At 41.9% G+C, this 121,896-nt stretch overlaps 1 long non-coding RNA gene across 1 annotated transcript; it reads right to left on the bottom strand.

Moving 5' to 3' along the window:
- Positions 1-283: 283 nt before the first annotated feature.
- Positions 284-66,957, bottom strand: LOC115479270. Its single transcript, XR_003943639.1, has 3 exons — positions 66,917-66,957; positions 55,006-55,225; positions 284-2,694 (listed from the first exon to the last, which is right to left on the bottom strand). It is a non-coding gene; the product is annotated as an uncharacterized LOC115479270 (long non-coding RNA).
- Between the last annotated feature and the right edge of the window lie 54,939 nt (positions 66,958-121,896).

The following is a 121,896-nucleotide window of genomic DNA, read 5'->3' as shown; positions in this document are numbered from 1 at the left end:
TTACTGCAGCGGTTAAAATGCCTAAAAAAATGGCCATATGGTACGATAACCCTTGCCACTTGGTCATATGGTGGGGAACACTTACCACCACCCATTGAGTTAGCGATAAGAGCTCCTGCGGTAACCCAATGGTAACCAGGCAGCATGCAGTGATGCCAGATTATCTCTGGGTTAGCACTACACTACAGAAAAAAACAATTCCAGAGCACTGGAAATCGCTCACACTCCAGCCAGAACTACTGCCGGCAGCTGCGTTGGGCCAGCAGTAGTTCCGAATTAGCGAGCAGTAAGCTCATATTGGGCTTACTGCTGCGTTGTAAATGAGCCCCTGAGTGATGCTGCTCTTTTCTTGCCTGAGTAGATCTATAAAATTCTCATTACAGCCTGGCAAATAGATATATATTTATTGGCATCCATATAGGTATTTTACAAAAGTCTCTACTTTCAGCATAGCCTTTTGTAAAATACAGACAGAACGGAGCATATCTCAACCTGGATCTCTCAATTCCTAACTCAACAACCTATGAGTAGGGTTTCATGGTACCTAAATTAGACACCTAACACTGATAATCTGGCCTTGCCTGGTGCACCACCCACTTTTTGTGTATCTAAATTTAGGCATCTAGGGAAAAGAAACCTCTAAATAAGAGCTCTGCTGGGGAAATTTTCATTGTTGGAAACTCTAGACACCTAGGTCTTGAAGTTGACACCTACATCTTTTGAATAACAGGCTCAAGTGTCTGCAGTCTCTGCAGGAATTCTTCTGATGATTTAATAAAAGGAATCACAACCTGTAAAGAATCCAGTTCTCTCTGTGACCAATATGGCTGCTAGATTTTGCACCATGCTGCAACTCGTGAGGATTTTAAATGCAAAAGGAAGTTTTACTGCAAGGCTGTTCTCCCTCCTTGTCAATGGGATTTCTCAGAAGATTTTATTTATCTAGAAGAGACCCGAGAGGTGCCAAATTCCATTTTCCCTTCCATGCTACAATGAAAGAAAGCAGGCTCAGAAATGCCATTTGTATGCCATGCACTGCCTGACATTATTTTCTGAAAATTGAGATGAAGCCCTGCAAAGGAAAGGCTATTTTGTTTTAATACAACAGTGACAGTTTCTCCTGTTCTGTGACCTTTTGCTGTCATTTCTCATGTGATCTTGCCCAGCAGCATGAAAAAGTGACATTTGAAAACAAATGCAATGTGGTTAGTCTGATGGCAATATTTATTTTCCTTTTATATATCTGTTATAGATGAAGGAAAATTTTGAAGGCTAGAAAATTGCAAACAGGTGGTAGAAATACTTTCAGTAGTCAAAACGTTGACGTTATATTAGTCAAAGATTTTGAGACAGTGCTCTTCACTCCATGTCAATGAAACCACGGGCCATGGAAAATAAATCAAAACTGCAAAGTCACTGATGTTTTATCAAGACAACACAGTTTTAAGATTCAAGTAGTGAAGGAAATTTGCTCCTTCTTGAAACTTTGAAAAATTTCTATCAAAAATCTGTTTGCTACAGATGGTGAATAAAATTATATCCAGAGTGTGAAAGCAAAGCTGTCTAGAGACCCACACCTCTGAGGAACCTCAATGAAACTCACTCATGTGAGGCTTTCGACCTATTCCACCTCTATGTCATGCAATGTAATATTAACTTCATTGCAGCATAGTCAAGACTCTAAACCATTGTTCTTAAAGCTAAGTAAATGGAAGCTTCCAGCATGGTTGAGATCCTTCTTTTCCCTGTACTCTGTGAGGTCAATTTTATAACAGTGTGTCTACATTTAAGTACCTAAAGAACGCGCATGTTGTGTCTATTCTATAAAACAAAGTAGGTACCCATTCTCCTTTATAGAATACCAGTGCTGTTTTGATGGAAATTTTTGTTTGGCTGTCTCAGCATTTTTTAAAGATCAATCCTGATACGATTAATGTTCTATGGGTAAGGTCGAGGAAAGCTGAGCAATTATCAGAGGTTGGAAGTCAGAAGCCAATATCAAATCTGGGTGTAATAGGGCTTCACAATTCTAATGTATTCATAAAACATGAAATAAAACTTTTGGAAGTCTGGCTAAATTGCTGCCTGACCATGGAAACTCAAGTTAGTCAAGTGGTTCAAAAAATGTGTTCAAACTAAGGGAGTCTTTTAGTAAGGTGTGCTGGCATTTTAATTCATGCTAGAAATCAGCTGGCACTACATGCTGAAACGCCCATAGGAATATAATGGGTGTATCAGTATTTAGCATCAGCTGATTTCTATTGCGAGCTAAAACCGCTAGCACACCTTAGTAAAAGACCCCCTAAAATTGCTATTTAGAATGAAATATTTTTTGTAGCACTGTCATTTTCAGATCATTATTCAGGCGGTAATACTTACATTGCTTGATTATTGTAATTTATGTTTACTGTGTTTGACAGTTAAGCAATTATATAGGCTTCAAGTTTTGCAAAATGTGTCTGCTAAATTGATTTTGAATGGTAGTAAATTTGACCGTGCAGCTCCATTTTTGCAGGGGTTGCATTGGTTACCCATAAGGGCAAGAATTGAATTTAAAATTTTAATTTTTAAATTTTATATGGATTAAGTCCTGGGTACTTAGTTGGTACAGTTACCATATATTGACTTTCTCAAAGCCTGCTGTCTTCACATGAGCTGTTGTTGGCTCCTCCTTCTCGCACATGTTGTCGGTCACTGTAAGTATGTAGTACAAAAATAAAAAGTTATTTGGAAAAGCTTCTGAACTCTGGGACAGTTTGCTATTTAATTTATGAAACATTTCACATTATATGTGCCTTAGGGAAGCTATAAAAACATGGCTGTTTAAGAAATATTTGTAAATTTATTGTTTTATTGATTGAGGAATAGTAAATTTGTTTCGAATTGTAATTGTCTTGCTGTAACCTGCTTTGAACTTAATAGTTAAGAAGGATATAAATGTTGATATTAAATTAACAGGAAAAATACAAGCCAGAAATTTAGGCATGAGCACTTATGCTAGCCATAGAGTGGGCATATGTGCTCGTGTCTGATTTGCTAAGATATTGCATAAATTATAGTATTTGAAAACTCAAAAATCAAAAATACTGAAGAGCATAAAATAACAAAATAATATCACAAAATTTGCTCTAAGACCCAACAGTAATCCCAGAGATTGCAGACAATAATATAATGAAAAGAGAAAACCTCAATAGCCCAGGGTACCTACAGAAATGGTTAATCCTTAAAGAGGGCACTTATCAGCAGTTTCAATCAATTCTCTGGAAATCAAACAAAATAAAACATGGAAAAGAAAATAAGATGATACCTTTTTTATTGGACATAACTTAATACATTTCTTGATTAGCTTTCGAAGGTTGCCCTTCTTCTTCAGATTGGTGTGGTAGCCGTGTTAGTCCACTCTTAAGGTTATCAATAGAAATCAAACAAAATAAAACATGGAAAAGAAAATAAGATACCTTTTTATATTGGACATAACTTAATACATTTCTTGATTAGCTTTCGAAGGTTGCCCTTCTTCGTCAGATCGGAAATAAGCCAATGTGCTAGCTGACAGTGTATATAAGTGAAAACATTCAAGCATTACTATGACAGTCTGACAGGGTGGGAGGATGGGTGTGGGTAGGAGGTATGCATGGGGACATCAAAGCATATCATTGATATTCTAACAGGATGGGTGTGGATAGGTGAGGAGTGGGGTGATCAACAGAAAAATACAGCTTTATGGTTTATAATGGGCTAGGAACCCCAGATCCTTGTTAAGTCCTTTCTGTTGGGTGTTAAAATATTCAATCATTCTGACTTCAAAGGTCTTACGTTCTTGTATAGTGTTAAAGTTACTTTTCAGGATTCTCACTGTGAAGTCACTGGTACAGTGTCCTGGTCCTGTAAAATGTTGACCAACAGGGGTAAGAACCCTACTGGCACCAGTATTGTTCATGTGATGTCTATGTAAATTGAATCTTGTCTTAAGCATCTGGCCTGTTTCTCCAATATAGCATCCTTCGTTACATTTTTTACACTGAATGATATATACCACATTGGAAGATGAGCAAGTGAAAGATTCCTTTATGTTGAATATCTTTCCTTTGTGGATGACTGTGGGGTCCTGTGAAATATTTTGGCATAGTTTGCAACTGGATAAATTACAGGGAAGTGTGCCCTTCTGTTCCTTTTCAGTCTGTGATGGAAGTTTACTTCTGATTAGCTTGTGTTTTAAGTTGGGTGGCTGTTGGAAGGCCAGTACTGGTTTGGATGGGAATATCTCTTTCAGTAATTCATCCTCCTGGAGTATAGGTTGTAGATCTCTTATGATTTTCCTCAGTTTTTCCAGCTCTGGATTGTATGTCACTACAAGGGGGATTCTGTCTGTGGCTTTTTTCTCCTTGTACTGTAGCAGATTTTCCATGGGTGTTTTGAGGGAGGAGGCAATATTCTTGGAGATTATTTTGGGGTTGATTTCTATTGATAACCTTAAGAGTGGACTAACACGGCTACCACACTCCTTTAATCAATTCTCTGCAAACCAACTTCAGCGGAAAACAACTCCTCACAGGGAGAAAAAAATGCTGAAGCAAAAAAAAATAGAGAAAATATTTTAAACTGCAAACTCTCTCTAGGATCAGTGTTGAAGACTACAAAGACTATTAGAAAACTGTCCAAACAATGCTGCAAGTGCACAGCAAAGACGTTTTTTCTACTTAGCTTCTCCACCCGGGTGGTTACAACACTTTCACGGTATCCGCTTGTAATCTTCAGCCGGGTTCAACTGCACAAGTAGTATTCCTGTAGCTCCCCATCAAGAGCCCCCTTGTTCCACTTCTGCCTCAGGGGGAACTTGCAACCAAGACCTGATCTTTTCGTCTTGCAGTCCTTTTTTTTTTTTTTTTTGCGTCAGCATTTTTTCTCCCTGTGAGTTGTTTTCCGCTGAAGTTGGTTTTCAGAGAATTGATTGAAACTGTTGATAAGTGCACCATGGGCTATTGAGGTTTTCTTTTTTTTAATATATTATTGTCTGCAATCTCTGGGATTACTGTTGGGTCTTAGAGCAAATTTTGTGATATTATTTTATAAATTTTAGTATTCAATAATATACACATGTAAGTCTACAACTACTACTACTACTACTACTTAACATTTATAGAGCGCTACTAGGGTTACGCAGCGCTGTACAAATTAATGAATAAGGACGGTCCCTGCTCAGAAGAGCTTACAATCTAAAGGACGAAATGTCAAGTTGGGGTATATGAGATTTCCTGAGAAGAGATGTAGTGATTAGGTGCCGAAGGCGACATTGAAGAGGTGGGCTTTGAGCAATGATTTGAAGATGGGTAGGGAGGGGGCCCGGTGTATGGGCTTGGGGAGTTTGTTCCAAGCATGGGGAGAGACGAGGCAGAAGGGGCGAACCCAACCCAGCCTAAATTTAGAAGCTTTTTTTTTTTTTACTATCAGGCCTAATGCAAACAAAAAGCATAGCCTTCACTCTTAATCACCATCAGCAAGTATGAGTGGACAGAAGCTTAGCCGAGATTGGGAGGCGGGGCTGGTGTTGGGCAAGACTTCTACGGTCTGTGCCCTGAAAATGGCAGATACAAATCAAGGTAAGGTATACACAAGAAGTAGCACATATGAATTTATCTTGTTGGGCAGACTAGATGGACCGTGCAGGTCTTTTTCTGCCGTCATCTACTATGTTACTATCAGGCTTATTTTCGAAAGTGATCGCCGGCGATCTTCCGACATAAATTGGGAGATGGCTGATGATCTCTCAAAAGCGGCGAAATCCGTATAATCGAAAGTGGCTTTTTTGACACCATCGCCACTTTCCCGTTGCCGCATTGGCGAAAGTTCAAGGGGGTGTGTTGGCAGCGTAGCAAAGGTGGAACATGGGCGGGCATGGGCGTAGCTACCAGATGGCCGGCTTTCACGGATAATGGAAAAAAAAAGCGGCGTTAAGCAGTATTTCGCCGGGTTTACTTGGTCCTTTTATTTTCAAGACCAAGCCTCAAAAATATGCCCAAAATGACCAGATGACCAGCGGAGGGAATGGGGGATGACCTTTCCGTAGTCCCCCAGTGGTCACCAACCCCCTCCCACACTAAGAAAATACAAATAAAAACCTTTTTTCCAGCCTGTATGCCAGCCTCAAATGTCATACCCAGCTCCCTGACAGCAGTATGCAAGTACCTGGAGCAGTTTTTAATGGGTGCAGTGCACTTCAGGGAGGCAGACCCAGGCCCATCCCCCCTACCTGTTACACTTGTGGTGCTAAGTGTTGAGCCCTCCAAACCCCCCCAAAACCCACTGTACCAACATGTAGGTGACCCCTTCACCCATAAGGGCTATGGTAATGGTGTACAGTTGTGGGGAATGGGTTTGGGGGGGATTTGGGGGGCTCAGCACCCAAAGTAAGGGAACTATGCACCTGGGAGCTATTTGTGTATTTAAAAAACATTTTAGAAGTGCCCCCTAGGGTGCCCGGTTGGTGTCCTGGCATGTTAGGGGGACCAGTGCACTACAAATGCTGGCTCCTCCCATGACCAAATGCCTTGGATTTCACTGGGTTTGAGATGGCCGGCATTTTTTTTCCATTATCGCTGAAAAACAAAACCGACGATCTCAACCCCGGTGAACTCTGGCATTTGGCCGGGCTAAACCGTATTATCGAAAAAAAGAGATGGCCGGCTATTTTTTTCGATAATACGGTTCTGGCCAGCTGTTGCGCCTTTGCCAAAATAGATTGCCGGTGACGTTCGATTATGCCCCTTTATATTATCTACTAACCTTAGTAGGCAGTTCTTAGAATCTTAGAAATAAAATTCTGTGGCAAATAAAGCAGTGCACTCCAGCAAAGTTACACTAAGCATGTTCCATGAGCATCTAAATTAAATTGAAGCACTCCTTGCTTTTCTTTCCCAACACATTGACAGATTAGTTTTGCCTTTTTTGTGTCAGTTTAGCTAGACCTGAAAAAATCTGGATCCTTCGTCCCAAAACTAGCATATGTATGTTAAAAAAGTAAAAATGCCTTACATTACTCAGGGCCCCTTTTACCAAGTTATGGCAAAAGGGGGCCTACGCTGGCGTTGGCGCGTGTTCTTCACGTACGCCAAGGCCTCCTTTTATCGCAGCAGGTAAAAGGGAAGTCTCTCCTGCAGGAAATGGCCATGTGGCAAGTAAAGCACTTGCCGCGCAGCCATTTCGGGGGGAGAGCCAAGGGCTCCCACAATAACCCAGCGGTAACCAGGCAGCACGTGGCACTGCTACACTCTGGCACTACAAAAATAAATATATTTTTGTAGCACCGGATATGACGTGCACTAGAGTGGACCAAGACCAGTGTATTCAAAAAGATCTACCTTATCTTACTCCTGCATGCCAGCAATATTCTACTAAAGATAATTCAGCAGAGACTAGAAGTATACCTGGAACAAGAACTACCAGAAGTTTAAACAAAGTTTCCTTCAAAAAGGTTCAGTAAAAAAGGGTACCCGGTCAAAATAGCCCCAACAAAATAGCTCCAAACAAAAAAGCTTCTGACATAATAGCCCCTGACATAACAGCCACTGTCAAAACGGCCTGCCCACAATATAGCCCTTGATAAATTAGACCCCCGACAAAAGGGCCGATCAGGCTGCCCAGAATATGGCACTGCATTTCTTTTCCTAATAATTTTACCTTGCCAAACAGGTTAAGGTTGGTAAGACTATGAAAATGATGGCAATATTGTATTTTTTTAAAATTAGCATATTGATGGAAGAATAGTTTCCTTAACCAGCAGAACAGATCATGAATTCCAGTTGGTAGCTATAGAATTTTGTTTATTTATAGGCGCTTTATACAATGCAATGCTGGTAGGAACCTTTATCAGTGAAGATTTCATTTGTGGTTTTTTTGTGCTGTGTTATTTTTTTCTAGTGGGCTATTTTGTCAAGGGTTATTTTGTTACAAGGCTGATTTGTCAGGGCTATTTTGTCAGGGCTATTATGTTGTGGTGCTTTAAAAATACAATGCAATGCTGGTAGGAGCCTATTATCAGTGAAGATTTCACTTGTGTTTTTTTGTGATGTGTTATTTTTTCTAAGGGGCTATTTTATCAAGGGTTATTTTTGTGGGAGGGGCCATTTTGTCAAGGGCTGATTTGTCAGGGGCTATTTTGTTACAAGGCTGATTTGTCTGGGCTATTATGTCGGGGTGCCGTAAAAAAGGTACATCTTCAGCAGAGTGTCACGGATTCACCTACTGAAGATGTATCTTTTTACTGAAGCTTTTACTAAGTTGCAATAGAAAGTGGCCTTAACGTGCCCTTACACAGGTTTTCCCATACGCTACAGCATTTTTTACCATAGCAGTAAAATGACCGATTTTCTATTTTTTGTATTAATGGCCATGCGCTGTTAGTGAAGGCCATTGAGAGTAACTATGACATAAGCTCTTACCACCACCTATTTTGTAGATAGTAAGATCTCATGTGATAATCCTATGCCAATCAGTTAGCATGTGGTAATGTAGAGGCGTTAACTGCCCCCAGACATATCCCCTAAACCAAAAATTTTAAAAACATTTTTAGTGTGCAGGTAGCATGCATAAATTTGGAACTTAGCATGCGCAAATTTGGAATTTATCAGAGGACACCTGAGCACTTCCTGTGGTAAACCCTTTTAAGCTGCTGTAAGCATACACAAGCACTTACTGCAGCTTAGTAAAAGGGCCCCTCCCTTAAAATATTACCTCCCCCCCCTCCATTTACAAAGCTGCGCTAGTGGTTGCCAGTGTGTTTATGCTGACACAGCCCATTCAAAGTGAATGGGCAGTGTTGGCATTGTGGCATTGCTGCGCGGCTTTGTAAAAGGGGGGGTGTTTTTCTTTTAAATATTACTTTATTGTCAGGTTGTCACATGGAAACATTCTCTCAATAAAACATTCTCTCTGTCACTAGCAAAGCACATGATGTGTACTTTAAATTCCTTGCAAATTCATTTCATTAATTCCGTTAATTAAAGCTTACACTTTTTTTTAAAGTTTGCTTTTATTGAGTTATTAATCATAAAAAAGCATTATAATGCCATGTTATGTATTTTGGATCTGGGTAACAAGTACTTCATTATACTTCTGACTGCATAATCTCAAATGATTTGTTCTGTATTTTAGCTGGATTCAGGTTCAGACCATTTTAATTAGTGGTTCTCGTCACAAGGAGAAATATGATTGTTTAACTCACCACTGTATGCCATTATGCAAGGGAAATCATGCACTCTGTTGTTTCACTGTTTAAGAGCTCTGCAACCATGCATTTCAATCTCAAGCCATGTGATACAGGAGGAATGTAAAACTCTTGCATTCTGGAAAACATTAATGTGTAAATTAATGGATACAGCGGCAATATACCTTGTCGGTACCATGAAAAAAATAGAAGATCCAAAGCAGACTAAATTAAACCACAAAGGAGTGGAGGAGTAGCCTGCTGGTTAGAGCAGCAGACGGAGTCCCAGGGAAGCCAGGATTCAAATCCTACTTCTCACACTTACATTCCATGAGACCTTGAAAAAGTCACTTTCCCGTCTATTAGATTCAAACATTCTCCAATGAAGGGAATACCTATTTATGTACTTGAATATAACTTGCCAACACACACAGAAGGTGTTCTCTCCACAGAAAAACAACGAAGCAAAGGAAACAGTGGATCCAAAAAAGTCCTCTCACAAGTGGTGTCTCCTTAAGCAAGTTCTTTATTTCAAATCATTAAAACAACGACCCGACACGAATCGTGTTTCGGCCGTAAAGGCCTGCGTCAGGGGTCTATAAATAAACATAAATACAATTATTGAGCAACATATAAATCTCATATGTAACACACATAAATAAAAACATATATATATATCAAAACACATTTATCCATAAAAATGATATAAATATACATGCAAAGAGGAACGTACCTATTCACTTCCAATACAGAAAATGAAAATGATCATGTGAATAAAATTAACAACCAGTTAACTTTCTGCAAGCTAAAATGATCTGTGATAAAGAGATAACAAAGGCATATTACATGTCATGTCATGGGATATGTATAAACATTACACAAAAGCATATGACTATATTTACCATTGTCCAACAGAATTGTCAATACATAAACAGTGTATATTGTTAAGGCATATATAACAGATTCATGCAAAATGAGGATAAATAATTGATATTAATAATAAAAGCAGATACGGTTGTGTGTGCATCTCTACAGTTTTAAACAATAAACAAGCAAATCAAGAAACCAAACTGGGACATTTTGTGACCATGCATTAAAACGGAAATTAAAACTTAGAGATATGGATTTCAAATAAATCTCTCTATATAAAACGCACCTCCAACGTTCGAATGAAGCCTCTGTTAGCCAAAAGTGAAGGGGGTGAGATCGCATTGTGTCTGCCCCGCCCACGCGTCAAATGTGATGACGTCGAGGGCGGAGCAATGACACTCAACCAATCGCAACGCTCGGCAGCGAAGCGTCAGGGAAGGAGGCGGCGCTCTCAACGTCTAGCCTTCCCTTCGCTGTGTTCCGCCTTCTTCTGACGTCAAGGATGACGTCAAAAGAAGGCGGAACACAGCGAAGGGTAACCTAGACGTCGGGAGCACCGCCTCCTTCCCTGACGCTTCGCTGCCGGAACCGCCACGGAGGTAAATTTAAAAACAAGAAAAAAAAATGTTGGGGGGAGCGAAGAGGGTGGCCACAAAAGAAAAACAATGGGACCGGGAGGGCAAGGGGAGAAACGACAGCATGGATGCGAGGGGGGGGGGGGGAAGAAGAGGGCGGCCCAGGCTGGGACATGGGAGAGAGAGGAGCATGGATGCAAGGGGGGGGGGTCATGGAAGGGAGACAGGGGACTTGCTGGAAAAGGATGAATGGAGGCGGCAGGGGACAGAGGAGCATGGATGGGCATGGATTGGGAGGGCAGGGCTCAGGGAGAGAGGGCAATTGCTGGAAACGGATGAATGGAGGGGGCAGGGGACAGAGGAGCATGGATGGGCATGGATTGGGAGGGCAGGACTCAGGGAGAGAGGGAAATTGCTGGATAGGGATGAATAGAGGGGACAGATGGCCATGGATGGATACGGATTGCAGGGCAGGCCTCAGGGAGACAGGGCAATTGCTGGATAGGGAAAAATGGAGGGGCCAGGTGACAGATGAGCATGGATGGGCATGGATTGGAAGGGCAGGACTCAGGGAGACGGGAATTGCTGAATAGGGATGAATGGAGGGGACAGATGGGCATGGGTGGATATGGATTGCAGGGCAGGCCTCAGCCAGAGAGGGGAAATGCTGGATAGGGAAAAATGGAGGGGCCAGGTGACAGATGAGCATGGATGGGCATGGATTGGAAGGGCAGGACTCAGGGAGAGGGGAATTGCTGGATAGGGATGAATGGAGGGCACAGATGGGCATGGATGCATATGGATTGCAGGGCAGGCCTCAGGCAGAGAGGGGAATTGCTGGATACGGATGAATGGAGGGGCCAGGTGAAAGAGGAGCATGGATTGGAAGGGCAGGACTCAGGGAGAGGGGAATTGCTGGATAGGGATGAATGGAGGGGACAGATGGCCATGGATGGATATGGATTGCAGGGCAGGCCTCAGGCAGAGAGGGGAAATGCTGGATAGGGAAAAATGGAGGGGCCAGGTGACAAAGGAGCATGGATGGGCATGGATTGGAAGGGCAGGACTCAGGGAGAGGGGAATTGCTGGATAGGGATGAATGGAGGGGACAGATGGCCATGGATGCATATGGATTGCAGGGCAGGCCTCAGGGAGACAGCGGAATTGCTGGATAGGGATGAATGGAGGGGCCAGGTGACAGAGGAGCATGGATTGGACTCACACTTTCACTTTGACTCTCAAACACTCACTCTCACATACACTCTCCCAAACATACACACTCCGAGGAAAACCTTGCTAGCGCCCGTTTCATTTGTGTCAGAAACGGGCCTTTTTTACTAGTAAAAAATAATATAATGAAATAAGAACAAACCACAGTTCTATGTGCAAAAAACCCAAAAAATTGTGTAAAGGCAAAAGTATATATATATATATATACGTAACAAATGAAAATATGTAAATAGAGACACATAAAAAATATAAAAAGGCGTGTGACTTAAAGACAGTAAAAAAGATAGTAGTATACGTACTATATATACGTTTAGAAAAAAATATTTCATGATAACGTCCCAGCCTACAAACTGCGCTGGTATAAAGGAAAAGAGCACATGCTGATGCGGTAATGAACCGTCAGAATGTGAAAAAAAAATATATATATAGGAATCATCAACATCAAGATTCAAAAATGGAAAAATAGGGCATAGGTGCACCAATGAAGGGAATACCTATTTATGTACTTGAATATAACTTGCCTTGAGCTACCAATGAAAAAGTATGACCAATCTAAATAAATAGATACAGGACGTCAAGCCCTGAAGTTAGAATAGTGAAATAGCACATATTTACTATCTTAGGGGTCATTTTACTAAGATATGCTAAAATGGGCTTGAGGGGAAAATTCTATATATGGCACCTTAAAAATCAGCGCCGTAAAGACACGCGGTTAGTGTGATTCTATAAACTACGCCCAAAGTTAGGTGTAGATTATAGAATATGCTCACGCGTTGTTCCTATGACTAAAATTTAGGCGCACCCATTTAGGTCACCTAAAATCAGGCCTAAATACCTGTGCCTAAGTTAGGCGCAAGTCGGGTATATTCTATAATACTGCACATAATTTTTTGAAATGCCCACAATCCGCCCATTTCACACCCATGGCCACACTCCCTTTTTGACTGTGCGCATTAGAATTTACGCACACCATGTTATAGAACATGCCTTGAAAGTTGTGCGTGTAAATTCTAATTAAAGCCAACTAGTGCCACTAATTGGTTGTTAAGTACCTTGGAAGCTGATTGGCTTGTTAATCAATTGTTTGTGCACAGTTTGGCCATGCAGCCAAATTAGTACACACAACTTAAGGCATCATATGTATAACTTGAGGGTTAGCTCATTTTAACGTAGGACTTCCTGAATGCTAAGTTTATTTCTAGTGCATCCTTACAATAGGGTTTTTTTCTTTTTGCAGGTCCTGCTCTAATTTTTCCATTAGTGTGTAGGACTAAGTGATCCCATGTCAAGTCAATGCTATCCAGTTAGCGTGCACTAATGTGAACGTGCTAGCTGGATTATATATTTATTTATCATATTCATATCTCACATTATCTAAATAATCACTTCCATGCCCATTCCTCATCAATGGCACACCCCTTCCTGAAAATACTTTTTTTAACTCTTCATAATGCACTATTAGTTCACGCTGACATACATTACTGCAAAATGCTGTAACATGTTTCATGGTAAGCCTTTATTCCCGTGTTAAGCCTGTGTTACCACTTAATGTGGTTTAGTAAAAGAGCCTCTTAATAATTTTTTCTATCCATAAAACATACCACAGAAGATTTCTCCCATTCTTCTGCAGACAGGTTTCTTATTGATACAAAGTCAGCAGGCTGTGATTTGCAGGCCCTGAATTATATATATCTGGGATAACCCCCAGTGGGTTACTGATAAAATAAACTGTGATATTACATCTCCTCCAATTTTCAATTTGTCCTTTTAAAGGCACAGATGTTTTCAGGTAAGAAGTATAGGAATAGCTTTTTTTTAGCACAGGCCATGGGAAATAAGGCCAGGACCTGAAATAGAAATACTGGAGCCTGAAACTGCAGAGATTGCACCAACAAGGTTGGGTGAGAAGGACGAGGGATGAGGGATGAGAGAGAGAGAGATAGAGAGAGAGAGAGAGAGAGAGAGAGAGACAGAGACAGAGACAGACAGAGAGAAACTGAGGGTAAAGGATCCTCAAAGGCCAGGCACCAAGCCTGGAGTCATTTTTGGCCACAATCCTTCCCTGTATATGTCTGTTAATAAATACTAATAATGAAAAAAGTAAGGTTTGACTATAAACTGTGGTGTCAATTTTCAAAGCAGTTTAACTATGGAGGAGCCAGTTCAATCACACTGGATTGCCAAGAAACTGATATTTAGCAGCTGTTAACTGGACTAAATATCAGCTCTGACCACCATGGTACACGCCAGTTAGTGCCAGGGTGGTCTGGAGGCAAAGCTGGGGAAGAGCCAGGAGTCATGCAGGCCCTGGCGATATTCGATACAGGTGCCCACAGAGCTAACTTGGCATGTAGGACTGCACAAAAGGCAGTCTTAACTTTACTTGATTAACTACAGTATGAGGGTACATTACTGAATATCTGCCATACCTACATAACTTCCAGATATTTAGTACTGATGGTGGTCAGCATTTAAAGAAACACTGACCACTATTGGTTGAATATTGACCAGTGTATTCCTAACACTTTAAAAAATATATATGGAAATAAAACTTATGGCTCAACTTAATGTATTAATTGTTTCTATAACACTACTAGATGTAGTCAGTGTTGTAAACATTTTATGCAGGTACTTTCTCTGTCCCTAGAGGGCTCACAATCTAAGGACCCCTTTTACAAAGCTGCGGCAAAAGGGGGCTGGTGCTAGCGTCGGCGCGTGTTTTACAAGCCAAGCCCCCCTTTTACCGCAGCTGGTAAAAGGGAAGTCTCGCTTTCCTACAGGAAATGGCCGGGCGGCAAGTAAAGCACTTGCCACGCAGCCATTTCGTAGATGGGAACCCTTACCGCCACCCATTGAAGTGGTGGTAAGGGCTCCCACATTAACCCGGCGGTAACCGGGCAGTGTGCGGCACTGCCCAATTGCCGCCGGGTACACTCCAGTGCTACAAAAATAAATAAATTGTTGTAGCACCAGAAACAATGGCGCACTAGGGGTGGGAAGTACTGCCGGGTTGCTGTGGTAGCCCAGTGGTACTTTCTGTATAGCGAGCAGTAAGGCCCGGCGGTACTTCCTGTATAGCGGTAAGCCTGTGTTAGGTTTAACACCACTTAGTAAAAGAAGCCCTAAGTTTCTGTACCTGGGGCAATGGAGAGTTAAATGACTTGCCCAATGTCACAAGGAGCTACAGTGGGAATCAAACCCAGGCTGCCAGGATCAAAGCCTCTAACCATTAGGCCACTCCTCCACTCCATGTGCTTTGTGTCATACCCATAAACTGAAAGTGACACCAAATCCCCATCGTCCCTGGTCTGCTGAAAATTCTGCCACTAAATATTTGCAGGTATATGCAAACTGTAGGAATCTCAACATTTCCTTACCAATGACAATCTACTCAGCAATGAAAACCTCACCAAACTGCCTTGCTCAAAAACCAAGCCTGGACTTCATTCTGGGAACACACTTTCATCCTACTAAAATTTTATACAGACCTAGAAGAACACTGGCAAACAGAATGGAACAATGCATACATCTTGGACTTCTCGTCCAAGACCTAAACATCACAATTCCTCATTTTGACAGCCCTGAAAGACACTGGGGTTCAATCACTCTAGAACATCAGTAGATTAATAAATCCATCACACTCAAGAAAGGAAAATAAAGAAGCAGTCCCTCAACACTTGAGACTGTTGACATACAACCCAAACTATGGACCATATAGATAATGTGATTCAATTTTATAACTGGTGGGCATTGACACTAATGTTTAACTCCAGAATATTTGCCATATGCAGTAAGAGGAATAAAGTTATGAACTTCCAGCTGTGAACTGTAGATTCATAACTATTTCAAAATTTCTGTCTAATAAGAAATTTATGTTTCGTAATGCGATAGTAAATTATTTGAACAAAATGAACATTTGCAAACAGATGAACACTGTAATAGAGTAAATGACATGCAACACAGGGAATGATGTATCTACTAGTATTTATGCAAAAGAGCATATTTATTTATTTATTTATCCCAAAATTTTATATAGGGGCTCATTTTCAAAACAAAAAAAGTCCAAAAAAGTCATAAGGTGGTAGATGGACGTTTTTCTCTCAACAATGTCCAAGTTGTGATTTTTTACACTCCGAGTTTAGACATTTTTCTCCATAGTTCTTCTAAATTTCAAGGGGGCATGTTGGAAGTATGCTTTGGTTGGGACATGGACGACACCAAAAGATAGAAATTTTTCTGCAATAATGGAACAAAACAAAATGTCTAAGGACAAAATTAAGACCTGTTTCAATTATGAATAAGTGACGAAAAGGTGCCCTAAATGATCACTGGGGGGATTAAGACATAAACTCCCTTATTCTCCCAGTTGTGACAGATCCTCCTCCCCACCCCTTTATGATGTTACAGTGACATTACATACCACGATGTATAACAGCTTCAGATATGATAGCCATTCTTGTTAGAGCAGCAGACAAGTCCCAGGAGTAGCCTATTGGTCAGTGCGGTGGACTATAAACAAGGGGACCCAGGCCCATATCCTATTCTAACTGGTACATTTGTGGTGGAACATGTGAGCCTTCCAAAAAACCTCCTGTCCCTACATATAGGTGACACCTGCAAGCTAATTTTGAGCCTGTCCTAGTCCCACCCAAAACACACCTCCAACATGCCCCCTTGTTATTTGGATATACTGCAGTGTAAAACATCCTAATTCTGCTTTTCCAAACTCACAGTTTAGATGTTCTCGGCAGATGGATTTTTTTGGCCCTTTTGAGAATCCATCTGCTTTGAAAATGAGTGCCACAATCTCCCCAGCCCCAGCCCCATCCACAATCTCCCCTCCTGACTCTGAGTCAAACTGACAGACAGCAGTACCATTTACCCCGCCCTCTAAATTTTGGTCTTGTTGCCTTTTAGTGATGTTGCTTCTGAAGGCTGTACAAGGCAGGAATGTTACCACCATGAAATATAATTGATCTGTTTAATAGAGAGTAACAAAATATAGAAAAAAGAATTACTTAAAAATGCCCAAACTCAATCCAGAACAAAGAGTGAAAAGCCAACTCACTATAATTCAACACCACAGCGGAATGGTAGGGGAAAAGACCTCAGATGACTGTGGTATCAATAGAATGTCTCCATAGTGAAATATCGTAACATTCAAATCACATTTCACAGCTTCTATCATTGGTCAGAACCCCCTCCCCCCCAACCAAAAGGACCATTTATTGATTTTATATGAAAAAAATTCCTTTTCTGAAAAATAATTCCTTTTGTGAAAAATAATTCTTGTCATTAAATAACATTATAACATGTTCAATTTCTGCTTCCATATAAAGCATAAAATATGTAGCTGAAAGGCTGAACTTAGCTTTAGGGCAATCTGAGGTTAATCGGATGGTCTCGAGTAATCCCAATGGGGACCCGTTTCACCACTCGGCTTCCTCAGGGGATTTCATATGCTACCCCGGCTTCCTCAAGTGATTGAATATGCTGCCCATGTAGCAACTGTAAACCAAAGAACAGAAGATATCAGAAATATTGTGAATCTGGGCAAGTGACTTAAACCTCCATTGCCCCATGTAAGCCACGTTGAGCCTGCCATGAGTGGGAAAGCGCAGGGTACAAATGTAACAAAAAAAAAAAATATATATATAAAAAACAAAGAATGAAAAAGTGAAAACCAACATGGCATAAAAGGGAGCTTGTGCATAAAATACCTCAATGTGGTCAGTAATTCAGCTTAGCAATAAGGGAACAAAATGGTGACTGCTTATTATGGAACGCTGACCCATGCGCAGTGAAAAGCAGCACCACATAAAAAACCTGCGCCAAAAGGGCTGCCACATGCACAATGTAAAATGTGTCAAAATACTGCAAAGAAATGTCACGTGTGAAAACATCATTGAAACACAATAACCTGTAGCGAACAGTTTCCAAAAACATTATTTCCAAAAAAACTTTTATTAGAAAAAAGCTGACCAATCATGGCGTTTAGACCAACAGGTTCAAAAGACTTCAAATGGTTAATTCAATGCTGTTCAGGTTATAGAAGTCTCCTGTCGGAATTATCACACCAAATGTGTGGAAGAATACTATCAATCACCCAAATTGTGAAATCATCAAATAAATGTTGTTGCTTCAGACAATGGGAAACTAAAGGCGCCCCTACATGTTGATGCGTGACACTATGTCTGTGTTCATTAATCCTGATGTTCAAATTCCTAATGGTGTTCCATACATATACTTTATGACATGGGCACTGTAAAACATAGATGAGAGAAGATTTACAGTCTGTTCGTTTAGTGGAATGATAGGTTCTATTGTCCACTGGATTAATGAAAGTGTCACTTTCAATGGTGATGGAACAGGTTTTGCACTGCTCACACTTAAAGTGACCGGCAGGAGGCTGACAAGCTGGAATTTGAATGGATAAAGGCGACATTCTTGCCTCTTGTATAAAGAGTTTATCTTGTTGGACAGACTGGATGGACTGTACAGGTCTTTATCTGCCGTCATCAACTATGTTACTAGTGGGCTCATTTTCAAAACAGAAAAACGTCTAAAAAGTGGCATAAAGCAGCATTTGGATGTTTTTCTCATAAAAATGTCCAAATCAGCATTATTGAAACCTATTTTTAGATGTTTTTTTTCTTTGAAGTCAATCAGAAGTGCATCCAAATCTCAAGGAGGAGTATCAGGGGCGTGCTCAGGGTGGGACTTGGGCATTCCTGAGACTTAGAAGATTTTCAGCCATAATGGAAGAAAAGAAAAAGGTCCAGACCTGTTTTTATAATGAATAAGGCACAAAAAGATGCCCTAAATAACCAAATGACCACTGGAGGGAATCAGGGATGACTGCCCCTTATTCCCCCAGTAGTCACTAACCTCCTCCCTCCCCTAAAAAATGTAATGAAAAACATTACTTGCCAGCCTCAGATGTTATACTCTGGTCCATTAGAACAGCACGCAGGTCCCTGGAGTAGTCTAGTGGTGGGTGCAGTGCACTGCAGCCAGGTGGATCCAGGTACCTCCCCCTACCTGTTACACTTGTGGAGGAAACTGTGAGCCCTCCAAAACTCACCAGAAACCCACTGTACCCACATATAGGTGCCCCCTTCACTCGTAAGAGCTATGGTAGTGGTGTACTGTTGGGGGTAGTGGGTTTTGGGTGGGTTTTGGGGGATTCAGCAGACAAGGTAAGGGAGCAATGGTGAGATGTGTACCTGGGAGCATTTTATGAAGTGCACTGTAGTGCCTCCTAGGGTTCCCTATTGCTTTCCTGGGATGTCAGGGGGACCAGTGTACTAAAAATGCTGGCTCCTCCTACATCCCAATGGCTTGATTTTGTGCGTTTTGCACTTGTACATTTTTTTTTTTTTCGAAAATGGACTAAAAAACAAAACCTCCAAATCACAAAACCTTCTATTTTCAAAAACAAAAAAAGTTTTTCTTTTTTTGAAATTGACCTTCTTTGCTATTCAGAATTTGGATGTTTTTTTGCAAAACGTCCAAAGTCGGACTTAGACGTCATATTGAAAATGCCCCTCTATGTATGTTACTATGCTACTATGAGCTGTTCCTGTCCGATTAAATCACTTTGAATATGAACCCTATAATTTTTAGTGTTTTCAAGATCACATTAGACGCTCTTCACAAAACTGGCAAATAAAATGCATTTTTAATTATTCATTGTGTAATATCTCCTTTGAAGTAGAAGCATAGCTATTCCTCATGAATTTCAGTTGAACTAATGCTCAGTTTTGTTCCATGTGACTTACTATGCAGTTAAGCTGAGAATCTCCAGGAACAGAGAATTAATTTTAAAAGGCTTTTGTATAAAACTATTTTGTATAAACTATTGAAAATATCGCATTTGAGTAAAGCCACAGAATGCAAAGCTTTCTCAGCTCTAAATGCGGCATTACCCTTTACCTTATGACACTTTCATATTTGATGTCACTAACCAGATCAGACTGAAAAGGTTATGAGATAAAAGCTGGATGCTGATTTCTTTATATTTCAAGTCTTTCTGATCTCTCTAATGAGATGCTTGTATCCAGCTAGTGCCCTCCTGTTATTATTGTCCTCATGTCTATGAATGCAACCAAAATGATGTTTTTGTGAACAATGTACCTTTCTCACAAGCAAGCCTTCGGAAGCCAGTAGATCACGATAGCATCCATTTAGTATTTACTATATAGCATTTTTTGTGGTTACTTCCTCCCATATGGATTTTGAGGCTCAGTTCTCAACATTGGACCATGCCTGTTAAGACAATTTCATACAGTTTTGGAAAATAAAATTGTGTTCCTTATATATAAAAATTCTACCCAGCATTGAATATCCAAATCTAACTTAGCTAGCGGTGGTCAGCGTTTTAAAAAAAAGCTACCACCAGCAGCCAAATAATGACCGGATTATCTAGGACAGCTTTCTCTGAGCTAAACTATCTAGATAGCAGACTGAATATTGTCACTATCCAGATAAGTTCCAGGGCCACTCTGGTTCCGCCCACACTCCACCCCAAAATTATAATGGGGGTCAGTTCAAAAACATATGTGCAATTTTGCAAATACTTGTATATCTTACATTGTGCATATTTGACAGATGGGTGTATACATAGGTAGAATCTGGGCGGAGCATGGGTGGGGGTGCACCTTTACACATGTAATGTAGAGAAGACTATAAGTTACAAGCTTATCTTTGGCATGTATGCACAAGCAGTTATACCAGCTCTATGATATACACACATTATATACCTGGTTAGCCCAGTATTCTATAAAGGAAAGTAGGTACCTACTTTCCTTTACAGAGTACACACCACATAGGCACCCTGTTATACAATTATCTCCAAAGCATCCTGTTTTCTATAGAATTTCACTTAGGCAACTACAACATTTTTGGGCATGCACTTTTGCTACCTCCTGTCACAGGTCTGGACGATGAGCCCTTGGGATGTCACCAGGTGCCCAACCTGCAGGTCAGGAGGGTCCCGACAGATGGCAGATGAACCACTCTGGAGTAGTCTAGCAAATGACACTGAAAAGGGGCCTTGGGGCAGACGCAGTGGAATGGGGGGCCTGGAGTGCTCTGAAAAGGGCCCTTGGGGGCAGGCCCAGCAGACCTGATGCCAGGACAGGGTTCAGAGGCTGGGCTGGACCAGGGACAGAAACATCAAGGCTGGGCTAGAGACAGGAACACTACAGCTGGGCTGCAGGCAGGAATACCAGGACTAGGCTAGAGGCAACACTCAGATGGTCGAGCAGTTGCAAAGGCAACTGGAGAAGGAACTGGGTCACCTTATGAGATCCAGGGAGCCTGACATCATTGGACAGTGTCTTCTCATCCTCCCAGCAGTGCCCACCACCAGTATCTGAGATCAGGAAGGAGCGCCCCTCTGGAGCACCTGATAGTGTGCCAGGGTCTTTCCACACCACCATCCTGACCCTGAATCCAACTTCTGGAAAACCATAGAACCGACCCTGATTCCTCATCAAAGCCTGCAGGTGGGTCGGGCGGCAGGGCAGGACCCAGGGTGGTGACAGTACTTCCCCCTTAAAGGCCCCCTACAGGAGCAATCTCCCAAGGAGTGCTGGGGCATGGACTTGGTATGTGGGTTCCCAAGATTTTTCCTCAGGTCCGTACCCCTTCCAGGTGATGAGGTACTGGAGCCTGCCTCGCACCCTCCCAGAGTCAAGGATATACAGATGAGTAACTCTAGAGTAGAGTAGTCTAGCAGATGGCCCTGAAAAGGGCCCTTGGGGGCAGACCCAGTGGAATGGGGGGCCTAGAGTGGCTCTGAAAAGAGCCCTTGGGAACAGGTCCAGCAGAACCAGGACCTGGAGTTGCCCTGAAAAGGGTGCTTAGTGGCAGGCCAGCAGAACCAGGGCCTGGAGTTGCCCTGAAAAGGGTCCTTAGAGGCAGACCAGCAGAACCAGGGTCTTGAGTGGCCCTGAAAGGGGCCCTTGGGTCAGGTCCGGCAGAATCGGGATCTGGAATGACTATGAAAAGGGCACTTGGGGCCAAGCCTGGCAGAACCTGTGCCTGGACAGGGCACAGAGGCTGGGCTGGAAACAGGAACACTGGGCTGGACCGGGGACAGGAACACCAAGGCTGGGCTGGAAGAAGGAATACCAGGACTAGGCAGGAGACAGGAACACCACGGCTGGGCCAGAGGCAACGTTGAGAAGGCAAAACATCCCAAATCTGAATAAAAAATATACCCATTTTTGAAAAAAGAAAAATGTCTATTTAAAAAAAAATACCATTTTGAACAAGGTTTTGTGCTATGTGCATTTATATTTTTTTTTAGCCATTTTCAATGTACAAATTAAAAACACCCAAACTCAAGCCACTGGGATGTAGGAAGGGCCAGTATTTTTAGCAGACCGGTCCCCCAGACATCCCAAGAAAGCAATGGGGCATCCTAGGGGGCATTGCAGTGGATTTTAAATAAATACTCCCGGGTACACACCTCACTGTTGCTTTCTTATCCTGTCTGCTGAGCCCTCAAAAACCCACTACCCCCAACTATACCACTACAATAGCCCTTATGGGTGGTGGTCACCTATATGTGGATATAGTGGGTTTCTGGTGAGTTTTGGAGGGCTCACAGTTACCACCACAAGTGTAACAGGTAGAGGGAGAGAGGGACCTGAGTCCTCCACTGCATAGTGCACTGCACCCATCACTACACCACTCCAGGGACCTGCATGCTGCTCTGATAGACCTGGTTATAACATCTGAGGCTGTCCTAGAGACTGGTAAGTCATATTTTAACTCCCACAAGGGTCTTTCTTTTCAGAGTGTCTGAGAGTACTTTTGGTCTACCCTTCCTGATGGGGCCAGAAGCCGACTCTTAAATCTGTAATTGGAGAGTGGGTGGTTAGAGTGAAATGCTGATTCCATTGGGGGGGGGGGGGGGGGGGGAATTCATTTACAAAACTGTTTTTGCAGACTGTTGTACCTGTTATAATTTCACATGAGTTTTCTTTCTTTCTTTCTTTCTTGTTGATGTGCTGATTTTTCCTGTTTTGGTCCACTCTAATTAAAATGATTTACCATAGAAATGGGTAGTAATGGAAGTGTCCAGGAATGGATTTACGATTTAGCAGCTCATATAGATTTTCAAGGCTAACCAACCAAATGTACCCATACAACTACAGCTGCACAAATACAGTTGCAGATCTAAATGTAATTTTATTCAACCCGGCAGGCAAATCTGTAGCCAACTGACAACCCTACCAGAGAATTTTCCAGCTGTTGCCACAGAATCTTGGGCTGTGGCAGGAATCTGGAGCTTTTATTACATTTCTGGAGTATATTAGGGAGAAAGAAATTTGACTTATTATGTAACCATCCAAATAATAGTAACCAGAGCAGATCATTAGCAATGTAGCATGGAGATAATTGTCAAATTATCTACATTTCTGCAAATACTGTAGGACACTGCAGGTAAGTTTTACCCACAATGATTTCTGGACTAATGAAAACAAAGCTAAAATGATATTTTTTTTATTTGGTTATTATCCTATGGTAATCCATCTGCACGAATTTGTGTCTGTTTTTGAGCTGGTACATTTCCAAGGTAAAACTACAGATGTGTAATCATTATTCAAAACTGTACATGCAAGTGGCTCCCCAAACCTACACTTACTCTGAAACTACTCCCAAACTACAGAGGTAAAAGTATGCATGCCGGCCTATGCATATAGGAGAATTCTATATATGGTGCTGAAAAAGATTAGGACCAAAAAAGTGCTATTCTATAAACCACACAAGTTAGGCGCATAAGAGCAAAAGAACATATGAACATAAGTGTTGCCCTACTGGGACAGACCGAAGGGTCATCAAGCCCAGTAGCCTGTTTCCAACAGTGGCCAATCCAGGTTACAAGTAACTGGCAAGATCCCAAATAAAATAGAGGAGGTGTGGGACAGGGTTCACCTCTGTACAGTGCGCTGTACTAACCACTAGACTACTCCAGGGACCTGTATGCTGCACTAATGGGCCTGGCTACAACATCTGAGGCTATCATAAAGGTTAGCGAGTACTATTTTTATTCACATTTTCTTTGGGGTGGGAGGTGGTCAGTGACCACTAGGGCAGTGAGGGGGTGTCATCCCTGAATTCCTCCAGTGGCCAACTGGTTCTTTAGAGAACTTTCTCTGTCTTATTCATTAGAAAAACAGATCTATACCAAAACATTGAAGTTTTCACCCTAGACAATTTGGTTTTGTTTAATTATAGCTATAAAACGTCCAAGTGTTAGGCACACCCTAATCCTGCCTTCAAAATGCCCCCAGCATACCCCTTTGTGATTTGAATGCACTGCAGATGAAATGCATAGATAGACATCTGCAAAACAGGATTTGAAAATACTGATTTGGACTTTCAGAAGAAATCCATCCAAATGGTGCTTTGACACTTCTTGGACATTTTTCTCTTTTGAAAATGAGCCCAGTAGTTTACTGGGAATCCAAGATGTTTTGGTAATGAATTGCATTTCTTAGTGCTTTGATATGAAAAGCCTGCAGTATGAATAGATTTGTAGATAACTTTCTTACAGCAAGGATAGTGAAGTCTCTAGAAGTGGTTAGGATATTTTGTTTAGGCAGTTCAATGAGGTTTTGCATGTATGAAGGAGACATACCATAGAAGATCTGGTGTACAAATACACATAGTTTAAAGATAATTCTGCCTTTAATAGAAGCCAATGTAATTTTAGAAGTAAAGGAGAGGCTTTTGAGTAACGTGGTACCCTGCTGACCAGGCGGGCAGTAGTTTTATGTACTGTTTGAAGATTTCTAATTTGATGGTTCTTGCATCCAGTATAAATGGCGTTGCAAATATAGATGTATATATCTGTATACAGACATGGAAAAAGGTATGGTTATTCTTTTGACAGTGAATTCTACTTTTTTCTTCAAACATTGTCACATGAATTGTTTTAGTTTCTGATGGCTTTGGACCAGCAGAAAGTTTGAAATCATTTAACAGCAACAATGTGAAAAAGATGTTTATACAAGCCTTCCTAATGGTTTTTTTTTGACAGAATAATGGAAAATGCAGATTAAGGTTGTCTTTTGTTATGCCAAATTTTTGATTGTGGCTCATATAGGTTTCACATTTTCTAGGAAAGGTCAGGAGAGAAGTTCATCTCTGGAGGAAGCAGATTAGCGTACATTCTAACAATATGTTAACTTGATATTCAAATAGCAATCCTATGTTGCCTAATGAATATGGATGCCAGGTCATATTGGATAAAATGTTATGAAAAGCATCAATAATTCTTTTGCTTGGTCTTTTTTGATAGATTGCAAATTGGGAAAATATTTGCTGAGCACAAAATTAAGGGCCTCTTTTACTAAATCACACTAGTGGTTCCCACATGGCAAATATGATGCAGCCCATGAAATCACTATGCTCCAATAATCATGTTTTGTGAGAGATTGTATCTGCAGTAAAATCTTTGAGGATTTGATGTTATGCTTGATGTACATCCGAAAACTGCCTTGTCTTATTACTGCATCATTTTAATAGGTAGCTGTCATGAAGATGACATGGGGCCCAGGAAGTCAGCTGATATTATTGGTCCGTGAGAAAAATTAGATTATTTGTACATTCTGCTATCTTGATTTACTGGAGTAGTGTAAGGTTTAGCACGTGCAAAAAATAGGAGTGCTAAATGCTAAAGACGTCTATGTATTCCTATGGGCATCTCTAGCGTACACCTATTTTTAGTGCGCACTAAAAACACCACTGCGTCTTAGTAAAAGACCCCCTAAGAAATCTATGTTCAATACTTTTTTATGTGTAAGGCTCAGAAATCTTTGAGTTTCTTTTTCTTTGTTTATTGGAACACCGGAATGCTAAGGCTCCATTGGTAGTTTCAAGCTCTGTTTAAACCCTTGCAGTCTACAGCTTTCTTCCAACTAGATAGAGGGAAGTGGTATAGTTGTTTCAAGATCATAAAGAGTAGATAGGGCTAGCATGTGAGGACAAGAGAGAAGTTATCCCTGTAAAAGTTTGGATTCCAGGGAAGAAATATTGAATTCTAAACAAATGACTGAAAATGAAGGCTATAAGAGTGGAATGCAAGTAAGTGCCTGGTGTTATGCCATGTATGTAGGTAACAGTAGGAAACAGGCCCCAAGCTCTGGCCAAGGAGAGGAGGAGAAGGTGATACCATATCTTGATTTTTATTTGATTATGGTGTTAAACTATTAGTTTGAAGTTGCTTATTTGAATTTTTATTGATGTTTTATAATGTTTTAGTCTGTATGTTCCAAATATGCATGTGAAGCTGTAACCTGCTTATATTTCTTTGATAGGCAGGATATAAATATTTTAATCAATCAATGTCTACCTGTGAGTAGTGCAGAATGCTGCACCAGCACATTGGTCACTTCCTATTCCCTTCCATTGTCTCAGGATCAGTGTGCTACCTATAGTGTGCTGAGCCACACAGCCAATATGCATACTTCCAGGTTCACTGACATTCACAAATATGGCGTCCTGCTCCGGGGCCCTCCCTCTACTGCACTGATGCAACTTCCTGTTTGCACAGGGTGGGACGCAGCAAAGGGAAGGCCCTGGAGCAGGACAATGTGCCTATGAGCTGCTGCCAAGCTTCACCGATAGCGTTAAATGAAAGCAGTGTGGTGGGAATGGAAGAGGGTGAGGAAAACAGTGGGGTGCTGGCCCTGCAAGGGGAGGGGGCTGAAGGGACGGGAGAGGTGCTGGACTTGCCGGGGGGGGGGGGGGGGGGTAAGGAAGATGCAGAGGTGCTGGACTTGTAGGAGGGTAAGGAAGACATGGGGGGGGTGCTGTACTTTGGGGGGGGGGGTAGGGAAGACACGGAGCTGCTCGCCCTGGGAGGGGAGGGGGCTGAAGGGAAAGGAGACGTGCTGGACTTGCAAGGGGCAGGGGTTGGAGGGAAGGGAGAGAAGTACTGGATATGCAAGGGGGTTGGTGGGGCAGAGGAAATATGCTGGACATGCAGAGGGTTGGAGGGGAGAGCTGCTGGTTATGCAGGGGAGGGCTGGTAGAATGGGATAAAGATGTGAACCTGCAAAGGGAGCTGGATGGAAGGGATAGAGATGCTGGATATACGGGGGTGGGATGGGGGTGGGGGGAGTTGGAGGGAAGGGGAGAGGTGCTGGATATGCAGGGGGGTTGGAGGGAAGGGGACATAAGTACATAAGTATTACCATACTGGGAAAGACCAAAGGTCCATCAAGCCCAGCATCTTGTTTCCAACAGTGGCCAATCCAGATCACAAATACCTGGCAAGATCCCAAAAAAGTACAAAACTTTTTATACTGCTTATCCCAGAAATAGTAGATTTCCCCCAAGTCCATTTAATAATGGTCTATGGACTTTTCCTTTAGGAAGTCGTCCAAACCTTTTTAAAACTCCACTAAGCTAACCGCCTTTACCACATTCTCTGGCAATGAATTCTAGAGTTTAATTACATGTTGAGTGAAGAAACATTTTCTCTGATTCATTTTAAATGTACTACAGTGTAGCTTCATCGTATGCCCTCTAATCCTAGTATTTTTGGAAAGCGTAAACAGATGCTTCACATCTACCCGTTCAACTCCACTCATTATTTTATAGACCTCTATCATATCTTGCCTCAGCCGCCTTTTCTCCAAGCTGAAGAGCCCTAGCCGCTTTAGCCTTTCCTCATAGGGAAGTCGTCCCATCCCTTTTATCATTTTCATCACCCTTCTCTGCACCTTTTCTAATTCCACTATATCTTTCTTGAGATGCGGCGACCAGAATTGAACACCACTATCTAGCTAGTGGCCAGTGCTGGAAATTATCTGAACAGTGACAATATTCAATCTGATAACCAAATAATTTAGAATAGCCTACTGTTTATCCTAAGTTATACATTTTTCAGATAGCAGACTGAATGTTGCCACTTTCCTCTAGATTCTATATAGCGCGCCTAGAAATCCATGCCGAAATCGGCGCAGATTCTACAACAATACGTGTAACTTAACAAGCTCAACAAGCTAATGAGCGCTGATAACAGCACTTTACAGGCAATAATGAGCACTAATTGGCACTGATTAGAATTTATGCACACTATGCTTATTCTGTAATGAAGCTAACAGGCGCAGGCAAAAAGGAGCATGGTTATGGATAGGGAAATGGGCATTTTGTGGGTGTTCTGAAATTTATACACATAGTTATAGAACATGGCCCAGTGCGCATAAATCTATGTACTGGGATTTATGCCACATTTTCATTGGTGTAAATGATGCATGTAGATTTAGGCACTGAAATATCAACTAAGCTTATTCTATAATTGTCGCCTAAATGTAGGCGCCAATTATAGAATATGCTTAGTCAGCACTGATTTTTTAGGCACCATATATAGAATCTCCCTCTTTATGGATAGGTTTCAGGACCACCTTGGCTCTCCCAACCCCAAATCCTACCACAATCTTTATAGTATCAAGACAGTCTGTAAGGATTTTCTGAGGCACTATCTGGTCAGCAGTTGTCACATTTTCACAACAGGAAACTGGGTTGTGAGCCCTCGGGCCACTGCCGAGGAGCAGCAGTGGCAGGCAAAACCACCCCACACCAGAAGCAAGGCAGAACAGACGTACCGGCAAATCCAGGCAAGGTCTCTAGGCAGTCAGCCAGCAAGCAGAAGACAGGTCCAGGCAACGGTTCAAAAGGCAGGCGGCAAGCAAAGCAAAGTCCAGGTCCAGGCAAAGATTCAATAGGCAGGCGGCAAACAAAGCAAAGTGCAGGTCCAGGCAAAGATTCAAAAGACAGGCGGCAAGCAAAGCAAAATCCAGGTCCAGGCAAAGGTTCAAAAGGCAGGAAACCAGCAAAAGCAGAATCAGGTCCAGACAAAGTCTCTCAGGCAGAAGTGCACCAGCACCCACATATCAGGGCCTAAGACACAATGCAAAGGCAACTGACTGCACTCTCTAGGTGATTAATAAAGCCCATCCACACCTGAGGCGCAGCTGCAGCAACTCTGAGTAACAATGGAGGCTGTTCCCATAGGAGATCTCTGAGGACCAAATAAGGGCTTCCTTCCTGTCCTCATTACTCCAAGATGGCTTCCTATGATATGATCTATCCAAGATGGCTGTATCCCTTGAGCTATCCAAGATGGCTACGACTCTTGAGCCATCCAAGAAGGCTGCCGCCATTGATCCAACCCAGATGACGGCGGCCAGAGATAGGAAACCGAAACAGATCTTCCCAAAGACAGAACTACTCCAGAAAGGATAGGCAGAAGCCAGCTCAGAAGCTGACCCCCAGAAATCAGGTAGAGGCTGTGAGGGGTCACGACCACAGACGTGACAGCAGTATGTATCTGAAAAGCAGGTGCTGTTATCCAGGTAAGAGCTCTGGAATATTGACCTATATAATATTATTACTAATAAAGATGCGGTCATAAAATATTTGAATTAATTTCTGTTTCTGATGTTTCCATTTAGTGGGTAAAAAAGTTGACAGTCCTCTTTTTCTTTTCTATGCACCAGGTTGGTTATGGCTGCTCTTATTATGCACTACAAAGACTGATTATGAAGATATACCATTGAGTTCAAAAAGTGTACAATTGTATATCATGAGTAGATCATAAACTGGGTTTGACAGGTTTCCTCAGGATTCAAAATCATTACAGTATTCCCCCCCAGGATAAAGACAAAAGTCAAATATATTTGTTGGTTGTGTATAAATTAGCATATGGATAGACTTCGGTGTTCACAATTTTATCTACCACTATTAGATCTTTCACAGAAATGCAAAACATAGTAACATAGTAAATGACGGCAGAAAAAGACCTGCATGGTCCCTCCAGTCTGCCCAACAAGATAAACTCATATGTGCTACTTTTTGTGTATACCCTACTTTGATTTGTACCTGTCCTCTTCAGGGCACAGACCGTATAAGTCTGCCCAGCACTATCCCTGCCTCCTGCCACCGGCTCTGCCACCCAATCTCGGCTAAGCTCCTTAGGATCCATTCCTTCTGAACAGGATTTCTTCATGTTTATCCCACGCGTGTTTGAATTCTGTTATCGTTTTCATTTCCACCACCTCTCGCGGGAGGGCATTCCAAGCATCCACTACTCTCTCCATGAAAAAAATACTTCCTGACATTTTTCTTGAGTCTGCCCCCCTTCAATCTCATTTCATGTCCTCTCGTTCTACCGCCTTCGCACCTCCGGAAAAGGTGCGTTTGCGGATTAATACTTTTCAAATATTTGAACGTCTGTATCATATCACCCCTGTTTCTCCTTTCTTCCAGAGTATACATGTTCAGTTCATCAAGTTTCTCCTCATACGTCTTGTAACGCAAATCCCTTACCATTCTCGTAGCTTTTCTTTGCACCGCTTCAATTCTTTTTACATCCTTCGCAAGGTACGGCCTCCAAAACTGAACACAATACTCTAGGTGGGGCCTCACCAACGACTTATACAGGGGCATCAACACCTCCTTTCTTCTGCTGGTCACACCTCTCTCTATACAGCCTAACAACCTTCTAGCTACGGCCACCGCCTTATCACACTGTTTCGTCACCTTCAGATCCTCAGATACTATCACCCCAAGATCCCTCTCCCCGTCCGTACCTATCAGAGTCTCCCTGCCTAACACATACATCTCCCGAGGATTTCTATTCCCTAAGCAGTGGCGTAGCCAAGGGTGGGCTTGGGTGGGCCTAGGCCCACCCACTTTGGACTCAGGCTCACCCACTAGCAGCACATCTATGATGTGGTTGGCAGGGATTCCTAAGCCCCACCAGCCGAAAACTCCCAACAACTGTCCCTCCTGCATACCTTGTAAATAGCAGATCTTCACCTGCAGCAAGCAGCGACTGATACATACTGCTCACACCGGCCCCACAGCCTTTCCTCTGATGTATTCTCGCCTATGCAGAAACAGGAAGTTGCAGCAGTGGGAAGGCTGCAGGACCAACATGACCAGTGTGTATTAGTTGCTTCTCACTGCCAGTGAAAATCTGCTATTTTAAAGGTATGCGGGAGAGGGGGGATGTTTGAGACCACATGGCATGCAGGCTAGAGAAGGAGAGACCAAATCACCTGTAGGACTGGGTGGGGTTCTTCTGCCCACCCATCTTGGGCCCAGGCCCACCCAAAATTGGGTGTCTGGCTACGCCCCTGTCCCTAAGTGCATCACTTTGCATTTCTTCGCATTGAATTTTAATTGCCAAACCTTAGACCATTCTTCTAGCTTCCTCAGATCCTTTTTCATGTTTTCCACTCCCTCCCGGGTGTCCACTCTGTTACAGATCTTAGTATCATCCGCAAATAGGCAAACTTTACCTTCTAACCCTTCGGCAATGTCACTCACAAATATATTGAACAGAATCGGTCCCAGCACCGATCCCTGAGGCACACCACTACTCACCTTTCCCTCCTCCGAGCGAATTCCATTCACCACCACCCTCTGGCTTCTGTCCATCAACCAGTTCCTAATCCAGTTCACCACTTCGGGTCCTATCTTCAGCCCATCCAGTTTATTTAAGAGCCTCCTGTGGGGAACCGTGTCAAAAACTGATTATAATACTTGCAAGCTCCATTCATTTTTGATTCTGTGTCATCTTGAGGGGCATAATCGAACGGGGTTGGCCATCTCTAAGGGCGGCCATCTCTAACGCCAGCCCGGTCAAGCGGTTACCCAACTGTATTATCAAAACAAGATGGCCAGCCATCTTTCGTTTCAATAATACGGTCGAGGCCGGCCAAATCTCAACATTTGGGCCGCCGTTAGAGATGGCCGACATTGGTTTTTCCCGATAATGGAAACTAATGGTGGCAATCTCAAACCCGGCCAAATCCAAGCCATTTGGTCATGGGAGGAGCCAGCATTTGTAGTGCACTGGTCCCCCTCACATGCCAGGACACCAACCGGGCACCCTAGGGGGCACTGCAGTGGACTTCACAAATTGCTCTCAGGTGCATAGCTCCCTTACCTTGGGTGCTGAGCCCCCCAAAACCCACTCCCCACAACTGTACAACACTACCATAGCCCTAAGGGGTGAAGGGGAGCACCTACATGTGGGTACAGTGGGTTTTGGGAGGGGATTTTGAGGGCTCACATTTACCACCACAAGTGTAACAGATGGGGGGGGGGGGGATGGTCTTGGATCCGCCTGCCTGAAGTGCACTGCACCCATTAAAAACTGCTCTAGGGACCTGCATTCTGCTCTGATGGAGCTGGGTATGACATTTGAGGCTGGCATGGAGGCTGGCAAAAAAATGTATTAACATTTTATTTTGTGGGTGGGAGGGGGTTGGTGACCACTGGGGGAGTAAAGGGAGGTGATCCCCGATTTCCTCCGGTGGTCATCTGGTAAGTTCGGGTACTTTTTTGAGACTTGGTCATGAACAAAAAGGGACCAAGTAAAGCTGGCCAAATGCTTGTCAGGGCCGGCCTTCTTTTTTCCATTATCGGCCGAGGCCAGCCATCTGTTAACCACGCCCCTGTCCTGCCTTCGGTACACTGCCGACACGCCCCCTTGAACTTTGGCCGGCCCTGTGACGGAAAGCAGCTGAAGCTGGCCCAAATCGGCTCTCGATTATGCCGATTTAGCCGACATTAGGAGAAGGCCGGCCATCTCCCAATTTGTGTCGGAAGATGGTCGGCCTTCTCCTTCGAAAATAAGCAGGCTTAGCTCCTAAACTAGTAGAAAAGAGAGCTATGAAGTAAAATTAGAAGGGAAAATATAAACCATCAAGATAAATTTGGAATATCTTCCTGCATTACCACTTTAAAAGGGATCTGCATAAAAATACCCACCACAATATGGCAAAATTAGAAGAATTCTATCTGATTGAAGCCGACTGTAATACTGTAATATTAAATCAAAGAAGTATGAATGCTTCCTATTAAATTATGCATTTGAATTACATGAAAGGTTGTGACTCTAAAAATTACATGCCATGAAATTGTATATATTTCTTTGGATGGGTAATGGGTCTTTAAACTGTACATACTACAAAGCAAGCAGCTCGAGGTTAAGAACATATGGAAATAATAATGTCTGAATCCTATCAAGCAACAGTAAGAGAGTTATTCATCCTGATTATCACAATGTCTCTATGTTGCCAGATCAAATAAAAGCTTAAAGTGTTGAAACTTTTCATTGGCAAGCCATCATTTGGTTTCCCCCAATGTAAGTTCAAGAACAACATATTCTTCTACCATTTGAGAACATCACAGCAATTTTATTTAAGCATCTATAATGTAACCCATTTATTATTTATATTGGTATGCTCCAGTGAACACTGTGCTGGGACTATTATAGATCTACCCTGGAAGTTATAGATCTCTGGGCACAAGCATTTTCTATACTGGATCTAATGTTTTTTTTTCCAGGTTTATTTATTTATTTATTTATTTATTTACATCAATTTATATACCGTATCTTATTGCTACTGCAAGACAGAACGGTTTACAATTTATAAAAAAAAAAGCAGTACAATAAGTACAAATTGGACAAACATTAGAACTCCAATCATTACAGGAAAGCACAGCAAACCCAACAAACTAGCTACATAAGATGAAAACAATATAACTCATGATTAATACACAGGAGAACACTGCAGGTTTGACAGCAGTGCATCTGCTTGCGGTGTGTTAAGAGTCACATCTGCTGTATGAGCTGTTTTTTTCCAATCTATTATACACCACAAGTTTTCCGTTTTTAGAGTTGCTCCTTTCAGAAGGTTTCAAATTAGCCCCTGACGCAGCCCTTGGTGGGCGAAACACGGCCTGTGTCGGGCAATTTGTTTACATACGGTATCTTCAATAAAATCTTTTTGATGTTATATTGATCTGCTGGCTTCTTTTTCCATAACACCCATATGATATGAGTCATGTTGAATTAATGGTCCCTGAACCGACATCGAGCTGAAAACTCACAAAATGAGTATTGCAATAATGCCATATGTATAGTAATAATAACTTTGAGAGGGATTTTGCCACAAGTTGATCATATAATGGAAAGTTAAAATTTAAATTTAATAAGAAAACTTTTCATCTATTAGTCGATGAGGAGGTGGGTATTATAAAGTTTGCAGTGTAAAGTTGACATACCAGCAAGTTACGCCGCTGAGACCATTAGATTTAGTGGTTTGAGACTGTGGAAGAGAGAGTATAGTTGTTAAGACATTTCCACAGTGAACATTGGCCTATTTGGTATGGCATGAATAATAAGTTATCAACAATCTCAGGATTCAGTCTAGCTCTCCTGTCTTCCAGCTCTTCCCTTGTGCAAATTATGCAAGTTTTGGCCAGCACTTTTGCTTTTCTTTCCAAAAAAAATCAAAACATTGTCATCCACATTAGAGAATGACATGGGGTTAAGAACAAACTTTGACCCCATTCCTGTCTCCTTTCCATTGGGCTCTATCCCACCCATGCCTGCAAGCTCTGTCCCTCTCCCTGTGGATAACCGCGTGTCCCTGTTCCCATCCCCGTGGCATTCTCTACCCCAGGCACCCAAAAAATAGCCAGCTAGAACTTTAGCAGTTGGGGCTGAAATTAAGAGCTTCTCTTGGCTGGATGAATATTGACCCCTATGTTTTTTTAAGCCATTGACAAGATAGAAAATGATTAGAAAAGGAGCAATGGGGAACTGGGAACAGAATGGAATTTTTGATTGAACAACATCCCCCTGATTCTGTAAAGGTCACCATAAATTGCATGCACAAATTTAGGCGTGTTACTGATTTGGGCATGCAATTTAATTAAATAACAAGCCAGTTAGTGCCAATAATTGAGTTTTTAACAAACAAATATTGGCATGAAATAAATTTCATTAGGACTGATAAAGTTAGGTGTGGGATCTGCACCTATTATTTACGTGTGTCCCAAAAAAAGAGGTGTGGAAATGGGAGGGTCATAGATGTTTTGGGGTAGAATGGAGCTGTGGGTTTGAGTTATATGTGCAATTAGAGAATATTGATGCTCCACACATTAATTTAGGTGTGGGTATTTGTACCACATGCAAACAGCCACCCCTAAATTTATGCATGATTCTCTGCTTAAGAATGTATTCTATAAACTGTGCCAAACTTTAGACATGGCTTATCAGTGCCAATTTTTTAAGCATCATTTATAGAAACTACCCCTATATCCATGTTTGGATTGAATTCAGAGTTCAATTGGACAATGTTTGTATCAGTTGATGTTAAGATTTCCAGGCCCAGATTCTGGCATAGGCAACACATACAACTGCCTAGAGAAGCAAATTTTGAAGGTGCTAAATACCTAGGTCAAAGAGGAGCCCGCTCCTGATTACTTTTGGCCGGGCTATATACATGCATTGTTTCAAAGGAGCACAATTGTTGCACTATGACCTTCCTCTGCTTCTCCTCTTGAATCCAAATTTTGGGATCTCTGACAACCCCCTAACCTCCAAACTTATCAGCACCAGAATTTTACATCCAGCCCTGAAGAGCTGTACAATATCACATTCTCCCCAGCTCCCCACTGCTGCCATAGCAAAATAATGCCATTTGACACTTGCAGAATGCCAATGACATACTGCTAGGGGGTCAAATACAGACATTTTGAAACATGGCAGCACTGAAAGAGGAACAACTGGTTATTACCCTTGTCTCCTGTGATTTGAAGGGTGGATCAGAGTCTGGGGGCCCAGCCTTTGCTTGTTTCTGGGGATAGGCTAGGAACATGCTGATATGATTACCCCGGTGTATCTTTGCATCTTATTGTTGGCTGCCTTGTGATTAGGATACTCTCTTTTTGGTTTACTAACTCCCCAGGTATTTCAGAATCCCCCCTAAAAGGAGGGCATTCTTTTAACAATGGATAGAGGGCCACTATCTCACCAGGGAATTTAACATTTCTATCAGGATACAGAGGCTGTTGAGGATGGGATTTTCTTTTTCTATTTGGATTGGTTGTGTGTTCTTGGAATGAATTGTTTTACTTTTATTATTAGTGTTCTTTTTTATCTGAGATTCTATCTGACTTGTTCGCAAAAAGGGTGGTATATCTAATTGTTTTAAACTACTAAACTATTCTTAAGCCATCCTCTTTAAACATCTCCCCTGGAGCATCATCTCCTGCATATGGACACTAGTATTGTCAGGGTAAAGTCAAATACGCCTCTTAGCATGACACTTGGTGAAAGTGTTAACACAAGCATTAAAAATCTTGTTGAAGGGTTTTACTGTACATTAATTGCCCAACATGAATGAATTGATCGACCTCCCTGCTAGAAACAGATCTATTTCTTCACGAACTTATCTTAACCTACACCTTCCCAATTGTAGAGGAATTAAGTACAAGACCTACTAAGCATCCAGTTTCTCCTTTTTGGGCAGCCAGCTTTGGAACGCTATACCCAGACCACTCCGATTAATAAACAACTTCTTGCCCTGTAGAAAAATGCTGAAAGCTCATCTCTTTAAGCAAGCCTACCCAAATGCCCCAACCTAATCTCGCCAACTTCCACCCCCAATTCTGTTCTGATTAAATACCAACCTCCTATCCTTCTCTTTCCATCTCTCCTTAATCTTATCCCTCCTTACCCTTTCTCCCAAATTACACTATCCTATCCTGTCTACCCTCTTTTATCCTAGTCATATATTATCTAGCTCAACTTATCATACACTACTAAGCCCAACTTTACATTGTTTTACTACTGTTTTATTAAAATTCTATTAACTTTGTATTTCAAATTACTATGTAAGCTGCATTGAGCCTGCATTATGTGGGAAAGCACGGGGTATAAATGTAATAATAATAACAATGTGCTTTGGTATAGCTTAGTAAATAGGCCTTAAAGTGTGGTATATTCCTCTTCACTTCATTTGGTGTTTGGTAAGCGGTTTCTGCCAAAAGAGGGCGTGTAGAAAATGTATAGGAAAAGTTCCATCGTGAGCATTCTTGAGAGGAGCAGAAAGCTTTCTGACATAGCAAATTGAGAATTCACCGTGCATTATATTTGAAGAGTTCAAATGCTTCTATGTAAGTCTTTGGATTGAGCTCTGGAAGGATCTACTGTGCAGTTTAGGACTTGTATATAAACAATATGGGATGCCATATCACTTCACATCATCTACTCAGATTCATTTAGAATCAGAGCTGGTGGTGGGAGGCAGGACTGGTAGTTGGGAGGCAGGGATAGTGCTGAGCAGACTTATACGGTCTGTGCCAGAGCTGGAGGTGGGAGGCGGGGATAGTGCTGGCCAGACTTATACGGTCTGTGCCCTGAAGAGAACAGGTACAAATAAAAAGTAGCACATATGAATTTATCTTGTTGGGCAGACTGGATAGACCGTGCAGGTCTTTTTCTGCCATCATCTACTATGTTACTATGAATAGACCCAGGAGTGTTCCAATGGAGAAAAATGTATTTGCTGGAAGTGACAAGCTGGGTAGGAAATTGGATTTCCTATTCAAATATAAAATTGATTTACCAAACTAAACTATTGCATAACTGTGCTGAATAAATATAGAAGCAATTTCCATCAATGCTGTATTTTCCTAGTTTGTTTTTCCTAATTGTTACACGGTGAACAAATTCTGCATATCTACTGAAAAGAATCCAAATTGACTGTCACTCAAAAATAGTGGATAATTATCCAACACAATGATACTATTAACAAATGATACATCTACTATTGACACTTTTCTAACATTACGAAGGTGCAAACAATCAGAAATGCAAAACAAATTGCTCAGTGATACGAGTCCACATATGGGAGTCAGTCACTGCAGTTCCTCATCAGTCCATCAACTCACACTATATTTTCTATATGTTTATATATATTTTTTTCAAATACTTTTTATCATTTTAATAAGAATGTTAAAATGACTTAGCTTGGCTTAGCTTAAGCAGGGGAAAAAGTGCTGACATGATCATGTCTCGCCATAAATGTTTCAAGGCAAATTCCCTTACTCAAAATGACATTCAGGGGTCCTTTTACTAAGCTGTGGTAAAAAGTGGCCTGTGGTAGTGTAAGCACATCTCTTGGGCATGCACTGGGTCAGTTTTCACCGCATCTGGGAAAAGAGTCTGCGGTAAAGTTGAGGCCAGAGGATGCCTATTAATGGCCTGAGCCCTTAACGCCACCCATTGATCTAGTGGTAAAGGCTCACATACTACATGAGTGGTGAACGGTCAGCACACACCAACTGCTGAATAATGCCAGAAATGCCATGTGCAGTAGGAAATTTAAAAAAAAAATTTGGCCAGGCGTTATGGGCACACGCCAAATGCAAAATTATTGCAAGGGGTGCGCACTAGCCTGGCAGTAGACTTGTTTTGTCACACACTGCACATACCTAGAGCCTACCATGCCTTTGTAAAACGGCCCCTCAAACTCTTAGGTGTCTGTTTACGAAGCAACGCTAGCAGCTGTCCATGCTCTAGTGCCAACATGGCCCCTTCAAAGTGAAAGAGCCATTTCAGCACTAGTGCATGGACAGCCACTAGTGCTGCTTAGTAAACTGGAGCGATATTTTTTTGCGTTTCTGTCAGCCCGTACCTTCATAGTATTTGAAAACTGTCAATAGTGGATGTATCATGTGTTAATAATATCATCATTATCCACTATTTTTGAGTTTGTAAACATAAGAAATAAGAGTTTAAATGTCATTTTGAGTAAAGAGATTTGCCTTACTACTACTACTTATCACTTCTATAGCGCTACAAGGCATACACAGCGCTGTACACCACACATGAAAAGACAGACCCTGCTCAAAGAGCTCAAAATCTAAATAGGACAGACAAACAGACAGAACAACTAAGAAGTAAGGGAATTCAAGACGTGGGGATAAAAGGGTACAGGGCAAGTGAGTAGTGGTTAGGAGTCAAAAGCAGCGTTAAAGAGGTGGGCCTTTAGCCTGGATTTGAAAACGGCCAAAGACGGGGCTAGACGTACAAGCTTGGGAAGTCTATTCCAGGCATGAGGTGCAGTGAGATAAAAGGAACGGAGTCTGGAATTAGCAGTAGAGGAGAAGGGGATAGACAAGAGAGATTTATCCACAGAACGGAGTACCCGAGGGGGGGCATAGGAAGAGACAAGAGTGGAGAGGTACTGGGGAGCGGTAGAGTGAATGCACTTATAGGTCAGTAAGAGAAGTTTGAATTGAATGCGGAAACGGATAGGGAGGCAGTCAAGTGACTTGAGGAGAGGGCTAATGTGAGCATAGCAACTCTGGCGGAAAATAAGTTGCGCAGCAGTTTTGGACATTGAAAAGGAGAAAGATGGCTAAGTGGGAGGCCGGTGAGGAGCAGGTTGCAATAATCTAGGCGAGAGGTGATAAGAGTGTGGATAAGGGTTCTGGTAGAGAGGAAGGGATGGATTTTGCTGAGCCCGCAAATAGGTGGGAAAATGTGGGATACAAATGCGAATAAATAAATAAATAAATAAATTTGCCTTAAAGCTGAATTGCCTTAAAACAGCTATGGTGAAACATGATCGTGTCAGCACTTCTTCCCCTGCTTAAGCTAAGCCAAGCTAAGTCATTTTAACATTCTTATTGAAATGATAAAAAGTATTTGAAAAAAATTTATATGAACCTATAGAAAATATACATAGTGAGTTGATGATAGACTGATGAGGAACTGCAGTGACTGACTCCCATATGTGGACTCATATCATTGAACAATTGTTTTGCATTTCTGATGGTCTGTACGTTCATAGTATTTGAAAAGTGTCAATAGTGGATGTATTATTTGTTAATAGTATCATTGTACTTTATCTTTGGGCACATCTCTTAAAAGAAAGCATGCCTTTTTGACATTCTTGCAAACAATAATAATTATTATTATTATTAGCATTTGTATAGCGCTACTAGACGCACGCAGCGCTGAACACCTGATACAAAGAGACAGTCCCTGCTCAAAAGAGCTTACAATCTAAATAATACAGACAGACAAGACAGTTACGGGTGAGGGAAGTAATGGGTGAGAAGGGAGGAAGGGACAAGGGGAGGGCAATTGTGGCTAGGAGCTAAAAGCAGCAGTGACAAGGTGGGTTTTCAGCATAGATTTGAAAACAGGTAGAGATGGAGCTAGACGTATAGGTCCAGGAAGTCTATTCCAGGCATAAGGTGCCGCGAGAGAAAAGGAGCGAAGCCTGGAGTTAGCAGTGGAGGAGAAGGAGGACGACAATAATGTATTGGTATGAAAGGAATATGTGGAACAAAATCTTCAAGCATTCTGAAATATGAACACTTCTACAGGAAAATGTAGACAATATCTTACCAAATGATCAGGGGAAAAGTATTTTCATTGAAACAGTATTTTGGTCTTATAAATGGATTTTGAAAGCTATTGAAAGGAAAGTAAGCAGTAGAAATAAATAATTGTATTTTTGGCTGTAATTAGACTTCTGTCATACATCTGCTGTGTGCTCCTGGCAGAATCGGGAATTCAAGTCTGAAAGATCAGAATCCAAACAGCTTTTCTAAACTCTTCCAGTGGGGATTTTTCCACAACCAAATCCCATTCTCTGCCTGGCTTCCTGCTCTTATGAACAACAGAAAACAGGAGTCTTGAAAACACATCAGGGCGTTTCTTTTTCTAGACCCTCAATTTGGCAGGCTCAGTTTCCTTCTTAATGGTGTGTTTTATGTTCTGGCAGCATGGATCAGAAACTGGCTTTAAAGAGTATTCAATCACTGCAATGAAGTAAGAAAGAATAGCGCAGACAACAGTTACATATTGAATATCCTTGCTGTCAGGCTGCCTAATGACAAGCTGTGGGAAGTAATTTTGTGTTCCTATAGAAGGCCACCAAAGCCTCTAGTCCAAGAACACCAACGTCAGTGCAATAAGACAAACTGAATAGACATCTTTTTGTTTTAAAGGTCTTCGTTACTAATTCACTGCTCTCTGTTTAAAATGATTAATCATCATAAAAAAGTCAGCAAAACACACACACACACAAATAACTTTAAACAAAATAACACAATGAAAGGTCTTTTTTTGTAAAATGATATTGCTGATTACTTAATTACAGGTTTTCTGAATTGGTGAAGTCATTGCAATTTAGCTTGATTTATGCATATGCAATTTAAAAGTCAGTTTAGCTAACAATTTGTACGTATACAGCCAGAGGCCTGTGAACTTTCTTTGGGGCAGATCTATAGATGCAAAAATGTTGCTCTTCATTGCAGAATATTTAGCCTTAAAATGCCAATCTTGTGTTTCCTGAAATAATTACATTGTAAACAATGGCAGGGTCTACCCAGTTATGGTTCTTTAAACTGCCAAATGAGGATCTGAGGATCAGAGTACCTGAGTTGCACAATGGGTAAGACATCAAAATGTCATAGAAGCTCTTCAAGAAGCTCTGCTTAGAAAAAAATAAAGAGACCTGTTTAGAAAAATGATGATGGAATCTAAGAGGTAAGGGCAACATTGGATCTAGCACTCATACATGGAGACAGTGGCATTTATTTTCAAAGCATATGGATGTCTCAAAAGTCCAATTGGATGTCCATGTGCTTGAATTATTAAAATCTCAGTTTTGCAAAGGCAGAAAAGGGTCATCCAACACTGCAATATGTTCAAATAGCAACAAGGCATGTTGTGTGCCTGTTTGGGGTGGGACTAGGGAGTGCCCAAAATCAGACATCCAACAGCGATCAGACATCCAACATCCAAGCCTAAAAAGAAGGATGTCCTAAGTTAGACATATTTCAGTCATGTCCAGGGTACAAAAAAGTGCCTGGTTGAGCAGCTAACTACTGGAGGGATAAGGCATGACCCTTTTAAATCCAGCAGTGGTTGCTGTCCCCCTCCCTCTTCCCTGAAAATGAAACTAAAAGGGGAAACCAGGCTCTATATACCTACTGTAACTAATTATATAAGCCACCCGCCAGCCTGAAGGCTATTGAAGTAGTATACAGTCAGATACAGTAGGCATTTTTCTGTTCCTGGAGGGCTCACAATTACAAAACAAAAGAGTTAAGTTGGGATTTGAACCAGGATACCTTGGCTTATCCACTAACCACTAGGCTACTCCTCTGCTTTGTGAAAACCTCTGTGTGGCCATCCTTCTAAGAATGCTGCCAGACAGACATCTTTGTCCCTGCTTTTTTGCTGTTCATATGTTGGCTGTTCCAGTTTGTAAAACGGCTGTTTATGCTGGATGTCCTCAGCACAAAAATGTCTATCTCGCGTATATTTAAACAGGAAATCCTGATGTATTTCCTGTTAGAAAATACATGTGAGATGGACATCCAATTTGGACATTTTGAGCTGGATGTTTCTATTCTGACTTGGACATCCTCTTGGTCATCCTCAGTGTGTCTAGTGCCCAGGTAGGTTCCCACCTAAATGCCAGTGATCATCAGATGGTAAGGTCTGATCCAAAGAAACTAAGTTGGAATCCAAAGACATGAAGATAAAAGTCCTGGTTTTCAAAAATGCTGATCTTAGCAAAATGAGGAAGTACTTTAAGGGAGCAGGTAAGTTTGCTCACGTTCTGTTTCTCCATTTCCAGTGTGATTAAGAGTCAAAGAGGTGATTGATGTTAACCTCACTCTATTACTTAGCTTTTTTGTGAAGCTTTTTTGTTTTCCTCCATCTTATGATCTTTGGCAATGTAGATTGATAGAGAATCTCACTTAAGGGTTGAGTTATTTTCACTTATTTAGTGTGCTCACATTTTTTGATCACTGCTTTATTTGTAAGTTCTGGTAGGAGAGCAAGTTATGATATATAGAGCCTTTCAAGTGAGCCGCTTATTCAGCGTCTAGACTCATTGAAGTTGTGCTCGGCTGCGGTGACAGCCTATACTGAGCTCTCCGTGAACTCGCACCAAACTTTTCTTTGGATTTGGGTTATTATCACATTTGTGATTATAGTGGGGTTCTCTGCTTACATTGCCAAATTTTCATAGTTTTGGGATTGACTCCGTCCTTAGCTGGACAGATTCAGCTTCAGAAGCTGGACAGATACGCCAGTGCCAAGCAGACTTCTAAGCAGTGGTGTAGCCTCGGGTGGGCCTGGGCCTAACCAGTTTGGGCTCAGGCCCACCTAGCAGTGGTGTACCCTTGCCAACAACAAGCAAGGCTCCCACGTCCACCTTTCTCTCTGCAGCTGCTCCCGTTCAAAGGGTTGCTGGTAGCATGTAGTAATCACTGACACTGCTGCCAGCTGACCCAGAAGCCTTCCCTTTGCTGTGTCTTTCCCCCCAACTATGATGTAATTTCCTGGGAGGAACACAGTTGAGGGAAGGCTTCTGGATCAGCTAGCATTAGCGCAGCAATTCTTATATGCTGTCACTGACCTTTTGAATTTCAAAATTTGAAGTGCTGCAGTGCTCCTAATGTTGCATGGGAGGGGGGATTGGAGAGAGGGAAACTTGTTGGGCATGGGAGTGGAGTGAATGGGAGGGAGAAAAGGAGAGATATTGCATGGGGGGTGTAGGAGAGAGAGGGAAAATTGTTGGGCATGGAGTGAAGGGGAGGGAGAGAAAGAGAGATAATGCTGGGGGGGTGTAAAAGAGAGAAGGAAACTTGATGGGCATGGGAGTACAGGGAGGTTTGGAGAGAGGGAAACTTGTTGGGCATGGGAGTTTAGGGAGGTTTGGAAAGGGAAAATTGGTAGGCATGGGCGTGGAGGGGAGGGCAAAAAAAAGGAGATGCTACATGGGAGGTGTAGGAGAGAGGGAAAATTGTTGGGCACTGGAGTGAAGGGTAGGGAGAGAAGGAGAGATACTGCTCGAGGGATATAGGAGAGAGGTAAATTTGTTGGGCATGGGGGCTTGGAGAGAGGGAAACTTGTTGGACATAGGGGGTAGGAGAGAGGGAAATTTGTTGGGCATGAAGGGTTGGAGAGAGAGAAACTTATTGGGCATGGGGGTTGGAGAGAGGGACAATTGTTGGGCATGGGAGTGGAGTGGAGGGGAGGGAGAAAAGGAGAGATGCTGCACAGGGGGTGTAGGAAAGAGGGAAAAGTGTTGGACATGGGAGTGGAGGGAGAGGGAGATAAGAAGAGATGCTGCTCATGGGGTGTAGAAGAGAGGGAAAATTGTTGGACATGAGAGTGAAGGGATGAAGAGTAGAGATGCTGCCCATGGGGTGTAGGAAAGAGTGAAAATTGTTTGGCATCAGAGTGAAGGAGAGGAAGAGATGGTGCATTGGCAGGTAGAAGAGAGGAATCATTGTTGGACATGAGAGAAAAGAGGAAGAGATGCTGCAAAGAGGGGGGATAGTGTGTGATAATTGTTGGATATAGGGTGGGGAGGGAAGGAGAGATGCTGCATAGGAGGGGTGGAGGATAAGAGAAGAAGAAATGTTGGGCCTTGGAGGGAGGAGAGGGAGGGAGAAATGCTGCACCTGGGAGGGAGGGATAAGGGAGAAATGTTGGACATGGTGGTGGAGGGGAGGGAGAAATGTTGCATGGAGGAAAAGAAATGTTAGACTTGAGATGCATGGATGAGAGAGAGATAAAGAGAACAAATTTGAACATGAGGGTGGGGAAGAGGAAAGGAGAGATGCTGCACAGGAGGGGGGGGGAGAAGGAGGGAGATGTTGGATCCAGGGGTAGAAAGGAGTTGGGGAGAAGTGCTGGACTATGAGTGGAAGGGAAGAGAGGGAGAAATGCTGGTCCCCAGAGGATGGAGCAAGAGGAAAGAGATAATGGACAGGAAGATACTGGGGGGTGGGGGGGGTATGGGGAGAGGAGAAAGAGGGAGCAGATGCTGGGCTAGAAGGGTTGGAAGGAGGGAGACACTGGGATGGTGGAACCATGTAGGAGAGGCCAAGGGGGATGGTAAGGAAATGATTGAGAGGAGGATAGTGATTGCAAGGAGTAGAAATATGATAATGGGGAGTAGATTGAAGATAGAAGGGAATAGAAGGCTGGGGAAGGAATCAGAGAGCTAGTGGGTGAAAGAAGGAGATGCAAATTTGATAGGTATCTGAAAAGTAAAAAGAAGGAAAAGGGGTAAGAAAGAGGGTGAAATCTGAGTGCACAGAGAGCAGAAAAGAAAGAAAAGAGAGGAAAGAGCTAAAATAGAAAGATCAATAGGTCAGAGGAAAGTGTAGTGAGGGAATGGAACGAGAGTGGAGAAAAAACAAATGAACAGAAGCTGCTTGAAGGAGAAGTAACAGAAAGGAAAGTGGGAAAGAGAAACTGGAACCAACATGATAAAAAAATAAAAGGACTAGACAACAAAGGTAGAAAAGGCATTTTATTTTGAATTTATTACCTGAAATATGTTAACTTGAGAAATGTGCATAGAGGATGTCATTTTATTGTGTCCAGAAGAAAAAGAAATGCATTTCTATGTTTATTTCTCCACTGTTGCAGTACATGGTGAGGTTCTGAGCTCAGTTGTTGTCTACATATTTTTATTTCTAATTTGTGATCTCTTGTTTTGTATTTGATGAGAGTCTGTCAGTGTGATTCTAATAGTAGGTGGAAAGATTGAAAGAGAGGCAGTGAAGAGAGGGGATTGGGGGGGGGGGGGGGGGTACTTCTTTATTTTCTGTCCTGGGCCCTAGCATGTCTAACACTAGTCCTGACCCTTGCTGTAGCTTAAGGGAATCCCCAAGCTCCATCAACTGAGGACCTCCTCTGAAGGCAGCCAAAACTCCCTTCTACTCATCTTGGCAGACGGTGGCAGCATCCTTCAGCCACTGACAACTAAGCATGCATGGGGTGTCGGCATCAATATTGCTTCTGCCTGCTAAGCTTGGTAAAAGGGAGTTCTGGCCATCTTCAAAAGAAGTCTTCAGCTGACAGAGCTTAGGTATCCTCATGAGCCAAAGTATATTTTGAGTTAGGAGGTGCCAGGGGAGGAAGGGGGCGAGGGCAGAGAGAAATTTTTGTGCCCATCTACTTTGGGTCAAGCCCACACAAAATTGGATATCTGGCTATGCCACTGCTTCTAAGGTCTGTGCCCTGATTGTGGCTGGACAGATTTGGATGTGCAGGAGTGGGGCTTCGATGACAACTTCATTAGTTGGATAACAAGGACAGTGCCGGGCAGACTTCTACATAAGTATATAAGTAAATAAGTAATGCCACACTGGGAAAAGACCAAGGGTCCATCGAGCCCAGCATCCTGTCCCCGGCAGCGGCCAATCTAGTCCAAGGGCACCTGGCAAGCTTCACAAACGTACAAACATTCTATACATGTTATTCCTGGAATTGTGGATTTTTCCCAAGTCCATTTAGTAGTGGTTTATGGACTTGTCCTTTAGGAAACCGTCTAACCCCTTTTTAAACTCTGCCAAGCTAACCGCCTTCACCACATTCTCCGGAAACGAATTCCAGAGTTTAATTATGCGTTGGGTGAAGAAATATTTTCTCCGATTTGTTTTAAATTTGCTACACTGTAGTTTCATCGCATGCCCCCTAGTCCTAGTATTTTTGGAAAGCGTGAACAGACGCTTCACATCCACCTGTTCCACTCCACTCATTACTTTATATACCTCTATCATGTCTCCCCTCAGCCGTCTCTTTTCCAAGCTGAAAAGCCCTAGCCTCCTTAGTCTTTCTTCACAGGGAAGTCATCCCATCCCCGCTATCATTTTAGTCGCCCTTCACTGCACCTTTTCCAATTCTACTATATCTTTCTTGAGATGTGGCGACCAGAATTGAACACAATACTCAAGGTGCGGTCGCACCATGAAGCGATACAACAGCATTATAACATCCTCACACCTGTTTTCCATTCCTTTCCTAATAATACCCAACATTCTATTCGCTTTCCTAGCCGCAGCAGCACACTGAGCAGAAGGTTTCAGTGTATTATCAATGACGACACCCAGATCCCTTTCTTGGTCCGTAACTCCTAATGTGGAACCTTGCATGACATAGCTATAATTCGGGTTCTTTTTTCCCACATGCATCACCTTGCACTTGCTCACATTAAACGTCATCTGCCATTTAGCCGCCCAGTCTCCCAGTCTTATAAGGTCCTTCTGTAATTTTTCACAATCCTCTTGCGAATTAATGACTTTGAATAACCTTGTGTCATCAGCAAATTTAATTACCTCGCTAGTTACTCCCATCTCTAAATCATTTATAAATATATTAAAAAGCAGCAGTCCTAGCACAGACCCCTGAGGAACCCCACTAACTACCCTTCTCCATTGTGAATACTGCCCATTTAACTCCACTCTCTGTTTCCTAACCTTCAACCAGTTTTTAATCCACAATAGGACATTTCCTCCTATCCCATGATCCTCCAATTTCCTCTGTAGCCTTTCATGAGGTACCTTGTCAAACACCTTTTGAAAATCCAGATACACAATGGCACCAGCACTGTGCTCTGAAAATGGCAAAGACAAATTAAGATCAAGTGTACATATGGAGCATCATATCTCATACCTTATGCTATGAATTTACCTTGTTGGGAAGATTGGATGGACCATACAAGTCTTTATCTGCTATCATCTACTATGTTACTATCTAAAACTGCAGTACATTCTATTGCAAGGAGACATGATCTTGGTGTGTTTACGGTAGGGCCAAAATATGGACATCCAACTCTTATTTTCAGAAGAGGAATGGACATCTATGTCCAAAAAGATGGACATTGGTATTTTAGACCTACTACCTGGCACGTCTAGGTTTCAGAAAATTGTTCCGAGTGAGCAACTCATCACTGGAGGGATTAAGGGAAGTCACCCTTAATTCCCAAGGCAGTGCTTCTCAACCTTCTCCTGAAGTCACACCTAGCCATTCAAGTTTTCAGGATTACCACAATGAATATGCATGAGACAGATTATACATATCATAGCTTGCTGATGAATGCATATTCATGTTGGTGAACCTGAAAAATGGACTGCCCTAGTAACCTCTAGGAGAGGACTGAGAAGCAGTGAATAAAGTAGCAGTTACCCTCCTAAATTAAGGCACGGGGTTAACCTGCATGGAGCAGCAGGTACAGCTCCAACCATCTTCCTGAGCAGACTAGATGAAATCTTTAAGTCTTTAGCAGTGCTATTTTACAGCACAAAAATGTATCATGGGATTCACTAACCTGCTCTATCTCAGTACAATAGCTCAGCAAATCCCACAGTAAGTTTACTTTTGCATTGGTACAGCCAAGAATATCACATATTTCTGGCTGCAGCAACATGAAGATAGCAGGCCCATTATCCTTTAAAAGGCTTATCAAAGTGATTTAAAAACATATACTCCACTCCCTGATCCCTTTTCAAAATACACCCTACCTACCTACCACACTTGGCACCTACACGGGTCTCCTAGTAAAAGAGGGGCAGGAGAAATCCCTGGGGAGCTCCTGCTCCAATGGACCCATGCCTCAAAATGGCAACCTTAATCCTCTAACAGTAGTCTTGCATTTTTACCACTAGAGGGTCAGGATGCCAAGAAGATCAGGGGGTGAAGAGTACTTTGGAAAGGGGATTGGGGGTACACTTCAATGCACTGGTCACTTTAAGTTGCTCCCTGGGCTTATCAGGCTGTGTGTTAGTGGCCCAGCTGTCCTGAGGTAACATTATCTTTCCATGAATAACAAAGCTTGTGAGTTTTCATCTAAGCTGTGCTATAGATTTTACATAATAATGAGATGCTTTCCATGCATTTGTCTACTTTGCATCTCATTATTAAACATGCATTGCAGTGAAAAAGAAAATCCTGCTTTAAGGACAAATAACTCTTGTTGTTGCCAATTAACACATGCAATTTGGCAAATAGCTTTGTTTTTGGTTTGTTCAGTGTTTTGCTGTGCTGCCTACAGCTAGGTGGTTTACAATTAATGGTGTATAAAATCAGAAGCAATGACAATACATATATTACCTAGACAGAAAATGGATAAGGTCAAGACAGTGGCAATACATTTATTACAAGGACAGAGGAAGGACCAATACATTTAATACAGAGGCAGAAGACAGACCAACAGATTAACTCATAGGCAGAAGTCAAAATGAATATATAAAAGACAGATAAGCCCAGAGGGTGCTGCAACAATGTCAATGAAGGAAAGAGATGGAAAAGAGTGCTTGCCATCACTTTGTAAAAGGGCCCCATAGACACCTATGTGCCTTTATAAAATAGGTAAAAAAAAAAATACCCAGGTACCTTTCTGCCTGGTTAACCTAGATGACCTGCTTCAAGTTATCCTAATGTAGAATTTCATTTTAGGTTGGAGAAGGGGAGAGAAAGGAACAGGATATGTACCTTGAAGTTAAAATGGGTGCCATAAATGTCTATTAATGGATAGCGTGGCAGCTAAAATTTAAACAGAGCTTTACTGTAGATCACCAGGGATCCATTACAGTAGGCCTGGAGCACCTAAAGGAAGGAAGGAAGGCATCTTTGGGTGGAGGGGTCATGATACACACAATATGAAATATCATTGTTTTATTTCCTTTTCTATGTTATTCTTACTATATTCGAAACATCTGGATATTTCAGAGGTAATTTTATAAAGTAATCCCCATACATATGCGGCTTCATAAAATATTAAGTGCCATAAAAGTAGGTACTTTGATATGAAGGCATGTTCTCTGCCAGAAAGAATGCACATGGGTAGAGTTTGGACAAAACAGGCATGTATGTGTGCACTGTCCAATATCCAGCTCTATTTAACCGGCCAGGAATGGCTCCTGGCTGGTTAAATAGACATAGAGGCATATTTTCAAAGCACTTAGGCTTTGAAAATGAGCTCCATTGGCTCTCAGAGAAATACTACATACGTTGCTGGTTAAATAGCATTTAACCAGCTAACCGCTAGTATTCAGCAGGAGGTAACCAGTTATCTCTTCTGAATATTCACAGTTAGCATATACCCTGGGATTCTATATATTGTGCCTAATGTTTCTTGCCAAAATCCAAATGTATTCTAACAATGTATATAACTTAATTGGCTTAACAAGCCAATCAACATTTTTAACAGCACTTAACAAGCAATAATGAGCACTAATTGTCAATAAATCGCTAAGCGTATTCCGTAATGCACAGCGCCTAAATTCTAATGAATGGAGCCAAATAGGGCTGTGGTTACGGGTGGGGAAATGGGCGTTCCATGGGCGTTCCAAAATTTACATGCATTGTTATAGAATATGGTCTTCTGTGCCTAAATCTACCGTATTTTTCGGACTATAAGACGCACTTTTTCCCCAAAAAATTTGGGAGGAAAATGGGGGGTGCGTCTTATAGTTCGAATGTAGTTTTAAAAGCACCATAATTCCGTTTTGCAAGGTCCCTCCCTCGCTCCATTTTGCAAGGTCCTCCCTCGCGCCCTCCAAATTTTAAAAGAAGTTTTACCTGGTCATGGTTGTGGCAGCAGCAGCAAAAAGATGCACGCTGGGCGCGTCAGTCTTCCGTTCTGACATCTCTCTCAGCTCTGGTCCCGCAGAGAGAGAGACGTCAGAACGGAAGACTGACATGCCCAGCGTGCATGCTTTTTGCTGCCTCAACCACGACCAGGTAAAACTTAAAATTTAGAGGGAGCGAGGGGGGACCTTGCAAAATGGAGCAAGGGAGGGAGGACCTTGCAAAACAGAGCGAGAGAGGGAGGGGGACCTTGCAAAATGGAGAAAACGAGCGAGGGAGGGGGGACCTTGGAAAACGGAGGGAGGGACGGAGGGAGGGGGGCCCCTGGAAAACGGAGAGATCGGGGGCCCTGCATTCGGACAAGACGCACCGGACCATAAAACGCACCTAGGTTTTAGAGGAGGGAAAAAGTGTGTCTTATAGTCCGAAAAATGTTTTTTTCCTATTTCCCTCCTCTAAAACCTAGGTGCGTCTTATGGTCCGGTGCGACTTATAGTCCAAAAATACGGTATGTGTTGTTATTTTCGCCACATTTCCCTTGGAGTAAATGGAAGCATGTAGTTCTAGGTGCTGGGATATCAACTATGCATATTCCATATACTGAGCCTAAATCTAGATACCACTTATAGAATATGCTTAGGTGGAAATTTATTTTGTGCAGATTTTTCAGATGCCATATATAGAATCGTCCATAGTGGCTAAACGGCTATATTGCACGATATAACCAGCTATCCACGAATATTCAAGCACTGACTGGCTAAGTTTAGCAGCCACTATCTTTGGCTGCTATAAACTTAACTGGCCGGTGTTTATTATTGACATATTATTCAGGTTTGAGCCTGAATATACAATGCTAGCCATCGGAAACAGCCCAGCATTGAATATCCGGGGTCAGTGCCGGTTGTGGAACTTATGTAGCTGCTTCCTGCAGTCTGAATATTGGCCCATAGCTTATAAAAATCAATAATCTCTGTGCATACTGTAACATTATAGGAGTGGACATTTATGTATGTGCCTACAATATAGGCATGAATTATGCCACTTAATACAAATATTTTATGAAGGCAAATAATTGCCTATATTTCTTTATACAATTGAACCTGAATAGGTGCCTTCCTTCTTCCTTAAAGTAGGTACCCCCTTATAAAATTACCTTTCACAAGTTATCTTGTAACTCCTGTAATAGACTACTGTTAACTGGGAGATCCTAAATGTCCTTGTTTGAGAGAATGATCAAACACATGGAGGGGCATAATCGAAAGGGACATCCTCGTTTCGATTTGGACGTCCTCGCAAAACGTCCCCATCCAGGGGCAGGGAAACCCATATTTTCAAAACAAGATGGACATCCATCTTTTGTTTCGATAATACGGTCAGGGACGCCCAAATCCTGAAATTTGTTTGTCCTTAGAGATGGTCGTCCGTAGACATGGACGTTTCTGATTTCAGCAATAATGGAAACCAAGGATGTCCATCTCAGAAACGACCAAATGCAAGCCATTTGGTCATGGGAGGAGCCAGCATTTGTAGTGCACTGGTCCCCCTGACATGCCAGGACACCAACTGGGCACCCTAGGGGGCACTGCAGTGGACTTCATAAATTGCTCCCAGGTACATAGCTCCTTTACCTTGTGTGCTGAGCCCCCCAACCCTCCCAAAACCCACTACCCACAACTGTACACCATTACAATAGCCCATACGGGTGAAGGGGGGTACCTAGATGTGAGTACAGTGGGTTTCTGGTGGGTTTTGGAGGACTCGCTGTTTCCTCCACAAACGTAACAGGTAAGGGTGGATGGGCCTGGGTCCGCCTGCTTGAAGTACACTGCACCCACTAAAACTGCTCCAGGGACCTGCATTCTGCTGTGATGGAGCTGAGTATGACATCTGAGGCTGGCATAGAGGCTGGCAATCAATATTTTGAAAGATGTGTTTTGAGGATGGGAGGGGGTTAGTGACCACTGGGGGAGTAAGGGGAGGTCATCCCTGATTCTCTCCAATGGTCATCTGGTCATTTCGGGCACCTTTTTGTGCCTTGGTCGTAAGAAAAACACGACCAGGTAAAGTCATCCAAGTGTTCGTCAGGGACGTCTTTGTTTCTTTCGATTATGGGTCGAGGACGTCCTAGTGTTAGGCACACCCAAGTCCCACCTTCGCTACGCCTCCGATACGCCCCCTTGAACTTTGGCATCTCTGCGATGGAGTGCAGTTGGGGACGTCCAAAATCGGCTTTCGATTATACCGATTTGGACGACCCTGTGAGAAGGACGATTTATGTCGAAAGATGGGTGTCCTTCTATTTCGAAATGAGCCCAATATAGACCTGCATTTTATCTTCTCCCGAGTGCTATGGTACAGTGAAATAATTTTAGGAATATGGCTATTTTGACTGCCCTTTATTTTTGATCGTTTGTGTTTCATACTGAAGGACAGCTAAGCCACTGGTGGAATCAACAATATCTTTTGCCAAACAATATACAGCCAATAAATATTTACTATGAGAAGGTAAATTTGTGAACAGCTACATAGCACTTCAACGAACATGTCCCAGCTTGAACATTATAGAGCAGTGATTTTCAAACCTGGCCTGCAGGACCACTAGCTAGTCAGAATTTTTGGATATCCCTAATGAATATGCATACAATCTGTTACCACAACTATGACTTATTGCAAAATCTTTATTACATACTACAAAATTTACATTAAAATCCAGTGAAAATGTAAAATCACGTATATGTAGAACTGTCATCCACACATCATACACAATTTCACAATGATCACTGATTTGTTCTTCCCAGCCCCAAATACGCTCACTACGAATCCACCAGGAACACTGCATTTTTCTTTCTCTCTCCCTGTATCTGGAATTCGCTTTCTATTCATCTTCAAAGTGATTCCTCTTAAAAATCCATCAAAGTTAACTTGAAAACCATTTTTTCCAACAAGCTTTCGAAGACAATGGGTGATGGACCGGCCAGTATGAGATTTCTGTCTACAATATTCTCCAGACCTTGCCTCCCCCTTCTTTAGTATGAATGAATAACTTTCCTATCATTTTATGGTGTTCTTTTTCTCTTTGTTTTATCATTATTATTTGTAATATATGTAAACTGCTCTGCTCTACCTTTGGCAGCTAGAGAAGTATAACAAGTCTCAATAAACATAAAGTAAAGTAAATTGTTTTGGCTGATATTATCATATCTAGATCTGTGGTCCTCAACCCAGACATACCTGACCAGTCAGGTTTCAGGATGTTCACAATGAATATGCATGAAATAGATTTGCATACAATGGAGCCAGTGCATGCTTATTCATTGTGGGTGGAGGGATCATGACACGCACACTATTGAAATGTCATTGTTTTATTTCCTTTTCTATGACATTCAAACTATATTCGAAACATTTGGATATTTCAGAGGTAATTTTATAATGTAATTCCCATACATATGCAGTTTCATAAAAGCCTGACTAGCTGGGTGTGTCCCAAGGACTGGGTTGAAAACCCCTGATCTAGATTATGACTATTAGCTGCTTTGAATTCAATTTGTTGGGAAAAAGTGGGTTTTAAATATTTGATTAAAGGTTTGTATTTATCTGAAGTTACCCTGGTGCAATAGAGACATGGAAATGTGGTGTTGACTGCAAAAGAACAGATGGTATAAGGAAAAGGAACGGTTGCACATGCTTGGCCAAGCTGTTATTTTTGGGAATCTGGTAGCTATTTGAACATACTCCCTGGCAAATTTATATCTTTATAATACAGCTTTATGTGCTGTATGAAATATGCATATTTTGACATTCAATGTTGGACCGCCAAATAACCCTTTCTTTTCTTCTCTCCAATATGCAAACTAAACAGAAAAATGAAAAGTATAAAAATCCAGAGAATTCAAAATTAGAGAGAGAATCCTAAAAGAGTAGAGTTGGTACCCCAGACCAGTCAACTACCATCCTTTAGGAGAGCTTAACCTTAAAAGCATCCACAAAAGAGTGAGCCTTCAATAAACTCTTTAAATGCTTTAAAGACCCTTCTTCCCATAATAACAGGAAGTATGTTCCACAGAGAAAGTGCTTGATTAAAAAAATGCACTAGTTGTAATTGCCCAACATGCCCTACTTAAGGAAGGAATCACCAGGAGGGAATTAGTCGCAATTAACGTCAATAATTGATTGTTAGCATTTAATTATTGATTGCAATTGGCTCATTAATTAAGTTGTGCGTGCATCTTGAGATCTCAGCCAAATTTGGGTGTCCAACTTTGGGTGACCTTTATATAATCCGGGGGTATCCAGATAATGTTGGGTAGTCCATGGTGGAGCGAGGGAAAAGAAGAAAGGTAACTGGTCAGAGGGAATATTTAGTCTGCTATCCAAATAAAGTTAGGACCCCAAGAAAGATGCCCTAATTGTATATGATTAGCTATCTGCATAGTGGGCTCAATATTACTGCTATTTGGATAGCACTCCAAAAAATTAAAAGATAACTGGTATCTGTCAAATTGGAATAAAAAAAACCAGCATCGCATACCATCCTAAAATTATATATAATTTTTCTTTCTTTTATAAAAGAGGATACATATACACTCTGAATAATATTGAACTTTAAAAAAAACTGGGGGGGAGGAAAATAAGAGAGTCTTCAGAATTAGGTGTCCCACACTACGCAGCTAGCTAATTCAAGCTGTCATTGCTCAGGTGGACATTCTTTTTCTCTTTCATCGAGCAAACTCCAACCCAATGTGCTTCATCTGTGTGTTATTTAATGTGAACAAAATTCTTAAATGTTGTCCTCCGTATAACAATAAGAATTTTTAAAATAACTTTTTAAAAATAATAACCCTTTTTAATAGTACTTGAAATATACTTACCTGGAGGTCAAACTATTAGCAGGCTTTTAGCTTGAAATCACGAAGCATCCCTTAATACTCAACACTGCGGGTTTCATCGATAGACTGCCTCAGAGACTCAGGTGAGCTTGAATATAAGAAATTAAGTCCAACTTCTGCTCCAAAATTCACTTCAACAAGACTCTGATCTTTCTCCAACATGGCGTGATGGTGTTCAGGCTCCCAAAGATGTAAGCAGTTCCTGGAAGTGATGTCAATGATGTTATCAAACTTTATTCATCAGAGCAAAACACACAACAAACTGTGAGAACCAAACTTGCATGATAAAGCATCAATTGACTTTGTTCAAAAGCATGGAGACTCAAAACTGATCCATAAATGTAAAATGAATGTATATATGATTATGAATATCAGCCACCCAATAAAAACCAACCCCCTGAGAAATAAGTTGTTAAACTATTAAATAATGGAGTTGCATTCTAAATTTTCATTGAAACCTACATGAATCAAAGATTGAGTTTCAAAAATCTAAAATTGTTCCCAATGGGCTACTAACAAATTAATGTCACCTCCCCATGGGGGTACAATCATTTGATCAATAATCAACCATTGTAATTGATCAAAAGTATTTCTCAGTGGGTGGGTTTGTATTGAGTGGCTGATATTTATAATCATATTTATAATCATATTTACAATGACACAAAACAATGTGCCATTGCCATTTTTATGCCATTTCAACTGAGGGCCATCCCTACTGCACATAAAAGAAAACCAAATCTAATTTTCGCACACTTCAAGCTACGGCTTTAGAATGGTCTCCAAAATACAATCTGATCAGGCACTACAGGGCAACACCGTATCTTTGTAACCCTCCCCATATCCTTCTGTTCCCTACCCCATCCAAGAACTGGGCACAGATAGTTTGCAAACTTATTCTTTATATGGGAATAGTCCATGGCTGCAGCACACATTAAATATACAAAGCTGAAGCCCTTATTTGGCAGGTTGACCCCTAGTGTCAGTACAACACTTATGCTAAGGAGATAACCTGGTTGCCAGTAGGGCATACGTGTCCAAGGGTGTTACACTTGTCCCCAACTGGATATAATGGGGATCTGGGTAAGTGCCAGGGGGGTTGGGAATGTAATTGAGGGTGATTGGGGGGGGGGGGGGGGTGCAAAAGCCAACAAGGATTTATTTTTATGATAGGTGTGTATTGCTCATTGCAGAATGGAATATGTGTACCTGTTTTTGTGACATGTCCAATCCATGTCCAAACCACACCCACTTTAAATCTGTTTGATCCAGGAACATACATGTGCATAGAAATCCCACTATTTGCATATGGATGCAGTATAGACAGTTTACACATCTAGATGCTTCAAAATTTACCTTCATAGTGTGGCTGAACATGTGTATAAAACTATAAGAATATATTTTTTGTGTAACCTCATGTGTACAGTGGTCAACTAAATATTAACCTTTGTCTAAATACTTACCAAGGTTATGCCTTTGTTAGCTCACATTTGGTTCATTAGAGCTCCTTAAAAGAAATTAGAACTCCTTTTATCATGCCACACTAGCAGCTCCTGGTGCAATAATGCTGACAAAGCCCATTCACTTTGAATGGGCTCTGTTGGCATTGCCACACAAGGCCCTTGGTGCATAGTAAGGGGAGAAATTATCAAGCTTCAATGGGGCCTTAAGTTGTCTTAATTTCCCCTTAACATGACTTAAAGGGCTCTAACATAGCTTGTCTTGCTCTAACACAGTGATATTTACGTCACTGTGGGTTAAATAATAATGAGATGCAAAACATGTAAATGCATGTAAAGCAGCTCATTACAATCTAGAACCCTTAAAGCAACATGCAGTGAGCACCAGGTACATATTGAAAGTTGCATTATGGCCATAAAATCACTGTAAAATAATCCAGCAAAACGCGTGATATTCCCAGGCCAAACAACAAGGACCCACAGTGCTTTACCTGCTGCCCCCCAATGATCACCCCACTCCTGATAAAGATCCACACCGCCCTCATACATCAAAGTCCCCTCCCCCAGAACACAAGTCCCCAATTTCTACCACCCCCCAAACTCAAGCCCCCTATCAGAACTCTATGAATACAGGATCCCTCATCAGACTCTCCCTATACAAGACCCCCCCATCAGACCCCCACCCACAGTTCTCTCCCCCTACACTGGAAGCCTATTGGATTTCCATGGTGGTCCAGGGGTTTTTTGGGCAGAACTGATTCCCAGCTGTTCCTGCTCTTGGCCGTGCCCCCACAGAAAATGCTTTCCTTAGAGGTATTGTTATGGTACTTTCCTCTAAATCAATTTAATGAACATTATCTATGATCTAGCTCAAGTAAAGTCAATTAATGCACAATAAAAGACTAAAACCAAAAAAGTTAAAAAAATTATTATTTTTTTACATACACATTCCTACTCACTATGCCACAGAGCATGAAATTTAGCATAGTCCAGATAAAACAAAGCTTGAGGACCAAGGACATATTTAGTAAAAAAAAACAAAAAACCTCAGAGAGATTGAAAACATGATTGCTATAGGCTCTGCTCAAATATTGCCAATGAAAGGAAAAAAAAATAAAAGAGGAAACAAGGAGGCAAAATTTACATTTCATGCCAATAATAAATTGCATGCAGCCGATACTTAGTGCTTGCCAAATGCATGGAAGAATCTGATTCTCTATTAAAACATTTTATTTTGCATACTTGGAATGTGTATAATTTGGTTTGACAAACAATCCCCCTAGCATTCTCCCTTTCTCTTAATTTCTGACTCCTATTCCTTCTTTGTTTTTGCATGACTAAATTAACTGTGGTTATTCATGTGGAAGAAATTACATTTCATGGTGTATAACAACACATCATATTTAATTGATGAACAGAAACTAGTTTGTGTAGTCTACTACAACCCATTAGGGGAAGAAAAGTACATTATGTGGGCAGCAGCTCTGATGCTCTGCTTATTATAAATGGAATAAATGGATCCATGTAATATCTAATAAATGAAATGAATATGAAATGAAACTAGAGGCAAAATACACAGTTTTTGAGGAAAAATAGAAGAAATAATTGAGATAAAATGAACAAAAATCAAAATATATAGATAATCTATTTCCGACTACAAGAAAGCAAATATATTGGTGAAGTGGAATAGGTACATCAAGTTTATTGTCTTTTTTCCATTTTGCTTGGGGTTGACAGGATGGGCCATGTTGTCATCTACTATGTTAGTTCTCTTTAGGGGTACGCATGGTCAGTAAAAGGTTCAGTTCATGCTCGCTTGAAACAAATGTTTTTAGATTTTAAGGTATTTGAGCTTTTTATTTGTATTTGGTTTGGGGTTTTTTTTTATGGTGTGCATTGTATAAATGGAAGAACTTTAAAATGGGTTAATTTATAGATGAACAGACATAAAAGAGAGGGTAAAACAACATACAAAATAATACAGAAACAAAAAAGCAACACTGGGCCTTCAGGATTGAGATGATCAAAGTCTCTTGTTTATTAATTGATGGATAGACCCGACACAGGCCGTGTTTCGGTGCACTGGCGCCTGCCTCGGGGGTCAGCTAATCCTGATCAAAAATTGTAGGTGGTACTGTCACAGTGTAGCACCTTTGATATGGAATAGTCTCAATTGCTCTGAGAGCGTAATCAGCATGGACAACGCTGTCAGTCTATTTGGCGTTTTTTTTAGACTGACATCAAAGAGAGAAGGTCATGAGCTGAAGAACAAAACCAGAACTGGATTCAGAGAAGAAGTTGTGTTTATCATAGATTGAAGAACTGGGGTGACAGTGGAAAGGTCAACAAATGAAAGCCTTGGTGGTACCAAGGTTTTTTTCCCATGTGGAAGTGGGGCACAGGGCTAAATCCTTGGTGTTTGAATGGAGACAGTCATGAAGTGTGTCTCACCAACATAGATGGTCAGGGAAATTTTCTGGAGAAAAAGGTTTCATGAAGAGAATCCATGTTTATGGCGAAAAAGTTCTACATCGGCTTTTACACCTGTTCAACAACATTTATAGGTTAGAAGAGCTTGTTTCAGACAAGGCAATTACATAAGGGATTGAGGGAATCATTCTTCTTATTCCCATGTACTTGTAGTTTTTGTCTACCTTTGATTCCAGGTCTACCTTAATAATGGTTTATAGACTTTTCCTCCAAGAAATTGTCCAAACCTTTTTTAAATCCAGCAACATTAACTGCTTTTACCACTTGCTCCAACAATGAGTTCCAGAGCTTAACTATACATTGAGTGAAAAAATATTTTCTCCTATTTGTTTTAAATATGCTGATGTATGGACAGACAGATTAAGAAACACAGCAGAGCTAGATGTTGGTCACTGTAAATGTGGGAAGTGTTCTGTCCTATGAAGACTGAATCTACCACATTCCTAGATCACACAACTGGGAGAGATTTTGATCTTAAAATAAGAACCACTTGTTTATTAATGAATATTGTGTATCATACATACATGTTTTTTTGTTTGGTTTTTATTTACAAATGGGGCAGTTCTACAATTGGGTATCCCATATTTGGAACCTTAGGGGTCCTATTACCAAGCTGTGACAGGAGCTCTGTTTTTAAGATGGGAGAGAGGTCACTGTGGGGAAAAATATATTTTCTTCCAGAACAGTTATTATTATTATTATTATTATTATTATTATTGTTGTTGTTGTTGTTGTTGTTGTTGTTGTTATTATTATTATTTTTATTTTTTAGGTGGGCCTACTAGGCCTGGGTTTGGCCCATAAGGGCTAAGTGCTGGCCTACTAACCAGGTAATATAGCAGTGAACGAGTGAATGACAGGTACTAACAGAAGTTTTATTCAAAGGTAGAAGTGAGAATCCTAAGGAACATAGATTTAACTTTATGGCTATTTTCTTCACTATAAGTGCCTGAATTGGGTCCATAGGGCCTGAGTATAAAGGCCTAAGTTTCACAAGCATAGGTATTGGTCTAATAGTAAAGGACAAGTGTGTATGGAAAATCTGATAAGTGAGTGTGAAAGTATTCTGAAAAATACCTGTGCCATTCTAAGTATAGGTACAAAAGTAACAAGATAGGTGCCTGAGTTATAGACTAGTAGGACAAGGTTCCAGAGCCTATATTGTGATAAACACAGTGTCTGCCCTTACTTGAGGAGGCCGCCAGAGGGCGCTCTCCCACTGAAAACCGGGAAAATGCCCATTCTGGTCACTAGAGAGAGCTCCAGGGATCTAGCTGAGTATTGACTTGCGGGGGCCAGTAGAGGGAGCTCCAGGGAGATAGCTGGGGGAGTGAGAAGAGACTTCTAGACCCAGATCTTTCTGGCACCAGAGGGGTGAGGTCTCAAGAAGTAGGGAGGTTTATTGGACACCTCATAAATAGCTTCCTCTCAGTAGAGGGGGAGTTTTAACAGAAGGAGAAGATAGGGGGACCTACAACGCCCGGAAGCCTGAGGGGGTCCTAGAGAGAGAGAAGCAGGCTGAAAATCCTGGGGTAAGAAGTCCCCAAAGTCCCCAAAGTACTGATGTTGGAACTGTGTGTGTGAGAAGCTGAGGCAGGCTGAAAGTCCTGGGGTAAGGGAAGACCCCAAAGTATTGATGTTGGAACTGTGAAGTATTTAAAATGAACAAACAGCCGTGGGGTGGAGGATAGGACTGTAAGGTCAATGTAAGTGAAGAAAGACCTATCCAGGGATGGTGGCTGTTATACCCTGAGACCCAGGTGTCCCACAGTAAATGGGCTCAGGGAGTGAATTTGTAGTAAACGAATAATAGTTGGAAAGAAAGGTTCCCACAAGACTGAAGCCTAGTTCTAATAAATTGAATTTGCATCCACTCAGCTAATTTGCATATTTCTGAAAGCAGAGGAATCTGTGCCATCTTCCAGAGAAGGGTGACCAGGGGGCCCCACCAGACGGCACTGGTAAGGGGGTCAGTTACCAGGACATACAGCGGGGAGGCAGGTCCAGGACCGGAGGTTAATGAAGAGGTCACCCTGAGGGAAAGAGGAGGCCCAAACATAGAGGCCAGAGTTACCGGAGTCACAGAGAAGTCTGGTTTCAAGGAGATTTCCTGAAGCAAAGGGCTGGTGAGGCCAGACAGGCACCACTAGAGGACCTCTGCACACCTGAGAGCAACCCTGCAGGCTTACAATATATATTGGAGCAAGTGGGCACTAAAGGGCCCCACCATTCAAGCAAGGTGAAGAGAAATGGCTCAAGAAAGACCACAGTTTTTACAGATAAGTGCACTCATACATCTGGAAAAGTAAGAACAGACACTGACACAGTAGTGACTTACCTAATAGAGATCCTGATTTGTAGAGATCTGAATGGCAAAAATTGACTCCTTGTCTGACTATTTCTCTACTAAGGTTATTCAACTTAGATATTTGTTTCCCCTTAATGACAGAACAGTCAGGTCATGTCCCACTGAGTGTCAATGTGCTACATCTACCTTTGCACTGTTAGTATCCAAATAGCGCACAGGCACACATTTTCATTTCTTGACCTTTCTACTATTAGCCCAGTTCTTCAATCTAGGAGAATCACAACTTCTTCTCTGGATTCAGTTCTATCACACCTCTTCATAAAGGTGATAATAAATCCCAATAAATAAATCACATAGGGCCCTGTTTACTAAGACGCACTAGCGTTTTTAGCACGTGTTAAATTAGCGCACGTTAAACACTAGAGATACCAATATATTCCTATGGGTGTCTCTAGCATTAGTGCATGCTAATTTTTAGTGCACGCTAAAAACACTAACGCGCCTATAGCGCTGCTTAGTAAACAGGGATCTAAGGGGTCCTTTTATCAAGCTGCAGTAAAAAATGGTCTGCGGTAGTGTAGGCGTGTGTTTTGGGTGCGCCGGGACAGTTTTTATCGTGCCTGCAAAACAGGTCTTTTTTTTAATGGGACAGGAAAAGAGCATGTGGTAAAACTGAAACCATCGCGCCCCTAAAACCAGCCTGAGCCCTTATCACCACTCATTGATCTAACGGTAAGGGCTGATGCGCTACACGCATGGTGACAGGTCGGCATGCGTCAACTGCCGATTACTGCTGGAAACACTGCACACCCAGGCATTATGGACATGCGGAAACTCTGAAATTATCATCAGGGGGCATGGTAGCCTAGCAGTAGTCTCATTTTGGCATGTGCTGTTCGCAAATAGAGCCTAACACTCCCATATAAAAGGACCCCTAAGTTATTCACTGGTATTTTAGCTTTGCCCTAAGTGCATATAGCCCTTCAAAAATACATAGTCTATTTTTTAATGCATAGATGAAAATTGTAAAAGCTGAGGATTGGGAACCAGTGGAGATTGTTAATAAAGGCAGAGGTGAAACACAGAATCAGATCCCTGCTATGTTTAGCCTGTGGGGAAGAAAAAGACATACCTTTGGTGAAAGGCTGAAAGTCCAACAGAATAGAAAGAATGAGACTACTAGATTCACTAAGAACACAATAAAGTTTATTAAATGTGAAAAAAATAGAATGGTCCTTCTGAAATATATACCTCTGTGTGATCTTAGACCCAGGACAATAACTGTATTTGATTTGGAGGAAATGCACAGTAAAGCAAGAAAACACAGTTTTGTTTTCAAAGTATGAAGTGGTTCATTTTATATTGCCAGGCATTTGTGACCAACACAGCAGGATTCAAAAGAGAATTTGACAAGTTTCTGGATGTAAAGTCTATAAAAAAGCATTAGTCAGGTAGACTTGGGAGATCCATTGTTCATCCGTAGAAAGGAGCTAAGACTTGGGAGATTCATTGTCATCCATAGAAAGAAGCTATAGGAAACAGATCTATTTATTGGGATCTTCAGGGTACTTGCTACCTGGATAGACCACTATTGGAGATAGGATGCTGGATTCAATGGTCCTTGGTTTGACTCTGCATAGATTTTCATAATGTAACCAGTAGAGAAAAAAAAAATATATATATATATATATTTAATTTATCTGGTTCAGGAGGGAAAGGTCTGTGGTTTCTGGGCAGTTCCGGGCCTTTCATGGAGTCCTGTGGGCTGGTAGATTCATTGGTGGCCAGAAGGAGATGCTTGAAGTGGTCCTAAGGCATTTCAGGACCCTCCAGGAGGAGGCTGCATCAGATGTGATCTTCCTGGACACTGCCCGGCTGGGAAATGAGGTTTTCCGGGCTAGGAGCATTCAAGAAAATGGCCAGTCTGGGCTTGGTCAGGTTTTTGGAGCATGTGCAATTTTCCACACATACGCAGTAGTGCTCCAGATATACGACTAGGCCCAAACTGAAGCCTGGGCCTCAATTTTTAGGCCCTACCAGTTTCAGCTCAGCAATCTTCGTGTTCTTTTTCCTGTGGTTGCTGAGGATCTGTTGGGGCCCATTCAGCTGGTGGGGATCGAGTGAGGAGTCTTCAGGGATCAAGGTAAGGGGTCTGGTAGCCCAAGGTTGTATTAAGTTTTATTTTAAATTGCACTTTTTGGTCCTATTTGGCTGGGAGCTAAGGAGTTAATTTTGATTAAAATGTAAATGCAGTTTTGGGTTCCTGAGAACCTCTTGAGGTGGATTAGTACCTTTAAGTTTTTGGAAAAAAATAATTTTAATTGGAAAATGAGAAAGTTTAGGTTTGGAGTATTTCTGGGTTTTGAATTTGTTTTGCTTTTTTTGGCGGGCATCATTTGGGGGTGTACAAGGGGCATTATTGAATGTTTCTAGAGTGGACGGTTATGGTTCTTTGGGGTTTGGAGGGGTAATTTTTTTTTAATGTTTTAACATCTGTAAATGTGGAGCAAAATTTATTTAAAAAAAATTATAGAATATGGGATTTGATGGGCTTTAGGATAACACAACCTTTTGAGTGAATTTTCTGGAATGTTTTGTGGAAATGTTGGAAAAAAGGTATTTTTTTCCCATTGATTTCTATGGACTTTCCAGTTAAGTTCCATAACTTTCAAAGTTTTGTGGGATGGGATTTTATTGGCCATTGGAGGTCAGCTGGTGATTCCGAGTCCCTGTCACCCCTAGCAATTATGCTGTCAGAGGGGCTGAAGATCAGAGAGAGGTTGGATGCATGTATGAGAGCTCTGTATGTCAGAGAAAGAATTTGAGTTAAAACAAATTGTCAACTGATTTTAAAATTTAGTATTCCTGACTTTGGGAGTTAAAAGGAACACCGGTATTCACTCTAGAAATGTATTTTTCTTCAGTATAATTGCCTGAATTGGGTCCACAGGGCCTGAGTGTAAAGGCCTAAGGTTCAAAAGCATAGGTGTTGGTCTAATAGTAAAGCACAAGTGTGTATGGAAAACTTGATAAGTGAGTGTAAAAGTATTCCGAAAAATACCTGTGTCCTTTTAAGTACAGGTAGAAAAGTTACAAGATAGGTGCCTGAGTTAAGGACCTCAATTATTGTTGTTATTTTTTGCTTTTTATAGTTAGAGGCCCAAGTGAGCCCTTTCCTAATAGAAAGCGTAACCTGAAATAAGCCAGGAAGTTAGACTCTCTTTTTGAGTTGTTTTAAAATTTAGACTAGTAGGACAAGGTTCCAGAGTCCATATATTGGAGCAAGAAGGAAGCAAAGATCCCATCATTCAAGCAAGATGAAAAGGCTCAAGAACGACCACAGTTTCTACAGATAAGTACAATCATACATCTTGAAAAGAAAGGTCACTGACACAGTAGTGACTTACCTGATCTGTAGAGATCTGAAAGACAAAAATTGTACACAAAAGAGTTGTTTCTTTGAAAAATATGTTTTTTCTTGGAGTTAAATTAGCAGTAAAACTTAAACTAATTGAATAATAATACCTAGCTGACATTTTGGGGTTTAATCCTGTTGTTGATAGGAAGGTCTGGTTGTTCCTGTAAAAGAGGAAAAAAAATGCTATAAAGTGTTAGCTGGTGAAAGTGAAACTGTTCCAAATAATTTTCAATTCTTTTAATTAAAAAGTCCCCAGACTAGTTAATAATAAAGACTAATTAATGTTGTAATATCTAATTGGTTATTGACTCATAATCCTTTAAGGGGCCCTTTAACTAAGCCATGTAAGTGTTTATGCATGCCCAACATGGAGTTACCGCATGGCTACTGCATGGCCCTTGCGGTAATTTTATTTTTTGCGCACATCTGCTAGGCACGCCTGAAACATATTTTTTATATTCTGGCGCGTGTCAGTTACGTGCGCCAAGTGACATTTGGCATGCATAGGTCATTACTGCCTGGTTATCGCAGGAGACTTTACCACTAGGTCAGTGGCTGGCGGTAAGGTCTCAGACTCAAAATGGACGCGTGGCAATTTTCATTTTGCAGCATGTCCATTTTTTGGCAATAATTTTTAAAAAGGCATTTTTTGTAGGTGCCTGAAAAATGATTCTGCGTGCGCCCAAAACACGTGTCAACAATACTGCAGGCTATTTTTAAGTGCACCTTAGTAAAAGGACCCCGTAGTTTAGAACTGAAAGAATGTGGTTAGTCTAATGTACCCTACTATTCAGATCTGTCTGGTGACTTGAGGTAGGCGGCTGGTTAGACTACATTAAATGGTAAATAGCTGCAGCAGCGAAAGTGTACATTTTGGTTTTTAAAAACTTCAAATCTGTAACATTTGGTTTCGTTTAATTGATTTTACTGAACACTTTACCCATTAGAAAACATCCAAAGTTGTGTACATCTAACAAAAAACATCAATATAAATATAATGAAGAAACCTACAAAATTGATAACAGTTAAATGATCATTTGTCCCAATCTCCCACCTTCACTAGAACTGCATAAAATATACCCGGAAAACCCTAAATATAACAATTATCAGTAACAAGGGGGTGATATAAGATAAATGTTTGATCACTATTGATTTTTTTTGGCATCATCTCCTAATGCACTGATACTAGCTATAAATGGAAGAAGTAGAACTTGAATTACTATTCTTTAGAAAAATGGCTGAGTCACATCCCTGCAGTCACTTTTTATTGACTCTAGATGCGCTGTTTCATCATTGATATATAATTCTAGTGAAATGCTCAAAGTAGTAAAAAATGAAGAAAGAAAGATAGGTAATTATTTATTCAAAACTTTTAAATGATATGAACTAAGAGGCCTATAAATACTACATTGGTAAGGGTTTGCAGTTATGAAGTGGGGACTACCATACCTAACGTGATAATGGCAAACTTCTGTGTTAACTATTTATAATATTCCCATCAGTTTTTCCATTTAATACATAGAAAAATGTGTTAATTCACATTTGTGTGGATATTGTAACACTGTATATCCAAGAGGAGCCAATTAAAGAGCCAAGCTCCAAAATTTGAATCTTTTGTATTCTTTATATTTGCGCAGTTTGTATAATATAAACAAAGACACGATCTTTGCCCAGAAAAAATGGATATTAGGAATACAGAATATAATTAATCAAAATATTGCAGAAGAAAAAATAAAGGAATAAATCCCACTCAATATCACTAAACAAGTCCCCAATACATGGAGGAGATCCCAGAAAAGGAGAGATGCTATCAAGATATTAACAACTAATCACAGGATTTAAGGAAAAGGGAAAGACACCTAAGGATAAATCTAGCCATAAATTCCAAATAGAAAAACATTGTTAACCGATCACTTAACAGAATTTTTCTTAGAATACAGAAATATTTTCAACTGAATTGAGTCCCAAAAAACATAGCTATGATCTTCCATTCGTATTACAACAAAGAGAGGGTACAAAGCACATGACAAAGTCCAAGTAGCAAAAGAAAGCACCAAGATTCTTCAGAAAACTTCACATATTTTCATGGCATTGTAGCACATAGTTTTGTAATTCTTATCTCAGCGTGCAGCAGCAGTAAAACAAAATCTGAATTACTGTCAGAGGAATTGAGAAAAATAGAGAATTATCCTACTAATATCACAGCTGGAGTGATCATACCTTGAGTATTGCATACAGTTTTGGTCATCAAATCTAAAAAAAAAAAGATACAGCAGAACTAGAAAAGCTAGGGGTAAGGGCAACAAAAATGAAATGGGGTTAGAATAGCTTGGAAAGGGATGATTAAGAGGAGATAGGAAAGGTTTATAAGATCATGAGTGGTGTAGAACAGATGAATAGGTAATATGGCTTAGCTACCCTTTCAAATAGTAGCAGGATTCAGACACAGTGTGAAAGTAAGTGGCAGCAGATTTAAACAAATTTAAGAAAGTATTTTGTTCAGTCAGCACACATTGAAGCTGGAATTCATTGCCAGAGGATGTGGTCAAGATTAATAATACAGCTGGGTTTAAGAAAGTTTTGACACAGAAAAGTGGGAATCCAAAAGCAGAGAAACAAAAACAAATAGCCAAGAAAGAAGAAGGAGCCTTCAAAATGGAGAGTGTCCCAGCTACTCTTTATTGGTGAGACCTGACACGGTCTGCGTTTCGGCAACAAATGCCCGTGTCAGGGGTCTATTGTGTGATGTTGATGCCAAAGAAATAAATCATCCAATGATAAAAAAAACAAGTTTGTCTTTAAAAAGACAGGTCCACTAGGAACTAAATGAAGAGACGCTGAAAAGCACGGGAACAAAATGTTGACCTTTTAAAATGTACCGCACTACAAATCATTGCCAAACACTGGCGTAATAACCAATGAGTAAAACCCCATGTCGGGACTCACCAATAAAGTGTAGCTAAGACGCTCTTCATTTTGAAGGCTTCTTGTGCTTTGATTTTTGCTTCTTTGCTTAAGAAAGTTTTGGACATGCTTCTGGAGGTCAGAACCATTAATAATCCTCTACTAGGATTCTACTGCTGAGTTGGCGCCTAAAACAAAATAGTTTATTAGAAAGAAGTGTATTAGCACTGGCCCTTTCTAATGAATAATCAACCAATTCATCAAAACCCATGCAGCTTTTTTATTGCGCTGATGACTAACTGACTACTATGTTATCAATCTTCAACCAAGCTTAAACAAGACACACTGCAACATCTGTGCAATCAAGATGTTTAATTCTACAGAATTAAACATCAACTGGAATGCCATACAAGTGAGTCACTGCAAAAGTTCAGTGTGTCTTTGAATCGCTCTGGACCACACACTCTCCTTCAAGATCCACACAATACAACGAAGAATTAAGACCAGAATCCTAATTGATATCATCTGTGGGCCTGCAAACTCAGAATGAAGAGTGCAGACAGCTAGGATCAGAACTGCTCTGCTTGGCATAAATTACTCCAGTACTGAGTGATAGGGATGTGCCTTCATTAGCACACATTTTACTCATTAGCATGTTTTAAAAGTTTTATGTGATTCATATGTTAATTTAACATAAATTGTCCTATGAATTAACATGTGTTAAGTGGAGTATCATGCATTAAAATTTTCTAACACGAGTTTAAATTTTTGTTTTAAAATGAATGTATGAAGTGTTCTAAACAAAATATCCAAAAACTGTGTGTGTGTGTGTGTGTGTGTGTTTTTTTTTTTTTTTTTGGGGGGGGGGGGGAGGAACCCAACAAACTGAAAACTTTGCCCTGTAGACATTCCTATTCAGCAGTGGTGTAGCCAGGAATTTTTTTACAGGAAGTGTGTCTCACACATACCCATCTCCCACATGTCTCCCCTCCCCCTGGTACATTAAATTAATCTCTGCTCCAGTCTTCGCCCGAGTAGCAGCAGCAGCAGCAGCACACATAGGCTGCCTGCAGTCTGATCTGGGACTTCCTTTCTGAACCATCCTGCCTTTCACAAAACAGGAAGTTGTGTAAGAAGGGGCAGGACGGTTCAGAGAGGAAGTCCCGGTGCAGGCCTCAGGCAGCCTATGAGTCCCACTGCCTGGGCGAAGACTGGAACAGAGATGATTTTAAGGTATGGGTGGCGGGGGGGTGGGGGCTGAATAAATATGCCACTGCTACTGAGTATGCTTGCTCAGCATAGGAACACTCTGTCAATGCAATAAAGTTTGACCCGGTTGAATGACAGCTGATGAATTATTATATGCAATGATTAATCTCAAGCATTTTGTATATCCTTGCTGGAATAGCATGATTAGATATTCAAAGAGTTGTGACCAGTCAAACAGATAGGAAGTTACTGCCTGAGCTACTTAATCCTCCAGTGCCTCAGGTACTAATTTAATAGAGAAGTTAGCAACGTAGGCTACCATTAATATGGGTTTACCTATTTGTGCTCACTAGCCATGCATTAACTCCCGGATTCTATATATGGCATCGAGATTTTCACATGGAAATTGAAGCGTATTCCATAACAAGGTGCATAACCTAATTGGTTAACAAGCCAATCAGCGCTGATAATTGCCAATTAACAAGCAGTTATTGATACTAATTGGCATTAATTAGAATTTACACACAGAACTGTCTAGGCACATTTATAATGTGCTGTGCATAAATTTTAAGTCACATAGTTGAAAAGAGGATATGACCATGAGCGTTGAATGGGTGGGTTGTGGGTGTTTCTAAAATATATGCTCAGTGTTATAGAATATACCCGGTCTATGCCTAATTTAGGCGTTAACATTTATACCAGGTTTTACTTAGCATTATTGCCCATGACTAAATTTATTTATTTATTTGTTGCATTTGTATCCCACCTTATCCCACCTCTTTGCAGGCTCAAAGTGGCTTACAATACATCATGAGTAGTGGAAGAATGTTAGTAATAAACATTTAGTATTGCAGGATCTTGGTCAGCATGATGATAATAAAACAAAGTAATAGTATACAAGCAGATATTAAGAAACAGTTCTGAATATAGATGGGTGAGTTGTACATATTCACATTGGTTGATCTTTATTAAAGAGATGGGTCTTCAGTAATATGCGGAAGTTCGTTCTTTCGTAGATCGATTTCAAGCTGCGTGGCAGTGCATTCCATAACTGTGTGCTCAGGTAGGTAAAGTTTGATGCATGCATTAGTTTGTATTTCATTCCTTTGCAGCTGGGGAACTGCAGATCAAGGAATGTGCGGGATGATCTTTTGGCATTCCTAGGTGATAGGTCTATCAGGTCTGACATGTAAGCTGGTGCGTCTCCATGGATAATTTTGTGAACTAGTGAGCATATTTTGAACGTGATGCATTCCTTAAGTGGGAGCCAGTATATTTTTTCTCGTAAGGGCTTGGCACTTTCAAATTTTGGTTTGCTAAATATGAGTCTAGCTGCAGTGTTCTGGCTGTCTGGAGTTTCTTGATTATTTGTTCTTTGCAGCCGGCATAGTCATGTGTACAGGTGCTTAGCATATTCTATAAACCACATGGAAATTTAGACTTATTCTATAAAGTACACCTAAACTGAGGTGTACTTTATAGAATGCACTTATGCGAATTTTATTTTGGCGCCAAATTTTTAGACAAGATTTATAGAATTTAGTCCTAAGGACTTAAAATCCTATAGTAAAAGGGCCCCTTAATTTTTTTTAAAATTTTGTTTTAAAAAGCAAAACAGAATACAAAATTTTGTTTCATTTGCTCTTTTATTTCAAATGAAAGCATGTTCATAATGGAGACAATAGGGACATGTACAGGGGGAAAATGCAGGGGGGGGGGGTCAGAAAATTTGTCTTTTACACCAAGTTTTATTGGTTTCTGATTCATTTCACAAATTCATGTTAATAGAAAAAAAATTAACCCACATTAGAACTATACATGTGTTTTTAATTCATAGGTGCATTAAACCGATTTTGAACACTTAATGAATCAAATGCAGGCTAATGAATGCACATCCTTAAGATGCAAGGAAAAAGAAGTATTAAACCAGTTGTTCATATCCATCCCCTCATTATATCTTTGTCTGGATATATTAACTGTGTTTATGAAGTGAATTGCCCAAGGCACTGCACAACAGATGTAGCATAACATGGACAACTTATCTACAGTAGGAACATAGCAATAGAAAAAAATGCACAATTAGAATAGTAAGGTAAACTTCAAAACAGGCAAATTTAATCATAGAGATAGCAATAATGTACACATTAAAACAGAAGAGTAAAACATTTAAATAACATAAATATGATACAATATCAGCACAATACAATTAAATTCATCTCAGACATCAGAGGGGACATGTGCAGTTGGGAATATAGAGGCTGTTGGGAATATAAAGTGTGTTTAGGCAGTTAGCACAGGAGTAGACAACCTCAGTTCTCGAGGGCCATAACCCAGTTGGGTTTTCAGGATTTCCCCAATGAATATGCATGAGATCGATTTGCATGCACTGCCTCTACTGTATGCAGTCATATTCATTGAGGAAATCCTGAAAACTGACTGGGCTGCGGCCCTTGAGGACTGAGGTTGTCCACCCCTAAATACATGTGAATTAATGTGTGCTGATATTTAACGAGCGCAAAAACTATTACCATAACAATATAATTCACTCATTAACTGCATGCTGTGAAGAGGCAGGAAATGGGCAGGTTATCGCCGGACAATGCAAGTGGACTGTATGCTGCTCTTACCCCATGGTACTTACCATGCACGATCCCTTCTGCAGTTAGTCTGGGTGTAAGAAGAGGCATTAAGTGATTCCATGCTAACTGCAATCAGATAAGTATATAAGTACATAAGTATTGCCATACTGGGACAGACCAAAAGTCCATCAAGCCCAGCATCCTGTTTCCAACAGTGGCCAATCCAGGTCACAAGTACCTGGCAAGATCCCTGGCAAGATTAACGTGCAGTAAAGAAAAGTTCAGTGTGTGAATTGCAGAAGACAAGTAGGGTGCCCTCAACAATTACTTCACAGCCTTTGCTCTCAGTACACATTATTTTTTTTGTTGTTAAAGCACAGTAAGTACAAAAATGTACTGTACTTTAATAAAAAGAACCTCATAGGTATACGAGATGGGTATGATAAAAGTAGTAGGGCAACTAAAAATGGCTGGCTAGAATGAGGATAAATTATCTGCCCTGTTACGCAGAGAAGTGCTGCTGACCAGACTATACTCCAATTTTTTAGCAGCATTGTCTCTGACACCATCCCAGTACTATCTGGATAGCACTGGTATAATCTGGAAGCAGAGCCTGGGTGGAGCTAGGAGTTACCCTAAGGGATCCGGATGGTATCCAGGTGATGGTGTTGAATAATTCATGCTGACATCCAGATGACAGCGTTTAAATGAGTAGCCACCAAACTCTGGAATGCACTCCCTGAAAGGCTCCGCTTAACACAAGACTATCTCTACTTCAGGAAGCAGGTGAAAGCTTGGCTTTTCAACCAGGCTTTTAATGGAAGAAGAAACTAACTTGTTAGTCTCACGCACACACACACAAGGAGTGACTCAGGCTGCACATACTACAGCAGGACCTGTTTATCCACTCCTAGCCTAACTGAGATAATATTTAATCACCTCTATGACCTTATGTGTAATTTGCCTTAAATTAGTCACCTTATTTTCTAACTCCTCTTACTCTCATATCTCTTACTCTGTTACTTATCTATATGTTCCATCTTTGCTTATATCCTATGCTGTATATTAAAATGTTTTATTACGCATTGTGTTGATGTTGTAAGTAGTATACAATGCCATACTTTGTACTGTTATTTGAATATTTTTACTGCTGTAATTGTCTATTGCTTATGTTTGATTTATTCTTACTGTACACCACCTTGAGTGAATTCCTTCAAAAAGGTGGTAAATAAATAAATAAATAAATAATGCTGGCCATGGAATGTGAACGTTGACCTACGTATGTACAGTTGAATATGGTATTTGGAACTGGTCTCAGTTAGAGGGTGTGTGTTAATGTGGTCCTGATGTGGTATGGATAGATTTGGGAGAATAACCAGGCTTTTCATTTACTTTCTGATGCAGAAGTATTCTTGAATTATGCACAGCACCTTTGAAAAGGAGTCTCAGAATGTGAGACCTACTCTTGAGGAGCCTTGCTGACAGAAGTCACATCACGTAATTTCCTCTGGCAAGGGTACAGGTAGGAAAGGTGTATAGAGGGTTAATTTATTCACAGTAATTCTGAACATTATAAATTACGGGATTGATATTCAAAGTGATTTAACTGGCCAGAAATGGCTCCTGGCCAGTTACATCATTTGTGATATTCAGCAGTGTGTAAGCGGTTAGTGCCACGGAATATCACCACTGACCACTAAACTCAAAGCTGACTAGTTTGTGAGCAGTCCAGTGGTGGAGTCAGCACTTATGCAGTTAAAAGTCAATATTCAGCACTTAACTGCCTAAGGGGCCCTTTTACTAAGGTGTGCCGAAAAATGGGCTATGTTAGTGTAGGTGCGTGTTTTGGGCGCACGCAGATCCATTTTTCAGCACACCTGTAAAAAAGGCCTTTTTAAAATTTTTGCCAAAAATGGACGTGCGGCAAAATAAAAATTGGCATGCATCCATTTTGGGTCTGAGACCTTACCACCAGCCATTGACTTAGCGGTAAGTTCTCACGCGTTAACCATGCGGTAATCTACGCGCATAGAATGGATGATTACCACTCAGTTTCTGCCACATGCCAGAAATTAATAATTATTTTCCGGCATATGTAGCAGACATGTATCAAAAATTAAATTACCACAAGGGCCATGTGGTAGCTGGGCAATAACTCCAAACTGACGTGCGTTGGTCGTATGTAGGCTACTACGCAGCTTAGTAAAAGAGCCCCTAAATTAAGCGGTCAAATCAATCCTGCCTTTATGAGGTGTCACTTATGCAGTTAAGTGCTGCATAAACCCAGAAATTCAATGTCAGTACCCAGCATAGCACTGGCATCAACTAAATATCGCCCCCTATGATTTTTCTTTCTTCAAACAATGCAATCAGAAAAAAAAGCCACACCCTGAATCATGAGTCACTGAATTGTCAATTCTGAATGCCAAATCTGTCTTTCCATTGCTACCATTCTTCAGCTGTAATTGAAAATACTGCATGTTTTTAAATACATTTTTAAAACCTTTTCAGCTGTAGCAGTTGTTATCGGCTGAGGAATAAAATAAGAGGGACTTAAATAAAACCTTGAAATGTAAGAGAATGTAGACAGCTTTATCACCATGGTGAACCTTTAAAAAAAACTACAGCTTCTTAACAATATGAACATACTTTATTGTAATGCTGCTGACAGCAGCAGATAAATGAAATCAGTGCAAATTCAACAAAGAGTTCAAAGTAAGCAGTAAAGTATCAATTAGACCTATACATCTAGAAGGGCTGTATTTTTAAATGACTGAAGGCATATTGACCTTCAGGGTACATATTGATCCAACTGCAAACTAGAAGTTTTTAGCTTGATCAAAATGTAATATAATACTTATGTTGTGCTGTATCACAGACCTCATTCAGGATAATTTGATATTGATCAGCAAGGTAATGGTACACAAATAGTTTTCCAGTTATTTGATTCTTATGAAAAATCATTGCACTGCGTTGAAACAAATCAGACCATCAGCTAAAAGAACAAGTGTAGCAGTTTTGGATTATTGTTTTTTTTTTTTTACCCATGTTGATTTATAAATCTATCAATGTTACATAGAATGTTAGAATGCATGACAGGCATACTTGCAATGTATCAGCATAAGCAGTTATGATTAAGTCATTATCCTCACATTTGCATGGGATCTATACCATACACTATGGTTATAATTTATGCTGCAAAGCAGCTTGCAAGAGCTGATTGGTCATTTATTGGCATCCTACACTATTATTGATACAGAATGTAATGAAGCATTATTACTATTCAGATTTCCTATAAAAATAGCAACAGAGGGGGTGTAGTCAAGTGATTTTTCAGAGAAATGTTTTAGCTATAAACACTTTCATGTCTGATAGATTTACATTTTGCTAAGCAGAGAATAAATTCCATTTCAGATCATTTTTGCACAGTTATGGTCAACCCTAGACTAGGAAAGGAGGGAGGGATAGGAGAGATATGATACAGACATTTAAATAATTGAAAGGTATTAATATACAAACAAATCTTTTCCAGAGAAGGGGAAGCATAGAACTAGAGGATATGAACTGAGGTTGCAAGATAGGCGACTTAGACATAACGTCAGGAGGGTGGTGGATGCCTGCCATGCCCTCCCACTAGAGGTGGTAGAGACAAAAACAGTGACAGAATTAAAAAAATGTATGGGATAAACATAAAGAATCCCTACATGGAAAGAGAATATCATTAAAACAAAACTTAGCAGTGCTTAGAGGACAACTCCAGTAGTTGGGAAGTAAGGCCAATGCTGGGCAAATTTCTATGGCCTGTGCCTTGATTATAGATGGGCTAGAGTGAACTTCGATGGCAACTGACAGTTGGAAAAAAATGAAATGTCTGTGACCCTCCCTCCCCCCAAAAAAGTACAGTTCAAGAATGAGTATGCATATTTTATATCACATTCATGTCATATGCTTTGAGTGTAACTCAGAGGAGAGAGGGGAAGACACCTTAAGGTTGATAGCGAGTAAAATGTTTTCAGTTTGTAAAACGGTTGTGTGGCTCTGGCAGCCTCATTGGGCAGATTGGATTGACTGTGTGGTTCTTTATCTGCAGTCATATACAATGGCAAGGGGGCTTGGTCTGGGTGTGTTTTGAGCAAGGCTAGGGATGGGCCAAAATATGGATGTTCAACTCTGATCTCAGAAGGGGAAGAGACATCTATGCATAGGCGGTCGGTGGCCCAACTGTTTGGGGAGGCTAAAGGGGGCGGGATTAGGGGTGGGGCCAGGGGTGGAGCTTACATCCATAATTGTCTGACAACACAGAAAAAAAACAAGTAAAAATAAAATAGCTACAATTAATACCTTTATTTAAATTTAGATATTAGATATGTATCATATGTCAAAGAATAAAGTGGTTGTTCAAAGCATATACTAACCACAAGCTGCTACCCTAATAGATCTTCCCCCTTCTGTGCTGAAAGCTAAGATTATCCCTATATCTTTACAGAGACGTACTAAAGTAAGCAATTTACTTTATCTCTGTCCAGTGCATATAGACAAAGCTAGATAGGGTCAATCCAGATAGTAATCTCATCTTGTTAATCAGTTGTAAGCCACATTGAACCAAAATTTGATTTTTGGATACTCGTGGGATACAAGAATGAATAAATAAAAATAAATAAATATTTTCTGCTTTCTGGGTCACCTATATATGCACAGATAGACAAGGCAAAAAACATCATGACCCATCTGCCATAGCCTGAGAGTTTAGCAAGGACACACAGACACATACATTCACTTTCTCACCCTCATAAGCCAGGTTCTATTCCAGGGCAGACTCAGAGGGAGCAGTGAACACATGCGAATTGCGAACTCGGAGACAGGGCAACAGGCGCGCGCCGCGACACCCCCCCCAGCGGCATGCACCCGGGGGGGGGGAGAGGTATCATTTTGCCGGGGGGGGGGGGGGTCGCGCTGCACCCAGGGGGGCGCATCGGCGATCTGCCCCGGGTGCCAGCCAGCGTCGGAACGCCACTGGTTTCTAGCCAGTTTATTAAAATGCACACAGTCAAGTAAAATGTCACCAGGGAACACCCAATAGTGGGTGCCACAGGCATGCTTAAAAAAATTACTAAGTGCACCTTGATAAGTTGCTTATATGCATTATCAGTTATGAACTCCAGAAATAAGTCCTCTTTTGGCCTGGTGCAAGAACTCCGTAGTCACAATGCTGCCCCCTGACATAACAGTCCGAATATGCTCCTCTCAACTCAGCAGCCTCCCGCTGCTTCTCCAAACTTAGCAGCCTCTCAATGCTCTCCCCAACTCAGCACCCTCATGCAATATGCCCTTATATTTATTTATTTATTTATAGCATTTATATCCCACATATTCCCACCCAAGGGCAGGCCCAATGTGGCTTACAGGAATTTACAGAAAGCATACATCAAGTCTACAACAAACAGTCAATGGCATTGTAGTGAAAGAGGCTAGTAAGTAATAGCAGAGGTGGGGAAATGTGGAAAGAGAAATGGAATTTAATAGACAGCGGTGCCGGGCAGGTCAGGAGCGTAAGCTTTCCCAAATAAGAAGGTCTTAAGGTATTTTTAAAGGTCGGATGATCAGGGTTGATTTTCACAAATTTAGGTAGACCATTCCACAGTTGTGCACTAATGTAGGAAAAGGTGGAAGCGTAGGTGGTTTTATACTTGAGGCCTCTGTAGATTGGGTAATGCAGATTTAGGTACAAGCGAGCAGATCTGTGAGAGTTACGAGGTGGTAAGCTGACCCCTAGTGGCAGTACCACAAGACTATTGACAGGGGTCAGTAGGTGTTGTTTTGTACCTGGAGCTAGATGGGATAAGAGCAGAGGAGGATTACTTCTGCCCTTTCCCACCAGGGATGGCCCCCAGAGTAAGTCCCAGAGGTTCTTGGGAGATCATGAGAGCACATCACTGCAATTTCCCCACCCATAGCTGTCTGTTCATCTGTCCAATTTAGATTGTAAGCTCTGTTGAGCAGGGACTGTCTTTTCATGTTAATTTGTACAGCGCTGCGTAAGTCTAGTAGCGCTATAGAAATGTTTAATAGTAGTAATAGTAGTAGTAGCATTGGGAGAATGCTAGGTTAGGAAAGCATCGGGGGTGCTGAGTTGGGTGGGGGAACATTGTAGGGGTGCTGAGTTTGGAGGGATCAGAAGCGGTAATACTAAGTTGGCCCAGCACATGGCCAGATATGTCCAGATATTCAATTCTGGTGTCTGGATATGGCCCAGCATTGAATATCAGGGTTTAGATTAGCTGGCAGCAGTCAACACCACTAAGCCGAGTGGGAGTTCTCCATCTACAGTCCTACCAGTGGAGGAGTGGCGGGGACTGTTTCACTATCACATTTTCAATAGTGAAGGATAGGGAAATTCTGCAGGACTCCAAGGAACCTGCTTGTCACATAAGTACATAAGTATTGCCATACTGGGACAGACCAGAGGTCCATCAAGCCCAGTATCCTGTTTCCAACAGTGGCCAATCCAGGTCACAAATACCTGGCAAGATCCCCGGCAAAAAAGTACAAAACATTTTATACTGCTTATCCCAGAAATAGTGGATTTTCCCCAACTCCAATTTAATAATGGTCTATGGACTTTTCCTTTACGAAGCCGTCCAAACCTTTTTTATACTCTGCTAAGCTAACTGCATTTACCACATTCTCTGGCAACGAATTCCAGAGTTTAATTACACATTGAGTGAAGAAAACCTTTCTCCAATTCGTTTTAAATTTACTACTTTGTAGCTTCATCGCATGCCCCCTAGTCCTAGTATTTTTGGAAAGCGTAAACAGATGCTTCACATCAACCCATTCCGCTCCACTCATGATTTTATAGACCTCTATCATATCTCCCCTCAGCCATCTCTTCTCCAAGCTGAAGAGTCCTAGCCGCTTTAGCCTTTCCTCATAAGGAAGTCATCCCATCCCCTTTATCATTTTTGTCGCCCTTCTCTGCACCTTTTCTAATTCCACTATGAGATGCAGTGACCAGAATTGAACACAATATTCGAGGTGCGGTCGCACCATGGAGCGATACAAAGGCATTATAACGTCCTCATTTTTGGCAGCAATGCAGTTGGAGGACTCCCGCTTGGCTTAGAGAGAACAGCAGTCAACACTAAAATATGTTGACCACCATCATTTGAATACTGACCCGGTTAGTTTTAGGATTTGTCAAATATTTGTGACTTGAACCAGCAACTGTCACAGACAACATGCTGGGCTCGATTCTTATGAACAATGAGATTTAGATAAGGTTAATAAAAACCATTTGCAGATAAAATGTGAACCTTCCATTAATAGAGTCAATGTAAGTACCTGCTGAATGAATTATAGCTATAAACTGATAAAAGTGTGTAGTCAATATTCTCACTGTAATAGGAAAATTGTGATCACAAAACATTATCCTTTTTTATTTGAGGAAATCACCTTAAGCTAAAGTCATTTTCTTTTGTGTCGAATCCATTATTTCTGTTTCTGTCATCACTACACTTTAATTAATCAGACTCTAAGCTGAAATATTCATAGCAGGTTAGAAATTCACAATGCAGCAAGCTTCTCCCTCTCCAATCTGTTTGATTTATATTCTGTTCAAGAACTAAATGAGCTTACCTCAATTTTTAATTGCTATGCACCTAATCAGTAATTTAGAATTGGCATTGAAATGGTACAGTGGGTGGAAATATGTAATTTTCCTTTAACTTTGCATAGCTGATGTAGAAATTCAGCAAGCATTCTTTTTTTTTAAATTATATTTTCAAAACACATTAACAATGAAAACTTTGTTGCAGAAAAATGATGAGACTCAAGCAGGTAATATTCAAACATTATCAATCAACAACAAAAAAAGAAAAATAGAAAAGGAAACAGTATCAAATTCCAAGTCCACAAGAATAGAAGATGGGTAACAGAAAAGTGAGAGATGATGTCAAAACAAATAATATCATGAAAACCACCTAGAAAAGTGGCTAGGTAGGTCACATTACAAAGTTATCCCATTGACTATCTAACTTAACAGTAACACACAGATCCTATAACTCAGGCTTAGGGGGTCTTTTACTAAGCCACAATAGCGTTTTTAACTCACAGTAGAAATTAGCTGGTGGTAAATGCTGAGATGCACATGGAATATAATGGACATCTTGGCATTTACCATCAACTGATTTCTACCGCAAGCTAAAACCGCTACCACGGTTTAGTAAAATACCTCCTTAGGTAATAAAGCAACATCTTTTTTTTGAATATAGAAAAGATTTTAAATGTTTAGGGCCCCAAAAATATATATATTTGCTCATTCAACATAATCATACATTTGAAAAAAAATGTACAAGTGGAAAACATAGACAATCAAGCCATTGGGATGTAGGAGGGGCCAGCATTTTTAGTAGACTGGTCCACCAGACATCTCAGAAGAGCAATGAAGCACCGTATGGGGCAGTGCTATGGACTTCATATAAATGCTCCCAGGTACACATTTCACCATTGCTCCTTTATCTTGTCTGCTGATCCCTACAAACTCACCAAAAGCCCTCTATCCCAACTTTACACTACTACAATATCCTTTATGGGTGAAGGGGACACCTATATGTGGGTACATTAGGTTTCTAGTGTTTGTAGTCAATTTTGGAGGGCTCACAGTTTCCACCACAAGTGTAACAGGTAGGGGGAGGTGTGGGACAGGGTTCACCTGTCTATAGTGCACTGTACCAACCACTATCCTGCTCTAATAGACCTGGGTATAACATTTGAGGCTGTCCTAGAGGCTGGCAAGTACTATTTGTATTCACATTTTGGGGGGGGGTGGGAGGGGGTCAGTGACCACTGGGGGAGTAAGGGGGTCATCCCTGATCACCTCCAACGATCATTTGGTCATTTAAGGCACCACTTTGTGCCTTATTTGTTCTAAAAACAGGTCTAGACCATTAAGACCAAAGCATGTAGATTTTCACCCTAGTCTTTTTCATTTTGTTTCATTATGGCTGTAAAACATCCAAGTGCTAGGAACGCCTTAAGCCTGCTTTTGTCCCAGCCTCACAATGTCCCAGACACTTCCCATTGTGATATGGATGCACTGTAGATGAATTGCATAGAGAGATGTCTGGAAAATAAGTTTCAAAAACACCAATTTGGACATTTTGAGAAGAAAAACATCCAAATGCTACTTTATTCTACTTTTTGGATTTTTTTCTTTCAAAAATGAGCCCCATAGCCTCTCGAAGAAATTTCTTAAAGAGATCTTTAGCAAATATCAAGTAGACCACTGGGAAGTTCACAACTCTCAAATTCAAAGCTTATGTTCCATAATCTCCATCTTCTTCCACTGCGCCTTTAGATCTTTAACAAGTACAGCTTTCACGGTCTCAGTTTGCTTAATTCTATTTTACATATTCTTCAGTTGGGCCTTGAGTTGGAGTAATGGCTTCTTTAGGTGCCACCCCAGAGAGAAGATACATATGGATGGAATCCCTCTGGAGATAGGGACTATTACACCCCTGCTAATGAGAAGGATATGTTGATGACCCCACAGAGAGAGGGGATGGGTTTTGTTGGTTAGGTGGGGCATGATGCCATGTAGTACTTATACTTTGAATGTGCTTGGGGCAGGTTGGGTTGGTGGAAGGTAGTGCAGCACTCTTGGTTTGTGTAAACTCTGAATGGGTTGGATTGGTTTGGAGAATTGAATGTCACTCCTGTTTCATACACATGTTTTGGGCTTTTCTTAACACTGAGTTCTCCGGGTAATCACTCTGTCACCCTACCCTAAAGTTGGCCCTGCACAAAGGTATAAAGTATATGGGATAAAGTATGTTCAGAATTGTTAAAATGAGTTTCAGGTACATAGTTTAGCTGGCCACCTTGGCTAGAATCTCAGTTCTGACCCTTTTTAGAAATCTGTAGGAAATAATGTTTGTTCTATTTGTTTTTCTTCTTTGTTTCACGTGTTTAGTTTCATTTTAATGTGCACCAACATAAAGAATGCGTGTTAGAATGAAATAAGTGAAATAACCTAAACTGGTTACCAATAAAAGATAGAATATCTTTCAAGTTCTGTGTTTTTTATTTACCAAATTCTATATGGTTCTGCTCCATCACATATGAACAATCTCATTGAATTACCCCCACGTAATGCTGTATCATCATCCAGAGAATACCTGATTCTGCATTTCCCTATTTGTAGGAATGTAATCTATAAGACAATTCACAATACCAGTTTCTCATATCAAGGTACTAAAATTTGGAATTCTCTACCAAAAACAATTAAATGCACTGTCCTTCAGAAACCCACTGAAAACTCATTTTTTCAATTTAGCCTTTCAGAAAACAAAGAATTCTATTTGAATATTATCCATTTGTACAATTAATTTCACTTCTTCTTTCCTCCCTAATCCTATCTAGTCCTAATTGTACCCATATTTATTCAGCTTCACTTCTTTGTTTACAAAAACTTAAGTATGATTTAATCTTCTTCTCTATCCATCTACCTGTAAGAACAGTTGCATTCACGTTAATTCACCTTATACATTATATTTGTTTTACAAAGCCAATTTTATATCATTATTTATTGTACGTTACAATCTGTTTATATAATGTTTAATATGTATCATTCATTTGTTTGTTATGTAAGCCACATTGAACCTGAGTTACTCTTGGGCTAATGTAGGGTAAAAATGTCATAAAGAATAAGTAAATAAAATAATCATTATTATATGTTACTTATGTTATTTATTTAATGTTAATATGAAACAAAAGTGATCAAAATGATAATGTACATCTATGCATATCATCTGCCATCATAATCTATGCTTCTATGTGTTACACAACCCAAAAGAGAATCCACATACGTGGAGAACTCAAGAAGTCCCACGGAGAAACTCAAAAACAAAGGGAAGTGGGAATAAAAACCAGGATTCCCAAAGACTGGACCACAGCAGTAGTGAAAATGAAGCAAAGTTTATTAAACAATAAAATGACTCGACACAACGTTGTGTTTCGGCCAGAAGGCCTACATCAGGAGTCTATATGCTTAAACAAAAAATGATGAGAATCCAGAAATGGTGATGCTGGATTATGGTGGTCTTGAGAAAGACTGTTGTTGAGAATACTTGCTAGATTGCAGACAAGACAGTTTGATCATTTCTGGATTTTCATCATTTTTTGTTTAAGCATACAGACTCCTGATGTAGGCCTTCTGGCCAAAACACAATGTTGTGTCGAGTCATTTTATTGTTTAATAAACTTTGCTTCATTTTCCTACTGCTGTGGTCCAGTCTTTGGGAATTCTGGTTTTTATACCCATTACACAACCCAAAATCATGTGAAGAAAAATAATGTTACCTTTTAATGATAAATGAGTCCTTTATAACTACATTAGTCAACTTTTTGTTCTGCCATGAAAAGTTGTAAATGGTTCATAATAGTGGTGTACCTTGGACTAGATTGAGCAAATATTTACCTCCCTGTAGACCAAATGTACTGATGTAAATGCAGAAGCAAAGAGTCATAGAGCTGTTGATTCTTTCAGAAGTACCACTGAGCAGTAATGGCTTCAGTGATCTCTTACCCTCAGGGCTCAACATTAACTACACAACTGAAAAACAAATACTTATCATGCCTATAATTCAACCATATAAATCATCTGAGAGAGACCATGTCCCTTCGGGGAGCATACAGAAATGACAAGTTCCATATTTAGCAGGGAAAACTACATTTAGAAAATAGCACAGTTGGTAGTCAAAATTACTGTCTTCAAATGTTTCTTTTTCTTTGAAAAGAATTTTAAAATTCATTTTGCAGCTGTGTTTAAAATATGCTCCTGTGATTTAATTACTCAGTTTTCCAAAACCAAACTCATGGCAAATTATATTCTGATTTTTGTGTACAATCAAAAGGGTCTATTCATTAAACTATTAGCTATTAACAGCTGAGGGGCAGGGTCATCAACATGGGCTACTGTTAAGATGTGTTATCTTAATATTAACTCGTGCTGTTTTAGCACAAGACTTATTTTATACAATGAGACCTAATTACTAATAACTAGGTACTAACAGTAAAATAAAACATCTTAATGGTAGCCTACATTGTTAGCTTTTCCTCTAAATCAGTGTTTCCCAAATCCATTCCTGGAGTATCCTTTGCCATTCAGGGTTTTCAGGATATCCACAATGAATATGCATGAACTTGATTTGCATACATTGCCTCCATTATATGCAAATATCCAGGACCGGACTTGGGAAACACTAGCCTAAATGCATATTAAAGTGATAATGCCACATTAACATTAAAACTGCCAAACCATGTTAACATCTTTGTTAAACTACTGTTGCAGATGGGGCAGAAAAGAAGTGAGGAGAAATGCCAAGAGATACTCCAACCTTTTTTTCAAAGCAAGATTTTACTGCAGAAATTTAACATCTCTAAGGTATTTAAAAATTTGTTTATAGTAGACATGGAGGGGCATAATCGAACGGGGCTGGCCATCTATATGGCTGGCCTTCTCTAAGTCTGGCCCCATAAAGCGGCATACCGACCGTATTATCGAAACAAGATGGCCGGCCATCTTTCGTTTCGATAATATGGTTGGGGCCAGTCAAATCTCAACATTTGGGCTGGTGTTAGAGATGGCCACCATTGGTTTCCGGCGATAATGGAAACTAATGGCGGCCATCTCACACCCAGCCAAATCCAATGGATTTGGTCATGGGAGGAGTCAGCATTTGTAGTGCACTGGTCCCCCTCACATGCCAGGACACCAACCGGGCACCCTAGGGGGCACTGCAGTGGACTTCATAAAAAACTCCCAGGTGCATAGCTCCCTTACCATGTGTGCTGAGCCCCTCAACCCCTCTCAACCCCCCTCCCCCCCAAAACCCACTACCCACAAATGTGCAACCACTACCATAGCCCTTATGAGTGAAGGGGGGCACCTAGATGTGGGTACAGTGGCTTTCTGGTGGGTTTTGGAGGGCTCCCATTTACCACCACAAGTGTAACAGGTGGGAGGGGTGGGCCTGGGTCCGCCTGCCTGAAGTGCACTGCAGTACCCACTAGAAACAGCTCCAGGGACCTGCATAGTGCTGTCAGGGAGCTGGGTATGACATTTGAGGCTGGCACAAAAATGTATACATTTTTTTTTTTATGGGAGTGGGTTGGTGACCACTGGGGGAGTAAGGGGAGGTGATCCCCAATTCCCTCTGGTAGTCATCTGGTCATTTGGGGCACTTTTTTGAGGCCTGGTCCTAAAAATATATGGTCCAAGTAAAGCCGGCCAAATGCTCGTCAGAACCAGCGTTCTTTTTTCCATTATCGGCCAAAGCCGGCCATCTCTTAACCACGCCCTCATCCCGCCTTCGGTACCCTGCCGACACGCCCCCTTTAACTTTGGCCGGCCCTATGACGGAAAGCAGTAGAAGCCGGCCAAAATCGGCTTTCGATTATACCGATTTGGCCGGCTTTAGGAGATGGCCAGCCATCTCCCGATTTGTGTCGGAAGATGGCCGCGGCCTTCTCCTTCGAAAATAAGCATGATAGGTGTATTAGAATGTATTGATATGGTGAATGTTGCACCCCCCCCCCCCCCCCCCTATACTGGCAAGTCCTCCCTTTGATTTAACATAATAAAAAAGTGTAGTTGGCCACTAGAAATATATTGGATATATGTTTTATTTTATGTTTATGCAGAAGCAAGAAGTAGGAAGGGTAGGCTCTTCTGAAAACTGGAGGAGACGTCTGTTGAGAATCAATTTTTTATTGCAAGAAAAACAAGAAAGATGTGACTCAACACAGCTGTGTTTCGGCGCTATCACGCGCCTTCCTCAGGAGTCTTTTGGTATATAGCTGATTGTATATAGTCGATGGTTTGTTTAAACAAAATACTTTCACATAAGGTATAAATATCATCCGCTATTGGAACAGGGAAGTACACCGTAGTGTCAAAATCAGCTGTGTTGAGTCGCATCTTTCTTGTTTTTCTTGCAATAAAGAATTGATTCTCAACAGACATCTCCTCTGGTTTTTCTGAAGAGCCTACCCTTCCTACTTCTTGCTTCTGCATCTTTTCACGTAGGAAACCAGTGTACCTCCACCCTCCTGGTGGTATCTTCTCTTTTTTTATTTTATGTTTATGCCACACTTGATATATCACCTTTCTGTAAATACAGTTAAAGCAGTTCACATATACTATTTTTGCAGGAGAATCAATATTTATTGAAGGATCCGCACACAACGTATGTTTTGGTGAGCTGCCTAAATTGGCATTCTATGTTACTCATAACATGATCAACACTGCGGATAATTCACTTGTTTTCTGCTGCTCATGTATATTGAACTGAAATTGTTGTTAGCTGATTCTTGAAAACAATTTAATTGAGTGGTCAGTCTATGACCTCTGACACAGGCAGTTCATTGAAACACAGGTAGTGTTAGGTGTTTCAATAAATATTGCTTCTCCTATATCCAATCTCCTTCTTGCGGCCAACTATATTTTTGTGTGTGTGTGCAATTGCGACTATGAAGAGTTGTCCCTCTGTCTATTGACTCCTTTTATTTAAAACATTATATGGACATTTCTCCATTAATAAAAACTAGAAATTGTTGAGTGTGGTGAAGTATTAGTGCAGTTTAATAAATATAGGGGCACTTTTACCAAGATGCGGGAAAAGGGGCCCTGTGGTGGCGCCAACACATGGATTTGCTGCATGCTGAGGCCTCTTTTTGCCGTAGCTGATAAAAGGATTTTTTTTTCTAAAGGAGATGGCCATGTGGTAAGTTAAGTACTTGCCACACGGCCATTTCCTGGGGGAGCCCTTAGGAGGCGGTAAGAGCTCCCACGCTAACCCAGTGCTGCCCAATTCTGCTGGGTAAGTCCCTGGTGCTAAAAAAATAAAAATCATTTCAGAGTGCCGGAAATGGTGTGCGGCACACCCCAGCTACCATCGGACTCCAGCAGTAGCCCAGCGGTACGGCCAATTTCTCATGTTCCAAGATGGAAGTGGTCTGCCAAGGTCCCAGAGAGGATGTGTAGGAAAAACAAAAGTTGAACCCTTGATTTCAAGGTTCTCAACCCATTCCTCTAACCATTAAGCTACCCCACCACTCCAGTTCTGAAATTGTTAACTTTTCCCAATAATATTATGTATTTCTTTATTTTTAATCATTTATATTCCACTTAAACCAAAGTAGATTATAATAAAAACAAACAAAAATTAAAAACAGTCATACAATCGATATCCAATTGAGTCCAAAAAGTGAAGCTACTGTATACATATTTGCAAGGCTGAATTTTCCACTAATTAAGGATTTTCGAAATACATTTAAACTTAAAAAAAGTGTTGTGTTTAAATCATATAGAACAACCATTTTGCAAAGAAAGGGGGAAAAAGTGTATTAAGACCAGTGGTTCTCAACCTTTTTTCCATCAGGAAGGTCACACCTATTGAATGATACTTGCATGTGTGACACGTTGCACACGTGGAGGGGCATAATCGAAAGAGGCACCCAAGTTTTCCTGAGGACGTTCTCGCAGGACATCCCTGCGAAGGGGCAGGGAAACTCATATTATCGAAACAAGATGGGCGTCCATCTTTCATTTCCATAATACGGTCGGGGACGCCCAAATCACGAAATTTAGGTCGACCTTAGAGATGGTTGTCCCCGATTTTCGGCGATAATCGAAACCGAGAACACCCATCTCAGAAACGACCAAATGCAAGCCATTTGGTCGTGGGAGTAGTCAGCATTCATAGTGCACTGATCCCCCTGACATGCCAAGACACCAACCGGGCACCCTAGGGGGCACTGCAGTGGACCTCATAAATTGCTCCCAGGTGCATAGCTCCCTTACCTTGTGTGCTGAGCCCCCCAACCCCCCCAAAACCCACTGTGCACAACTGTACACCACTAACATAGCCCTTAGGGGTGAAGGGGGGCACTTTCATGTGGGTATAGTGGGTTTCTGGAGGGTTTTGAAGGGCTCACATTTACCACTACAGTGTAGCAGGTAGGGGGGGATGGGCCTGGGTCCGCTTGCCTGAAGTGCACTGCATCCACTAAAACTGCTCCAGGGACCTGCATACTGTTGTCATGGAGATGGGTATGATATTTGAGGCTGGCATAGAGGCTGGAAAAAATATTTTTTAAAAACTTTTTTGAGGGTGGGAGGGGGTTAATGACCACTGGGGGAGTAAGGGGAGGTCATCCCCAATTCCCTCCTGTGGTCATCTGGTCATTTAGGGCACATTATTGTGGCTTGGTGGTAAGGAAAAAAAGGACCAGGTAAAGTCGTCCAAGTGCTCATCAGGGACGCCCTTCTTTTTTCCATTATTGGTCGAGGACACCCATGTGTTAGGCATGCCCCAGTCCCATCTTCGCTACGCCTCCGACACGCCCCTGTGAACTTTGGTCAAACCCCGCAATGGAAAGCAGTTGAGGATGCCCAAAATCGGCTTTCGATTATGCCAATTTGGGCGACCCTGTGAGAAGGACGCCCATCTTGCGATTTGTGTCGAAAGATGGGCGTCCTTCTCTTTCGAAAATAATCCTGACAATCATCATGGAATTACATGTAAACACATACTCTGCATACACAGAAACCCTCCTCCTTCCCCCAATAATGGGTGCAGTACAAAACCATGTCTTTTTTCCATATAACACCATACAAAAAATATATTTTGATTCTGTTGTCATCCCTTTAACACAAACTCCTTCTATTACCACACACATTGTGAAATAGAAATACAACAGCAAAGGGTCTACCAACTATAGTGGGATATAGTGCCCATACCTGTTTGTATGCATAAGGCCTGCTTTACCAAACTGAGGCCTATGAACTAAACTCTGACTAGGCCAGGAACCATGTTTTTAAGACAATACTGTCAGGGCTTTTACAAGACTTCCTGTAGCACTGGACACTGACATTCCAAGGGACATCTGCATTTTCTCACTCTCTGGTGTAAAGCTGCAGGAATGTGATTTATACCAACACCATCTCTTGAGGCACCAGCAGTAGCAACTCTGATTAGGAGGACCACCAAGGCCAGGGGCTTTATTATATCATCTGCACAAACATTCCTGTGACCAGTGATCCATATGCACTGTTCATGTGCACATTTCATGCCAGCCATCCTTGTCTGCCCAGCTTATCCAATCAAAGATCTGTTACACGCATGATATAATGTGCACTATGAGGGATACTGACTGAGAGATTGAGGGGAGGGGGTGTCTACTCAAGGAGTTAGACACAAGAGCAGACATAGACACAAGGAGTTAGACATAGGCAGTTAGCCTGTTAGACTGAGAGATACACACCTTTGACTGATGGGTGTTATTTCACTAGTCAACATGTAGTCCCTCTGAGTATTACTGAGGGAATAAAGCCTTCAGTGCTCATAAAGGAACTGAACTAAGAATATGTGCTGTACTTAGTAAGAATCAGTACTGGGTAGCACCTTAGCTTCAACTAGCGCGGGGTACAAATGTAATAATAAAAAAAAAAAAACTAAGATATTTCCAAAGAACAGCTATGTGCATTCCAGCTTCATTGCAGATAGCTTTCCACAATGAACACAGACTGAAGAATTGGTGGAGCAGACAGCCTGAAGAACTGGTGGAGCAGGCAGCCTATCTATATGGCCTTGTCCAGGAGCCAGCTGAAAAACTTCAGCTTGGAGTCCAAGAGGGAAAGGAGAAACCCACCACACAGGAGTCAAAGACCTTTTCCAGGCAGCCTATAGGGTAAGAATAGTTATCCTTCCTGTAGTAGGGGCAAGATAGAAAGTATTGCCATGTTCCAAGTGAGTCAACCTTAACCATTGGACCAGGTGAGGCTCTGACCCTGGGTGCTGGCAAAATACCTAGCCTCTGACCTCACTTGGTCTACAGGTTAAGCACGGACATTGGTTTTTTAAAATACCATCGTGGAAGCCCAGACCAGATGTATTCCTTGAATTAACAAAGGTGGAAAGAAGGGCAAATGACAGCTAGAGTGGTGAAAGAGGCTATAAGAATCAAATACCATCCTTCAAAGAATGGAAAAAGGATCCAAATGAAGAAAATAAGAAGCAACATAAGCATTGTCAAGCTAGATGCAAAGCATTGATCATGAAGGCTAAAAGAGAATATGAAAAAAAAACTTGCCCCGGAGACAAAAACTCAATAGTAATTTTTTCAGATACATCAGAAACAGAAAGCCTGTGAGGTAATCTATGGAACTGTCAGATCATGAAGGAGCAAAAGTGGTACTCAGGAAGGGCAAGGCTGTAGCGGAGAGATTGAATGAATTCTTTGCTTCAGTCTTTACGGAAGAATATGTAAGAGATCTACCTGTACCAGAAATGGTTTTCAAGGGTGACGATGAAGAGGAACTGAAAGAAATCTCTGTGAACCCGTAAGATGTAATGAGCCAAACAGACAAATTAAAGAGTGATAAATCACCTAGACTGGATGGTATACACCCTAGGGTACTGAAAGAACTCAAATATGAAATTGCTGATCTGATGTGATCTGTAACATGTTGTTAAAATCTTGCATAGTAGCTGAAGATTTTTAAATAGGGTTTCAGGGGTGATAAGGGAAATTACAAACCAGTAAGCCTGACTTCAGTGCCAGGGAAAATAGTGGAAGCTATTATAAAGAATAAAATTATGGAACACGTGACAAACATGGTTTAATGGGACAGAGTCAGCATGGTTTCAACTAAGGGAAGTCTTGCCTCACAAATGTCTTTCATTTCTTTGAAGGCATAAATAAACATGTGGATAAAGGTGAGCCGGTTGATGTAGTGTATCTAGATTTTCAGAAAGCTTTTGACTAAGTTCCTCATGAGAGACTCCTGAGAAAATTAAAAAGTCATAGGATAGGAGGCAATGTCCTTCTGTGGATTAGGAATTGGTTACTGGACAGAAAACAGAGGGTAGGAATAAATGGCCATTTTTCTCAATGAAGGAGGGTGAATAGGGAAGTGCTGAAGTAATGGACCCACAGGGAGGGGGATGGGGAGGAGGAAATAGAGACCGCAGCATGGACAACAGAGGCTTAGATCCACATGCAAACAGTCCTCCAACCAAAAGAGTAGACCAAAGATAAAAGTGCAAACACAGCTTTACTAAAATTAGATGCCCGACGTGGCCATGTTTCACCTTCCAGAGGCTGTGTCAGGGGCTTAACTTTCTACTATAAGAGTGCACATAAAAACAAATGTATATAAAAATAAAAGGGGGTGTTTTACTGAAGCTTAGCTCGAGTTATCTGCAGCAGGGCCCATAGGAATAAAATGGGCTCTGCTGTAGATAACTCAAATTAACTTGGAACACTGTCATAAAAATATATAAAAATGAGATCAAAATTGCAAAATCTCAATACTATAATAAAATAATTGGTGGCAATTTTCTTACTATCAGTAAATTTCAATCTGATAAAAAGCCTATTATCCAGAAAAGAAATAACCACAGAGTACCCACCAACAGCAGAGCAACTGGCTACTTTTTTCGAACAAATAAATAGTTAAAATCAGAGAAGGAGTCCTCAAATTAAAAAACAACCATCAAGATATTTACGAAAAACAGTCAGATACACATACAGGAATAGCCACCAACAGAATCTGGTCTTCCTTCCAACTACCATCCCATAAAACACCAAAACATTACCTCCTAAAATATTCAACCTCACAATGCATACTAGATCCTTGTCCTATTTACCTTATGAAGGAAGCTCCTAATATATTCATTAATCTGCTTCAGCAGCATATCTCCTTCCTATTATTCCACGGCACCTTCCCTGATAGTAAAGGTTCTATTATCCTAACACCAATACCAAAAAAACAATTCAATCAACATAACTGATGTAACAAACTACAGACCAGTAGCCTCCATTCCTTTGATGGTAAAGGCGATGGAAGGAATAGTAGCAGCATGCAAATACAAGTGTTCTATAACATTGTGCCTAATTTCTGGAACACCCTTGACTGACCTATCCCTCTCCCATGGCCATGCCCCCTTTGAGTTGCACACTATCAGGGGCATAATCGAACGAGAAAGGCGCCCATCTTCCGACACAAATCGGGAGAAGGGCGTCCTTCTTGCAAGGTCGCGCAAATAGGCATAATCGAAAGCCGATTTTGGGCGTCCTCAACTGATTTATGTCGTAGGGATGACCAAAGTTCACAGGGGCGTGTCGGCAGTGTACCGAAAGCGGGCCGGGGGTGTGTGCTTAACAGATGGGCGTCCTCGACCAATAATGGAAAAAAGAAGGGTGTCCCTGACAAGCATTTGGCCGACTTTACTTGGTCCCTTTTTTTCACGACCAAGTCTCGAAAAGGTGCTCAAACTGACCAGATGATCACTGGAGGGAATCGAGGATGACCTCCCCTTACTCCCCCAGTGGTCACCAACCTCGTCCCACCAAAAAAAAAATGTTTTTTAAACATTTTTTCCAGCCTCTATGCCAGCCTCAAATGTCATACCCAGCTCCATCACAGCAGTATGCAGGTCCCTGGAGCAGTTTTAGTGGGAGCAGTGCACTTCAGGCAGGCGGACCCAGGCCCACCCCCCCTACCTCTTACACTTGTGGTGGTACATGTTGAGCCCGCCAAACCCCCCCAAAACCCACTGTACCCACATGTAGGTGCCCCCCTTCACCCATAAGGGCTATAGCAGTGGTATACAGTTGTGGGGAGTGGGGGGGGGGTTGGGGGGCTCAGCACACAAGGGAAGGGAGCTATGGACTTGGGAGCAATTTGTGAAGTTCACTGCAGTGCCCCCTAGGGTGCCCGGTTGGTGTCCTAGCATGTGAGGGGTACCAGTGCACTACGAATGCCTTGGATTTGGTCTTTTTGAGACGGGCATCCTTGGTTTCCATTATCGGCGAAAACAGAGGTCGCCCATCTCTAAGGTCGGCGATCTCAACATTTAGGTCAATCATCTCTAAAGTTGACCTAAATGTTGAGATTTGGGCGTCCCCGACCGTATTATCAAAATGAAAGATGGACGCCCTTCTTGTTTCGATAATACGGGTTGCCCTGCCCCTTTGCAGGGACGTCCTCGGAGATGGGCACCCTTAGAGATGGGCATCCCCGTTCGAAAATGCCCCCCTTTATGAAATTTAAGCACATATAGAATAGGGCATAGGGCAGATATGCAAATAACTCCTAATTATGGAGAGCCTCTCCTGCCTGGTTAAACTCTTTTGAATATAAGGCTCCATATGTTATTAAAAGAGAGGAAAAGATGATATTTGTTCCCATTCTAAGGCAGCAAGACAAATGAAGCATTTTACAATGCAGAGAATCATAAAGCACATACCTAGTTCTACTAGTGTGGACATGTTACTTTGAAGATGCAAGCTGTAAGACACTTTACTATATCAGTGTGGTGTTCTCTGAGTTGTTCTTAACTATATACAGTTTATACAGATACCTTTTGAGTTAATATCACTGAAGATGACTTTTAAAATGACATTTTACAACTTACATCTTGAGCAGTATAAGCTACTCTGCATGAGCATGCAAAGCAAAATTCTTGACTAAAGTGCATTTTATCACAGTATGTTCTTGTGATGAGATGCATCATACACAGAACTCTGCATTTTATGCTACAGCACTAATGGTTTCTGTCAGATACCACTAACATCTTCTGACAGCCATAATGTCCCTACTTTGTCTTCATTTCTACCAGCATTGCTTCGGTGACTAGAAAACATGACAATGAATTCTAGCGGTTAGCAATTTAAAATGCCTTCCTCAAATATATATATATATATATATATATATATATATATATTATTTTTTAAACTAAAAATATGATTATGCAGTCAGCTATGAAATATATGAAAAACAAATAGATAGGTAAGAAACGTCAGCTTTTTCTCCACTGCTTTGGTTTAGCTAACAATGAGCATCATTCCATCCCATTGGCTCTTTGGTACTTAGAAATATTATGCTACAAATCCATCAGAACAGTTAGAGGTCCAACATACTAAAACAAGAATCACTACTGCTGCAAAGAATAATATCAGTTTCATCATCAAAAGAAGGAAACACAAGATAATCTGAACTATACATTTATTACACCTTCCATTAGGGATAAGATGTTGTTTGCAACAGCAGGGGAAATGTCAATGAAAGACCCCATGTTATTAATGAATGAAAACGAGCAGAAAACCTCCTCACATTTTGTGTTTTTTCATTGATACTGCATCCATTTGAAACGTTGTGCATGCATGAAACATCACGCATACGCAAACTACTGTAGATATACAAATTGTGCATGCATGTGTGAACTATCAGGAAAAGAGGACACACTCAATGACTTTGCTCCCATGGAGCTAAAATGGCCAAACCAAGAAGAATAAAATGAACGTTCCTGGAAACGACACCATAAACAACACAAAATGAAACTTTTCTGGCTGTCCATTCCTATTTTCCATTGGGCTTACTAGTTGAGATGCTAAGGGGTCCTTTTACCAAGCTGTGCTACAAACTAACACGTGCTTACTGCCGCTTAAAATGGCGTACAGAGGGGTACACTGAGGTGCCCCACAATAAGGTGCATGTGCACATGCCACCCATGTGATAAAAATATTTTTTTATTTTTTAGCCAGGGGTGTGTGTCTGGGGGAGAGAGTTGGCATTTTTGCGCTAATCCGTTAGAAGTCCTTTTACAAAGTGGCGGTAATCTCAACGCGGGCTTACTGCTTACTAAAAGGGAAGTACTGCTGAGCTACTGCAGCAGCCTGGCAGTAGTTCCCACCCCCAGCGCACATCATATCCAGCGCTAAACAATATTTAAATATTTGTATCACCGGTGTATACCCGGCGGTAATCAGGCAGTGTTGCTTGCTGCCCGGTTACCGCCAGGCTAGCGGAGGAACCCTTACCACCACCTCAATGGGTGGCAGTAAGTGCTCCTCCCGAAATGGCCACCCGGTAAGTGCTTCACTTGCTGCATGGCCATTTCCTGAAAAAAAAACCCAAAGACCTGCCTTTTTTACCCGCTGTGGTAAAAGGGGGCCTTGGCGCACATCAAAACACACGCCTATGCCAGCGCAGGCCCCTTTTTGCCGCAGCTTCGAAAAAGGAGCCCTCAGTGTGTCGGCATTACCATGAACTTATTAGCAGGATTACCGCATCAGCTCTTATTGCCTACAAAATAGGTGGTGGTAAGGGCTCACACGCTAATTTTTGTTGATGGCTGTGTGCTTATGGCAACATTAGCACATGGCCAATAAATCAGAAAATGGAAACTTGGTTATTTTCCAGCTGGGGCAAAAAATGGCCTTAGTGCATGGGAAAGACTCATGCAAGGGCGCACTAAGGCCACATTTTGTCACAACTTGGTAAAAGGGCCCATAAATAATTAATATTAACATAATGACATTTTATTTGTAAAACCCCCTTTACAGGGCACTCCTGGGTTCGGGGCCCGACTTAGCAGGAGCCTCCAGAAGGCAGTCTCCATCAGTCCCTTACTCACTTGGCACTTGGTGCCTCCACCTAGGGAAGAAAAATGCTAGTGAGTGGAATTACCCTCTTCCTCAAAAGGAACAAATAATTAAAAAAAAAAAAAACCCTGCTGTGAACAAGGCTGGCTAATAAATTAAACCGATTTTATTAAACTATGCATATAAGCCTCTATATGTGCCTCTTACATATAAGAAATGAGGATTTCTTAACACATCAACTCAGTTAACATAAGGAAACACCACAGTTTTGTTACTTAGATTCTTAAACTAGTACTTGTGCACTTAAACCGATAGCATTAGTTTATAATTCAGCTCTTCAGAACCACATTTTTTAAACCCTTTCAGTCTTGCTTGCCAAGGTAGTAGCTGTAAGCTCTTACTAGTTTCTTAGTTGAGTCTGTGTGTGGGCGTGGCTGTGTTGCCTATTTTCCTCCTCTTCTTTCCTTGCAAGTCCATCTTCTTCCAGTTCCCTCTGATCTCAACCCTCCGCTGGAGACTTCTTGGGCTGGTGGCTGCTGGACTTCCAGGCTGGCCAGGCCTGTCCCTGCTGCAGCTTCCTGGAAACCTTTCCTGTGCTCTGAGGACTGGTTGAGCTCCCACTAACTATCCCCCTCTGCTGGGTACCTAGTGCTAGCCACACCTAGGGAGTCTTCTTCCCTTGCTAGGCCCCTAGCTGTTTTTCTCTTCATGAGGAGTCTCTGGGGTTTCTCCCTGCTGAGGGTTCAGAGTTACCAGCCCTTAACAGACCTCTGCAAATACCAGTACCAGGGTTCCCCACTAGAGGGCTACCTCTCTTCTTCTCAGCCCTAGGCACCAAGAGTGCCCCCAAAGGCCATTTTATTCTGCCCTTAGTCACTTCCAAAGGTCTTCTTGCTTTGAGCAATGCTTCCAAGGGGCAGGGGGGGGGGGGGGGGGGGGTGCTCTTTTTTATGCTCTGAGCCACTCCCAAAAGCCTCCTTTCCTTGAGCAATGCTACCAAGGGCTGCATTCTTCCTGTCTTCAGGAGAGCCTCTAAGGATACTTTACCTGCTGGATTTCATAATTACTAGCCCTAAACAGGACTCTACAAAGACCAGTCACAGGGTTTTCCCACTAGAAGGCTGTCTCCTATCTCAGGCAGAACCATCAGAGATGACTCAGCATGAGACAAACTTTCTACCTAAGGTGAATTTTTTTCTTTCAGTGAATTCCCAACCATGCCACCAATCTCCCCCCCTCCCTTAAACTTGTGGGGAGCAGGTTTTCCAGTTACATTATTCTGATCCAGCGCTCTCCATTCAGTGTGTGTGCATCATTTATCCCACAAGCTTTATTCCCTTGATTGAATTAATCCCCTCAAAATGTGTACAAGTACTCCCTGCAACCTGTTTCTTTGCTCCATTTACATAAAGACAGAGCTGTGGGCCATCCCCCTCCTGCAATTTAACAATGTTCAATCAGTTATTTTCCTGTGCAGCTCCTACCAAGGCAAGCTAAAACTGACAGTTATGAACTTTCCGTTCACCTTAGAAAGGATAAACCTGTTTGTGTTTTAAAAGCACTTTACCAAGATTTCTTATCTCTCCTCAATTCTCATTAAAACCCACCCACAGGGGGAATTTCACATTGGTTTTCTTTAGATATGGATAATTGTACAGAATGGACCCTTCAGAAATTTTAGACCCTCTGATAAAAGGCCCTGTGCATTAAAAAAACAAACAAACAAACAAACAAACAAAACCCTAAAGAATTACAAAAGAGGACAACTTGGAGAATGGTTCTTGCAGGCAGATTAAAACAGCAGCAGTGAGTCCAGAAGGACTATAATTTTATTGTTTAGTCTTCTAGTAATATATAACACTTATTATCTTCCTGTCATCGAGGTAAAAGATATCTCATTTCAAAGTTGATATTTTAAGCCAATGAGCTGCAAGGACTATTCATCCACTTCAAATTTAGAGGGACCTTTTACTAAAGTGTGCTAGATTTTTTTTTTTAGGGGTCGTTTTACTAAGGTGCACTGAAAAATGGGCTGCGCTAGTGTAGGCACATGTGTTGGGCGCACGCAGATCCATTTTTCAATGCACCTGTAAAAAAGACTTTTTAAAAATTTTTGCCGAAAATGGACGTGCGGCAAAATAAAAATTGGCGCGCATCCATTTTGGGTCTGAGACCTTACCACCAGCCATTGACTTAGTGGTAAGGTCTCACGCGTTAACCATGCGGTAATAGTCTATGCGTATAGAATGACGATTAACGCCCAGTTTTTGCCTTGCACAAGAAAATAAAAATTATTTTCCGGCACATGTAGCAGACACGCATCAAAAATTAAATTACCGCATGGACCACACAGTAGCCGGGTGGTAAATTCAAATTGATGCACATTGGGTGTGCAGAGGTGCCTATCAGGCTTATTTTTGAAAGGGATCGCCGGCGATCTTCCGACACAAATCGGGAGATCGCTGGTGATCTCTTAATCCCTGCCAAATCGGTATTATCGAAAGCCGATTTTGGCCGGGCCCAATTGCTTTTTCGTTGCGGCACTGGCCAATCTTCAAGGGGGCGTGTTGGTAGGGTAGCGAAGGCGGGAAGGGGTGGGAAGGGGCGGGGTTACGTGATGGCCAGCTGCACCTTATTATGAAAAAAAAAGGCCGGCTCGAACGAGCATTTTGCCTGCCGGACTTGGTCCATGAATTTTTAGGACCAAGTCCCAAAAAAGAGCCCCAACTGACCAGATGACCACTGGAGGGATCACCTCCCCTTACTTCCCCAGTGGTCCCCAACCCCTCTCCCACACACACACAAAAAAAATTAAAACATATTTTGCCAGCCTGTATGCCAGCCTCAAATGTCATACCCAGTTCCCTGACAGCAGTATGCAGGTCCCTGGAGCAGTTTTTAGTTGGTGCACTGCACTTCAGGCAGGTGGACCCAGGCCCACCCCCCCCCCCCCTACCAGTTACACTTGAGGTGGTTAATGTTGAGCCCTCCAAAAAACGCCAAAACCCACTGTACCCACATGAAGGTGCCCCCTTCACCCCTTAGGGCTATGGTAATGGTGTAGACTTGTGGGCAGTGGGTTTTGGGGGGGATTTGGGGGGGCTCAGCACACAAGGGAAGGGTGCTATGCACCTGGAAGCTAATTTTGTTTTGTTTTTCTTAAGATTTTTTAAGTGCCCCCTAGGGTGCCCGGTTGGTGTCCTGGCATGTCAGGGGGGCCAGTGCACTACAAATGCATTTTGCCGGGTTTGAGAAGCCAGCCATCTCATCTAAACCCGGCGATCCGCCGGTGATCCTATTCTAAACCCGACGAGCGATTTGGCTGACGCCAGTGGTGTAGCTACGTGGGGCCTGAGGGGGCCGGGGCCCCCGCAGATTCACCCCAGGACCCCCCTCCCAGCGAACCCGCCCCCGCCGCCGCCTACCTTCACTTTTGCTGGCGGGGGATCCCACTCCCCGCCAGCCGACGTCTTCTCAGTCCTTCCTGCTCTTCAATTTGTTTGCTGACGTCCTGCACGTAATTGTACATGCAGGACATCAGACTCAGAGAACAGTTCTGTTCTCTGAGTCTGACGTCCTGCACGTACAACGTGCAGGACGTCAGCAAACAAATTGAAGAGCAGGAAACGACTGAGAAGAAGACGTCGGCTGGCGGGGAGTGGGATCCCACGCCTGCAAAAGTAAAGGTAGGCTGCAGCTGCGGCGGGTTCGCAGCGGGAGGGGGAGGCGGCAATGTCGGCGGTGGGGGGGGCGGCGCCGGGGGGAGGGCTAAAATGTGCCCCCTCCCCCCGGGCTCTGGACCCCTCCCCCACGGAAGGCTGGCTACGTCCCTGGCTGATGCCAAGCGTATTTCAAAAATATGCTTGGCTTCGCCCACTTACAGCGCCAGCCCCGAAGATGGCTGGCCATCGATTTTGCCGGCGCCGTTCAATTACGCCCCTCTATGTGGCTTAGTAAAAGGGCCCCTCAGTTATTGGGGCTTAATGCTGGAAATTAATGTGTGGCAGACTGAATTAAGTCAGGATATTCAATGCCCGGTCATGCCTGGGTTCTGGTATTGAATATCTGAGTCAGTGCAGTTACCCAGAAGTTAACCAGGAACTGGCTCATGGTGCCCATTTAGCTTGGTGGATAAAGTTAGGACAGCCTTTTTGCTGTCCTAATTTTACGCATTTTACCTAACAGGTTAGGGGACTGAAAATTGCCACCAACCAGTTCAGTGCCTACTCTGTTCAAGCTCTACCCTGGACTCCTTTGGCAGTAACCTAACAGTACCACAGTGGTCAGAGCCAATATTCTGCAGCACTCTCTCCTAAAGTACCACTGAATATTGGTGGCCAGACTGCCCAGCAAGCAGGAGCTTCTCATGCCTATTTAAACTATGCTGAATGTGATGCCAATATTTTTGCTGCTCCACAAAATTATGGATGGCATGAACTTGGGAGTAAGAGTGAACAGCTATAGTAAGAAAACCAGACTAATACAGAGAGAACTAGGCTATGTACAAATCAATAAGGCATCATAATTAGATGAAATTAATCTGATGGAAATATTGGAAGTGAGTAAAGTGGTTACATGATATTTGTACTTAATATTACAAGACTTAAATAAGACAGGGCAAGCCCCTGAGCAAAGATGTTTAAATTGATTTTCAGCAAAACTGGCAAAGGTTAAGTTTCCTGCCTTTGTGATAAATTCATGTGGAAGTCTTTCAGTTAATTATTTTTCCATATAACTTAATATTAATGTTTCGATGGAAGATTGGAAAAGGGTAAACTGAATAAAATCAACGGTTTACAATATACACCAGGCCACCTAGAGATGGATGTATGAAGTTGCAGAACATGAGGAGATGAAGAATCCCAGCTTCTTAGATCTATGACGTGAAGAAAAGGGATAAAGGTTCAAGAACAGTCAGATGCCCATAGTTGCATGTATCTTTTTTCAAGTAGTCCAGTACTTACTGTATTTCTGTGGTCATAACCCCATTCAATCAGTCACAGAAAGCATACATCCCCCCCCCCCCCCCCCATGGGTAATTTAGGACACTGTTTTTTCTATCCTCTGTTTTTTGGATAGTTATCTGGGGTCCTTTTACAAAGGCATTCTAGTGTTTATAGTATGCGCTAAAAATAATCATGCGCTAAAAGCTAGAGACACCCATAGGAATATATGGGTATCTCTAGCATTTAGCACATGCTAAAACCTAGCATGCACTAAAATCACTAGTGCGCCTTTGTAAAATGACCCCTATGCTGTGAGACATCTGGTGAATGAAGAGAGCAATTTGACTCATTTTGATTATTCAAGTTTTACGGCTTGGCTTGCAAACGCCTCTTTAGGAAGTGATGATGAGTACTACACTTTTGGCTGCCTTTAGTCTGATCTTTGACTGACATAAGGTATTGAGGTTAGTCTTTAGGATGAGCTCTGAATGAATTCATGGACCTACGATTTTTGTTTTTCCTAAAGAGGCTGTTGGAACACAGACGATTAAGGAAGACTGAGGAATTACCCAAGGGCAATATAACATTAGCATCACTCAAGCTGAAGTATATGCCATCTTGGTAGTGTATCTAACATGTGAGATGGGGTGAGGAGAGGGATGAAACGAGGAGGATTAATTAGCATGGAAATTAATTTAAAGTTAATTTATATTGTAAGAAGGACTATATGAAACCAACAAGTAGCAATCAATTTGCTGTAAAAAAAAAAATACAAGGAGGAAAAGGACTTCAGAGGATTAGGTCACGTCTAAAGAAAAACTTGGAGTAATGACCCGCCTTATTTCTTCACTAGTCCTAAAAAACCTCTGATATTTAATGGCATAATTTTTCAATTTTTTAAACAATTTTTTCTCTTTATATAAAGTCCATTCATATTCAGACTCTCCCAGGTACTTATCTTGAGTGGTACTGCAACGCTCTACAGCATGGCTATTTCACCCTGGTTTCATCAGGAGCGTTTTAATTATGCAGCTCTCTTGGTACCCTAGGAAATATATTTAGCAAATTATTCACAATTATGCTTATCTGACTACAAGCTTAAGGTTATAATATTATTTCAGCCCAGTATAAATGCTTTTTGATAAAATTTTCTTACCCTGTCATGGAATATACTGTCCTTAGAGTATACATTTTCAAAATGGCGCCTGAAGTTAAAAGCCAAAAACCCCAACTAGTCAGAAGAAACTTGTTTCTTATTGGTTAAGGAGCATTGCAGTCCCAAGTGGTCCAAATGTGCACGAACTTTGCCAAATACAACCTTCTTTTTACAATAATCATAGGTAGTAAATATTTTAGAAAAAGGCTTTCCATTCAATGGTTATGTTTAAGCCCTTCATCCTCAGGTCTGTGTCCCGCAAATGACAAGACAGATTTGGATAGGCTGGAGTGGGCTTTGACTGCAACTCCAGTAGTTAGAACATAAGGACAGAGCCGGGAGGACTTCTACGGTCTATGTTCCACAAACACCAAGGAAAGACCATGATCAAGTATACAATATCGTATTCATTGCTGATTTAATCTTGAATTGATAATGAATGTGACTGTTGGGCAGACTGGATGAATCATTCAGGTCTTCATCTGCAGTCACTTACTATGTTACTATGAGCTTGGATGCTAGGCATATTCCTGGGATTTATCATAATTTAGCAGATGCTCTCTCTCAGTTTCAGTGGGTTCGTTTTCATGCACTGTCTCCAGGAGCAGACCGAGTGGCGACAAAGATGCATGCTTTTTATTGGAAGATTATCCTGGGCTGGTCAGTCAGTTGCTTCAAAATGCCTTAACTCGTAATATTTGGAAGGTTATTTGGCTGGGTGGCAACATTTCTGCAGTTTTTTGGCTGCAAATAAACAGTGACTGTGTTTCCTTTGGAGGTTCAGTCTTTGGTGGACTTTATTTTGTTTACCAAAAATCTTGGCTGGTCATATGGACTTTTATACGTTTCTCTTGCTGGAATTAGTTTTGTGTCAAAAATACGAGGTTATAGTGATCCTACATGTACATTTTTGGTAAGGAAGCTTTAGGGGGGATATTCTAAGAGTGTTCTGATGGCTTTGTCAAAGGCTTTAGAAGATATCTGTAGTTCATCCTTTGAAGTACTTTTCTTTCAATTAGTTTTTTTCTGTAGCATTTTTAGGGGCTATGAGAGTTGGAGAACCAGTAGCTCCTTCTAAGAGAGCCTTGGGGTTAACTGGTTTTGTTATTTTCAGATATGAGGTTGGCTAGCAGAGAGTTTACATATCAGGAGTTCGAAGACTGATCAATATGGAAAGGGATGTTGGGTCGTACTGCAAAGAGCAGCGAAGATGGTTTATTGTCCTGTTGAATTAGCATGGCTATAAATGCTTGTGAGATCTCATGGTGAAGGTTATTGGTTGGTGCATAGTGACTCTTCCCCTTTTACTTGTTTTCAATTTGCAGCAGTCCTCAAGTCTGCATTGGGTTTTTAAAGTATGGATCCATCATTATATGGGACCCATTCATTCAGAACTGGGGCTGCTTCAGTAGCAGCAGCAGAGGGTGGGTCACCAGCTTTAATCCACCGGATAGAGCAGTGGACGTCCAAGTGTTATTTAAGTTATGTACGACCTGTGAATGTGTAATGTTGTTTAATATGTGCATTTGTATATATTTTATTTAGTTTCTGCATGTTGCTTGGTTTCAGTTGATATCTGCATCTGGATTTGTAGATATTCTTACATATTCTGGACTGGAAAGCATGTTGAGGAGTCTCAATGGGGTACACACCTTGGGCTAGCTTCTGCTGGTATTTTCATCTATTGGTTGGGACTGTGGGGCATGTGCTGGGACCAGTTGCTGCCTACTTTGTTTCAGGCTCAGCGTAGTTCTTATCCAGATTTCATTTTGGTTCATCTAGGTGTGAATGATATAAGTTATGTAAAAGGAGTTGACTTAATTAGATCTATGAAGAGGAGTTTTCTGTGTCTGGCGTGTCAATTTCCTCGTACTCATCACAGATAATTCTTAGGTTAATTTGAATGGGCATTAAGAAAGTGCAAGCCATTGAGCACCTTCAGAAAACAGTGAACGGGGAGATAGCTAAATTTGTGGGTTCCTTGGGTAGTATGTTCCCCGGGCAATCAGTTCTTGAATTATTAAGAACTGATTGCCCTGGGCTTTACCGTCCTGATGGTATTCATTGTATTCATTTATTGGACATAGGATTAGATATTTTTCTCAGTACAATCCAGTATTTGTTGGAGGTGACTTTTCAACCTCAATTGGCTGCAGCTCAAGATTTTGGGGGAGCAATGACTAGCTTCAGGCTGTCATCGCTTTGGCGGGAAAAGACAATGAACAATTGACAAGTGGCTTGCATTTATGACTGAATTATTATTTTCTTTGTTTTTGAGATGCTTGTGTACGAGACCGCTACAAGCCGAGGTGAAGCCTTGTCGACACCGCAGGTTTCACTGGAATAGATATGATCAGTGGTGTGCTGGAGCAGGCTCTCACAGGCTCGCAAGAGCCGGTTGTTAAGTTTTTAATAATTTTGGGAGCCGGTTGTTAAAGTAGGGCCCTCCATGGCTACTTTAACAACTGGCTCCCAAAATGTGGGCTTGGGCCCCCTGCTGAATTCTCTTTTACTTTGCTAGTGGGGATGCTGAGCCCTGCCAGCCAAGTAAATAGACTGCTGCTGCTCCCCGGCTCCTTGTTTCCAGCTCTGAGCAGCAGGCTAGGACTTCTCCAGCATGCTGCTCAGAGCAAGACGTTGGGAGCGGTGGCAGTCCATTTATTGGCTGCCAGCAAAGGTATGCCTAGCGTGCCCACACGAAGGGAGGGAGGAGAGAGGGACAAGTGTTGCTCCCCTCCACCCCGGCCACCCCTAGCCCTTCCAACTACAGAACTGGCTACGTCCGGAGAAAGAGCCTGTTCTTAAAAATTTACCAGCACACCCCTGCATATGATGAATAATTAAATACATTTGATGAAATCTGGGCAGCTAGTTCGGCACCAACTAGCAACATAGATGGTAAGGCCATTTAAAGGTAGTTTGTAATCATTGTTTGATTGGTTGATATTGAAATAAAGCTGTGGCCAAGTTTTTCTTCCATGAAAAATGGTAGTTGTGTGGTTTAATTTGTGAGCGAGTATGGAAGTGGATGTGAGTGCCAATGTTAGGAAGCAATTTCTTTTGTAACATCCTTAGACCTTGGCCCCAGGTTCTTCTTATGCTGCAAACAGTTACTAACAATATACTCCTCTATTGGCCTTCATTTAAATTCAATGGAAAAAAATTATGATTTTTGAGTTGAGGCTACTGTAATAGGAGTAAACGAAGGGCAATGGAGGTGTATGTTTATATGGTAACAAGCAGGCAATCTTCTCTAATGTTGATTGCATTTTCAAATTAAAAATTTCTTCTTTGGATGTTTTTATCCCCCTCCATAGTTTGGGGATTGGTGAAGTTTATATAAGTGATTATTGCTTTGTTATGCATCCTTTATAAACAAAGATAATTTTTTTTTTAATTCCCAGTGTATAGGAGTTGATCATATTCCTTTGTTATATCTTGGTGATGAACACAACCTACTTTTATGCAGAAGCAAGCAAAAATGGATTTTTTTTAGAATTAACACAAGTACAGCCATTTTGCATGAATACATAAACTGAATGGTTTCCTTTTTTGCTGCTGTTGTTGACAATATCACAGCAGAGCTTCATCCTAATATTCAAATGGATAAATTAAGTGCAACATTGATAGAGTAGTAAGTTTTCCATTCATTAAACATTTTTCATTAATGAAGTGGGAGTGTGTTTTTTCCTAACATGTTTTGATTGGAGTGCTATGATCACATGATGGACATTGGAGTCTTGGCACCATTTTGGATAAGGGCATGCTGCAGAAGCCATATGATTTACGGGAAACATGTAAGTCATTCTACAAAGAATAATTTTTGGCTATTGACAATCACACATTACACTATCTATTTGTTCTTTTTGCAAAACATGATTTCAGTACAGCTGATGTTTTGGCAATTTTGAAACACAATTATTTACCCTGAAGCAGCCTTCATTTGGTAAAATAAGGACCATTGTTAATGCTGGCCTATGAATATGAAGATAGTTAAGACAATAAGGGACTCTTTTTCTAAGCTTGTTAAACAGATAGTGTGGGTGTTATCACACAGTAGATGTTAGAGTGGAACTGCACATTAACATCAGCAGTCTGGTACAAAAACCTATGTCTGTGGTTATCTGTAATAGCTATCCTGCAGATTGGTAACATATACTAGCTGTCACGACTGTGTAGAGCATAGCTGCACTTACTGTCACCTCATGAGAAGATGGTAAACACAATCGCATTATTAGCAGTGAGGTAGCACAGCTACTTTCAGTACAGGTGTGGCAGTGCTCCCTCTCCAATATCTGATCCCCCAGACTTATCCTTGATATCTGATCCCACCAGTTCACCTTTGATGACATAGAGGCATATTTTCAAAGCACTTTGGGAGGCTAAGTTCCATAGGTTTCTATGGAACTTTGGGAGGCTAAGTGCTTTGAAAATGAGCCCGATAGTAACATAGTAGATGACGGCAGAAAAAGACCTGCATGGTCCATCCAGTCTGCCCAAGACAAACTCATATGTGTATACCTTACCTTGAATTTGTACCTGTCCTTTTCAGGGCACAGACCATATAAGTCTGCCCAGCAGTATTTCCCGCCTCCCAACCACCAGTCCTGCCTCCCATCACCGGCTCTGGTACAGACCGTATAAGTCTGCCCTCCCCTATCCTCACCTCCCAACCACCACCCCCTCTTCCCCCCACCTGCTCCGCCACCCAATTTCAGCTAAGCTTCTGAGGATCCATTCCTTCTGCACAGGATTCCTCTATGCATATCCCACGCATGTTTGAACTCCGTTACCGCTTTCATCTCCACAACCTCCGGCGGGAGGGCATTCCAAGCGTCTACCACCCTCTCCGTGAAAAAATACTTCCTGACATCTTTCCTGAGTCTGCCCCCCTTCAATCTCATTTCATGTCCTCTCTTTCTACCGCCTTCCCATCTCCGGAAAAGATTCGTTTGCGGATTAATACCTTTCAAATATTTGAACGTCTGTATCATATCACCCCTGTTCCTCCTTTCCTCCAGGGTGTACATGTTCAGGTCAGCAAGCCTCTCTTCGTACGTCTTGGAACGTAAATCCCATACCATCCTCGTAGCTTTTCTTTGCACCGCTTCCATTTTTTTAACATCCTTCGCAAGATACGGCCTCCAAAACTGAACACAATACTCCAGGTGGGGCCTCACCAACGTCTTATACAGGGGCATTAAAACCTCCTTTCTTCTGCTGGTCACTCCTCTCTCTATACAGCCTAGCAATGTTCTAGCTATGGCCACCGCCTTGTCGCACTGTTTCGTCGCCTTCAGGTCCTCAGATACTATCACCCCAAGATCCCTCTCCCCGTCCGTGCCTATCAGACTCTCCCCGCCTAACACATACGTCTCCCTTGGATTTCTACTCCCTAAGTGCATCACTTTGCATTTCTTCGCATTGAAATTTAATTGACTGATTCTCCTCCTTGGATCACACCCCCATCTCTAATTCCCCCACCAACTGACACCCTCACCCCTGCAGAGGCTGAAGGGAAACTGAGTGGGCCAAGTGAGCTTTATATGTTGTCAACTACTACAAAACTTAGGCAAAAAGTATTATTATTTTCTTTTTTTTTAAGTTAACCTTCTGAGCATATATCTTCTACATGATTGCAAATCAAGCACAAATATGATACAGTATTTGTGAAACTGCCCTTAAGCTTTCAGCTGCTTAGCAAGACTGTTTGTAAAATGACATTGAATAACCTTACCCATGCCTGGAGGTAGAAAAGTAAAGCAGAGGTATTTTGTAATGACTAGTATTCTATATTATAATAACATAATGTCAGTAAAGTCCAATGTCAGCCTAATGAGCCTGGTCAAAAACGCCTCCAAATATTAACTGGCCAATACTATCACTCTTACATTTTTATTAATATCTGATAGCATTTATTCTCTCAGTCCGTAGTATTCTTTCTTATAATATGCCTTCAAAATCCATGTCCTTTAAGGTCCAGTGGACCGTAAAATAGCCACTCTAAAAAGTACCAGTGGTGCCACTGCTGAAACAAACATTCATTTTGACTCCCAGCTATGAGAACTGTGGAAGAAATTAAGCACATTTGTTATGTGTTGAAGTTTTCTGACTGGGTATCTATTGCAGTTGGAGGAACTATAAAGAAAAGCATGGACTGCTATAGGTAAAATGAATTTAAAAAAAACAATACCAAAACAAGATGGACCATAATATTTTCTCTTTAATTTCATGGATGAATAATTTACTTTATTAACTTTTTCTTGAGGACAGACCCTAGTAATGCAAAGTGTTATTAAGTACACACCTTAAAAATAAACAAAGCTATCTTTTGATATCCTTTATTCTCATATAGTTCATTATTGCAGTTACACGCATGTTTTAGACCGGGGTGGGCAATATTGATCCTCGAGGGCTGCAACCCAATTGGGTTTTCAGGATTTCCCCAATGAATATGCATGAGATCTATTCACATGCACTGCCTTCATTATATGCAAATAGTTGTCATGCATATTCATCAGGGAAATTCTGAAAATCCAACTGGGTTGCAGCCCTGGAGGACCGGTTTCCTAACACTGTTGTAGACAGAACCACTCCCCCACTAATTTGTTCTCTAAAGATCAAATCCATTACAATTAAACTCTTCAGAATTCTCAAATTACGTAGACATTGGCTGTCCCATTTTAGATTGAATGTAGAAACCAGAATTGATACGTTCTGGTCAGGATTTGTATAATTCCAATAGTATTTTTTTTTTTAAGGATCTGTCAGTGTAGAGCCTTTTCTAAAATACATGCTGGAGTCCACTTGTATTTGGCTGCACATACAGCAGAAACTGCCTTTTCAGAAAGATATATAGAGAGGCATTTTAGAAAAGGGACGTCCAAGTTTTCGTCCTCAAAGAACATCCCCAACCAGGGGTGAGGAAACCCGTATTTTCGAAAAACAAGATGGACGTCCATCTTTTTTTCGATAATACGGTCAGAGACATCCAAATCATGAAATTTGGTCTTCCCTAGATTTGGTCGTTTCTGATTTTCAGCGATAATGGAAACCAAGGACGTCCATCTCAGAAACGACCAAATGCAAGCCATTTGGTCATGGGAAGAGCCAACATTCATAGTGCACTGGTCCCCCTGACATGCCAGGACACCAACCGGGCACCCTAGGGGGCATTGCAGTAGACTTCATGAATTGCTCCCAGGTACATAGCTCCCTTACCTTGTGTGCTGAGCCCCCAAAACCACCTCCCAAACCCACTACCCACAACTGTACATCACTACCATAGCCCTTATGGGTGAAGGGGGACACCTAGATGTGGGTACAGTGGGTTTGTGGTGGGTTTTGGAGGGCTCGCTGTTTCCTCCACAAACATAACAGGTGGGGGGGATGGGGCTGGGTCCACCTGTCTGAAGTGCACTGCACCCACTAAAACTGCTCCAGGGACCTGCATAGGGATAGGGATAGGAAGGGTATAGTCTAGAGTGTTTATAATTGTGGGTTTGTTTGTGATTAGGTAAGGGAAGTGAAACAGAATAAATACTTGGCATTTTCAAAAATTATATTCTCTATTTTACCTCTGTGTACCACCTCTATGAACGGCAGGTGCAAAGTGTATGAGTATTTTCAACACACTCACCTTTATAATAGATAATTGTTGTTTTTTGCTGTTCAGGGCCGCCGAGAGACTGGGCCAGGCCTGGGACAAGGCCACCCCCGGGCCCCCCCACCCACCCAAGGTCGCCGGGCCCCCCCTCCACCGGGCCCTCTCTCCACCCCCGGGCCCTCTGCACTGACCTTAAGCACCTCACCTTCGAAAGCGCAGCAAGCAGTGGCAGACCACTCCTTCCTTCTGTGTCACACCCTCGCGGAAGTTATGTCAGGCGAGGGTGGGACACGGAAGGAAGGAGTGGTCTGCCGCTGCTTGCTGCACCTTCGAAGGTGAGGCGCTTAAATTCAATGCCAGGGAGCGACAGAGGGCGGGCGGGCCGGACTGCGGCAGTGCCTTGCCGCCGCCCCCAGAGGCCTGGGCCTGGGGAATTTTGTCCCCCGTCCCCCCCCTCTCGACGGCCCTGTTGCTGTTGTTCTGTAATATATATATATGATATTGTATTGAAAAAATGTAATAAAAAAGATGGTAAAGTTATTTCACTGTCTGGGAACATCGGGCCACAAAGCCACAAGCTGATGTCCCCGGTCCAACAGAACAGGGTCCCCTTGGCTTAAGCCCACCCCCCTCACCTGAAGTCCCACCCACCCACCCACTTCCAGTGGAATGAATCACCCACTTCCCCACCCCCTCAGGTGGAAGCACCCAGCCCTCCCCCCCCCCACACCCTTCAGTCAGGTGGCTAATTGTTAATAGAGGGGCATCCACAGTTGCTGTTATATCATTGCATTGCCAGTCTTCCTTTTTGGACCATCAACCTTATCAAGCACGATGTCTTTCTCTAATGATCTTTCTCTTCGCATGATGTGTCCAAAATGCGAAAACTGAAGTCTTGTCATTTGAGCTTCCCAGGAAAGCTTAGGTCTGATCTCCTCCAGTACTGATTGATTTGTTCTTTGGGCAGATGTACTAAATATTTTATTCCATGGATACACAGGAAAAATTCAAGTACCTCAACCACATATGGGTCTTTTTGTAAAGATGAGTTCAAGTTATCTGCTGCAGGATCAATTTTATTTGTAATGGCTCTGTTACAGATAGCATGTGTGAATCTTTAAGATCCACTTAGTTGGCAACTTTGGTCATTAAAGTAGTCTTTAAGGGGTGTTTTACTAAGGTGTGGTAGGGCTACCATGGCATTGGCACACGACAAATCGGTCCTACCTCCAGGCTACCACAGGAGGCCAGCAATAGTGCTGGTGTGTGCTGCACGCCATTTCTGGCACTCAAAAAAATAATTTTACTTTTTAGTGCCAAGGGCTTACCCGGTGATAATTGGGCACTGCTGTATGCTGGCCAGTTACTGCTGGGTTAGCATGGGAGCCCTCACTGCCCCCTAAATAGGAGGCAGTAAGGGCTTCCCCAGGAAATGGCCATGCAGCAAATGCTTAACTTACCACACAGTCACAGAAAGAGAGGGAATACAGTATTCAAAAACAACCAAGCAAACAAACAAAGCAAACACTGGGCCTTCAGGATTGAGAAAAATGTAGTCCTTTAAGATGAAGACCTGACACGGGCCGTGTTTCGGCGTACAAACGCCTGCATCAGGGGTCAAAAAGCTCCTATAGGTCAGCTTATGGACTAGTGAGGCTGGAGGCATTTCACAGACGAGTTGTTCAAACAATGGGAAGTTTACCCTGATTGTTTATTTTACATCCTTGTTCACTAGTTTTTAAAAATAAGCCTTTTACCCGCTGTGGTAAAAGGAGGCCTCCGCATGAAGCAAAATCCGCATGACACCACCTCAGGGGTCCTTTTATCACAGCTTGGTAAAATGTCCCCTAAATGTTTTTTTCTTCAATGTATTTACAGAGTCAAACTTGAAATACTTTTACTGTAATGTAGTTTTTAAATTGACAGTCAGTAGAGGTTGTTCCCATTTCATAATCCTATCCAGTGCATAATATTGCCTGGTAATTTCCCGTTTAGAGCTGACAGGTTTTCTTTGCCATCCTTCACATTTGGCACAGCACCAACAATAACTCCCACTCGGCAATATTGTTCTCTTCAGCATTGCCAATAGAACCTGGATATGAAAAGGTTTTAACGTGTGTGTGTGCTTCCCCCTTTTTGAAGTCTGAATGTACTTGATTGCAGCGAATTGCTGGTACTATACTATAGTGATTGCTGTAATTAAAATAATTAGAGTTTGGATGAGTATAATGAAGGTATTAATGCACTTGGTCTTTAAAACATGCAGGATTTAAGAGTTTGCTTGAAGCACACACAAAAAATTCCATAAAGCAAGATTGAAATTAAGAGATTTTTTTTGAAACTCAAGAGAAAAAATTATTGTGCAGAGAATTGAACATTTTATGTAGGTATACTATATTTGACTTTAGAGATTCCAATTTTATCTCCATACTATACATATATATACCCCCCCCCCCCACTGTTTACAGAGCTATGCTAGCGGCTGCCGGTGCGGCGTTGTGTTGGCACTGCAGCTCGACAGGCGCTAGTTTGACTTTCTAAACATGGGCGGGGGGGAATAATTCATGAATAAGATATTAAACAAGTCAAAGCACAAAATCAGACTATTTTTACAATTTTTATTTATTTAAAATGCTTATATTTTACCTATTCAAAGTCCTAGGGGGACTACAACAAAGCATTTGAAATAATACTGGAAGAGGAAAAGACAAAACAGAAAGCAAAAATAAGCAAAATCAAAAGAATACAGAGTGCATTACATAAAATAAAAGCCTAAGAAAAGTTTAACAGAATGCAAAAATAGGCATCCAGTACTTTAACTTAAACCTCTATAGACTCTGGGCTCAATATTCAGAAAACGCTGAGTTCCTACATTTAATCCCCTAAATTAGCGTCCTAAGGGGTCCTTTTCCTAAGGTGTGCCAACAAGTGGCCTGCACTGGTGCAGACACGAGTATTGGATGCAAGTAGGTCCATTTTTCAACGCACCTACAAAAAAAGGCATTTTCTTTTGGCCGAAAATGGACATGCGGCAAAATAAAAATTGGCACGCGTCCATTTTGGGCCTGAGACCTTACTGCCACCCATTGTGTACACTGCCGATTGCCGCCGGTTAGAGCCACATGGTAGAAAATAAAAACATATTTTTTTGCCACGTATATTGGACGTGCGTAAAAAATGGAAATTACCGCCTGTGTGTCGCGGTAGCCGAGAGGTAGTTCCAAAATGATGCGCACTGCACACGCATAGGCGCTTATGTACCTTCGTAAAAGGGCCCCTTTATACTTTATTTTCAGCCAAAATTACTGCACCTTTTACTAAATTGCACTAACGATTCCCGAGAAACAAATGAGAGGAAGCCCATTCAGTTCCTATGGGTTTCCTCTCATTTGCCACACTAGGAATCGCTAGTGAGGTTTATAAAAAAAAAAAAAAAAAAGGCCCCTTAGAAGCATAACTTTTCATCTTGAAAATTCATCTTAATTTGGGAGTCATTCATTGGCTTAAATTTATGAGCCTACTGCTAACGTAAGTGATAAGCTCCAAACTTCTTCCTCCCACTTTAAATCCAATCCTGTTACCACCCACTTTTTATGCTCCTAAATTTAAGACTTGTGAAATTTAGAGTAAAACTTTATGTACTCAGCACTAGTAGATTTTCAGAGGCCAGTTTATAAGCATAACTCGCAAAGTTTTACTAAGCTGCATTAGGAATTAACACATGCCTAATGTGACTTAAAATGGCATATCACAGGACATGTTCAGGCATCCTGTACCAAATATGTGTGTGCTAATTTTTTTGTTTGTTTGTTTCAGAGGGAGAGTTTGGGGGCAGAGAAAGGACATTTCTGTGCCAATCAGAAAGCATATTCACATTAATACACCCTAGCTGGTAGAGGAATGGCCTAATGGTTAGTGCATCAGGCTTTAATCCCAGCATCCTGGGTTCAATTCTCACTGCAGCTTCTTGTGACCCTGGGCAAGTCACTCAACCCTACACTGCCTGAGGTCCAAAAGCAAGGGGGCATGTGCTAGCATCAGCATGTGTTTTTGATGTGCAGTGAGGCCCCCTTTTACTGCAGAAAATAAAAGGCAATCTCTCTCTCTCTTTTTTTTTTTTTAAAGAAATGGCCATGTGGTAAGTGAACCACTTACCGTCACCCATTGAGGTGGTGGTAATGGCTCATGAACTAACCCAGCGTTAATCAGGAAGCGTGGCACTGCTCAATTACTGCTGGGTAAACACTGGCACTACAAAAATAGAAAATATTTTTGTAGTGCCAGAAATGGCGCGTGCTGGGTGTGGGAACTACCACCGGGCTGCTGCGGTAGCCCGGCGGTAGATCCTCTTTGCCACGTTGTAAGCCCACCGTGGGCTTACTGCTGCTTAGTAAAAAGGGCCCTCAAGATTGTGAACCCTCTAGGGACAGAGATACTACTTCTTATAATGTAAGACTGTTCTCAACTATGAACATGATGGTTAAGCAGATTGTAAATGCCAGAATTAAATTAGAGCAGATTTATTGTGTGAGCCTCCCCCACAAAAAGAAAAAAAATGACCATTTTACGGCTGTGGCAAAAGATGGCCTTAGCACACGGGAACAACCTGCAAAGGGTGTGCTAAGGCCAGGCTATCATATACCCTTGGACCGAACCTGAACTCCATGGGATTTTCCTTTGTGGTTACAAAGAACTTGCAGACCTGCAAGTCTTCTGTGGAGACTGAATATTTCTCCCTAAAACATAAAACCTTTTGCTCATTGCCCTAAAATTAGTAGATGAATGTGATTTGTTTGTTTGTGTTACATTTGTACCCCGTGCTTTCCCACTCATGGCAGGCTCAATGCGGCAGGCAATGGAGGGTTAAGTGACTTGCCCAGAGTCACAAGGAGCTGCCTGTGCCGGGAATCGAACTCAGTTCCTCAGTTCCCCAGGACCAAAGTCCACCACCCTAACCACTAGGCCACTCCTCCACTGTTGCTACTATTTGAGATTCTACATGGAATGTTGCTATTCCACTAGAAGTCGGCCCTTGCAGATCACCAATGTGGCCGCGCAGGCTTCTGCTTCTGTGAGTCTGACGTCCTGCACATACGTGCAGGACATCAGACTCACAGAAACAGAAGCCTGCGCAGCCTTCTACATGGAATGTTGCTAGTGGAATAGCAACATTCCATGTTAGAATCTCCAATAGTAGCAACATTCCATGTAGAATCTCCAATAGTATCTATTTTATTTTTGTTACATTTGTACCCTGCGCTTTCCCACTCATGGCAGGCTCAATGTGGCTTACACAGGGCAATGGAGGGTTAAGTGACTTGCCCAGAGTCACAAGGAGCTGCCTGTGCCGGGAATCGAACTCAGTTCCTCAATTCCCCAGGACCAAAGTCCACCACCCTAACCACTAGCCTGCAAATAGGTGGGAAAATGTGGGCTACAAATGCAGCAAATAAATAAATAAATAAATGTAGGCCAAGGCAAGGAAGATGTGCTTTTTAACTCCTCACCCTGCTCTTCACTCACTACCCAGGTACCACAGCAGCAGCTGGATCTGGATATTTTCTGCCCAAGAATTCAGTTAAACAAAGGACACCAAATTCAAGCAAGGCAGAAGCTGGGAAAGATGTGTGTGGCACCATGACAAAACTTCGGTACCAAACACTATGGCCATCCGCCTTACTTTTTTTTAATATACCTTAAGTATTTTGCTGTTTAACGTGACACTTCGTTCTAATGTCAAGCTACTGGAAGTTACCATAGTTTTCCCGTGTACTCTGAAAATAAAGAAAGGTCAGAAAGATAAAAGAAAAGATTAATTTTAATAAGTGGAAAAACTATTGTCCTTGAGCCTGTTAATCCATTGGACTATAAAAATTCATGGCTTGTTCTGATTTACAGTGTTAAAGTCTTTATTGACATTTTTGGAGACGCTGCAAATCTAGTGTGTGATCATTCTCTCTACTGAGAGCCGATCCACTATACAGTAAAGGTTTTACAGGCTTAATTAAGCCTTTGGAACCACAACAAATCAGATGCAATGACCATTTTATCTCAGCTGATACTCAAATAGAAATGATTTTGCAGCCAACTTGCAAATCTGCTGCATGGACCACTGCACATTAGTTATTCTGTGATTAAAAGCCAGAAATTAATTGAACAACCTCCTAGCTCTACTAGCTTGTTAAGAACATACCGTATCACTCTACTTTCATCTTAAGAGTGATTTTATAATAGGGCTACTAGGTTTGGAGATTGCGAAAGCATCTTTGTTTTGCTCTGGGATATAGGTACATAACTTTGGGTTCCTTTTACAAAGGCGCGCTGAAAAATGGCTTGTGGTAGTAGGCACAGGTTTTGGGCACGCCGATCCATTTTTTTTAGCACGCCTGTAAAAAAGACCTTTTTTTGCCCAAAATGGACGTGCGGCAAAATGAAAATTGCCGCATGTCCATTTTGGGTCTGAGACCTTACCACCAGCTATTGACCTAGCGGTAAAGACTCACACGGTAACCGGGCGGTAATGACCTATGTGCACCAAATGCCACTTGGCGTGCATCTGATACGCGTGCCCGAAAAGAAAAAATATTTTTCAGATGCGCCTATCGGATGCACATATATTGTATTGTGTTGTACTGTAATTTTTTGACTGGTTATGGATTAATGATGTAGAAGTCTGTATTTGAGATTTACCTATAGAAAAAAATGACAACTGATTAAAATATAAGGCACCCCCACCAAAAAACATTTTCCTCCAACATTCAACCTGCAATGGCCAATGATTTTAAAGCCACAAACTGCTGCGTGCTGAATCTAAGCAGCAAACAAAGAAGTGAGGTAGATTCAAGGAGGATATCAAGAAGTCTTTAATATAATACAAAGATTTCAGAAACAAGAAAATTCTCAGTTTTTTTACTTGAAATAATACAGGGGTCTTTTACAAAGTGGCAGAAGGGCTACCGCGCTCCAAATCGACACTACTGCCCACTTAGCGTGCCCACCCAGCGGTAATTTCAAAGTTGACACACACTCTTTCCTGTGGTAGAAAATATTTTTCTATTTTCTACCACGAGGGGGGGCGTTCCCAGCGGTAATCAGCAGCGCGAACACATTGACGCGCACTGCATGATTTCCACATGTGTAGCACATAAGCCCTTACTGCTAGGTCAATGGATGGCGGTAAGGGCTCAGGCAGTAAATAGCCGCATGCTGCTTTTCATTTTAGAGAACGGCCATTTACTGCCCCCATTTTTTAAAAAAAGCATTTTTTTCCCAGCCATGGTAAAAAAATGGCCCAGTGCACACCAAAAACACGTGCCCACAATACTGCAGGCCACTTTTTATCACGGCTTAGTAAAAGGAACCCATATTGAGTTTCTTTCCTAATAGCAAATAGCAAAAAATTCCAATATACAGTGACTTGATAAGAAAACAGTGAATGAAGTTTGGTCTTAGATATTGTTCCATGTACTGAAGGTATAGGTTTGGTTAAAGATTAAAGATGTGGAGGGGCATAATTGAACGTCGCCGGAGAAATAGTATTTTGGCGGCGGCGCAACATTTGGCCGGAACTGTATTATCGAAAAAGATGGCCGGCCATCTTTTTTTCGATAATACAGTTTAGCCTGGCCAAATGCCTTGGATTTCGCCGGATTTGAGATCGCCAGTTTTGTTTTTCAGCAATAATGGAAAAAAATGCTGTGCATCTCAAACCCGGCGAAATCCAAGGCATTTGGTTGTGGGAGAAGCCAGCATTTCTAGTGCACTGGTCCCCGACATGCCAGGACACCAACCGGGCACCCTAGGGGGCACTTCTAACAATTTTAAAAAAATATACAAATAGCTCCCAGGTGCATAGCTCCCTTACCTTGGGTGCTGAGCCCCTCAAATCCCCCCCAAACCCACTCCCCACAACTCTACACCATTACTATAGCCCTCATGGGTGAAGGGGGGCACCTACATATGGGTACAGTGGGTTTTGGGGGGGTTTGGAGGGCTCAACACTTAGCACCACAAGTGTAATAGGTAGAGGGGGATAGACCTGGGTCTGCCTGCCTGAAGTGCACTGCACCCATTAAAAACTGCTCCAGGGACTTGCATACTGCTGTCAGGGAGCTGGGTATGACACTTGAGGCTGGCAAAAAAGGTTTTTATTTTTTTAGTGTGGGAGGGGGTTGGTGACCACTGGGGGAGTACAGGGAGGTCATCCCCCATTCCCTCCGGTGGTCACCTGGTCAGTTGGGGCACCTTTTTGAGGCTTGGTCGTGAAAATAAAAGGACCAAGTAAACCCGGCAAAATACTGCTTAATGCCGCTTTTTTTTCTCCATTATCCGCGAAATCCGGCCATCTGGTAGCCACGCCCACACCCATGCCCGCCCATGTCCCGCCTTCACTACGCCGCCAACACGTCCCCTTGAACTTTCACCGGCGGGGCAACGGGAAAGCAGTGATGCTGTCAAAAAAGCCGCTTTCGATTATACCGATTTTGCCACTTTTGAGAGATCGCCGGCCATCTCCCGATTTATGTCGGGAAATGGCCGGCAATCACTTTAGAAAATAAGCCTGATAGATATCACCAGTTAACATCTTATTTTATGAAGACACCAAAGCAGGCATGTGAATAGTAATTCTATAAAGGCGCACCAATTTTTCAGTGCTCAAAATACACCTATTAGGAGCCTATTCTATAAAGAAAAGTAAGTGCTTACTTTTGTGTATATAAAATACTAGTGTAATAGGTCAAACGCACTCTTATATTTTAGGCGTGTTCACTTACAGCAGACATAGAGGTGGTGTAAATGCTTGTGACTTGATTGTTAAAGAACTTGCATAGATTCTAAGATTTTTATTATCATACTAGTAAAAAAGGCCCGTTTCTGACACAAATGAAACGGGCGCTAGCAAGGTTTTCCTCGGAGTGTGTATGTTTGGGAGAGTGTATGTGAGAGTGTCTGTTTGAGAGTCAGAGTGAAAGTGTGATTGTGTGAGAGAGAGCGTGAGTCTGGGTGTGAGTGTGTTTGTGAGAGAGTGTGTGTGTGAGAATGAGAGTGTGTGCAAGTGTGTATGTGAGACACAGTGTGAGTGAGAGTGTGTGTGTGTGGGCGAGAGAGAGAGTGTGTGTGAGACACAGATTCTCTGTTTGAGTGAGTGTATGAGACCAAGCGAGTGTGTGAGTGACTGTGTGGCACATAGAGAGTGAATGTGATACAGTGTGAGACAGAGTGTGTGAGAGTGAGAGTCAGAAAGACATTGTATATGAGAGAGAGAGTGTGAGCCGTGCCCTCCCAATCCATGGCCATCTGTCCCCTGCCCCCTCCATTCATCCTTTTCCAGCAATTCCCCTCTGTCCCTGAGCCCTGCCCTCCCAATCCATGGCCATCCATGTTTGTCTGTCACCTGCCCCCTCCATTCATCGCTATCCTGCATTTCCCCTCTCTGCCTGAGGCCTGCTCTGCAATCCATATCCATCCATGCCCATCTGTCCCCTCCATTCATCCCTATCCAGCAATTCCCCTCTCCCTGAGTCCTGCCCTTCCAATCCATGCCCATCCATGCTCATCTGTCACCTGGCCCCTCCATTTTTCCCTATCCAGCATTTCCCCTCTCTGCCTGAGGCCTGCTCTGCAATCCATATCCATCCATGCCCATCTGTCCCCTCCATTCATCCCTATCCAGCAATTCCCCTCTCCCTGAGTCCTGCCCTTCCAATCCATGCCCATCCATGCTCCTCTGTCACCTGGCCCCTCCATTTTTCCCTATCCAGCATTTTCCCTCTCTGCCTGAGGCCTGCTCTGCAATCCATATCCATCCATGCCCATCTGTCCCCTCCATTCATCCCTATCCAGCAATTCCCCTCTCCCTGAGTCCTGCCCTTCCAATCCATGGCCATCCATGCTCATCTGTCACCTGGCCCCTCCATTTTTCCCTATCCAGCATTTCCCCTCTCTGCCTGAGGCCTGCTCTGCAATCCATATCCATCCATGCCCATCTGTCCCCTCCATTCATCCCTATCCAGCAATTCCCCTCTCCCTGAGTCCTGCCCTTCCAATCCATGCCCATCCATGCTCCTCTGTCCCCTGCCCCCTCCATTCATCCATTTCCAGTAATTCCCCTCTCTCCCTGTGCCCTGCCCTCCCAATCCATGCCCATCCATGCTCCTCTGTCCCCTGCCCCCTCCATTCATCCATTTCCAGTAATTCCCCTCTCTCCCTGTGTCCTGCCCTTCCAATCCATGCCCATCCATGCTCCTCTGTCCCCTGCCGCCTCCATTCATCCTTTTCCAGCAAGTCCCCTCTCGCCCTTCCATGTCCCCCCCCCCCCGCATCCATGCTACGCTCTCTCCCATGTCCCAGCCTGGCCCGCCCTCTTCTCCCCCCCCCCCCCCTTCGCATCCATGCCCCTCCCCCCTTCGCATCCATGCATCTTTTTTTTTTTTTTTTATTCTTTTTAACTTTACCTCCGTGGCGGTTCGTGCAGCGAAGCGTCAGGGAAGGAGGCGGCGCTCCCGACGTGTAGCTTTCCCTTCGCTGTGTTCCGCCTTATTTTGAAGGCGGAACACAGCGAAGGGAAGGCTAGACGTCGGGAGCGCCGCCTCCTTCCCTGACGTTTCGCTTCCGGATTTGTTTGTTTTGTCGCGAGGGCGGGGCAGAGACGGCAGGCTGAACCCTTCAGCCTCAGCCTGGGAGTGACGTCAGATGGCTTCAAGGCTTCAAGGCTTCAAGGCTTCAGGGTTTCAGGGTTTGAAGCTTCCGGCTTCAAGTTTCCGGCTTCACAGAACGTTGGCTTCAGAACGTTCACGGTGCGTTTTATTATATTAGATAAGGGCCAGATATTCAGACTATGGGAGAGAGCCCAGCTAACTTCTACAGTCGGCGGTCAGCCCGGATATTCAATGTCGGGCCATTTCCAGTAACCGGCATTAAATATCCAAGGGTTTTTTGGCTGGGGCTTCAATTTAACTGGTCAAGCTGATATTGAGCACTGGTTGGTTAAGTTTAAACTGGCCAAAGATATTCCTGCTATTTCGGTGGCCTAATCTGGACACCAAACTTAGCCGGCGATGCACTGAATATTAACAAATAGCCAGTTATATTGTGCGATATAACCAGTTATCCACTAAGCGCTAACTGGCAATATTCAGCGAGAGATAACTGGTGATCTCCCATTGAATATTGCCAGATGGATCATTAACAGGCTTATTTTTGAAAGAGAAGGACGCCCATCTTTTGACACAAGTCGGAAGGTGGGCGTCCTTCTCCAAGGGTTGCCCAAATCGGTATAATCAAAAGCCGATTTTGGGCATCCCCAACTGCTTGCTGTCGCGGGGACAACCAAAGTTCCTGGGGGCGTGTCAGAGGTGTAGCGAAGGCGGGACTTGGGCGTGCCTAACACATGGGCGTCCTCGACCCATAATGGAAAAAAGGGCGTCCCTGATGAGCATTTGGACAACTTTACCTGGTCCTGTTTTTCTTATGACCAAGGCACAAAATGGTGCCCGAACTGACCAGATGACCACCGGAGAGAATCGGGGATGACCTCCCCTTACTCCCCCAGTAGTCACTAACCCCCTCCCACCCTCAAAAAACATCTTTCAAAATATTTTGTGTCAGCCTCTTTGCCAGCCTCAAATGTCATACTCAGCTCCATTACAGCGGTATGCAGGTCCCTGGAGCAGTTTTAGTGGGTGCAGTGCACTTCAGGCAGGCGGACCCAGGCCCATCCCCCCCTACCTGTTACGTTTGTGGTGGTAAATGGGAGCCCTCCAAAACCCACCAGAAACCCACTGTACCCACATGTAGGTGTCCCCCTTCACCCGTAACGGCTATGGTAGTGGTGTACAGTTGTGGAGAGTGGGTTTGGGGGGGGGGGGGGGGTTGGGGGGCTCAGCACCCAAGGTAAGGGAGCTATGTACCTGGGAACATTTTTCTGAAGTCCACTGCAGTGCCCCCTAGGGTGCCCGGTTGGTGTCCTGGCATGTGAGGGGGACCAGTGCACTACAAATGCTGGCTCCTCCCACGACCAAAGGGCTTGGATTTGGTCATTTCTGAGATGGGTGTCCTTGGTTTCCATTATCACCGAAAATCAGAAACAACCAAGTCTAGGGACGACCATCTCTAAGGATGACCTAAATTTCAAGATTTGGGCATCCCCGACCGTATTATCGAAACGAAAAATGGACGTCCATCTTGTTTCGATAATATGGGTTTCCCCGCCCCTCCATCGGGACATTTTGCGAGGACGTCCTCAGCAAAACTTGGGCGTCCATTTCGATTATGCTCCTCTAAGTGTCATTTAACCAGCCAGGAGCAGCTGTTTTAAATATTGGGGGGGGGGGGGGGGGTAATTGTGTAATTATGTACACACCCACATTCTGCCCAATTTCCACCCATGTGAATGCTGATCTACAAAATATATTTTTAGCCACAAAATGCCATTTACACAAATATGTGATAAGAAGAAAAATGTTTGGGAATATTTTCCCTCCAATTTGGGTTTGCTGAAGTGTTCCTTCACTTCTTGGGTTGATCTTATCCATCAGGTATTACCAGGCAAAAATAGCTCCATACCTAGTCAGGCTATTCACATCTAACAGAAACAAGTCCTTGTTGTGGCTGGAAACAATGACTCTTGGTTATTTTCAATCACATCATAAGACAGAAACCGTGCCAGCTTTGCTATTAACAGGTTAGCTTTGCATTTCGTACATCGCTTGATAACATACATTTTCATAAGATTCTGTCCAGTTCAATTGTATTATAAGCAATGGTTCTGTCAGAAAGCATTTGGCTAATTGTATAATTATCCCTTCAGCGCTACAAGATGTTATTATCCTATTACAATAATTCTCACCTCCAATGTTCTGAGGCTGCCTGGAACCATGGAAAAGGAAAGTGGAGTAGATAAAAGTGATGTCATTCCTGAAGTGCCACTGATTGGCTGCTATGACATGCTGCAGGACGTTCAATAGACAGGAGTGGAAGTGAACAAAGCAAGTCTATGGTAAGCAAGGAAGCCCATTGGTTAATCTCTGATTCCACTCCCCAAAGCAGCCGTCATTCCTATACACTCAAAAAAAAAAAAGGAAACCTAGGAGCTGCTTCTCATTGCTGTTTTTACAGCTGTTTCCACTGGACAAAAGGAGGGGGGAGACACACAGACCCTGCAACTGGGAAAAAAGGAGGAAGGGATGGAGGGGAGGACCCTGCAACTGGGAAAAAGGGAGGATGGGAGGAGGGGGACCCTGCAACTGGGACTGGGAGGAAGGGAGGGAGGGGGGCACCCCTTCAAATGGGAGACATACCAGGGTGGGGGGGACGACCCTGGAACTGGGAGAGAGGGGGGGACCCTGGCA

This window comes from Microcaecilia unicolor, chromosome 10 (genome assembly GCF_901765095.1).
Source record: "Microcaecilia unicolor chromosome 10, aMicUni1.1, whole genome shotgun sequence".
Classification (NCBI taxonomy): Eukaryota; Metazoa; Chordata; class Amphibia; order Gymnophiona; family Siphonopidae; genus Microcaecilia; species Microcaecilia unicolor.
The sequence above is the reverse complement of the archived record's forward strand: the minus strand, read 5'-3'. Positions and strand labels throughout refer to the sequence as shown.